The sequence below is a fragment of the Callospermophilus lateralis genome, chromosome 5, assembly GCF_048772815.1.
Source record: "Callospermophilus lateralis isolate mCalLat2 chromosome 5, mCalLat2.hap1, whole genome shotgun sequence".
NCBI lineage: Eukaryota > Metazoa > Chordata > Mammalia > Rodentia > Sciuridae > Callospermophilus > Callospermophilus lateralis.
In genome coordinates, this window is record NC_135309.1 from 71,939,589 (window position 1) to 72,083,767 (window position 144,179).

General features: G+C 37.3%; 13 protein-coding genes across 14 annotated transcripts; all 13 read right to left on the bottom strand.

The window, feature by feature from the left end:
* Positions 1–5,475: 5,475 nt before the first annotated feature.
* On the bottom strand, positions 5,476–7,953 carry LOC143399239 (protocadherin beta-15-like). Its single transcript, XM_076855955.2, has one exon. The coding sequence runs from the start codon at positions 7,855–7,857 to the stop codon at positions 5,476–5,478; it is 2,382 nt and encodes a 793-aa protein (XP_076712070.2). The 5' UTR covers positions 7,858–7,953.
* Positions 7,954–10,562: 2,609 nt separating this feature from the next.
* Positions 10,563–12,941, bottom strand: LOC143399240 (protocadherin beta-18-like). Its single transcript, XM_076855956.2, has one exon. The coding sequence runs from the start codon at positions 12,939–12,941 to the stop codon at positions 10,590–10,592; it is 2,352 nt and encodes a 783-aa protein (XP_076712071.2). The 3' UTR covers positions 10,563–10,589.
* Positions 12,942–22,149: 9,208 nt separating this feature from the next.
* LOC143399809 (protocadherin beta-14-like) lies at positions 22,150–25,147 on the bottom strand. Of its 2 annotated transcripts, XM_076856834.2 has the most exons (2): positions 25,123–25,147; positions 22,150–24,604 (listed from the first exon to the last, which is right to left on the bottom strand). In XM_076856834.2, exons 1-2 carry the CDS (start codon positions 25,145–25,147, stop codon positions 22,236–22,238), a joined length of 2,394 nt encoding a protein of 797 aa, XP_076712949.2. In that variant the 3' UTR covers positions 22,150–22,235. The 2 variants fall into 2 exon arrangements, with proteins under 2 accessions (XP_076712949.2, XP_076712948.2); XM_076856833.2 differs by lacking the exon at positions 25,123–25,147 and having other exon boundaries at positions 22,150–24,782.
* A 3,293-nt stretch (positions 25,148–28,440) lies between these two features.
* On the bottom strand, positions 28,441–31,930 carry LOC143399811 (protocadherin beta-12-like). The gene has a single exon (XM_076856835.2). The coding sequence runs from the start codon at positions 31,776–31,778 to the stop codon at positions 29,382–29,384; it is 2,397 nt and encodes a 798-aa protein (XP_076712950.2). The 5' UTR covers positions 31,779–31,930; the 3' UTR covers positions 28,441–29,381.
* Positions 31,931–37,311: 5,381 nt separating this feature from the next.
* On the bottom strand, positions 37,312–39,736 carry LOC143399815 (protocadherin beta-10-like). The gene has a single exon (XM_076856840.2). The coding sequence runs from the start codon at positions 39,726–39,728 to the stop codon at positions 37,356–37,358; it is 2,373 nt and encodes a 790-aa protein (XP_076712955.2). The 5' UTR covers positions 39,729–39,736; the 3' UTR covers positions 37,312–37,355.
* Positions 39,737–41,736: 2,000 nt separating this feature from the next.
* LOC143399812 (protocadherin beta-13-like) lies at positions 41,737–53,298 on the bottom strand. Its single transcript, XM_076856836.2, has 2 exons — positions 52,429–53,298; positions 41,737–43,604 (listed from the first exon to the last, which is right to left on the bottom strand). Exons 1-2 carry the CDS (start codon positions 53,170–53,172, stop codon positions 41,955–41,957), a joined length of 2,394 nt encoding a protein of 797 aa, XP_076712951.1. The 5' UTR covers positions 53,173–53,298; the 3' UTR covers positions 41,737–41,954.
* Positions 53,299–53,754: 456 nt separating this feature from the next.
* Pcdhb7 (protocadherin beta 7) lies at positions 53,755–58,368 on the bottom strand. Its single transcript, XM_076856837.2, has one exon. The coding sequence runs from the start codon at positions 58,238–58,240 to the stop codon at positions 55,847–55,849; it is 2,394 nt and encodes a 797-aa protein (XP_076712952.2). The 5' UTR covers positions 58,241–58,368; the 3' UTR covers positions 53,755–55,846.
* A 14,338-nt stretch (positions 58,369–72,706) lies between these two features.
* On the bottom strand, positions 72,707–75,097 carry LOC143399814 (protocadherin beta-17-like). Its single transcript, XM_076856839.1, has one exon. It carries the CDS (start codon positions 75,095–75,097, stop codon positions 72,707–72,709), a length of 2,391 nt encoding a protein of 796 aa, XP_076712954.1.
* Positions 75,098–77,794: 2,697 nt separating this feature from the next.
* On the bottom strand, positions 77,795–80,325 carry LOC143399243 (protocadherin beta-6). The gene has a single exon (XM_076855957.1). The coding sequence runs from the start codon at positions 80,123–80,125 to the stop codon at positions 77,795–77,797; it is 2,331 nt and encodes a 776-aa protein (XP_076712072.1). The 5' UTR covers positions 80,126–80,325.
* A 16,911-nt stretch (positions 80,326–97,236) lies between these two features.
* Positions 97,237–99,751, bottom strand: LOC143400427 (protocadherin beta-5-like). The gene has a single exon (XM_076857658.2). It carries the CDS (start codon positions 99,622–99,624, stop codon positions 97,237–97,239), a length of 2,388 nt encoding a protein of 795 aa, XP_076713773.2. The 5' UTR covers positions 99,625–99,751.
* An 8,693-nt stretch (positions 99,752–108,444) lies between these two features.
* On the bottom strand, positions 108,445–110,839 carry LOC143399244 (protocadherin beta-5-like). Its single transcript, XM_076855958.1, has one exon. It carries the CDS (start codon positions 110,837–110,839, stop codon positions 108,452–108,454), a length of 2,388 nt encoding a protein of 795 aa, XP_076712073.1. The 3' UTR covers positions 108,445–108,451.
* An 11,070-nt stretch (positions 110,840–121,909) lies between these two features.
* LOC143399245 (protocadherin beta-4-like) lies at positions 121,910–124,597 on the bottom strand. Its single transcript, XM_077109388.1, is given in 2 exon segments — positions 121,910–122,169; positions 122,172–124,597. Coding segments are annotated over 2 exon segments (2,382 nt in total). The 5' UTR covers positions 124,507–124,597; the 3' UTR covers positions 121,910–122,122.
* Positions 124,598–135,383: 10,786 nt separating this feature from the next.
* Positions 135,384–137,910, bottom strand: LOC143399246 (protocadherin beta-5-like). Its single transcript, XM_076855960.2, has one exon. It carries the CDS (start codon positions 137,786–137,788, stop codon positions 135,437–135,439), a length of 2,352 nt encoding a protein of 783 aa, XP_076712075.2. The 5' UTR covers positions 137,789–137,910; the 3' UTR covers positions 135,384–135,436.
* Between the last annotated feature and the right edge of the window lie 6,269 nt (positions 137,911–144,179).

Sequence of the window (144,179 nt, forward strand, 5' to 3'; positions counted from 1 at the left end):
CTTTTAACTACTGTCAGATAAAAAACTTTATAATCAGAAAGAGACAGAACTTGGCCCAAGGATTTCATGTTTTTTTTTAATATTTATTTTTTAGTTGTAGTTGGACACAATATCTTTGTTTTTATTTATGTGGTGCTGAGGATTGAGCCCAGGGCCTCACCCATGCAAGATGAGTACTCTACCACTGAGCTACAGCCCCAGACCCATGCTTTTTTATTTCATGTCAAAACTTTTTTTTTACTGGGAGTTTAATCTAAAGGTGCTCTACCACTGAGCTGCAACCCCAGCCCTTTTTTCATTTATTGAAAGTTTGAGATGGAGTTTCACTAAATTGCCCAGGCTGACCTTGAATTTCCAATTCTCTGTCTCAGTTTTCTGAGTATCTGGGATTTGCTTCATGTCAAATTGCTGCAGCCCAGCTGGCTGGGCAAAATAACCGGGGGGTGATGAACAACTTGTGTAGATTGATACAGCAGGAGTGGGAGCCATTTATTGTAGGACAACAGAGGTATTTATACATTCCACACAGCTTATCTTAATTAGCATAAACTAGTCAACCAATAAGGAATCTCCACACTTAATGACCCGCTTTTGTTACTTCACAAACCACTCCCTCTGGCATTTTGCCAGGCGCCATCCAGACTTGTTTACAGTCTCTAACATTTCTCTGGCAAAATGCCAGGCGCCATCCTGACTTGTTTACAGACTCTAACATTTCCCCCCCTTTTGTTTAATTTAAATAATGACCATAGTGGTTTTTACACAAACACCACAAACAATCTGCTACAAGCAGAAGGGGAGGATACAAAATGCCACAATACCAAGCCAATTGATGGCTCCATGCAAGAAGCCTTTGGAAAAATTATACCAGCAATGACACCTGCCGCAGCCCAGCTGCAGCAAAATAACCGGAGGGTGACGAACAACTTCTGTAGTTGATACAGCAGGAGTGAGAGCCATTTATTGTAGAATAAGAGCAGTATTTATACATTTTACACAGCTTATCTAATTAGCATTAAATAGATACAGCAGTCAACCAATAAGGAATCTCCACACTTAATGGCTCGCTTTTGTTACTTCACAAACCACTCCCTCTGGCATTTTGCCAGGCGCCATCCAGACTTGTTTACAGACTCTTAACATTTCTCTGGCAAAATAACAGGTGCCAATCTGACTTGTTTACAGACCTTAACAGACACCATTGGCAAAGATACCAAGTTACAATTTGTTGTAAATTATAGTTTGTTGTCTCAGTCCAGATAAAGCAGTGTCTCAATAGATTAACTCACAGTCCAGGTAAATCATAGTCTAGGTAAGTTCTGCAGGCAGCTAGCTTGATCCAAAGTCTTGTCCGGTTCTCAGCAACACTGGAAATTCTTTCACCTTTGTTTTCACTGGCACTGGGATGAAGGCAGGAACTCGGATGGCTAAAGAAAATCCTGTAGCATTTCACTAAGAAAACAACCTTCTGAATAATTTAGTACATTATCTCAAGGTTTTTTTACATTTAAAATAAGCCTTAATAATGCTCATTACTCATTAGCTTCCAGGTGTGGGAGAACCATTGTAGTTACTGGCCTTGGAAATTATCAAACTTCAGGGATGCCAGTAGCTTCTTCTGCCAGCTGTAGCATCCCGGGCAGCTCCAGATGGCACTGGGGAGAGTCCCAGACTCAAACTGCTTCCGGGCACAGGGAGCAAGGGCCTGTGAGACTGTGCCTCCAGGTCAGGTCTAGATTTGGGCTCTCGCAGTGGCATCCTGCTCCCCTGGGCAGGGGGGTGGGAAGAGCCGGTTGCTGCCGCTTGGAAAGCCCTGTTGCTCCATGACAGGCTCGCGCACGTGGCAGCCGTTGCACTGATTCACGCACCCTCCAGTAACGAAAAGTATTCAGTAATAGCCTTTTGCTGCAACTTTTTTCCTGATAATTCTTCTTCTTCTGAACTTTCTTTTTCTTTCTGACTAAAGTTCCTGGGCTTCCATCAACACATGCCCTAACTATTCTTGGTTCCACTGGAGTGCCTCTTTCCCTTAGTAATTTACTTCTCACCCCTTCCATATTTTCATCATAGAGACAATACAACATTTCAAGACAAAACAAGACACAAACATACTGTATCAATCTTCTCCATTTTCTCGAAATGGCCATTTTTCCTCTCGCACTATCTAGGGACGAGCAGATTTGCTCCCGTCCTATCTATGGACGGGCAGCTTTTTTTCATCACTTACCCCCGAGTGTCCTGGGGCTCCCCACAACGGGCCACCATCTGCCGCAGTCCAGCTGCAGCAAAATAACCCGGGGGGGGGGGGTGATGAGGAACTTGCATAGATTGATACAGCAGGAGTGGGAGCCATTTATTGTAGGACAACAGAGGTATTTATACATTCCACACAGCTTATCTTAATTAGCATAAACTAGATACAGCAGTCAACCAATAAGGAATCTCCACACTTAATGACTCTCTTTTGTTACTTCACAAACCACTCCCTCTGGCATTTTGCCAGGTGCCATCCAGACTTGTTTACAGACTCAAACGTCAAATATAATGTCCAAACAATGTTGAAGTATTTCCTGAGCTATCTATTTGAGCATTTACAATCATTTAAATAACAATAGTTTGGGGGTTGGGAAAATAGAGCAGAAAGTAGAGCAATTGCCTGCAATGTTTGAGGTCCTGGATTCAATATCCCAGCACCACTATCAATCAATAAATCAATTAACCAACCAACCCATCAATAGCCCTAGTTCTTGAACTGCTCATTTATGTTTGAGAGCACATTACACAGAGGGTGGTAAAACTTCTCCAGTAAATTCCAGGCTGCTGATACAGAAATGAAAATAGTCTAATTATTTTTTGTTATGTTTCCAAGTGCAAAAAGGCTGTAGAGTTTTCCCCAGATTTGATTTATGAATGTGAATTATTTTAACTATGACTTTACAACAGTAAAATGAGCTCTCCTCAATGTTATTTTGCTGTGTTTGGGGAAAAACATACAAGTCTCTCTCAAAATAGATAGAGAATACTAATCCCTGTCAATCAAAGCTGGCAAGGTCTCTGCTGGTATAACATTCACAAAAGCCTTGTGTATCTCCTGTTATGTAACAGGGATTGACTTTATTAGGTAAAAGACCCTTTCCATAGTTCTTTCCTAAATAGTTCCATCTATATTCCTGACTATCTTAATTCGTCTCATAACTTTTCTTATATTTTACTATAAGCAGCAAAAAGAAATCAGGCTGCACTGTCAATATTTTGTCTGGAAATCTCAGCTAACTGTCCAAGTTCATTGTTTATGAGTTCTTCTTTCCATGTAACTGCAGGTCACAAGTCAGTTAAGTTTCCTGCCAGGATATTCACTTTCCTCTAGTCTACAGTAAAATTTTCCTGAGCTCTTACTAACAGTAGTTTTAACATCCATACATATTCCTGAAACCTGCTTAAAATGAATTGTATATTATATGAGGCAATATGTGTTTCCCACCATATTCTCAATTCCATCTAAATCCTCATTATTAGAGTTATTACCACAACATTTCTACTAATAGTCCACTCAAAGCAATCTAGGCTTTTTCTATCATTGCCCAATTCAAAAGTCATTTTCATATTTTTAGTTATTTATTATAGCAACACCCCATTCCAAGTTCTAAAGTCTGTACCAATCAAGATTTGACCAGAGAAACAATTTGAGCAAACTATGTGTTTGGCTAAACAAGTCTAAAGTCTGTATGGCAGTTAGTTAGCAATTATAGGTTGGAACACTGAGGCAGAAGATGAATCTCTTTGCTTAGGTGGAATTTCTTTATCTCATAGACGATTCAACTCTGTTTTTCATGCCTAACAATTGGTTGAATCAGATAAACCTAGATTATTTATGGTATTCTTTCTATTTTAAGTTTAGTTGATCATCTACTTTAATACTGTCTGCACATTAATTCTACTTGACAATGTAACACAAAATATTCACAGGTAGCAGGAATTAGAAATATTCATAGGAAAAAGGAATTAGGATGTAGACAAGTTTGGGGGATACCATCATTTCTCCAAATGTTTTCTTGAAGTAATTCAACTGCTTCATCAACATATCCTTTATTAAATTTTGTTTGGTTAACCCATTTTCATTATACAATGTATTTTTTTTCGGAATTCCTCATCAACCAGAAAAATATAATCATCCAAAGGCAAGTAGAAACTGAAATGTTGTACCATTAGAAAATCCTCAGTGCCCAGAATCTGAACTCTTTGGGAATTTTCTTGCCTGTTCTAGTAAAAAAAAATTTATCATAGTAACCAAAAAACCTGACAAGAACAACTTAGAGAAGTTAATATGGGGCTCATGGATTTAGAGATTTCAGTCTATAACTGGCCATCTTCATAATTCTGGGTCAAAGGTGAGTTAGAACATCATGGCATGCTCATGGTGGAGGAAAGCAGATCAGGACATGACAATAAGAAAGCTGAGAAAGCTCTGCTCACCAGGGACAAAATATAAACTCCAAAGGCATGCCCCCAGTGACCTGTCTCCTCCAGTCCCAAACTACCTGCCTATAGCTATCACCCAATCAATCCACATTAGTGGATTAATTGACTGATTAGGTTATAACTCTCATAACCTAACCATTTCACCTCTGAACCTTCTTGCTTTGTCTCACATGTGAGATTTTGGGGGACACACCAAATCTAAGTCATTACATTTCATCCCTAATCCTTAAAAGCTCATGCCCATCTCACAATGAAAAATATATTTAGAACACCTTAAATATAGCCAATCTATATATAAATACACCTGTTAAGTAATTTTATCAGGATCATAACTCCAGTTAGAGTTGAGCCTATAAGTCTTTTCTGCATTAATCTATATGAGAAAGAATGGGTGATACAGCTGTGTTTTATGAACTGACATGTATTTTACAGTGAAAGTCTAATGATTGCAAACGTAAAATTGAAATAAGTAATTTGAAATTACCCATATGGCTGCCTATTTGACAATAAAAATAAAAACAGGAAGCTTGGGAAGAAAATGGATATTAATGAACATAAACCAATTACATTCCAAATAGAAATAGGGTAATTGAAAAGTTATAGCTGTGTAAATAATAAAAATCAAAAGACTTCCAGATTTTAAAATAAAGTATGATAAAAGGAATTATTCATTTTCATGTAGTATCATATAGTGGGAAACGTATCTTTAAATTTTGAGTTAGAATTATTAGAACTGGTTCACATTCATATATGATCCTTTGGGAATAAGTAATAAAAATTTAATCAGAAATAGAAAGTTTCCTGATATAAACTATTTACTCAAAATAGAAAAATTCGAAAATAATTATACAGCAAACAGGACAACAAAATTAAAAATAGCAATTCTAAAGACTACTAGAAAAAAAAAGAAAAATAGTAGAATTAAACATCACTATGAAGTTAAAAAGGAAAATGAAAAGTAAAAGAGGCAAAATTAATGTAACCAGCAGATAAATTTCAAATACCTAAATTATTCTGGAGGGTTGGAATATCCTCTAATTTTCTTCCAGAGTCCTGTGTCATAATATTAGGGAATATAGGCTTCAAGAATCTGAACTCCTTACTCTCAGTGTCTCCTTTCAGGCACACCTCATACTGGTAGCTCTGAGACAGGGTCCCTGTGCCGCTGACATCCACCAGGTGGCCAGGAAAGTGGCCCTCAGGCACCGAATATACACCCAGCGGCGCCGCCCTGCGCCTCCTGCACAGCCTCACCGCCACGAACACCAGCACAGAGAAGAGGAAGAGAGACGACACCGACGCCAAGGCGATGACCAAGTAGACAGTGAGCGAGTCCCCCTGCGCGCGCTCGGGCGCCACTTCCGGTAGCGGCAGGTAGGGCTGGGAGAAGCCATCCACCAGCAGCACGTGCAGCGTGACGCTGGCAGACAGCGGAGGCTCGCCATTGTCCTTGACCAGCACCACCAGCCTGTGCCTGGCCGCGTCGCGCTCGCTCAGCAGCCTGGTGGTGCGCACCTCGCCATTGTGCGCCCACACGCCAAACAGCCCTGGCTCCGTGGCCTTGAGCAGCTGGTATGACAGCCAGGCGTTCTGGCCTGAGTCTCCATCCACCGCCACCACCTTGGTGACCAGATAGCCCTGCTCTGCCGCCCTGGGCACCAGCTCCGTGCAGGGTGCAGAGGCGTTCTGCATTGGGTACAGCACGAAGGGCGAGTTGTCATTGTCGTCCAGCACCACCACGCGCACCAGCGCCTGGCTGCTGAGCGCGGGCGAACCTTGGTCTGTGGCGCCTACTCGGAACTCGAATGACTGCAGGGCCTCGAAGTCCAACGCCCTCAATGCGAACAGCTGCCCATTGTCCGCGTTGATGGAGACCAGCGAGGCGAGGGGCAGGTGCGGGTCCTGGTTTGGCAGCAGTGAGTAGGTGATCTGGGCATTGGTGCCTGAGTCTCTGTCTGTGGCGCTGACACTGCCTATGTGCAGGGCTGGCTGGTTGTTCTCACGCACCAACAGCGTGTATGACGTTTGCGTGAAAGCAGGGGTATTGTCGTTAACGTCGGAGACGAGGATTATTACGCTGTGCTCGGTTTTCAGCCTTGGTGTCCCCAAGTCAGTGACAGTAATAGTGACATTATACTGGGCTCTTGTCTCTCTATCCAGAGCTCCTTCTGTTACCAGCCTGTAGAAGTTCTCAACTGAAGGTTTCAGCGTGAATGGAACATCATCTTGGATGGAGCAAACCGTCCTTCCATTTTCCCCAGAGTCTCGGTCCCGAGTCCTAAACAGACCCACTTCTGTCTCAGGGGAATTTTCAGGAATAGGGCTGGTAAATGATGAGATAGATAGTTCTGGGGAGTTGTCATTAACATCCAACACTTTGATAGAAACAGAGCATTTCCCAGAAAGTCCTCCCCCATCAGATGCCTCTATATCTAGTTCGTATGAAGATATGGTTTCAAAATCTAGCATTTTAATTAGTCGAATTTCTCCTGAAAGGCTATTTAGCTCAAAAGTTTTTCCTATCTCTTGGGAACTATAAAAAAGCGAGTATGTTATCTGTCCATTTGCTCCAGCATCTAAATCCCTAGCAGAGACCTTGACAACTAGGGAACCTATAGGGCTGTTCTCTGGGACCTGCACCTCATAGAGTATCTGCTCAAACTGAGGGGCATTGTCATTGACATCCAAGACCAGGACACGAATCTGAGTGGTGCCAGATCGTGGTGGAGAGCCGCCATCCAGCGCTGTCAGGGTTAATCTGAACTCAGACTGCTCCTCGTGATCTAGCTCTTTGTCCAGCACCAACTCCGGGTATTTCCGACCATCTCCCCGTTTGATTGTGGAAATATGGAAATGAGAGTTGGAACCAATATTGTAGTTTTGAACGTTGTTGTTGCCCACGTCCAAGTCCTGAGCTTTCTTCAGAGGAAAAACAGTACCAGGAGGGCTATTCTCTAGGATTCTTAGGATCATTTCTCTTTCAGAAAACTCAGGAGAATGATCATTTATGTCTCCCACCAGGAGCTCAGCTCGAAATACCTCCAGAGGTTTATTCAGTAACACTTGGAAATGCATTACACAGGGCTCGGTGGGGCCGCAAAGCTGCTCCCGGTCTAATTTTTCATTTAATATCAACTTCCCGGTCTGCAGATCCAGCTGCAAACGTGGTTCTTTATCCTCAGAGGCCACCCGGGCTCCCCGCGCAGCTAGCTCCCCCATTCCTAGTTCTAGATCCTTGGCCAGGTCAGCCACAAAAGAGCCGCTCTCAGTTTCCTCCATCACAAAATAGCGTCGGAGTCCCCAGCCTGCCTGAGCCACTCCGGATAAGAGAAAGAGAATCAGAACTTGCCTTTGTTTGCGCACCCTTCCGGACTCCATCTTTACTTCTGCACACACCTTTACAAGAACCTTATGGAGCAATGGAACTGAGACACTGGTCGATCTTTTAGTTGATAACCTGTCTGGAAAGGTAGGTAAGCAGCATTCTCGGGAGACTTACTGGTCCGGCTCTGCTTACCGGCTTTTCTTTTTTAACTGGGGATCTGAAGTAGAGTTCCTAGCATTTATTGGCGTTTCTTTCTTTTAAAGCATTAGCCTGCAGCGCCACCATGCGTTATTTTTGCTTGGAAATGAATTGCTACAATGTCTTTATCTAACTTTTAGAAGTTTGGAAATTGGGGAGAATATGTAATAACTAAATCATGCAATTATAATTTTTTATTTCTTCAAAGAAGTATTATTGATATCTGTGTCCCTGATTCTGAAAATACATCAGTAAACAATCCAGACATGCCCCTGCCCTTCTAAACCAATATTCTGGATAGGAGTGCTCTGAGGAAAACTGAGAAGTGAAAGAAGGCATAATGATCATTCATCTTGTAAAATTAAGGACACATAGCCATGTGATTTTTAAAAAAGTATCAGCAACATGCTTTGCCCTCGATTTACTTTCAAATGCTTGATGTAGCTCAGCCAGTAAGAACCATAATACTGGCCAGTAAATTTTTCAGTCATAGGAAAATGCATATGAAGGTATTTTTACATCTCTTGCCCTGTTTTTTCTTACTAACATTTATCATTTGTCATAGCACGGATGTACATATTTATTTCTTTCCTATGTCATCCATGAATACTAGAACTTTGTTTTGTTCATTCTGCACCCCCCAAATAATCCCTGGCTCATAGTAGATGCTCCATAAATATTTGTCAAATGGACCAGTGGATAAATCACACTTATTTTAAAATTCTGATAGATGGATTCTTCCCCTACTAAAGACATCTCTTCTTTTTCTGGGATCCCAGTTGTTAGATAAGCTCTATTAAATAAGACAGAGTATTCCCAAGTATCTATTTTTGATACATCAAGCATTTAAAATAACTTGAAATAATTCACAGTGATATGAAATGTCTTTCCATTGAATGATAAAATACTTTGGCTCTTTCTAACCCAAGAGATACACTGCAAAAAGAAATATATTATTTATTTTTAACAATAAGGTTATGAATATCTTAACAATAAGGTTATGAATATCTTACAAATAAGGTATACACCTCTTTTAGATACACATTTTACATTGTCAACAGCATTTCACACAAACACTATTATGATACTAATGATATTCAAAAGCTCTATCTTATATATCAGAATTTTCTAAGAATTTCTATTAAACAATTGGGAAATACATTGGAAATATCCTTCAATTCTTCTCAAATTATATATTTTAGCAAAACTTGTACATGACTCTTCCACACTATTAATAGTGTACAACCCTTTTGATGGCAAATGATATTGTTAATAGAAAAAGCCATAATAAAGGGCTGGGGCTGTGGCTCAGAGGTAGAGCACTTGCCTACAATACGTGAGGCACTGGGCTAGATCCTCAGCACCACATAAAACTAAAATAAAGATATTGTGTCCATCTATAACTAAAAGATAAATACTTTTTAAAAGTCATAATAAAATCTCAAATTAATAGTAAGCTCTAATTCACCAGTATATGCAAGAATATCTAAACATGCTTTTAAACAAGAAAAAAGCCTCACTTAGCTATCTTAAAAGAAAGTTATTTTATTTTATTTTGTGATACAGGGGATTGAACCCAGGACCTCATACATGCAAGGCAAACACTCTACCAACTGAGCTATATTCCCAGCCCAGAAAATTTATTTTTAATAATCCCAGGAGACAAAACTTATTGGAAGGAAATGAAACATCTACAACAGGAAAATCTACACCAAAGTTATTTTTTGGATATCTCCTTCCTTCTTGTCTCTCAGAGGATTGACTTTCTGTATTTCTTTCACATATTTAGCCAAACATAATATCACTTGCAATGCTTGAGAAAATCTGATAATTATATTCTGAAAGTTGATATAAAGAGTAGGAAAGACTTTAAGTTGATGTAATCCTACTATAAAATAAAACCATGCATTTTTACAGATATTTCTCCATTTAAATATGCTACACAGGAAAGCATATTATCAGATAAACAGGAAATACTAACCATTCATTATATTATGCTTGTCTTCAAATCATCAAATTTAGAAAAAATTACTAGACAACAATGAAATATAATGGGGCTGGCATCATATTCAAATCAGTACTATTTGATGTTGAAATGCTGATAAATAAGCTGAGCACAGTGGCTCATGCCCAGCAGCTCCAGAGGCTGAGGCAGAAAGATCACATGTTCCAGGCCAGCTTCAGCAATTTAGCAAGGCCATAAGCAAATTAGAAAAATCTGGTCACAAAATAAAAAATAAAAAGGCGCTGGGGATGTCCCTCAATGTTAAAGCACCCATGGGTTCCATAACTAATACTTTAAAAAAAAGTTGATAGAAGAGATATCTGCAACTTTTCAGTAATGAGTAAAGTTGAAATTTTATTGTCACCATCAAGTAAAAATGATAAAAGAGAAGGAAATAATGAGACTACATTAGAGAAAAATTTCTTATTAACTAGAAAAACCAATGAAAAACATTAGAAAATATTATATGAACCCAAAATATAATGGAGATCTATTATACTTAGAAAGAAATTAACCTGTATCCCGAATGATCTGAAAACCAACAGTCACTAATTATCCAAAACAATTTGCAAAGCTAGAATTTTACTCCGTGTCATTCACAGTTCCTTGATGATTGCGATTAATAGACTGCAGAAACTTGAAGTCGCTAGTCCCTGAGCCTTCCTTTAGACAAACCTCATACTGGTAGCTCTGAGACAGGGTCCCAGTGCTGCTGACATCCATCAAGTGTCCGGGAAAGTGGCCCTCAGTCACCGAATACACACCCAGAGGCGCCGCCTTGCTCCTCCTGCACAGCCTCACGGCCACGAACACCAGCACAGAGAAGAGGAAGAGAGACGACACCGACGCCAAGGCGATGACCAAGTAGACAGTGAGCGAGTCCCCCTGCGCGCGCTCGGGCGCCACTTCCGGTAGCGGCAGGTAGGGCTGGGAGAAGCCATCCACCAACAGCACGTGCAGCGTGACGCTGGCAGACAGCGGAGGCTCGCCATTGTCCTTGACCAGCACCACCAGCCTGTGCCTGGCCGCGTCGCGCTCGCTCAGCAGCCTGGTGGTGCGCACCTCGCCATTGTGCGCCCACACTCCAAACAGCCCGGGCTCCGTGGCCTTGAGCAGCTGGTATGACAGCCAGGCGTTCTGGCCCGAGTCTTTGTCCACCGCCACCACCTTGGTGACCAGGTAGCCCTGTTCTGCCGCCCTGGGCACCAGCTCCGTGCAGGGCGCAGAGGCGTTCTGCATTGGGTACAGCACAAAGGGCGAGTTGTCATTGTCGTCCAGCACCACCACGCGCACCAGCGCCTGACTGCTGAGCGCAGGCGAGCCTTGGTCTGTGGCGCCCACGCGGAACTCGAACGCCTGCAGGGCCTCGAAGTCCAGCGCCCTCAGCGCGAACAGCTGCCCATTGTCTGCGTTGATGGAGACCAGCGAGGCGAGGGGCAGGTGCGAGTCCTGGGTTGGCAGAAGCGAGTAGGTGATCTGGGCGTTGGTGCCTGAGTCTCTGTCTGTGGCGCTGACACTGCCTATTTGCAGGGCAGGGCTGTTGTTTTCTCTCACCAGCAGAGTATAGGACGTTTGGGAGAAGGTAGGGGCGTTGTCGTTGACGTCGGAGACCACTACTGTTATGTTGTGTGTGGTTTTCAATCTGGGTGTTCCTAAATCCGTGATCGTGATGGTGAGATTATATTCCATTCTTATCTCTCTGTCCAGGGGGTGCTCTGTTACCAGAGTGTAGAAATTCTTGAAAGTAGGCTTCAAGAGAAAGGGGAGGTTGTCTTGAATTGAGCAAATCATCCTCCCATTGTCCCCAGAGTCTTTGTCCCGGATACTGAAAACAGCGACCACCATCTCTGGTGAAGAGTTTTCTGGTATGAGGCTAGTAAGAGATGTCATGGCTATTTCTGGTGGGTTGTCATTCACGTCTACAACCTGAACTATAATGACTGATTTTCCAGAAAGACCCCCACCATCAATGGCCTGAATATTTATTGTATAAGACTGAATAATCTCAAAATCAAGAATTGTTTTCAAATGGATGTTACCAGAAATCGGGTGGATTTCAAATGTTTTCCGCACATCTCTAGCAATATGAGAAAATGAATAAGATAGTTCTCCATTTATTCCTGCATCTAAATCTGTAGCAGACACTGTGATTATCAAGGAGCCCACAGGGCTGTTCTCTGGGACCTGCACCTCATAGACTGGTCTCTCAAACTCTGGAGCATTATCATTGATATCAAGGACAGCAACTTGAATCAGTGACGTCCCAGACCTTGGTGGGGATCCTCCATCTAAGGCTGTTAAAGTTAAAATAATTTCAGGCTCCTTTTCCCGATCCAGAGATTGGTCAATTACCAGCTCTGGGTATTTTCTGCCCTCAACACTCTCTTGTATGTTAAGGTGGAAGTAAGGATTGGGGCTTACTGTATAGGTTTGAACACCATTCCTTCCTACATCTAAGTCCTGAGCACTATCCATTTGAAATGAAGTTCCTGGTGTAGTACCTTCAGATATTTTTAGAAGTATGTGTTCATCTAGGAACATGGGAGTGTGATCATTTATGTCTTTGATCAAAAGCTCAGCCCGAAAAAATTGCAAAGGATTTTCAAATAACACCTGGAAATGCAATATACAGGGCTCAGTGATATCACAAAGTGCCTCCCGGTCCAGTTGCTCATTTAAGACCAAGTTTCCAGTCTGCTGTTCCAACCTCAAGTAAGGTTTATAGTCATCAAAGATGACTCTGGCCCTCCGTGCAGCCAGATCTTCCACACTGGAATCCATATCTTTTATTACATTGGCTACGAAGGAGCCAATCTCCATTTCCTCTGCCACAGAATATCTCCAGGTCTCAGAACACACCAAAGACCCTCCCAGCAAAACAAAGGAAAGCAGCACTTGCCTTATCTGCTGAGCAATTCTCTCTTGCAGATCCATGGCTTCTTAGTTGAACTCCTTTCTGTGGAAACGTTTCAACTCAATCTCTAGCAGCTCTGGGAGTTGCTCCTATATCCTGGACTTTAGACAATCTATATTTTGCAATCCTGTCTAGAGGATGTTGTTGCCCTGTCTTACTTTGAAAAGCCGCCTTTCTCCTGTTTTCTCCAGCACTCTCAGTTTCACTAGTTAAGGGAAACCAGAGCATCTGCTCCTATGAAAATTTCTGCATCTTATCCTGCAGCGCCACCATGTAACTCTGCAGATTTTCAGGTTTTAGACAAAGTCAAATAAGTTCTAGATGAAATATTAACTATGTGTTTCTTAATTTAAATTATATTTTCCTATCAGAGTTGTGTTCTTTATGACATATGATCCTGTTATCATTGAGTCATTTACACAATAAAACCATAATTTGCTGGAACAGTGGTAGATATAAAATCATATTTAAGATGTAGTCCCTTCGTCAACTTTAAGTTATGATCTCTTTGTGAAGACAATAAAGATAGTAAAGAGGACCCTTGCATGCAATTGACTTAGCAAGTAAGAGGTTCTCAGGAAAACTGGAAATAGGAATTTAGAGGTTTTCTCTAGTTATTAGCAAATACTCCAGAAAGACAGCAAGAAAGATGCTATGCACTTGAAAGTGAACCTAGCATATGTGAGTAGTTGTTTGGGGGTAGGGTGGGAATTTTAGACCAGGTAAATGGTACCATTTACTTGGGGATACACCATTGAAGACTTAACCTGGCAAGGTAGAAAATCAAATGCTCAACAGTAAATAAAGTAAGATAATCTACATCCACATCACGGCAACATTAAAATTTGAAAAAAAAAAACAAGACCCCAGTTTAGTTGTAAAACATCATTTTGTAGACCCAGCATTTCCAGAGAAACAATTCTAAATATTTTATTTATCTATTCATAATTTATTCAGTAGATAATTATTGAGCATATACTTTGTGCTAGGCATAACTATAAGTGTTAGGAATAGAATGGTAACCAGACACAGTTTCTGCTATGAAAGAGACAGAAAAATTATCATATATTTAAAATAGAGCACAATGCCTGCCAGATAAGGAAAGTTCATGCTACTCTAAGAGGATAGATCAGGATGCCCTAACCAAAATTTAGAAGTACTGAAAAGATTTTTTTCTGGAGAAGTATATTCTAAATTGATACATAAAAACTGAGTAGTAGTAATACAAACAAAAATTTGGTTTGGGATAAAAATTTCCAGTCAAACTAAAAACATGAGTATGCAAATCCAAAATGAGAAAGGTGTTTTGGAAGAAGAGAGATAAGATCAATATGACTGAGGCATAGAGCAAGATGAAAAAATGGCAAGAATTGAAATTAGAAAGATAAGAGTCTGTAAAGCATGTTAAAGCATTTGGAGATAACACTAAGTGCAAATGCAAGATTTTTAAAGGGTTCCAAACAGAAAAGTGACATAAGCATAGGTTAATTTTTTTAAAAAGTTCATCTTGTTTCGGAGTTGACAGAAAATTAGAAAGAGATTGAGGCTGATCAAAAGAATAAAGACTGATTAGAATTGGTTGCAATAATATAGGTAAGAGGTGACTTTGGTCTCAACCAGAAATGTAACACTGCAATTGTATTAGAATGATGAAATAATGGGAGATGTGGTGTTAGATTACATGTACAAAAAGTGAGATCGGAAGGAGTAAAATAAATATACTTTGTTTTCAAGCTTAGAGAACTGAGTGGTTTTTAGTGTTATTTATCTGAAATAGTAAACACAGAAAGAGGAGAAGGGGAATAGGCATATTGAGGTGGACAAGATAATTTTAGTTTGAAGAAAAGAAAATTTTAATTTGAAATCTGTTGACTTTGAGGTGTCCATAGAGAATCAATAGTTATTTAAGTGATTTTCCATCATATAAACGAAGTTAAGGAAAGAGGTTGGAGGTTCAGAGACAAATTTGGGACTTATTGGTATAAATGGTGACTGAGGAGGTCCTTCAAGAAGGGCAATAAATTACAAATTTTGGTTTCATAAATTATGCAGCTCAGACTGAGCATAGCTCAGTGGTAGAACACTTGCCTAGCATGCTTGAGAAGTGCTAAGTTCAATCCCCAGTACTGAAAAAAAAAAGGCAGCTCTTCAATTCAGAATTGTGGCAAGGGATGGGCAAAGAGGAAAATTGTAAGACGTTATATTTGAGAGATAAAATGTCTTTATAATGCTTCTTTCCTATGGTCTTTTAAAAAATAATCTTTTTAGATATACAAGACAGTAGAGTATATTTTGACATATCATACATACATGGAGTATAACTTATTTTAAATAGGATTCCAGTCTTATAGTTGTACATGATATGGAGTTTCACTGGTCATGTATTCATATATCATCACAGGAAACTTATGTCCATTCTACTGTCTTTCCTATTCCCATCCCCCATCCTTTACCTTCATTCCCCTTTGTCTAATCCAATGAACTTCTATTCTTCCTTCCCTGCTTATTGTGTGTTAGTATCTACCTATCAGAGAGAACATTTGGCCTTTGGTTTTCTGGGGGATTGGCTTATTTCACTTAGTGTGATAAGTGAAATAAGTTCCATCCATTTGCCAGCAAATGCCATAATTTCATTCTTCTTTGTGGCTGAGTAATATTCCATTGTGTTTGTATAAATTTATTTATTTATTCTTCTGTTGAAGGGTACCTAGGTTGTTTGCATAGCTTAGCTATTATGAATTGAGCTGCTATACACATTGATGTGGCTGTGTCACTATAGTATGCTGATTTAAAGTCCTCTGGGTATATACCAAGGAGTGAGGTAACTGGGTCAATGGTGCTTTCATTCCATGTTTTCTGAGGAATCTCCATACTGCTTTCCATAGTGGTTGCAGCAATTTGCCTTCCCTCCAGCAATGTATCAGCAGAACTTTTTCCTCACATCCTCCCCAACATGTATTGTTGCTTGTATTCTTGATAACTTCTGACTGGAGTGGGACGGAATCTCAGTGTAGTTCTAATTTTCATTTGTCTAATTTCTATGGTCTTGACGAATTTAAAACTCAACTGTGTCAAGTTGATTTGATTTCATTATTGATGTCTTACACACAAAGTCAGTTTAGGTAGTATAGTTTACTAATTTCAGCACATTTTAATTTCCATTGCTACTGTTAGAGCATAGAGATCAGTCTGTCATTGGTTTGAATGATAAATGTCCTTTTTTATGGCTCTTTAAAGAAAGATTTCTGAAATTTTACTATAATATTTCTAGGCATGGATAGCTTTTTAATTTATCCTGTTAGGTTTATTTAAGTGTCTTGGTTTGTTTATTGATGTATTCATCAATTCTGGAAATTTCCCAGTCATTATTTCTTCAAATATTGGTTCTGATACAATCTTTCTCATCGCTAACTCTGGGGTCTGGTTAAATATATGTTAAACCTTTTTGTTCTGTCCTACATTTCTAGTCTCTTTTCATTTTATTTACTTTCTAAGATGCTTGTTGGATGGATTATAGTGTCACCTATCTTTCACATCACTAATTATTTTGTTATATCTAACTTTTAAATATTTTATTCCATTTTAAATTTTGATTGGTATTTTTCAGTTCTATTTGATTCTGTTCAAATCTGTCATGTTTTAGAACTACTTGATCTCTGCACATCTTCAAATTTAACTTTCATTTCAATCAAAATGGCCAAGTATTATAGACTATTTGATAATTATAACATTTAAAGTGCTTATAAGTTTTTGTCTGTGTTCTTTTTTTACCTGATGGCTCTCACTCATGGTGTCTTGTTTCTTGTTTTTTAGTTGTCTTTAACTATGTTCAAGTTAAGAAGATTAGAAACTTGAAGCTTAAGATGAATAAATCTTCTTTCACAGAAGATCTGTATTTGAGTCTATCAAGACCTTAGAGCACTACTTGTTGATGGTCTCAAATCGAGTTTAAGGCTCAAAACAAAGTTCAAGGCAAAATTTCACACAAAGGCTCACCCACTTCCAGCTTACTCTGACCTTCTAGGTATAGCTATTAGGGATCCATGCTTATTAATGGGAGTGTCTTTTATAAACTTCTCACTTTGTTAGGCTTTGATTTTTCTTCTCATATAAACCATGGGAATGGGGTTTTAAATTTTCCAGGATTCCAAACTTTCCCAGGGAAAAAGTAATTTTTGTGCTCTTTTGTCTCTCTGGGGGTTTAACATTAACATTCATTTGATAATATATTAGTGTCTTAATAGCTAATTGTTTTCAGTGAAAACATTGACCTACATAAATTATTCCATCCTTATATCAAAAAGGTAAAGTCTCAGGGATATTACTACATTTCAAAATTACAAGTAAACTTTTAGCTTTATGAGCAATTGTTTTTTTTTGAAGGCCTAGAGAAATAATACATGTTTTTAATCAACCTCAACTGATCAATACAAAATCCACTGTATAAGGATGCAATCCAGTTAAACTATCTCTTGGGAGAAACAAATTCTATTATTTACATTGTTATTAGTTTCCATTTCTCTCTGTAAGCCTGCTTCCCTCAAATACATGTATCTTATCCCCACGTGATTCATTCATATATATATATATATATATATATATATATATATATATATATATATATATATATATCCTTATTATCCCTTATATATTCTTTCCTATATCCATTTTCTTCTCTTCTTCCAATATGCGCTTCTCTATACTTGTAAATGTCTATCAGTATAAGATATTGAATACAATATGGATATATTTGTATCATTGTACTATTCCCAGTCCTTTTCTATATTTTAACTGGTGTATTATAGTTACACATAAAAGTGTAATTCATTGTGATATATTCATACATGCACATGACATACTTCGGTTAATTTCATTCTGCTATTCCTCCCCTTTCCCATTCCTCCTTCTTCCTCATTGTTATCCTTCCTCTACTTCACTGTTCTCTGTTCTATTTTTCATAAGAACCCCCCACTTTTAATTCCTATTTTTTCCTAGATTCCACATATAAAAGAAAGCATTTGACCTTTGACCTTTTGTTAAGGTCTGTAAACAAGTCAGGATGGCACCTGGTATTTTGCCAAGAAATGTTAGAGTCTGTAAACAAGTCTGCATGGTGCCTGGCAAAATGCCCGAGGGAGTGGTTTGTGAAGTAACAAAAGCGAGCCATTAAGTGTGGAAATTCCTTATTGGTTGACTGCTGTATCTATTTTATGCTAATTAGATAGGCTGTGTAAAATGTATAAATACCACTCCTGTCCTACAATTAACGGCTCCCATTCCTGCTGTATCAAGGTACACAAGTCATTCGTCACCCCCCAGATATTTTGCTGCAGCCGGACTGTGGCAACCTTTTGAGTCTGGCTTATTTCTATTATCTTGATGTAATAGAGTTCTATCCATTTGCCAACAAATGACATACTTGTATTCTTCTTTATGGCTGATTAAAATGCAGCCATTGTGTACATACACACATATTCTTTATTCAATCATCTATTAAGGGACACCTAGGATTGGCTATTGTGAACTGTGCTGCTATAAACATCAATATGTACATATTACTTTCCAAAATAGTAGTATTAACCTGCAGTTTCACCAACAATGTATATTCCCCCACCATTCTTTTTTTTTCTTTAAAAACATCTGGGATTTGTCTATATACTTCTATGTACATTTAACTCACTGTTTTTGATTACTGCATAATGATCCTTCAGAATCATGTTCCACATTTTATTTATGGATTGCTTTTCTGATGGATACATATATGGATGGATTCCTATTCTTTGCTTCTAAAAGATGAGCGCACACACACACACACACACACACACACACACACACACACACACATATATATATATATATATATATATATATATATATATATATATATATCATATTGTAAAGCTGAAAAATAGTTTCTGGCTTATATTTCCCAAAGTAGAATTGTAGAATCAGGGAATGAACATGCTAAATTTCACTAAATGTAATAGGAAGTTCTATAAGTAGTCTTTACCTGTAATTTCTGATTAATACACACTATATCATTAAATTTTCATCTTGACAATAGATTTAAATCCATGTCTTACATTAATGCATGTTTCAAGAATTAACAAGGTTAAGCATTATTTCAAGTACTTTCTGATTTTATTTTCCTCCTTTTCAAATTTCCTCTCCCACTTGTCCTCTTTAAAACATCCTATTGGCTCTTCTGAGTTTTGGCACTTTGCTGATTTTCAAACATCCTATTGGCTCTTCTGAGTTTTGGCACTTTGCTGATTTATTTGAATAACCTAAGTATTAATCCTTCTCAATTGTGCTATCCTTTAGTTTTGAGATGGTAATATTAATTAATTTGCATTTTTATTGTTTTTACTTTAAAGCTTTGTAAAAAATCTAAACCAATTATAAGGTTATGAAGATATTTTACTTCTATTTATTTCAGTTTTCCTATTAAAATATTTCAAATTCACTTCTTGGATATATATGGAGTTTATTTACATATGACAAGAGATAGGAATTTTGTTTCTTTATATAATGATCCAGTTTTCCCAAGAACATTTGCTAAGTAATAACTATTTTCTCACCCCTCCTTTGTGATTTTGACACCTCACCTAGTATGACCAAGGTTTTTTTATATAGAAGGATCTTATTCTATCTAGTAATCTCTGAGTCTGTTCCTGAATCATTCAAATGTATTTATTTATTTTATATTTTTCACATATCCTAATAGCTACAAAATAAGGCATTCTCCTATTTTCTTTTTAAACATTCTTTGTTCTTAATGCAAGAAGAATGCACTTTTTCCACATCAATATTAGGAACAATTTATCCTTACTTATTTTTCATGGATTTTTTAAAAAATTTCATTGAATTTATAAACATTTTGTGGAGAACAGATATCCTTATCAGGTTGTTGTCATTTCAAATATTCAGATAATTATTTCATTTACTATTTTATTTAAACCATTCATTTTTAAATTAAAGTCTATTTTTCTTCTTTGTTAGACTAATACCTGGGTTTTAAAATTCATTTTTAATTGGATATTGGTGGGGGGTAAAGATACACTACTCTTACTTCTCTTTCCATTTCACTTTTTTCTAACTTCTTATTCTCTTCCTTATATTCTCCTTCTTTCCCCAACCATTTTTACTTTTTATTTTGAGACAGGATCTTGCTAAGTTGCTTAGGACTTCTCTAAATTGCTAAGACAGGTCTCTAAATTTAGGTTCTCCTGCCTCTGACTTCTGAGTCACTGGGATAACACGCCAGTGACACCACACTGGGCTTCTTCCATTCTTTTAGTGCTAAGCAAGCACTTTACCCCTGAGCCATATCTCCAACCCCTCAATGCTTCTTCCTTTCATCAGCGTTTATTATTGGACTTACTAGGTGGCTTTCATAAGCATAGTTTTAATTCTTATGACTCTGAGGGATTAGGAGGGCCCAATAATTTTCAGAATTTTATTGTTTAAATACCAAGTTAAATGAAATTCATACAACTTTCATACATCTATACAACTAATATATATTCCTGTAAAAACACTAAAAATCAATTGAAATTTCATGAAGCAGAGGGAGAATGAGATTCTTAAGGAAATCATAGCTTTCACCTATTTCACAATGGCAAGTGAAATTCCATTTTACTACATCATTTAATTCATGATACTTCATTTTATGAACACAGTTACAGAAATGTATATGCACACTAGCACTATATGTATGCTATTTTCTAGTTATCAACATTTCTACCTATAATCCTTTATTGAGCTTCCCTCTTACAGGTTTGAGTCATTATAATTTTTAAAAACAATGAGGCATCTATAAATCATAAATACAGATTTATTGCTTCTTGTGGATACTTGAAAAGGCCACACAGCATTAGTGATATTTACTTTTTTATTGTTTTTCATGCTGGGAATTGAACCCAGGGCCTCTCACCTGCTATGCAAACACTCTACCACTAAGATATGTGCCCAACCTCTATATTTACTCTTAATAATGATTAGGAAAGAAAACCCAGGTAATCTTTAACAGTTTAAATCTTCATTCTGATTTCTTCAGAAGTTTCGTCTTGTATTATTCTGATTAAGATTATTTTATTCAGGGTGAGACTTCAAACTATTTTATGTTTTAGTAATGACAAAATAAAACAATATTAAGCTAGTAAACTTGGTGCATTTAAACAAGATAGCAATATGAAAGTTCAGAATATTTTAAGATACTCTTCCACAAAAGCATCATCAACAACAAAAAGGAAAAATTACTTAAAACATCATTAATATTTAATGTGATCACTTCACCTAAAATTAATCTCCCATGGTACTGGGAGTTGAACCTGGGGCACTATACCATTGACCTATACCCCCAATTCTTATGAGATAGGGTTTCCCTAAATTGTAGAAGCTGCCCTTGAAATTGTGATCTTCCTGCCTCAGCCTCTATAGTCGCTGAGATTACAATTGTACAACATGAAGCCAAGCTTAAAATGGGTTCTTGACAAACAATATATCTTTTAAAAGTTCTCTAGTACTGAATTTGGAGAGAGAGACATCTTTTTACCATTTATGATGAAAATTTTAGAGACCAGTAATTCAATATACCTTCAACTCATATTCAACATTTTTTAGTTTTTTGCTTTATTGGTATCTTGAAGGTGTACAGAAACAATTTACACATATTGTGACATTTACCCTTTTGTCAGGGGGTGGGAGCTGGGAATCAAGCTCCAGGCCTCAGGAACATATGCACTATACCACTTAGGTACATTCCCAGTCCCATGACATTTGCTATCAATATTTTAGTTTACATCTCCAAATGATTAAGAGTGTTTTATTGCTTAGTATACACCATGACAACAAATTAAAAATAACTTCATTAAAACGCATTGTGGCATGTGCTTGTAATCCCAGTGGCTTGAGAGACTGAGGCAGGAGGATCACAAGTTCAAAGCCAGCCTTAGCAAAAACAAGGCACTAAGCAACTCAATGAGATTGTGTTTCTAAATAAAATACAAAATAGGGCTGGGGATGTTGCTCAGTGGTTGAGTGACCCTGAGATCAATTCCCAGTATCAAGATTGAAATCACATATTTTTTACAAAGAGCAGACTATATTCTAATATCATTATAGAGACTAAAAAGTTTTTTAAAGTAACCTTCAGAAGAGCATGATAAATAATAATGCATGCAAATAGAGTGCAACCTAAAATCTATTACAAATTGGGAATTAAAATATTTGCAGAAATAAAAGTATCTAAATTTTGCTTACTACAACAAAAGATTAAAATTTCTAAATAATCTTTTTTTTTTTAAATTTTTTTATTGACCATTGAATCCAAAGCTATTCGCAAAGTTCTCTTTTTCTCCTACATTCCTGCCAATATCATGTACTTCAGGATTGGGGATATTTGGCTTCAGGAAACTGAACTCACTTATCCCATTACCTCTCATCAGACACACTTCATACTGGTAGCTTTGAGACAGTGTCCCGGTGCCACTGACATCCACCAGGTGGCCAGGAAAATGGCCTTCAGGCACCGAATACACACCCAGTGGCGCCGCCCTGTGCCTCCTGCACAGCCTCACCGCCACGAACACCAGCACAGAGAAGAGGAAGAGCGATGACACAGAGGCCAAGGCGATGACCAAGTAGACTGTGAGCGAGTCCCCCTGCGCGCGCTCGGGCGCCACTTCCGGGAGCGACAGGTAGGGCTGGGAGAAGCCATCCACCAGCAGCACGTGCAGCGTGACGCTGGCAGACAGCGGAGGCTCGCCATTGTCCTTGACCAGCACCACCAGCCTGTGCCTGGCCGCGTCGCGCTCGCTCAGCAGCCTGGCAGTGCGCACCTCGCCATTGTGCGCCCACACGCCAAACAGCCCTGGCTCGGTGGCCTTGAGCAGCTGGTATGACAGCCAGGCGTTCTGGCCCGAGTCTCCGTCCACTGCCACCACCTTGGTGACCAGGTAGCCCTGCTCTGCCGCCCTGGGTACCAGCTCGGTGCAGGGCGCAGAGGCGTTCTGCATTGGGTACAACACAAAGGGCGAGTTGTCATTGTCGTCCAGCACCACCACGCGCACCAGCGCCTGGCTGCTGAGCGCAGGCGAGCCTTGGTCTGTGGCACCCACGTGGAACTGGAACGCCTGCAGGGCCTCGAAGTCCAGCGCCCTCAGCGCGAACAGCTGCCCATTGTCCGCGTTGATGGAGATCAGCGAGGCGAGGGGCAGGTGCGTGTCCTGGTTTGGCAGCAGCGAGTAGGTGATCTGGGCATTGGTGCCTGAGTCTCTGTCTGTGGCGCTGACACTGCCTATTTGCAGGGCGGGTTGGTTGTTCTCGCGGACCATCAGGGTGTAGGACACTTGTGTGAAGGCAGGAGCGTTGTCATTGACGTCGGAGATGAGGATGGTTATGCTGTACTCAGTTTTCAGCCTTGGTGTCCCCAAGTCTGTGACCGTGATGGTGATGTTGTACTTGGCTCTGCTCTCTCTGTCCAGTGCTTTTTCAGAAACTAGAGTGAAAAAGTTTTTGAAGGTGGGTTTCAAGATAAAAGGGAGGTCATCTTGAATAGAGCAAAGGATCCTTCCATTTTCCCCAGAGTCTTGATCTCGGACACTAAAAAGAGCCACGAGGGTCTCTGATGCATTCTCTGGTATTGTGTTTGTAATTGATGAAATGGTTATTTCTGGTGGGTTGTCATTTATATCTAATACTTTAACTAGAAGCGTGCATTTTTCAGAGAGACCTCCACCATCTGTTGCCTGAATATTTATAGAATAGGACTGTATTATTTCAAAATCCAGATGTGATCTCAAATTAACTTCCCCAGATATTGAGTTGATTTCAAAGGTTTTACGAATATCTTCTGAAGCGTGGAAAAATGTGTACCATATTTTCCCATAATTTCCTGTATCTAAATCCTTAGCAGAGATGGTGATAATCCAGGAGCCAATGGGTGTATCCTCCTGGACCTGCACTTCATAGAGACTTTGGACAAACTCAGGGGCATTATCATTGATGTCCAAAACTTTGATGAGAACCAAAGTTGTCCCAGACCTGGGTGGAGATCCACCATCCAGTGCTGTGAGTGTCAATGTAAGCTCAGGTGCCTCCTCATGGTCTAATGCTCTATCTAGCACCAGTTCTGGATATATCTTTCCATCTTCATTGTCTTGAATTTTAATGTAGAAATGAGAATTTGGGCTAATTGTGTAGTTTTGGAGACTGTTGCTTCCTACATCCAAATCCTGAGCACTTTCTATTAAGAATGTGGATCCAATAGTAGCACTTTCTGATATTTTAATCAGTATTTCCTTGTCCAGAAATGTAGGGGAGTGATCATTTATATCTCTGACATGCAGTTCAGCCCGAAAAAACTGTAAGGGGTTTTCTAATACCACTTGAAAATGCAGCACACAGGGCTCAGTAGAGCCACACAGCTCTTCTCTATCCAGTTTCTTATTTAAGAGTAAATCTCCCGTCCTCAAATCAAGGTACAAATGCTTTTCGTTATCATCAGACACTACCCGAGCCTCCCGTGAGGACATCTCCTCTACCTCTAACCCTAGGTCTCTTGCCAAATTAGTCACAAAAGAGCCAATTTCTGTTTCCTCTGCCACAAAATAGCGTGTGGATTCAGTATCTGCCCATGACAATCCCAGCAAAACAAAGAAAACCAGGACTTGCCTTTTCCGTAGAGTGCATGCCCCTCTGATCCCCATGATTCCTTCAGGCAATCTTTTTTTGTGTGGAATAATATTAAGTTCAGTCCTAATTTTGGAAGCCAAAGCACTGATATTTCAATAGGAATACCCCTGGAAAATATATAGCCTTCCAGCAGTTCTGTAAGTGAAGCTGCTTCAATACCTCTGAGTGGGTTCGATGGTCTCTGTCTCCTAAATAATGGAGCCCACAGTGCTAGCTGTGTATTGTTTTCATCTTATCCTGTAGCGCCACCATGTGTCTCTAGAATTTTTTTCCATTGAGAAAATTTCCTCTTTGAAAAAGAAATTTGTGAATACATCTGGAGTATTCAAAAACCAATCCCATATATCACATATTTTTCCTTTCAAATACTTCATTAAGTATCTATAACAGAAAAGGCCTTTTAAAATATTATTATAACATCCCTATCACAATAAAAATATTTAGCAGTAATTCTTTGATATAATTTATACTTGGACTCTGATTTCCCCCAGTTCTCACCAAAATGTCTTTTGTTTTTGGTTTGAATCATAATCCAAACAAGATTCATATTCTGCATTAAATTATCACTGCTTTGAATGCTTGATACATGAATCTCTTAAAATGTCCTGAACTGAAGAAATAATATTTTTATTCAGGTAACATCTTAAATAGTTACAAATATACACTGTGTGCAATTCTTGTCACTATTTGCTAAGTTCAGTCAATTATAGTTAGTAGCATATTAGTTTTTTTCATATATATCAGGAAAAAGATCACACAAAATTTATTACATGCCCAAGGCATGGAAGTATAAGATTCTGAACTTTTACATTTAACATGTAAGATCATGTACAAATAAGATAACTTTTGTTTCTATGGAGCTCAAAGGCTAAAAACTGGCAGTAATTAAAATGTGTTACAATGATGCAGGTTAATTATAATATAGAAATATATAGAAGGGATATGTATTTATGTACCATGGGAACTGCATAGGACCATAGTGTCAGCATTAGAATTCTGCTTGTGCCACTCACTCTATGCAAACATGGGCCAACTTTCTGTTTTCTTATGTATAAAACAGGTCACTAATAGTATTTATTAGTGCCCTAGGATTATCATAGGGATATAAAGAGTTAACATTTACACATTAATCATATGTGCTGGTTAAGTGTTAAATTAATTAAAATATTGGATTGGGGTTCAACTCAGTGGAAAGACATGTGCTTTAAATGCACAGTGCAATCCAGGGTTGAATTTCAGCACCCCAAAATAAAATAAGACAAAATAATTAAAATCTAAACCAAATATTTCATTTGTGTACAGATTTCTACCCCAGAATTATTCCCTAAACAATATAGTATAATAACTATTTTTACAGCATTTATATTGTATTATAATCTAACAATGATTTAAAGTATACAAAGGGATGTGAATAGGTTATATGCAAATACTGCTCTATTTTATAAAAACTTTAGTATTTGTTGATTTTGATGTCCATAGAATTAAAAAACCTTTCTCTCACAGTTACCCGGATGACTGTATATGGAGAGTTCTAGGATAACCAAGCAAAGTGTCAAGTGTTAAAATTGTCAAGTAAGAAAAAAAGAGCTTCACTCAGCACTCTGAGAAATCCCTTAATTTAGAGGAGAGAAGAAAAGAAGTATCTTTTTTTTTAAAGAGAGAGGGAGAGAGAGAGAGAGAATTTTAATATTTATCTTTTAGTTATCGGCATACACAACATCTTTGTTTGTATGTGGTGCTGAGAATTGAACCCGGGCCGCATGCATGCCAGGCGAGCACGCTACCGCTTGAGCCACATCCCCAGCCCCGAAAAGAAGTATCTTAATTGACAGGGAGGGCCCAGAGTTCCATCGTGAAAATAAAAGCAAGAAAATGAGGAAGAGTAAGCAGTAGCAAATGCTTTGGAAAAATCAAGAGAAAGGCAAGTATTAAAACTGCCTATTGGATTTAAGACGGTGATCACTGTGGATTTCTGCTAAAATTTGTACTTCTTTTCTTCTGTAGTAATAGAAATGTACACATGACCACTAGATACCTGTCCCAGCATCTCTTGTATTTGGTATGGCCGAGTGAACTCTCTCACATATGGATTGTGAGCATAATTTCTTTTCACTTCCAGATCTGGATGTGCCTCTTCCCTCCAAGCTAGCTATAGAACACATATATGGTAGTGACAGTCATGCAGGTTATGACATTCCCAAAGGGAATGTTGGAACAGTTACTTAGAAATAAACTTGATTCCAGAAGGACTGTTAGGAGCAAAGTTGCCATATATATTTCTAATCATGTACATTGGAAATGTCACACGAAAGAGACATATAAATTTTATAAGCTATTGCATAATCACATCTCTTAAAATAAATCTGTGGTAGCATTTACAATAGCATTTTCAGTAAAGTGGTTGCAGTGCAAGGTAAGATTGCCCTTGGTTGAAAAGTATGAGAAATGAGGAATCAAAAATGAGGGTAGATAAAACTTTAAGGAAATAAAAGGCTGTGGGTGGAAGAAAAAGCTTGGTAAACTAGAAAATTTAACTTAATAGTTTAAGACCAGAAAATGAACAAATTTAAAATGATGATGTGTAACATTCAGTAGAGATTGAGAAAATTAAGATACAGAAGATCAAGTCCATATGAGGCCCCTAGAAGGTGAATATAGGAAGAGATTGTATTTAGGTGGGAGGGAACTCAGTAGGACAATGGTGTTGGTACAGATGTTGTCAAAGGTGTAGACTTGGGGACAGGAAATGATAATTTCCATCTGATGGAGTTTATTTTTCTTTAAGGTATTAGGCAAAGTCTAAAGTAAGTAGATTTTAAGAGAAAGTTGATTAGCAAAATTGTAAAAGGATTTACTGGTCTCAAAAGCCCAATTAGACTTGGATATGATATATTTATAGTGGCAATGGTATGACAATTTTTATCTTATAGAGTGCAGCAGCCCAGGTGTAAGAGAGGGGAAAGGAGACAATTATATTCATCTAGTGTGAAGTTTCATCAAGTGATTTTTGTGAGGGGAAATTTAATAACAGAATGAAGGATATAGGCATGAGAGTAAAAAGAAATGGTAAACATGGGGATTGGCTGTATAGAAAAGGAATTTAAAACCAGAGGAGGGTGATTGCTTGCTCTCTCACACACAAACACATCTTCACAGACTCTTTTTATTCTCTTTGATCACACATTTTGCTAATCTATGTTTTCATTCCTCCACAGTCTTTGGAATTCTTGGGAAACTCAAACATAGGGGCTTTCCCCCCTTTACTGTTTTTTAGTCAGATCATTAAAGGCAAGAATGGTTAGTTGGTCCCTAAATAAACATAAGACAAAACTTCCTCTTACAATGCTTTGAATTTCTAATTTAAAATTAAAACCCAACCAGCAGTTTGGGAGGCTGAGGTAGAAGGATCACTAGTTTAAGTCTAGCCTCAGCAATTTGTTGAGGCCCTAAACAATTTGGTGAGACCCTATCTAAAAATTAAAAAAATAAAATAAAAAAGAGCTGGGGGTGTGGTTCAGTGGTTAAGTATCCCTGGGTTCAATCCCTTGTACCAAAAATAAATAAATAAAATAAATTTAAACCCAAAGGGTTATCTTTCAATAATTCTCAATGCTCCATATGTATCATACTTTTTTTTAGTGCTGGGAATGGAATTCAGGGCCCCATACATCCTAGCCAAGCTCTGAGCTACGTCCCTAGCCCTATATCACACTTTTATATCTCTAAGAAAAGTGCTTATCAAACTCTGGATTGCTACCCCTTAGTAAGCCAATTTCATGACCACACTGAAAGCTTAAAACAATGGAACAGAAAGACTAAGAATTGTTTATAAAACATTTATTTGTAATATATCAATGTTGATGACACATGCAACCTAATTTTACTATTGCTGGGGAAGAAATTGAAAATAAGTACTCAGTATATGTACATTAAACTTAAGGAGAACACAGGGGAAAAATACACATTAGCACAGAAACCCACTTTATACTCTTGCAAATTCTCAGGTTCCTGAATTCAACTGGGTTGAATCCTGGCTTTGTAACATTAATGAGACATCTGGAAAATTATAGCTTCATATTTGAAGATTATATGAGTGGCCACAATATCAGTGTACCTTCACAATCCTTTTCCAGGATGAATAAGCCTTCTTCCTTCTTTTCCTCTTCCTCCTACTTATTTGATTTTGTTTCTCTTTAAAAAATTTGGGGAATCAAACCCAGGGCTTTACCACTGAGCTAGCTATACCCCTATCTCCATCTCTTCTGGCCTCTTATAACTAGATTTTTAGATTAAAATTTTCTATCATACTACATGATTTTTCAAAGTGTTTTTAATAGTAATAAAGATTTTAAAATGTTAACTAAAATGTTTTAATTTAAGAAACATGATATTTGTGACTAGTAACCATTATTAAACCACAAGAAAACTACAAAAAGAAGAGTCTAATGAAGAAATTTTTTAACTACTTCCAAAGTGACCTGATTCATTTTACCATAAACATAAGTGTGTGAGAAACTTTAACTGGAGAGAGGGATATGGGCAAAAAGTGACTTTTTTTTTAATGTAAAGAGATTTAAAAATTAAGACCTCCTGGGTTAGAGAATAAATCCAATTATGACTACATAAACATTTTCATAAAAGCAAGGATGAAAAACACAATAAAAAGAACATTACTACAATTTAAAGTGCATGCAAATTGAGGGAAATAAACATTCGCATGTGCCACAAAGTAAAATGCATATGAAATATCAAATCAATTATGATCACTGAATATTGAACCCAAAGCTACTGTTAAAAGGAGGAGTTTCCTCTGTTTCTTTCCCAGAACACTGGGGTGAAAGGTTGGGGATAATTGGCTTTAGAAATTTGAACTCATTTGTTCCAGTACTTCCCCTAAGACACACCTCATACTGGTAACTCTGGGACAGAGTGCCAGTGCCGCTGACATCCACCAGGTGGCCAGGAAAGTGGCCCTCAGGCACCGAATACACACCCAGCGGCGCCGCCCTGCGCCTCCTGCACAGCCTCACCGCCACGAACACCAGCACAGAGAAGAGGAAGAGAGACGACACCGACGCCAAGGCGATGACCAAGTAGACAGTGAGCGAGTCCCCCTGCGCGCGCTCGGTCGCCACTTCCGGGAGCGGCAGGTAGGGCTGGGAGAAGCCATCCACCAGCAGCACGTGCAGCGTGACGCTGGCAGACAGCGGAGGCTCGCCATTGTCCTTGACCAGCACCACCAGCCTGTGCCTGGCCGCGTCGCGCTCGCTCAGCAGCCTGGCGGTGCGCACCTCGCCATTGTGCGCCCACACGCCAAACAGCCCTGGCTCCGTGGCCTTGAGCAGCTGGTATGACAGCCAGGCGTTCTGGCCTGAGTCTCCATCCACCGCCACCACCTTGGTGACCAGGTAGCCCTGCTCTGCCGCCCTGGGTACCAGCTCTGTGCAGGGCGCAGAGGCGTTCTGCATTGGGTACAGCACGAAGGGCGAGTTGTCATTGTCGTCCAGCACCACCACGCGCACCAGCGCCTGGCTGCTGAGCGCGGGCGAGCCTTGGTCTGTGGCGCCCACGTGGAACTCGAAGGCCTGCACGGTCTCGAAGTCCAGCGCCCTCAGCGCGAACAGCTGCCCATTGTCTGCGTTGATGGAGACTAGAGAGGTGAGGGGCAGGTGCGGGTCCTGGTTTGGCAGCAGCGAGTAGGTGATCTGGGCGTTGGTGCCTGAGTCTCTGTCTGTGGCGCTGACACTGCCTATGTGCATGGCTGGCTGGTTGTTCTCACGGACCAACAGGGTGTAGGACACTTGTGTGAAGGCAGGGGCGTTGTCATTGACGTCGGAGACGAGGATTATTATGCTGTGCTCGGTTTTCAGCCTGGGTGTCCCAAAATCAGTGACCGTGATGGTGATATTATACTGGGCTCTGCTTTCCCTGTCTAGAGTTTTCTCGGTTTCTAGGGTGTAGTAATTCTCAAATGAAGATTTCAGTAGGAATGGGAGGTCTTCTGGAATAGAACAAATCGTTCTTCCATTTTCTCCAGAGTCTCTATCTCGGATACTGAAAACCATGACTGCAGTCTCAGGGGAATTTTCTGGGATTGGACTGGTAATTGATGACACAGCAATTTCAGGAACATTGTCATTCACATCCATTACTTGTATTCTGACTGTAGACTTTCCAAAAAGTCCTCCCCCATCTGTGGCTTGAATGATTACTGAGTATGATTCAATTGTTTCAAAATCCAAAGATGCTGTTAAACTAATTTCTCCAGACTTTCGGTTAATTTTAAATGTCTTTTGAATATCTTCTGAGGCATGAGAAAAGGTATATGATATTTCCCCATTTATTCCGGAATCTAAATCCCAAGCCGTGACAGTGATAACCAGTGAACCAAGGATGCTATTCTCTGGAATCTTCACCTCATAAAATGGTTGCTGAAACTCAGGGCAGTTGTCATTAATGTCTACAACCACCACCCGAACTAAGGCAGTCCCAGACCTGGGTGGGGACCCACCATCCAGAGCAGTGAGAATCAAACTGAGTTCCTGCTGCTCTTCATAATCCAGCGCCTTGTCCAGAACCAACTCTGGGTACTTCCTGTTGTCTGGATTAACTCTCATTTTAATGTGGAAATGAGAGTTGGGGCTTATTGTGTAGCTTTGTACAGTATTCATTCCTACATCTAAATCATTTGCACTTTCTAGTAAGAACACAGCACCAACAGGACTATTCTCTGGGATTTCTAGGAGCATTTCTTTTTCCAAGAAGATTGGAGAGTGGTCATTTACATCTCTTACTTGAAGCTCAATCCGTAAAAACTGCAAAGGGTTTTTCATTAATACCTGAAAATGCAGCACGCAGGGCTCAGTGGAGCTGCAGAGCTCCTCCCGGTCTAACATTTGGCTTAAAAGCAAATCCCCGGTATTTATGTCCAGTTGCAAAGACTGTTTGTTATCATTAGAGACAACCTGAGCTCCCCGGGAGGACAGCTCACCCACCTCTAGTCCTAGGTCTTTTGCCAAATTGCCTACAAAGCTTCCACTTTGCATTTCCTCTGCCACGGAAAAGCTCCCAGGCTCAGAGTGCGCCTCAGATATTCCCAACAAAACAAAGAGAAGTAGGACTTGCCTTGTCTGCAAAGTATCTTCTCCTCTATTCTCCATAGCTCTTTGCCAGAAGGCTTCCTGCAGAATTGATTCAGCTCCACTTTGCCGTTCTGGGAAACGTGTTTCTGGATTTGTCCACTTTGGAAGAATATTGTAATCCGGTTGAATGGCTTCTAGGTTGCCCCTTCTTGGCTTGTTCTGTCTTCCCTGTTCTCCCTGTGCACTGATTAAGCGTCCACAATGTCATCCAGTGGAATATATATTTTTTTCCCCTGTGCGGATATTATCCTGCAGCGCCACCATGCGTCTCCACAGATTTTCACAGTTTGAAAGCTACCTAAATTAAATTCGCATGAATGTCCCATGGAAAGAAATGTCTATTCGTTGTTTGATTACAAATATATTCTTTCACAATTGTTTTACATAATTTATAATTTCTGATTATGTTATCATTTGTTTTAAAATATTTACTAGGTATACCACTCTTCACACAACCTAATGTGCTCAGTGTTTGGGAAAACAGAAATAGAAGATGTGATTCCTGATCCCCAAGAGTTTGTAATCTTTCTGGGAAGATTGTGAACCTGAAACAAGGAGGGTAATATAACTCACTGTCAAGCTGAACAAAATTCCATCACTATTTGGTCTGCCTAAGGTACTAAAGGAAAGAGACAGTATCCAATGGTAATTTGTCTTCTCAGGGAGTATGAAATTGGATTAACAATGAAATGGCATATATTTATATAGTTGCTATAGAACAAGAGAATATTTCTGTAGATTTCTTTAATAGAATGAATTGTGAACTGGTAGAAAATTAAATAAGATGTTGGGATAGGACATATAATAAAACCCACAATTTAGTTATACTTTCTCATATCTTACAAAAAATTAATAGCTACACAAATGCAAACATGTTAGTTTCATTTAAAGCAGTCTTCTAAAACTGACTTCCTTTAGGTTCCCAAGATTTATTTCCACAACAACTATGGCTAACTACTTTCTTTTTCATCCCAGGCAGAGAAAGTGAGAGAGAGTCTCTTTTCCAAATAAAACAAAAACTTAACCTTTATTCTGATGATCAAGTACGTGTTTCTGCTACCGAAGAAGAAGTCATTGTTTCAAGAGGTATTGACAACATTACAGATAGAGCTTTTAGTTCTGGAATTTGAAGACCTATGCTTGTACTTACTTTGTTTAACTCTGTTGGGAATCACCTCTAAACTTGAGGTAGTTTTAGTCCTAGCCAAAGTGCATGGTTGTACATAATGAAGGTGATAGTTTGGAATAGATGCTAGAAGTTTATTAATGGTATCAACTATAGGAAATCTCAAAATTATACTAAGAATGGATAAATAAAAGCCCTAAACACAATATAATTTTAAAAAATTAAATTCAAATTATGTTCTATAATATGTAAGCTTTATGCATAGTTGGAAAAATAGACCAATTTTTAGTAATAAAAAAGTTTACAAGTTAAAAAGTAGGTAGATTGATTATGCAGCTATCCTCCTTCCTTTAAAAATATCTACTGGGCTGGTATTGTGGTTCAGAGGTAGAGCGCTTGCCTCCCATGTGCAAGGTCCAGCGTTCGATCCTCGCTCCACATACAAAAATGAACAACTGAAATAAAGGTATTGTGTCCAACTAAAACTAAATATTTTTTAAAAATCTACTAAGATGACAAAAACTTAAAAATCAACTTTAAAAGGCTAAAATACACAAGTGAACATACATTTTTTAGGACAGAAATCAGAAGAGCAGAGTAACTCACAAGTTCCAAGAAATGGCTAATTTTCCTGCATTGAAAAGACAAAAATAGTGAGATTGTCCCACACAATCCCATGTAAAGATTTAGAGGAATCAGGTGCATAAGAAGACTGAAATTACTTAGCAGCTATAAAAGTTATTAAAGTACATATATAGGAATGTTGAATTCTCTGTTCCTCTCACCATCCTACAGAGACAGGAAAGTATCTCAGGGCTAGTTTATTCTATGGAGAAATTAAATGAGACTTTTTCTAGTCTTGGAGATATAGGCAGGATTAAAAGCAAGTGTAAGGAAAAATTAAGAAAACTTTTCATTTTAAATGGTGATACTTATATTACCTTCCCAGGCAATGCTCTGAGGTTGTAGGACATAAGGTATATAACTAACTCCCACTCCCACACAGTGGATATTCTAGAATTCTAACTCAAGAATATGAAAAGCCAAAATACTTAAACATACTGATATTTATGGTCTTCTAGGGTAACAGCCCTGTCCTTGTATGGTTATATTAGATTGATGCTCTGCCATCAACAGGATTTATTCACTCACAAAGTGTTGATTGCTGGCATTTTAAAATAGCATCCTTCTTAAATATAAGAGGATAGCTAAGTAACACAAGACATTTGAGGAGAAGCCTATATAGCATGAAATAGAAAGGCCCAAACCACTACCACCTCTACAAAAAAGGGAATGAGAAAACCCATGTAATAGAACATAAGAAAGTGGGTGTGATGGTGCACACCTGTAATCCCAGTGACTCTGAAGGCTGAGACAGGAGGATCACAGGTCAAGGCCAGCCTTAGTAAGTTAAGGAACCCCTTAGCAATTTAGTGAGATCCTGCCACAAATTTTTAAAAAAGAGCTAAGGATATACTCAGTGGTAAAGCACTCTGGCTTAAACTCTTCCTCCAAAAAAAGTTAAAGAGAGAGAGAGATGATAATGCCTTTGAAAATGTCCAATTAGTTGGGCTGGGTCGTAGCTAAGTGCTAGCATGCACAAAACCCTGGGTTCCATCCCCAGAACCTAATGAAAAAATAATAAAAAGAGATTGTCTGACCAATATCCACAAAGAATTAAAATCTAATAAAACTAATATTTTTTTAGAATTTAGAACTTACTTCATGCTACCCATTGGTCTAAGTGCTTCATACATTTCCCCATTTAATCTTTGTACTGTTTTTCAAGTTTTTTTGTACATTTTTTGTTTTTGCAACACTGGGGATTGAACCCAGAATTTCCAGCATTTCCAGCATGATTGGCAAGTGCTCTATCAGAAAGCTCTATCCCCAGTCCTACACATTTAAACTTAATAGCAATGGTATGAAGTATACATTCTTATTGTAAGATAAACAATAGATTCAGACTTAAGTGTCCTTACCAGCTCAAGTTCTTGTGTTGCCTGATACATTCTCATTATTAAATGGACACATAATAACAATACTGCATAATGTATGTTTTGAATAATACATCTTAGGGATTAAATTAATTATAGAAGGGAGAAGAAATTACATTTATAAAAAAAATGCAATCCAGGTGCAGTGGTGCACACCTGTAATCCCAGTGGCTCTGAAGGCTGAGGCAGGAGGATCACGAGTTCAAAGCCAGCTTCAACAAAAGTGAGGCACTAAGCAACTCAGTGAGACCCTGTCTCTAAATAAAATACAAAGTAGGGCTAGGAATGTGGCTCAGGGGTCAAGTGCACCTGAGTTCAATCCCTGATACAAAACAAACAAACAACAACAACAAAACTATGAAAAACTCTCAGAGAACCAGAAAGAACTCTTAAAAATATTTGTCAGATGAAAAGAAAAACTTACAAAGATTAAATCATTCAATTAAAATGTAGAACCAGAGACAATAAGAGAGAAAATATGAAAGGACCTTATAGGGCCTTATTGAATCAACAAGGAAGTCTGATAATTCAATGACATTCAGTGAGAATGTAGATAACTCAGGGGAGAAATTGTATTTAAACTTAAAAAGAAAATTTCTCAGAACTGAAACCAAATGTCTAAATGTTAACAGAGTACACCCATGTGACCATATTAATAAATACAGCCTGTACTAAGTTATTTTCAGAATATAAGGATAAAGTTTTCCTCATACTATCAGAAAGAAGAAAGAAAAAAGAAAGAGGGAGGGGGAGGGAGGGAGGGAGGGAGGGGTCACATAAAAAGAGAAATCAGAATGGAATCAGTCTTTGGAACAATTCTATGCAATCAATAGAAGGAACACTTTTGAAATCTGAGGGGAAATTATTTTCAGTCTAGAATTTTATACCCAGTGAAACTATCAATCAACTGGAAAAAAGATGACTTCACAATGCAAGGTCTTAAATAATTATTTAAACTCTTCTGCATCTGTTTTGATGAAGGTATTGAGAGATATATGTTAGCCAAAAGAGAATAAACTAAGAAAGAAAAATATACCTGATTTTATAACAAGGGACCAAAAACACAGGAAAACATTAAAGGGGAAAAATACCTAGGGTGATAGCTTATATAGCAAATAATGTAAAGGAAGCAGAAATATAGATAAAATACCTCCAGGAAATGAACATAATTGGTAGGTATGTAATATATTTGAATACTTTAAGGAGAAAAATAGCTTTTCAAGTAAAGAATAGTGTAAAATATTCATTGCAGTTAATAGAAAATGATGCAAGTGCAAGTGCTCTAGGAAGAATATTTTTCAAGAAATGAAATACAATCATACAACACTAACAATATGGACTTTAACTGATAGTTTAGCCTTTAAAAATATGTGAAAATTCTATTATGAGAATAGGGGAAAGGGAATGTGCAGTGTTTGTCTATATTGTTGGGAAGTAAAAAAGTTAAATCCTTTATTTATTCTAGTAAGAAATAATTAAAATTTAAACAATATTAAGACAGCCTAAACCTACTATTTATAACATTGAAATCAATTTTAGAAGAAGCCACTGTGTAAAAGGTGTCTGGAGATATAAGAAATTACTTTTTGTTGTAACTTTTCATTCATCTTGATTTTAAACCTGAAAATAATATGAACTTACAAAATAAACTGAAAAGTTAATATCTTTCTGACATTCTACCAAATACACACAAGTTTTCAAAATGTTTTAAAAATTGTATTCATTTTCATTCAGGTTATTACATTTTATTTGAATTATAACACATGATGTTCTAAATATCAGCAAAAGTGAACATAAGAAAATATTGGCTAAGTTAGAACAGTAAATGTAAAGGAAATAAAATAATAAACAATTATGGGAGTCCCATATCAATCTCAAAAAGATGTTTAATTTTGCAATGAACACAGAAAAAGTAATTTTTTCCCACATGCTGTGATTTAGAAGTTGGTATGATTTTTAAGATGAATAAATAGAACATTAGAATAAGATTGGAAGTGCAGATATGACTTCTTACATGAAGGAAATACAACAGAAGGGTAGTTTAATATTATGAGGCATGCAGGCTCTAAAATATACCAGGTGAGGGAATTGGGTGTAGCTCAGAAATACAGTGCTTAGCATTCTGAAGTGCTAAGTTCAATCACCAACATTAAACAATAAACAAAGAGGAGAAAACCCCAAACCTCAGTTTTATAGAAAGAAAAATGACAATATAAATATGTGTGCAATTGTAAAGGATTAAAACTTTAAAGGTATTATTCACAGATGGGTATGAATTAAAATTAAACTGTTAATGCAAAAGAGATTAAACAACATTGTAAAATGGTAGATGTACAGTACTTGATAGTTGAAAATCAATTGTTATATTGCATTATAACTGATAGAAAACTAAACTTATTAGGGCTTATAATATTTCAAAAGTACATCACAATATAAACAAAAGTGTTGCTGAAAACTAAATTTACAGCTGTTTCAAAAGATAGGATTTTCTACACTATTCCGCTCAGGACCATTGGTGTAAATGTTAGGGTAAATTGGTTTCAAAAACTTGAATTCGCTTGTTCCAGAAGAACCTCCAGTCAGACACACCTTATACTGGTAACTCTGGGACAGAGAGCCAGTGCCGCTGACGTCCACCAGGTGGCCAGGAAAGTGGCCCTCAGGCACTGAGCAGACCCCTAGCGATGCCGCCCTGCGCCTCCTGCACAGCCTCACCACCACGAACACCAGCACAGAGAAGAGGAAGAGCGATGACACAGAGGCCAAGGCGATGACCAAGTAGACAGTGAGCAAGTCCCCCTGCGCGCGCTCGGGCGCTACTTCCGGGAGCGGCAGGTAGGGCTGGGAGAAGCCATCCACCAGCAGCACGTGCAGCATGACACTGGCAGACAGCGGAGGCTCGCCATTGTCCTTGACCAGCACCACCAGCCTGTGCCTGGCCGCGTCGCGCTCGCTCAGCAGCCTGGCGGTGCGCACCTCGCCATTGTGCGCCCACACGCCAAACAGCCCTGGCTCCGTGGCCTTGAGCAGCTGGTATGACAGCCAGGCGTTCTGGCCCGAGTCTCCATCCACTGCCACCACCTTGGTGACCAGGTAGCCCTGCTCTGCCGCCCTGGGCACCAGCTCTGTGCAGGGTGTAGAGGCGTTCTGCATTGGGTACAGCACAAAGGGCGGGTTGTCATTGTCATCCAGCACCACCACGCGCACCAGCGCCTGGCTGCTGAGCGCGGGCGAGCCTTGGTCTGTGGCGCCCACGTGGAACTCGAACGCCTGCAGGGCCTCGAAGTCCAGCGCCCTCAGCGCGAACAGCTGCCCATTGTCTGCGTTGATCGAAACCAGCGAGGCGAGGGGCAGGTGCGGGTCCTGGGTTGGCAGAAGCGAGTAGGTGATCTGGGCGTTGATGCCTGAGTCTCTGTCTGTGGCGCTGATGCTGCCTATGTGCAGGGCGGGTTGGTTATTCTCGCGGACCAACAGCGTGTATGACGTTTGTGTGAAGGCAGGGGCGTTGTCGTTGACGTCGGAGACGAGGACAGTTATGTTGTGCTCGGTTTTCAGCCTGGGTGTCCCCAAGTCTGTGACCGTGATGGTGATGTTGTACTCGGCTCTGCTCTCTCTGTCTAGTGCTTCTTCTGTCATTAGGATGTAAAAATTTTCCACAGAGGGTTTCAGACGGAAAGGCAAATTATCCTGTATGTAGCAAATGGTCTTTCCATTTTCTCCAGAATCTCTGTCTTTAGCCCTAAAAACTGCCAGTACTGTTTCAGGAGAGTTCTCATCGATGTAGTTGGAAAGTGATGATATGATCAATTCAGGAGGATTGTCATTGGTGTCTAATACCTGGACCAAAACCATACATCTTGCAGAAAGGCCCCCACCATCAATTGCCTGTATGTTTATTTTGTGAGACTTTACTAGTTCATAGTCAAGCAATGCTTTGAGGATGATTTCCCCAGAAAAAGGATTGATTTGAAAGATTGTTTGAATATCTTCATCAGCATCAAAAAATGAATAGGTTACTTCTGCATTGACTCCTGAATCTGCATCTTCTGCAGAGACTTTAACCACAAGAGACCCTAAGGGGCTATTTTCTGGAGCCTGGGTCTCATAAATCAGCTGAGAAAATTTGGGAGCATTGTCATTGACATCCAGGACAAGGATGCGTATAGTGGTGGTTCCTGACCTGGGTGGAGATCCACCATCCAGTGCTGTGAGTGTTAAATTGAGCTCTGGCTGCTTTTCCCAGTCAAGAGCTTTGTCTAGCACTAGCTCTGGATATATTGTTCCCTCATCACTGTCATTAATTGTAATATGAAAAAAAGAATTGGGTTCAATTGTATAGTTTTGGATACCATTAAGTCCTCTATCTGAATCTTGTGCTCTTTCTAAACGAAATGTTGCCCCTTCTGCTGTATTTTCTAGTATTTTTAAGACCATCTCTTTCTCCCGAAATACTGGTGAGTGATCATTTATATCTCTGATTTTCAACTCAGCCCGGTAAATCTGAAAGGGGTTATCCATTAAAATTTGGAAATACAGCATACAGGGCTCTATGGAGCCACACAGTTTCTCCCTGTCCAGTTTTTCATTTGTGAGCACATTTCCAGTATGAGAATCCAGAAGCAAGTGTTGTTTATTATCATCAGAAACCACCCTCGTTCTCCGTGTAGCCAGCTCCTCCACCCCTATTCCCAGCTCCTTTGCCAGATTGACGACAAAGGATCCTCTTTCAGTTTCCTCTGTCACAGAATAATGTCGAAACCCATTAGCTGCCAAGGATACTCCCCCAAACAGAAAGAGAAATAAGACTTGCCTTTGTCTTGGGAAGCACAACCTTCTAGTCTCCATAGCTTCTCCTTTCATCAATTCCAGTAATAAGCAGAACTCCCAGCCTAAACAGCAGTTGGAAGCCTCAGACTTACACTTTGTACTAACAGGGAGCTAAGATTTCTTTTGTCTTTTTCTTCCCAGACCATCTGCCTGGATCCTCCTTTTTTGTTAGTGACCTCAGTAGCAACCTCAGTTCAAAATTTCTGTCTCTTTAGCCTGCAGCGCCACCGCGTGGCTTCCAAAACACTCAAAATTTAAACATTTTTCCTGTGTATTATTTATAAATTATTTCATTTAGTGGTTTTTTTTTCAAATTTTCAATTTTTATTTTCTATTTTTTAAAAATAATATTTGTATAGAGATGCATTCACATTGTTTATTCATTGTTCCATGGGAAAGTTAAAAAAATTGGGAAACAAAAAGTTCCTGCTGTAGCAGTAATTTTGTTCACTTCCCTGATAGGTTTTGCTCCTGTACTAGGTCTTTCAATTGTGATACAACACTTATGCAACCAAATAGAATATTTTGGGTTCCTCATGGAACCACCAAAATAGTAATTTTATTTTTCCAGTGACATTGGGCACAGGAACACCCATACTGGCAAAGAAGCCCATTTCATATGTTTTTCAAAAAACTCCTTCAAAAATCTCATTACAATGCCTAAACAGAATCACCACTCTGTAATCAGAACCAAGCATTTAGGCTGTTCCTTTTCCGTGTTCCCATAAAGACTTATGCATATAACTATGATGACTCTGTAAATAGTATTGCTTCTCATTTTAGGCCACTCTGTCCTTTCTTCAATATGTGAGCTACTTGAGGACAGAAACAACATCTTAGTAATCTTTGGTTGGCAAATAAGCCACTCACTAATTCTGGTAATAAAGCATGCATATAGATAAACTGTAGTGAATAGGACCTGAAACAATATTCAGTACCTTTCAAAACCTAACCCCTACAATTTGAAAATTGTCTTCTTTCATTCACTTACACATGCTTTTCAATTTCTAATACCTTTTTTGTCTTTGTTTTTCTTATATAAAATTTAAAATACCTTGCAGAATTAAAGAATGGCCTAACCTTTATTTTAAGGTTCCTCTTAATTGAAATCCAGTAAGACTTTATGTGCATTAAATAAAGGGAGGTAAAGATCACAACTAACACATCATAACATTATGGAAAGTAAAAATAACATTATACCATTTGCTTCACAGTAATTTTATTCAAAGGCTCAATATCTAGAAAGATAGTCTTCTACATATTATGATTTTCCTACAAAAAGCAAGTGATATAAATTAAGTCTAGTAAGTCTAGGGAGATATATAAGGAAAAGGCTAGATATCACCAAGAAACAAAAGCAAACAACAAAAACCACTACTCTGCTGAATATAAAAGACACGTTATGAGAACCTCTAATTGATAGTTTCTATTGTTTTTTCAACTGAGTGGAAATGGATTGCTAGCCAATAAAACTTAACAGGGATCTCTGATTTTTTTTCACACACAATTAAAAGCAACAAATTATGAAATATTTCTATATGATGCTGTAGAATGCCCAAAGTTTGTCTTTATGGCTTCAAACATAAGAGCATTTACACACTCAATATTTTACAATGACGTTTCTTTTTATGTTCAGGTTAGGCTGATTAGATATTTATCATACCACTTATAACAGAAATATTATTATTAAATACAGAAACATCAACAGGGAAAACAGAACTTTAAAAAGTAACATAGTTTAAGAAAGATGTAATAATTAAAATCAAGGATTACAAATCAACAAGAAGACCAATTTAGAAAGGAAAATAGAAATATCAAATAGTATATATGATATCCCATGCAGCAGAAGTCTAGAAAAGGGAGAACCAACATGAAATATATGTTGATAATAAAATCAATAAAACACATTGGGTGAAAGAAAATTTTAAAATGCTGTCAGCTTTGAAGATAAAGCCAACTCATTAATAGTCTATGAGGAAAAAAGTCTATGAGAAACAATTGAGTAAACATAAAGAAAAAACTGTAGTAAACTGATAATGAATTAAAATGAAAAATAAATAGTACTGAAAAAATTGATGATAATGAACATAAACAATTTAACCAACAAGACAATATTAAACAGTTTATGACAAGACATGTTGGCATATGCTTGTAATCTCAGCTACTTTAGAGGCTTAAGCAGGGTGATACACCAGCACTGGGAGTGGGTGAGTAAGTGTCTTTCCCTTATTGAATGGATTTCTATCAATAATTAAATCCAAAAGTAGTGTGGAAGAAAGAATTTTCCTCTATTTCTTTCTCAGGGCACTGGGGCGGGAGGATGGGGATAATTGGCTTCAAGAACTTAAATTCGCTGGTCGCAGAACCTCCCTTCAGACACACCTCTTGTTGGTAACTCTGGGACAGAGTGCCAGTGCTGGCGACATCCACCAGGTGGCCAGGAAAGTGGCCCTCAGGCACAGAACACACCCCTAGCGATGCCGCCCTGCTCCTCCTGCACAGCCTCACCGCCACGAACACTAGCACAGAGAAGAGGAAGAGCGATGACACAGAGGCCAAAGCAATGACCAAATAGACAGTGAGCGAGTCCCCCTGGGCGCGCTCAGGCGCCACTTCCGGGAGCGGTAGGTAGGGCTGGGAGAAGCCATCCACCAGCAGCACGTGCAGCGTGACGCTGGCAGACAGCGGAGGCTCGCCATTGTCCTTGACCAGCACCACCAGCCTGTGCCTGGCCGCATCACGCTCGCTCAGCAGCCTGGCGGTGCGCACCTCGCCATTGTGCGCCCACACGCCAAACAGCCCTGGCTCCGTGGCCTTGAGCAGCTGGTATGACAGCCAGGCGTTCTGACCCGAGTCTCCATCCACTGCCACCACCTTGGTGACCAGGTAGCCCTGCTCTGCCGCCCTGGGCACCAGCTCGGTGCAGGGCGCAGAGGCGTTCTGCAGCGGGTACAGCACGAAGGGCGGGTTGTCATTTTCGTCCAGCACCACCACGCGCACCAGCGCCTGACTGCTGAGCGCAGGCGAGCCTTGGTCGGTGGCGCCCACGTGGAACTCGAACGCCTGCAGGGCCTCGAAGTCCAGCGCCCTCAGCGCGAACAGCTGCCCATTGTCTGCGTTGATGGAGACCAGCGAGGTGAGGGGCAGGTTTGGGTCCTGGTTTGGCAGCAGTGAGTAAGTGATCTGGGCGTTGGTGCCCGAGTCTTTGTCTGTAGCGCTGACACTGCCTATGTGCAGGGCGGGCTGGTTGTTCTCGCGCACTAACAGCGTGTAGGAGGTTTCTCTGAAGGCAGGGGCGTTGTCGTTGATGTCTGATACCTGCACTGTTATGTTAAGCTGTGTTTTCAATCTGGGTGTCCCCATATCTGTAACCGTGATGGTCACGTTGTATTCCTCTCTTTCTTCTCTGTCTAGTGCTCTCTTTGTTTTCAAGGTGTAAAAGTTTTTGCCTGAAGGTTTTAGAAGAAAGGGCATGTCTTCCTGAATGGAGGAAATCGTCTTTCCGTTGTTCCCAGAGTCAGGATCTGAAACTCTGAAAACAGCAACCACCATCTCCGGGGAGTTCTCCGGAATGGGACTGGTGAGTGCAGACATGGTCACTGCGGGGTGGTTATCATTTACATCCACCACCTGCAGGAGAAGAGTGCATTTCCCCCAAAGACCTCCTCCGTCTGTAGCCTTGATGTCCACTTCATAAAACGGGACTGTTTCAAAATCTACTTGTTTTCTAAGTCGAATTTCTCCTGTGATAGGATTTAGCTCCAAAGTTTTGCTAACATCTTCTGAAGCCTGAAAGAGCATATATATTATTTCCCCATAGACGCCATCGTCTAAATCAGTGGCGGAGACAGTGACTACCAGAGAACCTACCGGGCTGTTCTCAGGAATTTGCACCTTGTAGATTGGCTGCTGAAACTCAGGGGCATTATCGTTGATGTCCACCACTTCAATGAGGACCTGTGTGGTTCCAGACAGCGGAGGAGAGCCGCCATCCAGAGCTGTCAGGGTTAATCTTAGTTCAGGCTCTTCCTCTCGATCCAGCTCTTTTTCCAAAACCAGTTGAGGATATTTCTTGCCGTTGCTGCGTTCATAGGTAAGAATGCGGAAATGGGAGTTGGGGCTGATTTGATAGTTCTGAACATTATTGCTTCCAACGTCCAAGTCCAGAGCATTATTCAGAGGGAATACATTTCCTAGGGGGCTGTTTTCCAGTATTTTAAGAAGTATTTCTCTTTCTGGGAACACAGGAGAATGATCATTTATGTCTTTCACCTTCAGTTCAGCCTGAAATATCTCTAAGGGTTTTTCCATTAACACTTGGAAATTTAGTATACAAGGCTCAGTGGGCCCACATAGCTCCTCTCTATCTAATTTCTCATTTATGAGCAAATCCCCAGTTTGAACCTTGAGCTGCAAATACTCTTTGTTTCCTTGGGAAATGATCCGGGCCCCGCGGGTGGACATCTCTGCCAACTCCAGCCCTATGTCTTTCACTAGATTTGCCACTAAGGAACCTTTCTCCATTTCTTCCACTACCACATATGGTCCCAACTCAGCGCCTGCCCCAGACAAGCTCAGCAAAACAAAGAAAATTAAGACTTGCCTTTGTCTCTGATTTGGCAGCCATTCAATCTCCATTGCTATTTCCTGGAAATTCTTGTTCACAGGAGATTCACGTGTACCCAGGGTCTTGTTAGCGCTGTCCAGCAGTCCAGAATGCCAGAATTAAGCGGTAAACAGAATTTTTAAAGATATCGCACTCGCTTTTGCTCTGGCGGAGAAAGCTTTTCTTTTGCTTCTAGGCGGCAAGAAACTGGCTGGCAAACTGGAATTGCGGAAGCCAGTGTTCACGTTTTCCATTTTCTTGACCTGTAGCGCCACCATGCGTTCACTTAGTCTTACTTTTTTTTTTTCTGATGGAACTGGAGACCAAATTTTCCAAAATGAAGGAATAGGCTATGTGATATTAAACACTTGAGTTTTATTTTCAAGAGGCTTTTGTATGTACAGAGAGAACACTGGTGTTTCATGGAAAGGAGTACAAATGGCACACTATCACTGATATTATTGACTATGCTGTTGTTAATGATTAAATGTTGCTATTTACATCTAAACTAAGAAGAACATACATGTAGGAGCAAAATGTTTCCAAAGTAACACACATATTTTTCAGGGTACTTATTATAGTATTACAAATGAATGGACAATGCAAAAATTACAATCAGTGGGGTTCTAAAGAATGTAGTTAACCTTTTTTGATGTGGTGCAATCCCCAGGGCTTCTTGCATGGGAGGCAAGACCTTTACCACAAAGACACATCCAAGCCCCTAACCAATGCTTTATTAAAGAATAAGTAACTTCTTTCCAACACCTAACCTCAAAACTGAATTTTTACAATTTTCAAATTAATGGAAAATTATTTTCTAAATAGGCAAATCTCAAGGTTGGCCCTGCCACACTTTGGAATTCTGTTTTTTTAAATTTTAACAAGAACAATTTCTATCTTATTCTTTTAAAAACATCTTTGAGATGTAACTCAAATGCCCAAAATTCACCAACTTGAAGCATATGATTCAGTGGCTCTTAATGTATTCACATTGTTGTACTTCCATAATCACTCAATTTTAGAATATTCCTATCACTTTAAGAAGAAACATTATCCTTTATCTATAATCCCACTATTGTCCCATTTCTCCTAGCTTCAACCCCAAGCATTTATTAATCTACTTTTTTTATAGAGTTCCCTATTTTAAACTTTTAAATGAAGGAAATGATATAATATGCAGACTTTTATGACTGGTTTCTTTCACACAGAATAATGCTTTCAAGGTTTCATTCAAGTTTTAGCATGTAGCAACACTTCTTTTATAACTGAATAATATTGTGTTGTTCAGATAGATCAGATTTTGATGATCTATTCATCCACTGAGGGACATTTGAGTTGTCCCCTTTGGGCTATGTTGACAAAGCTGTTGTGAACATTCTTATACCAGTTTTTGGGTGGACCTCTAATTTTATTTTGCTAATAGTGAAATTGCTGGATCATATGCTATTTATATATTTAATTGTTTCAGGACCTACCACACTTTTCCCCTAAATGGCTGAATCATTCTACATCCTCAGCAGTGTATCAGGATACCAATATTCCCACATCCTCCCAATGCTTGTTATTATCTGAGTTTTCGTATGTAGCTACCTCAGTGAAATGGTGTCTCACTGTAATTTTGATTTATATGTCCCTAATTACTAATGATATTGAACATCTTTTCATTTATTGGCCATTGGTTATCTTCCTTAGAAAAAATGTCTATTCAGATTTTTGCCTGTTTTGTGAATTCAGCTATTTGTTTTATAATTGAATTACAAGTGCCCTTTATAATTCTAGGTATAAGACCCTTATCAAATTTGGATTCTTTTGTTTGTGTTTCCCATTTCTGTAATTTGAATTGAATTGCAATTCATGGTGGGATAGAGGTATAACCAGTGGCAGAGTTGGCTAGCATGCATGAGACCTGGATTTGAGCCCCACAACTATAAAAACAGTTTATGATCTTTATCAATTTAGTGCTCTTGTGCATGAATTTAAGAACCTTGTTTTGAGTTCAAGCATCAAATCAGTGAGGCCTAACTTTCTGCTATAAAGACTTTCATGTGTCCTCCTTTGACCACAGGTGGGTGGTACTGTTAAAATGGAGAATTTTCTTCCAAGTGAACAACCTGTGGTAGACAGAATAATAGCTACTCAAAGATGTCTTCAAATATGTAAATATGTTACCTTACATGGCAGAAAAATTATTTGCAAATCTGTTTAAATTCAAGATCTTGTGAAGAGAAGATCATCCTGTATTAGGACACTCGGGGGTAAGTGACGAAAAAAAGCTGCCCGTCCATAGATAGGATGGGAGCAATCTGCTCATCCCTAGGCAGATAGGGTGAGAGGAAAAATGGCCATTTCGAGAAAATGGAGAAGATTGATGCAGTATGTTTGTGTCTTGTTTTGTCTTGAAATGTTGTATTGTCTTTGTGTTGAAAATATGGAAGGGGTGAGAAGTAAATTGATAAGGGAAAAAGGCACCCCAGTGGAACCAAGAATAGTTAGGGCATGTGTTGATAAAAGCCCAGAAACTCTAGTCAGAAAGAAAAAGAAAGATCAGAAGAAGAAGGATTATCAGGAAAAAAGTTGCAGCAACAGGCTATTACTGAATACTTTTTGATACCGGAGGGTGTGTGAAACGACAAGGCGGCTGCCACCTGCCCAAGCCGATCATGGCGCAGCAAGAATTTTCCAAGGGGAAGTTGCCGGCTCTTCCCCGCCCCCCTGCCCGGGGGAGCGGAACGCCACTGTGAGCCCAAATCTAGACCTGACCTGGAGGCACAGTCTTGCAGACTTTTGCTCCCTGTGCCCGGAAGCAGTTTGAGTCTGGGACTCTCCCCAGGGCCATCTGGGGCTGCCCCGGATGCTACAGCTGGCAGAAGATGCTACTGGCTTCCCTGAAGTTTGATGATTTCCAAGGCCAGTAACTACAATGGGTCTCCCACACCTGGAGGCTAATGAGTAATGAGTACTATTAAGGCTTATTTCAAATGTAAAAAACCTTGAGATAATGTACTAAATTGTTCATTAGTAGAATGCTACAGATTTTCTTTAGCCATCCAGAATTCCTGCCTGCCTCCCAATGCCAGTAAAGACCAAGGTGAAAGAATTTACAGTGTTGCTGAGAACCGGAGGAAACTTCGCCTGAGAACCCCAGGAGACTTCGGAGCTGTTGCTGTTTCTGCTGCTACAACTTAAGCTAGCTGCCTGCAGAACTTACCTGGACTGTGATTTACCTGGACTGTGAGTTAATCTATTGAGACACTGTTTTACCTGGACTGAGACAACAAACTGTAATCTACAACAAATTGTAACTCGATATCTTTACAAATGGTGTCATTGCTGGTATAATTTTTCCAAAGGCTTCTTGCATGGAGCCATCAATTAGCTTGGAATTTTAACATTTTGTATCCTCCCTTTCTGTTTCTAGCAGGTTATTTATGGTGTTTCTGTAAAAAACACTATGGTCGTTATTTAAATTAAACAAAAGGGGGATATGAGTCTGTAAACAAGTCTGGATGGCGCTGGCAAAATGCCAGAGGGAGTGGTTTGTAAAGTAACAAAAGCAAGCCATTAAGTGTGGAGATTCCTGATTGGTTGACTGCTGTATCTAGTTTATGCTAATTAAGATAAGCTGTGCAAAATGTATAAATACCTCTGTTATCCTACAATAAACGGCTTCCATTCCTGCTGCATCAACGTACACAAGTCATTCGTCACCCCCCGATTATTCTGCTGCAGCCGGACTGCGGCATATAGATAAGAAGGATCTTCCCTGGCTACAGTCAGAGGGAGATGTAACCAGTAAAGAATGGATAGAGTAGCAATGTTGCTGGCTTTGAAGATGGATGAAGGGGTCATGAGACAAGTAATAAAGGTAGTATCTAGAATATGGAAAATACAAAAGAAATGGGTTCTCTCTGCCACTGGCATGCAATGCATCCCTATTGATTCAGTATTTTAGTTCAGTAAGATCCAGATCAGACTTCTTGTCTACAAACTGTAAGATTATACAATTTAATTGTTTTAAGTAACTAACTTTGTGATTTTTCCCAGCAACAATAGAAAACTAATGTATTAACACAAATATGGATTTACATGCATCCAGCGGTTGAATCAACAAAAGTTATCATTTCTATAAGAATAATATTATCATAACAAATGCTGAAGAGTGATTCTTTCATCACTGGTGGATCATTCTTTCTGAACAGTCATTTATGACCCATATATAGTTTTTTCCCCCAGCATAATTTAAAGAGGAATTCCCAAACACATTGGTAATCTTAACAGAAAATAACTGGAGCTCATCATATTTTTCCTACTGAATTTCCAGATCTCTAAGTTATTTAGTGATGAAAACACCTCCATAATATTGTAATTTTCTAAAATTAGGTTTTGATTACAATTAGTACTGTAATAGCAACTGCTTTCAAACATATTTCAAACATTTGCCAAAATGAATATGGTATATTTAATTTTAATAAGGGACTTATGAAAATATAATGAAGAAAGTTTCCACTTCCAAAACAAAATAAAAATAAATATATTACATCTGATAAAAGAACACTGAAGAAAAAGCATAAGAAATTCAAGAAATGCAACCAGAGGGTAACTACTCTTTTTCAATGCACTCATTTCTACAATAATGAATGTGACATTCTAAGGACACCACTGATACAATTAGACTGATTCAGATCAATTGTGGTAGATGACCCAGCATATTTAAAACAGAACTTCTCCAACAACTTTGATTTTTTTGATCTACAGCAGTGTGGTCATTGGTATAGAAATATATACAAACTATAGTGTGAAAGTTTTATTTTCACATGGGAATTTAATTCATGGAATAAAATTAAGACTAATAGTGGAATTTACTTCTTTGGAAAACAATGATCCCAGGTAAGGCTTGCCAATATAGCATACTGGTTAAGAACTGAGGCATTAAATTCAGGTAGACTTAAATTTATATTTCAAATTTTTCCCTTTATTACTCAGAATCATAAATCCCCAATTTCCTCATATGTAAAAAGGGGATAATATGCTGGCTCCCTCAGGGTTTGGGAAAAGATTAAAAAGATAATGAATATAGAGCACGATACACTACTTTTAGTGAAATTAGAAATCAAGAAACACACAAGTGTCAAAAGATCAATTACATCAAACTGCATAGCTAAGATTTGTGCATTTTATGTATGTATTACTGTTAATTAGATTCTACTGGAGGCAGCATAAAAACTGAAATAGTGGTGGGCTAATAAGATAAATGTTCCCTTATTGCTTAAGTAAAAAAAAAAATCAGAAGTAGGATGGCATGATGACTAAATAGTCACTACACTATCTCAGTCCATTGTTTCTAAGATCCAACATGGCTGTTTGTGTATAACCCATTCCATACATATTTCAAGCACCACAAAGCTGTTGGAGAAGGAAAAATTGAGACTCCTTCCTGATGATTTATTTCCTTCTAAAAGGTCTTCTTGGGTTTAGGGGATGGAACTCAGTGGTAGAGTCTTTGCCTAGCAAGTGCAAGGCCCTGGGTTCAATTCCCAGAACCAAAAATGTCTTGGGAGTTTCCCAGAATTATTGTACATGCATCTAAACTATAACATAGTCACATGTCCAATTCTAACCACCAAGAAGTCTTTGAAGATATATTCTTTTGACCAAGTACACTAATGCCCTAAACTTGGGGTCTAATACTAAAATTTAAAAGATGAATGAACATTGGCCTATGTATTTTCTGTCACAGATGATGAAGAAAAGCCAATTTCACTATTTTGCTACTTCATCTCACAAGATAGTTACGGTGCAATATTTATTTCCCTTCCTTTAACACCAATGAAACTAAGTGAAAATCAGTTTAAAATAATTAATTAAAAACTTGGAGTTGGGGATATGGCTCAGTTGGTAGAGTGCTTGCCTTGAATGCACAAGTTCAATCCCCAGCATCACACACACACACACACACACACAACCCCCCCAAACCTCATATGGTGATAAAAGAAGCACAATTATATAATGCTTTAAGGAAAAAACAGTACCAAAGAAGATTATTACTATGTGGAGAAAATAAAGCATGACCTAGATATCCTCACTGTACAGTTATCTTCCTTCCTGATTGGACATTAGAGTGTTAGTTTGTATTAGTGCTCTGTAGATATTTAATGGTTTAACAACTAACAAAATATTCGAGGAATTGCAATTGACTATGTAGAATTAATTTTCCAGACTTCCTCCCTATTCCTAAACTTTTTCACAACAAAGATTTGTATGACCATTGACATCAGCAGTGTCAATTTTGAAAGGCAAAATTTAGGATCACTCATTTTACACACATGGAGAAAAGATAAGAAATCAATATTTTAATCCAGTGAAAACCTAACTACTGCAGGCAAGTTAATATTCTGACAGAAAAACCATCTCTTTGAATTTGTCACAAAATTAAATATCATATATTTTAAAAGATTATTTTAACTGAATATTGAAACCTAAGTTATTTCTATAGTTGGGGTTTTGTTACATTTCTGACCCAAGGGAATGGTCTTGGAAAGTAGGTAAAATAGGTTTCAGAAACTTGAATTCACTGGTCCCTGAGCCTCCTGTCAAGAACACCTCATACTGGTAGCTCTGGGACAGAGTCCGGGTGCCAGGGACGTCCACCAGGTGGCCAGAAAAATGACCCTCAGGCACAGAACAGACACCCAGCGGCACCGCCCTGCGCCTCCTGCACAGCCTCACCACAACGAACAACAGCACAGAGAAGAGGAAGAGCGACGACACCGACGCCAAGGCGATGACCAAGTAGACAGTGAGCAAGTCCTCCTGCGCGCGCTCGGGCACCACTTCCGGGAGTGGCAGGTAGGGCTGGGAGAAGCCATCCACCAGCAGCACGTGCAGCGTGACGCTGGCAGACAGCGGAGGCTCGCCATTGTCCTTGACCAGCACCACCAGCCTGTGCCTGGCCGCATCGCGCTCGCTCAGCAGCCTGGCGGTGCGCACCTCGCCATTGTGCGCCCACACGCCAAACAGCCCTGGCTCCGTGGCCTTGAGCAGCTGGTATGACAGCCAAGCGTTCTGGCCCGAGTCTCCATCCACCGCCACCACCTTGGTGACCAGGTAGCCCTGCTCTGCCGCCCTGGGCACCAGCTCCGTGCAGGGTGCAGAGGCATTCTGCATTGGGTACAGCACGAAGGGCGGGTTGTCATTGTCGTCCAGCACCACGACGCGCACCAGTACCTGGCTGCTGAGCGCGGGCGACCCTTGGTCTGTGGCGCCCACGCAGAACTCGAATGCCTGCAGGGCCTCGAAGTCCAGCGCCCTCAGCGCGAACAGCTGCCCATTGTCTGCGTTGATGGAGACCAGCGAGGCGAGGTGCAGTTGCGAGTCCTGGGTTGGCAGCAGCGAGTAGGTGATCTGGGCGTTGGTGCCTGAGTCTCTGTCTGTGGCACTGATACTGCCTATGTGCAGGGCGGGGCTGTTGTTCTCTTGCACCAATAGGATGTAGGAGGCTTGCGTGAAGATTGGCGAGTTATCATTGACGTCTGATACCTGCACTGTTATGTTAAGGTGTGTTTTCAATATTGGTGTCCCCAAATCCGTGACAGTGATGGTGATGTTGTACTCAGCTGTGTTCTCTCTGTCCAGTGGTCTCTCTGTTAATAGGGTGTAAAAGTTTTCCACTGAAGATTTCAGGAAAAAGGGTAGATCCTCCTGAATGGAACAACTTATTTTCCCATTTTCTCCTGAATCAAGATCTAACACACTGAAAACTGCAACCACCGTCTCAGGAGAGTTCTCAGATATGGGACTAGTAAATGCAGACATGGTAACTTCTGGGGCATGGTCATTCACATCCGTGACTTGGATCAGAACCGCGCATTTTCCAGTAAAGCTTCCAGCATCTCTCGCTTCTATATTGACTTCATAGGACTGAACTCTTTCAAAATCAAGTTGTTCTTTCAGTCGAATTTCTCCTGTCAAGGGATTGATTGCAAATGTTTTGCTAATCTCATCTGAAGCCTGGAACAGTGAATAAGAGACCTCTCCATTGACTCCAAGGTCTACATCCGTTGCAGAGACCGTGACAATCAGGAAACCTATCGGACTGTCTTCAGGAATCTGCACCCTATAGATGAGCTGCTGGAATTCCGGGGCATTATCATTGACGTCCACGACTTCAACGTGGATCTGAGCTGTGCCAGACCGTGGCGGAGAGCCGCCATCCTGTGCTGTGAGGGTTAACTTGAGCTCAGGTTCCTCCTCTCGATCCAGCGCTTTCTCCAGCACCAGCTCGGGATATTTCCTGCCATCGCTGCGTTTTCGGGTAAGGACCCGAAAATAGGGATTGGGACTGATCACATAGTTCTCAATATTATTTTGGCCTATATCCATGTCCTGAGCATTCTTCAGAGGAAATGTAGTTCCAGAAGGACTGCTCTCTGATACTTTCAGCAACATTTCTTTGTCCAGGAACTCCGGAGAGTGGTCATTTATGTCTATTATTTGTAGCTCAGCTTGAAAAAATTCTAAAGGACTCTCTAGTATCACCTGGAAACGAAGCACACAGGGCTCTGTGTGCCCACACAATTCCTCCCTGTCCAGTTTTTCATTTAGTAACAATTCCCCCGTGTCCTGATTGAGCTGCAAATGTAGCTTATTCCCTTTGGAGAGGATTCTAACCCCCCTCCTGGAGAATTCCCTTTGTCCCAGACTCAAATCCTTTGCTAGATTGGTTACAAAGGAGTTGCCTTCAGTTTCCTCCACTACAGAATAGCGCCTAGGCTCTCCCGCTCCCTCCTGAAATAAGCCCAATAGGAAAAAGAAAATGACTTGCTTTTGTCTGCAGATGCGTTTCCCGCTGGCCTCCATTGTGTTTGGTACAGCCCACCGCAAGATTGTTCTGCTGAACTGTAAAGTCCCGAGTATCTGATGCTGTGGTATGCCGCAAGATATCTGAGAAATATTCCAGTTCTTTTTAGAGTCCTTTTCAGAGGATCCAGTCCTCCTTTCTGTGGCATTCAAGCTTGGGTTGGGTTTCTAGCCTCTGCTGGTAAATTTTCCCGTATTGGAGTCGCAGCTATGGTTCCGGTTTGTACCTTCTTATCCTGCAGCGCCACCAAGCGTCCTTATAGGTTCTTACAATTTGTGGAATGAAAATGGATGCAATATTCCTAACATTGCCTCTCTGTACCAGTGGGCTATATAAAGTTACAACACCACATCAACTATCACTGTACCATTTGGGGTGGACAATTACCTGAAGCACACAGGAAATGACATTAGCAGAGATTTTCAGTAATTCTAATTGAGTTTGGGGCAAAAGGTACATATTATTGTAATAATCTAATCAGAAAAAACATACATTGGAATAACATAGAAAACTTTCATAATTAAACACTTTTAATTGCTATGAATTATGGCAACAATTATTACATATGAAACTTCCTTAGGCAAATTATTTAATCTTTCTTTGCCTCAGTTTACACACATGTAAAGTGAAATAGTAATAACAACTATCACATAGGGCTATTATGAATTTCCCACCTTACAGATGAGTAAACTAATGTAGAGAAAAGTTAACTTTATAAATAAACAACGTATAGTGATTTGATGCCACTAGCTAGCTGAATCTGCATGAATCCATTGTTGTGACTAGAAAACACCTAAAAATTCACATGGTAGATGAATGCATAAACAGGACTATCTCAGAAAGAAGTTATGTCAAATATGAAACAAGGAAACACTGAAAAGCTTGTCTAAATAGAGTCATAAATTCAGTACAATCTGTGACAGCAGTAGTAAATATATATCTTGGAAGAATGTCTTTTTTGATTACCTCTATTTCTTTTCTCACAGAATCAACTTCTAATAACCTTGTCATTTTAAAAAATCTCAAACCCCATAAAAGAATAATATTATAACCCTCCATGTACTGATCACTAGTTTCAACAGTTATCAATATGTTTCCATAATATTTTATCCCATCAATCCAACATTTTCACATTCTAGAAAAAGTGAATTTTCATCCACAAATACTTTGTTATGCATTTCTCACTGTAAAAACTTAAACCTAAACTACAATGTCATTATCATACCTAAGAAATTGTTAATATTAAAATTCATATATATTCAAATTTCTCTAGTGTATTCAAAATCATTCAGTCAATATCAAGCAAGATACACACATTGTATTTGGCTGTAAAGTCTCTCAAGTTCTTTTACTGTGTAAACTTCCCGTTTTCAATTTCCATGCTATTTGTTTGTTGAGAAGTTACTGAAAACAATTTAAGATTTTATTACTGTATTTTATCTGTACACTATATCCCACTTATACTGTATGTTGATATTAATACTATTTTTGGCAATAATATATACTATTTTGAGAGCACTCAAGCATGCTAATTGCTGTATCCAGGATCTACACCTCCAGCTCTGGATAATTTTTAAATACAAAGCTTCTCCTTAATGCACCATAATTTCTAAAATTTATTAACAGTTTATGTTTCTCTTTGATGCTATTTGATACTACACTATTCATTTTATTATTTTTTTTCTGACTAAGCACTGCATTAAATTGAGTAGGAAATTCTTAAAAATAAATTTTTAAATTAAATTGGGAAAAAGTATTATGAATGTAGCTATGAAATACTGCTGAAGAAACACTGTAATGTGAGGAAAATAATAAGCTAATGAAGCAACAAAATTATGTAATATCCCTACTCAGGACCATTAATCTTTTCTGTTAAATGAAAAACATATGTTCAGGAAAAAGCACTAGTTGATCAATTTCAATTTGTTTTACTTGATATTTGGTTAGATCAGATCTTTAATAGTAATAGTTGAATAACTGTTTCATAAAAGATGGCTTGTTGGTTTATTAAAAAATAAAACTACAGACCTGTAGTAATATCATTACACCCAGCAGTGTGATAAAAAAACTCTTTTATTGTTTAGAAACATGCCAAGTGCTATCTAGTGACAGAAAACAGTATAGCATTGGTGCCATCATACCAACAAAAATAACTAGGAGATTCTTAGTTCTGTTATTTACTAGTTGGTGACCTTACTGAGTCACTATGACCATATATTTGCTCACTTCTGAAATACCTCCCCTCAAAGGTTTCATTGGCAATTAATTGTGTTAAGATAGTGTATGCTAGACCATACGTGCTTTGAAAAAAATCTTTAAAAAATACTCTACAATCTCTGCTCCCCAAACTTATAGTAGGTACACTTGTACAGAATCCCAGTCAACTACAAAAACTAGCAATAAAGAATGAAGACAATGGAGAGCAATTTAAAATAACTCTAAATAAATTTAACTGCGCTTAAACTTCTCCAACTGCACATTAAGCATAATTGTTTGGAATAAAACATGACACACATATACTTCATGCTTGTGGATGGTTCTTGGGAATTAAGCTGGATCCTTCTTTGACTTAAAGAGTTCTTGAAATACTGCAAAGTCACTTCTTTTCAGGTATCCAGGGTAAGTTTCCAACTAGGAATATATCCTCAGAGAGAAGGGCTTATTTATCATTCTTTATGAGAAACCCAAATTATTCTGAAATGAGGGATTTTCCTCCACTTCCCTCCCTATGCTCTGGGATAGTATATTGGGGAAAATTGGTTTTAGGAATTTGAACTCACTGTTGGTCCCTGAACCTCCTTTCAGACACACCTCATACTGGTAGCTCTGAGACAGTGTCCCGGAGCCACTGACATCCACCAAGTGGCCAGGAAAATGGCCCTCAGGCACAGAACAGACACCCAGCGGCGCCGCCCTGCGCCTCCTGCACAGCTTCACCACCACGAACACCAGCACAGAGAAGAGAAAGAGAGACGACACGGACGCCAAGGCGATGACCAAGTAGACAGTGAGCGAGTCCCCCTGCGCGCCCTTGGGCGCCACTTCCGGGAGTGGCAGGTAGGGCTGGGAGAAGCCATCCACCAGCAGCACGTGCAGCGTGACGCTGGCAGACAGCGGAGGCTCGCCATTGTCCTTGACCAGCACCACCAGCCTGTGCCTGGCCGCGTCGCGCTCGCTCAGCAGCCTGGCGGTGCGCACCTCACCATTGTGCGCCCACACGCCAAACAGCCCTGGCTCCGTGGCCTTGAGCAGCTGGTATGACAGCCAGGCGTTCTGGCCTGAGTCTCCATCCACCGCCACCACCTTGGTGACCAGGTAGCCCTGCTCTGCCGCCCTGGGCACCAGCTCAGTGCAGGGCGCAGAGGCGTTCTGCATTGGGTACAGCACAAAGGGCGAGTTGTCATTTTCGTCCAGCATCACCACTCGCACCAGCGCCTGGCTGCTGAGTGCAGGCGAGCCATGGTCTGTGGCGCCCACATGGAACTCAAATGCCTGCAGGGCCTCGAAGTCCAGTGCTCTCAGCGCGAACAGCTGCCCATTATCTGCGTTGATGGAGACCAGCGAGGTGAGGGGCAGGTGTGGGTCCTGGGTTGGCAGCAGCGAGTAGGTGATCTGGGCGTTGGTGCCTGAGTCTCTGTCTGTGGCGCTGATGCTTCCGATGTGCAGGGCGGGCTGGTTGTTCTCATGCACTAGCAGCACGTAGGATGTTTGTGTGAAGGCGGGGGAATTGTCGTTGACGTCAGAGACAAGGACAGTAATGTTGTGTTCAGTTTTCAGCCTTGGTGTCCCCAAGTCAGTGACAGTGATTGTGATGCTGTATTCAGTGTTCTGCTCTCGATCCAAAGATCTCTCTGTTACCAATGTATAGAAATTTTCTACAGATGGCTTCAGGACAAAGGGGAGATCATCCTGGATGGAACACACCATTTTCCCATTGTTCCCTGAATCTCTGTCTCTAATCCTAAAAACAGCAACCACAGTCTCTGGTGAGTTTTCTGCAATTGGACTAGTAAATGATGATATGAGAATTTCTGGTGGATTATCATTTATATCTGTTACCTCAACAATCACTGTGCAATTTCCAGAAAGTCCTCCACCATCTTTGGCCTGAATAGTTAATGTATAAGTTTGAATTGCTTCATAGTTCAATCTGGCTTTAAGATAAAGATACCCAGATGTTGAATTGATTTGAAATGTTTTGAGAATTCTTTCAGTGGCATAAAAAAATGCATAGACTATTTCCCCGTTACTTCCTGTATCTAAATCTCTAGCTGAGACAGTGACGACCAGGGAGCCAACCGGGCTGTTCTCAGGTACCTGCACTTTGTAGAGCGACTGCACAAATTCAGGGGCATTGTCGTTGACATCTACCACCAGGATGCGTAATAGCGTGGTTCCGGATCTGCCCGGAGAGCCGCCATCCAAAGCCGTGAGGGTTAAACTGAGCTCAGGTATCTCCTCTCGATCCAGCGCTTGATCCAGTATCAATTTAGGAAGAAGATTCCCCTCCCCACCAACATGGACATTAACGTGGAAATAGGCATTAGGGCTGATGGTGTAATTACTCAGGCTGTTGGTTCCAACATCTGAATCCTGTGCACTTTCTAAAGGAAATGCTGCACCTGGATTTGTACTTTCTGATATTTTCAAGAGAATCTCTTTGTCTAGAAAGACTGGAGAATGATCATTGATGTCTCTGACTTGTAGTTCAGCACGGAAAATCTGAAAAGGCTTTTCCAATAACAACTGGAAAGGAAGCACACAGGGCTCTGTGGGGCCGCATAGTTCTTCCCGGTCCAATTTCTCATTTAGAAGTAAATCACCAGTAAGCGAATTGAGCAGCAAAAATCGCATATTCTGGTCTGAAACAATTCTAGACCGTCGGTCTGAGAGTTCTCCCACCCTCAACCCCAAGTCATTGGCCAAATTGGCCAGAAAAGTTCCTCTCTCAGTTTCCTCCGCCACAAAATACCGAAGCGGTTCCGCGCCAGCCCCAAACACTCCCAGAAATAAACAGAAAAACAGGACTTGCCTTTTCTGTACAGCGTGCTCCCCACTGGTCTCCATTATTTGTCAGTCTTTCAAAAACAGAACCTCTGGGCCTCAAGCAGCTCTCAGAAAGGGCAGGAACTAAATCCTTAGAGATGGTGGGGTAAGGGCATTTCTCGTGGGGAGAGATCCCCACTTTCCCCTAACGCTTATCTACGCGATTTCCTTTCCTCTTCCCTTCTGGCCAGACTTCCCTTTACGCTGGAATCTGTAACACTCTTTGTGAGGATATTTCCCCCTCTTCTCTTTTTAGCCAGCAGCGCCACCTTGCGTTTTGTGCTTGTTATTTCTATTTTTAAGAATAGGGGAAGAAAAAAAAAAAAAAGATGGCGGATTGAAGGCATTCTGCAACAGGACTGAGTTTTTCCTTGTCCTTGGTTTCATGTCACCTCTTTTCTTCAACTGATTGCAGTAATGCTAGTAAGTAATAGCTTGTTCTCATTTCCCCCTGTGATAATCTGAATTCGTAGAAAAAAATGAATCTCTTGTTTTCTTAAATCTAGGGACAATAAATTTGGTAGCTCCCTACCAAAATCTTTTAAAAATCTGAAGAAAACCTTCTCCTATCCCAAAAATTGATAGTAAGGAATATGAAAGAAAATGAAGCCTTAATCAAGAAGCCAAGAAATATTGGTTCAGGATGTTTATTTGTAAGTCACTTAGCAATGAGGAAGTCTACACAAGCAGAATAACAGATCTTTATCAGTTTCTTGTGCATTATATAATACTTACATTTTCAAGGTCTTCACTCTTCACCCATGGTATTTTCTGGAACACTTTATGCTGCACAGCCTTCAACCTTCACTTACCTTAAGTATTATTTATAATTTATTATTCATAAACAATTTCAATGGCCAGGATCTCCAACATCCAGTGAATACTCTAAAATTGTAGTAGCAAGTTAAGTCAATCTTGCAGTTTATATTTCTAGTATTGCATCTTTAACTACTGGTGGTTGATCTCAATTTGAGAAAAATACTTTTAAAAAACATCAATCTTCTTTTCTTTATTCTTTCACAATTAAGGTAATTTTTATGTTTGTTTAAATTTTCTCTTTATACTTAAGCTTTTTTATTCTTGAGTCATTGATATGAATGAAATTTAATCATGATGTTTTATAGTTTTGGTGCACAGATAGATTTGATGTGTCAACATGATTTTAGGATTTTTTGGCCCCACATGGTTGTGTGTATGTTTAACTTCTATGGTTTTTGGTATTAAACTATCATTCTGGCCTCGTGGAATGGGTTAGGAAGCCTTACATCTACTTTTGTATGGCAGACTAGTTTTTTATAAGCATATTATTATTATTTGTTTCTACAAGCTTAATTACAGCTTGCCTTGTAAACTGATTGGAATGGTGACTTTGATGATGGTAGATCCATGACTATTTTTTCCATTTCACCTTTGGTTATAAATCTGTTCCTGTTTTGATTGCTTTTTAAGTAACTTGTATTTTATTTAAAAAACTTTTTTTTCTAGTTTTCAAATTTTATTGTATTACTTACCTTTAGTTGTATCTCTATTATTATTACAATATTTAGTATTTTATCTCCTATTTTTGAGGCTTAAAAAAGCTTTATTTTACTGATATTTTAAAATGTATTTTATTTCAAAATAACATATGACTTTTGTTCAAAACCAAATAGTGCTGAGAGGCTTATAATAAAATACAGTGGTTCTCTGCCATTTCCCTTCTCATTTTTCCTGATTCCCACCCCAAATAAAGAGGCAGCCATTTAAAATTCCTTAGCTATTTTTTTCCCTTACTCTCTATTCTGATGTATCTTGATTGATTTTACAGATTACCAATTGATTCCCTAATACACCAGATTACATTTTAACCCTTTCATACTTTTTTTCACTCGTAACATTGGGAACTTTGTTATGTACTAATTATATTTTCTTTATTTATTCTTGAAGTTAATAATTGCCTTGTTTTTTAATTTCTTGTTATGCTTTCAATAATTTTAGTTGCCTTTCAAAATGGTGATTACCATCTTTCCTGAGACATCAATTTTTCTTTAAATTGAGAGGCTGCTTACTACAACCACAGCAGAGCTATTTATTTTCAGGTTCAATCTTGGAACTTCCCTTTGCTGTCATTCTTGGAATACTCTTTGCCTTTTATTCTGGTTTATATTTTCATCTTTTCCCATTTTATCTATGGTGTTAATAGATCACATTTTCCAATAGGGTCATCTGATGGAAATGATGATACAATATCAAGGGGCTCACTGATAATATCTTCAAAATGGCTATCTCTTGAATTACACAACTCCAGACTGGACTACTGTTATGTTCATTATGCTTGAGACACAGTTGTCATCCTGGGATCATCCTTCAATACCATCTGGAGATTGATTTCACTTGTCTTATTTTGCATCTTTTATTTTTTGTTTTTCTTCCTCTTTACTTTCTCATTTTGATACACATCTTCCTGTAATTTCCAGAGAAGGATATATAATAATGAGATTTTGTTGTGATCATAAATGTAACAAGATATTTTTATAATTTCCTCCATCTGTTAAAAATATTCTTAAATTACTTCATTGATAATTTCTTTCTCTTCCTCTCTCCTTTTGGAATTCTTGTGATTCAAATGTTGGACCTCTGATATGGTTCTAATTTCCTTCTTTTTTTCTTTTCTGTTTGTCAATTTTGAAGTATTTCCTAGGATATTTTCTAAACTTTATTTTTCAAGCTCTTCTACTGATATTTTAATTTCTTCACTATATTCACGTTTTCCAAGAGCTCTCCGTGTACTTATTTCTTAAATGCAATAATGTCTTCTTTTATCTGATGATATTAATAATAATTTTCCCTCTGTTGTTTTTTTGCAAACTTCTATTTTCCCCCAGTTACTTTTTTTCCTTTGCTTTGTTTTGATTATTATATTTATTTCTGGAACCCTTAAGTGATTGTTCTTTTTTGTTTCTTTCTTTTTTTTTTTTTTTGGTTTGGGTCTTTTTTGTTTTCCTTTCTTTTTTGGAACAGGGGATCAAACCCCCCTATACAAGGCAAGTGCTTTGCCACTGAGCTAAATCCCAATCCCAAGTAATTGTTCTTAATTCATTTCAGGAGATTAAGAGGTATAACAGCTCTGAACAAGTTGTTAGTGCTGGTCCATTTTGATCTTCATTCCAAGGCCAACTGGGAGCACTGATGACTGAGGAAACCCTGATAATATGATTAGCTCTTTCCCCATAGTTTACCTAAAAGGAAAAAGTAAGGATTGAAAAAGGTAAAGGATTGAGTGGGGAAAGGGGATTGGAAGTTGACATCAGGATAAGCTGGGTTCATTACCAAATGACTCCACTAATCTGAATGGGCCAATACATAGAATGTTGATTTCTTTCTCATGCTATATATCCTGTACATTTCATCATGGGTCCTTCCTTATAGCAGTCAGTTAGGAATCCAGGCTTTGCTCATCATCACCGTGATGGGAAAAAAATGTGTTGAGCTAGTCACTATATCTGAAAATTTCAACTCAGTAAGGAAATTACATGGCCATACATAACTTTAAAAAAATAGAATTGAAATTCTATTGTGTCTGAAAAGGGAACTTAAGTATTTGTAATTGGTTCTAATGACTGTCATATCTTTTTAACAATCAACATTCAAAATTATAATTAATGGTTACTTACTTTTCACTACCACTGTCCTCAATTTTGCCAGTAGAACCTTTTTTTATAATGGACCTTGCCTTTTGACATTCATCACAGTTTAAACTCTAGACTTGTTAGGGCCAGGGAGATAGGCTACTCAGTGACTGAAGTGGAGAAATGTGATCCAACTGCTAGAGGTTTAACTGCTTCTTAGGCAGCTTTACACAGTTCTCCTTACATAGCACCCTATCATTATTTCCAGAGTATCTAGTGATACCTCTAAACTGTCTGCAGTCTAAACAGGATTGGTTCTCACCTTACCCCATTGCAGGGTTGGTGTTGGGTTGTCAGGTCTACTAAGGTATCCACCTGCTTTCCTGCTTCTAAGATTTTCCCATGTTGTCTCATACACTATTCTACCCATTTTTTTGTTTTTCTTTTTAGTTATACATGACAGTAGAATCCATTTTTATATAATTATAAAGGCATGGAATGTATCTTGTTCTAATTCAGTCCCTAGTACTTCTCCTTACACTTCCTTCCCCCACCCCCTACTCTCTTCCCTCCATTGATCTTTCTGCCATAACAATGGATTTTTAAAATGAAGTTTTATTAATCTCTCATATAAAAGGAAGCTGGTAGCTGAAATAAACTCCAGGATACCTGGGATCCAGTCTTATTTTATCATTGACTTGATGTATTCAGAACATGGCTTTTATTTCTTAGTCCATGGATTTTATTTCTTAGCTATTATATCTCTAGTCATACCAACAAATAAAAGGAAGAGAGATGTTCCTTCATTTAGAAAATACTTCCATGAAGTACTCCATTGATATAACTTAGTTGCAAGATCACATTTGGCTGTCAGAGAAGTTGGAAAATGCAATCTATAATTCACATATCTACTTGGGAAGCTAAAATGTGGGAGGTCTCATTTTAACATAATAAAGGAATAATGTATATTTGGGTAAAGTTAGAGTGTATATCATACTAACTCAGACCTGACCTATATCCTCAACTACTCACTAGGACCAAGGGTTAGGCAAGTGCTCTACCACTGAGCCACAACCCTGGCCCAAGAGCTTTTTATTTCTGAAAATTATGGTGTAGACAATTCAGATGACCCTCCTGTGGAAAAAAAGTGGTGGACTGTTAAGGTCTGTAAACAAGTCAGGATGGCACCTGTTATTTTGCCAGAGAAATGTTAGAGTCTGTAAACAAGTCTGCATGGTGCCTGGCAAAATGCCAGAGGGAGTGGTTTGTGAAGTAACAAAAGCAAGCCATTAAGTGTGGAGATTCCTTATTGGTTGACTGCTGTATCTATTTTATGCTAATTAGATAGGCTGTGTAAAATGTATAAATACCGCTCCTGTCCTACAATAAACGGCTCCCATTCCTGCTGTATCAACGTACACAAGTCATTCGTCACCCCCTGGTTATTTTGCTGCAGCCAGCCGGCCTGTGGCAGTGGACATAACTTTCTAAAGAAGGCTAAAAACCTAGTAGAATAATATACTAAAAACAGTAGAAAGCACAGTTAAACCTACAACAGAGGGGTAAGTAATATGTAAGAACAACTAACTTTCCTTGGGAAATTTTAAAACATTCATAATTGGCTTGGATCTGAAGTTATGTGCGATTGAAGAAATATAAACCAAGGCTTTGGTTCATATTTGCAAACATATTATAGGAAAGTATTACCCATATAAAGGGATTCTACAAGGTTATATTATAATGTATATACAATCTAAACATCAACAGATCAAAATTTGCCCTCCCTCTAGTTCCAAGGAATTTAGAATGGGAAATAAAATATGCCTCAGAAGTTGTAGGTATTGATTGATTCTTTTGTATATTGTTTTTTGAACATGCATAGGTCAAATTGCAAGAAAATTCAAGTTATAAGCTTAGTTTCTGATGAATCTTGATTTGTGGTGGTCCCCTATACATGTTTCCAATATCCCAACTGAAGCAAATGAAAACCCATTTTTGAGATAGACAAGCTTTGTGGACACCCCACAAATCCATTTTAAGGGCAATCAATCATGTGAGTTAATCATGCTAAGTGAAATAAGCCCATCCCCTAAAACCAAAAGCCAAATGTTCTTTCTGATATGTGGATGCTAACACACAATTAAGAGTGAGAAACAAAGAATAGAAGTTCATTGGATTAGACAAAGGGAAATGAAGGGAAGGGGGGAGAGGGGAATGAAGGGAAGGGGAGATTGGAATAGAAAAGATAGTAGAATGAATCAGACATAACTTTACTATATTCATATATGAATACATGACCAGTGAAACTCCACATTATGTACAACCACAAGAGTGGTATCCTAATTAGAATAAATTATACTCCATGTATGTATAATGTGCCAAAATGTACTCTACTGTCATGTCTAAAAAGAAAAAAATTAAATAAAAAGAGAAAAAAATCATGAGTCATACAAAGAAACAAAGACAACATGAAAGAGAAGCTGCAGAAACAAATACAGAAGAAATAGGCCCACATAAACTTCAGATATTGGAAGTATCTGACAGAATTTTAAATCAATTAAATTTATCATAAATAAATACATAAATGAAATGCCTGAAAATATCTGCATGGACCAGATTGAAAGGGCACATTCAATTCCAGGGGAAAAATATATAAAATAATCAAGATGTAACCTAATAATGATAATGATCAAGAATAGAAGACAAACTACCCAAAAGGGAAGAAAACAGACTTCAAATTTCCTCTGAGAAACATTTAATATACAATATGTCTGTAAAGTTTTGAGGGAGAGCTGGGGTTGTGGCTTCAGTGGTAGAGCGCTTGCCTAGCATATGTGAGGCCCTGGGTTCAATCCTCAGCACCACATAAAAATAAATAAATATATTGTGCCCAACTAAAATAAATAAATAAATAAAAAGTTTTGAGGGAAAGAAATTTTTGGCTTTGTAATTTCACACCAGTCAATATGTTGCTCAAGTACAAAGATAACAATGCAGCAAACAGGAAAGAATTAAGAAAACATTACATTAGTACTCATGAGTACCTTTTGGAAAAACTAAGGATGAAATTCAGCCAACTTACAAATGAATGGAGAAACTGACAGAAGGACTAATATAATACTTGATGTCAATGAATTTTTGAGGAAAAGAAAGTCAACTGAAATATTTTATACCTAGCTAAATTGTACTTTTTAGGAATCTTAGAATTCAAAAAGTGCAGCAACTATAAATTCCTTGGAGGGCAGGTACTGGGGATTGAACTCAGGGGTTTTCTACCACTGAACTACTCCAGCCCTTTGTATATAATTTATTTTTTTAATTTACTTGTTTCACTAAGTTGCCCAACCTGGTCTGGAACTTGTGATCTTCCTGCATTAGCCCCCCAAGTCACTGAAATTACAGGTGTGCACCTCTGTGCTAGTCTAAACTCTTATTTAAAGGACTACATCTGATGAAATAAAGCAAATAAATAGGTTAAAAACCATAAATGAATCAGGTAAGGAGAAGCTGGGATAATATGACTAAAGATTGCATTTCATTCCAGTTTGAGCATACCAGTTTCCCTTACAATTCCCTCCTTAAGCCTCGTTAAGGTGATAGAAAGCAAAGGCTTTTAAATAAATGAACTTTTTATTTTGTTTGTGGTTCTGAGGATTGAACCCAGGGCTTTTCGCATGTGAGACAAGCACTCTACCAACTGAGCTATATTCCCAGCCCCAAATGAACTTTTAAAGACAAGAATTGGAGACCACCAAAATTATGGAAAATGAAAAAATATAAATAATTGGTAACTGACACATTTTATTATTTATGCTTTCAAAAGAGAAGGGGAAAAATTTAAGAAGAAAAATTCAGCCAAAGTAATGATTCAAGTTGAGAGTCCAGGAAGAGGTTAAAAGACTACATTGACTGAAAAATCTGTATAAGGGGTACTTAAATCTGAGAATTCCTTTACTAGTCAGTGAAGCAAGGTACATTCCCTTTTCTCATAGTGTCAGAGAATGAGATAAGTATCTCTAAAGGTTAAATAGAAAAGTCTGTGAATAAACGGACACAGAATCAGCTGAGGACGAGGCTGAGATCTTCATGAGAAGAAGGTTAAACGTTTTCTACACACTGATTAGTACTACATCCCCTAAACCAAGAAACTCTCAAAGTGCTTGGTATCAACTTTTTAATACCTTTCATCCCACCCATGCCCGCCCTTATTAAACATGTCTCTGGAGAATAACCTGGATCCAAGATAAAAGACTTAAAATATTGACTTTTAGTCCCCAAACAATATATTCCATTTCAATACCTTAAGGTGAGGACCACCACTCCACTTGTCCCATGTAAACATTTAATGTCTAATCCACTTTTCACTGCCCCATTAAAACAATAAAAACACAATCAAGCAGTGAAATAAAGTCTCTATCATGAAGGTCGAGACCAAAAAAACAGAATGAAAAATAACTTAGAAGAAAAATAAAGTGCTGGTATTAGAATAAATATTTTAAAAACTTATCTTCAGAGAGAACAAAGAATGTCCACTTCCTGTAATAAAATAAAAGACCACAGATGGATTAAAGACCTAAAGGTGAAGGCTAAAACCATAAAACCCTTAGAAGAAAAAGGGTAAACCTTCATGATCTTGCATAAGGCAACGATTTCTTAGATAATAACAACTGAAGTACAAGCAACAATTGAAATGAAATAGAACAAAAGTAACACCACTTTGTTCTGAACTGACTTCACTGTATGCTTGCTTAAAATGTTTTCTTTTCAGCCTCCTGACAACTGCCTATGTTGACACTTCAGTAGGACCTTCCCATGTTCTTGACTATAGCCCTGATATATAACAAAAATGACTAATCAAAACAATTCTCATATAATCAAAATATGTCTCAACAAGTTCTTTTCTGGGCATATGTACATCAATTATCTTTGTGGGTTTTGGTTTTTGCCTTCATAAATTCTGTACTTCCAAAATTCGGCGCTGGGAGTTCTTTGAAACATTAGCCTGCTCCCAACCACTTGCCTGGCATGCTCATTAAAAGGCTTTTTTCCCTTCCAATTTGGCCTAATAAGTGTGGTAGTCTGTAATTCTCATGCATTCTGTAACAGCAATAACAACAAAAAGATAACATGAGCTACATAAGTTTTTTAAAAAAGCTTTTGTGCCTCAAAGGAAAATAGTTAAAGTAAAATAATAGAGAATGGAGAAATATCTAAAAATAATATATCTGATAAGAGTCTAGTCCATAATATTTAAAGAATTATTACAATTTAACAGTAAAAAATAAAAATTTGGGCTGGCCTGTAGCTTAATGGTAGAGCGCTTGCCTAGCATGCGTGAGGCACTGGGTTCAATCCTCAGGACCACATAAAAATAAACAAATAAAATAAAGGCATTAAAACTAATTAAAAGGGCTGGGGATGTGGCTCAAGCAGTAGTGCGCTCGCCTGGCATGCGTGTGGCCCGGGTTCGATCCTTAGCACCACATACAAACAAAGATGTTGTATCCGCCGATAACTAAAAAATAAATATTAAAAAAATTCTCTTTCTCCTCTCTCACTCTCTCTTTAAAAAAAACTAATTAAAAAATAAAAATTCAATGATAAAATCCAGCAAAGGATCTGAGTTGACATTTTTCCAAATAAGATACTTAAATGGCCAATTAGTATATGAAAAAATGCACAACATCATTATTTATAAAATCAAACCACAATGATGCTATTTCCTACTTTTTAGGATAGCAAGAGTTAGAAAGAAAAATAACAAGAGGATGTATAGAAATTGGATTCCTCATATACTGTGGATTGAAATATAAAATGCTTCAGTCAATTTGGAAAACAATTTTGATGATAACTCAAAAGTTATGCATAGCCACTATATGACCTAGCAATTCTAATCTTCAGTATATTTTAATCTTCAATTTCAAGAGAATTGAAAACATATGTCCACACAAAAACTTACACATGAATTTACATAGCAGTATTATTAATAATAACCAAGAATATACATAAACCCAAATAAATGTCTATCACTGAAGAATAGACAAAATGTAGCACAATCATACAATGAAATATTATTCAGCCACAAAAAGGAAAGAAGTACTGATACATACTATTACATAGATGAACCTTGAAAACATTATGCTAAGCAAAGGAATCTAGACACAAATAGTTACATATTGTGTGATTCCATTTATATGAAATGTCCAGAACACCAAAGAGATAGAAAATTGATTAATAGTTCCTAGAGGTTAGAGGAAGGAGGTTATGAAAGCGGTTGCTAATGGGTACTGGATTTTGGGGGTAACAAGTGAAAATGTTCTGGAATTAGTGGTAATAACTGTACAACATTTTGCATATACTAAAAATCCAATAGATTCGATTTTTAAGGGTTATTGTTATGGTATATGAATTATAGCTCACCAAAGAATTTAAAACCAGAGGCTTCTGTCAAAATAAAAGTTCATTGAACAAAAAAATAGCTTTTGAAAGTAAAACTGATATCAAAAGTTTAAAATTCAGTCAGAAGCATGCAAAAATAAGCGAGAATATTTGCTAGAATCCAGGAGAATAAGTACAAAGGATAATAACAACTATAAGAAAAAGTGAATATTAAACAACTTACTGTTAAATCAACAGATCAAGGATGAAATCAAGAAGGAAATTTTAAAAATATTTCAAACCAATGAAAATAAAGACACAACATACCAAAGCCTATGGGGTACTGCAATAGCCATACTTAGAGGGAAGTTCATAGCAATAGTGCCTATGTGAAAAAAGCAGAACAATCTTATATAAACAACCTGTTGCTGCCTTTTAAGGAATTACAAAAACACAAACCCAACCCAATATTAGTATAAGCAAAGATATATTAAAGATCAAAGGGTAATTCAGCTGAGTGGAGTGATGCACACCTGTAATCCCAGCTACTTGGGAGGCTGAGGCAGGAGGATGTAAGTTTGAGGCCAGGCTGAAAACAATCCCTGTCTCAAAATGTTAAAAAAGGACTGGATTTGCTCTACAGCAGTAGAGCAAACATGGGTTTTATCCCTAGTATCACAAAAAATAATAAAATAAAATAAATAAAAGATCCAAGGAGAAATAGAGACTAAAAAAACCAATGCCAAATATCAATGAAATAAAAAGCTGGTTCTTCAAAAATATAAATAAAACTGACAAACCTTACCTAGATTAAGAAAAATAGATAACTCAAGTAAAATCAGAGATTAAAAAGGAAACATTACAACTGATGCCATGGAAATAAATACAAAGGTTCATCAGAGAGTATTATGATCAGTTATAGGCTAATAAATTTGATCATCTAGAAGAAATGCAAAAATTCCTGGACATAAAAACTTTACCCAGATTGAATCATGAAAAAATAGTGAAAATCCAAAGAGTCTCATAACAACTAATAACATTGAATCGGTAATAAAAAGTCTCCCATCAAAGAAAAGCCCGAAACTAGACATCTTCACTACTGAATTCCACCAAACATTAAAAGAATACATAACACCAAATTTCTTAAATTATCACAAAAAAATGGAAGAGAAAGGAATTCTTCCCAACATATACTCTGATATCAAAACTGGACAAGGACACAGCAAAAATAAGAAACTAGGGCTGGAGATATAGTTCAGTTGGTAGAATGCTTGCCTCGCATGCACAAGGTCTTGGGTTAGATCCCTAGCACCATATACACACAAAAAGTAGGAAACTGCAAGGCAATATCCTTAATGAACAAAATACTGGCAGACTGGATCTAGCAAAATACTGGCAAACTGGATCTAATAGCACATTTAAAAGATTATTCACGGACTGGGGGTGTGGCTTAGTGAGAGAGCACTTGTATAGCATGCATTTGGCCCTGGGTTCATCCCTACCATCACCCCTCCACACATCCACACACATACACACAAAGATTATTCACCATGATCAAATGAAGCAAGGATGGTTCAACATAAATTGTTATTTTTTTAAAACAAAGGGGAAAAGAAAGAAGAAATGTTAAATATCAACCCAGGAGCTCACTATAAATTAAAAGGAGTTATAGAAAACAAAGAACATTGAGTGGAGGAAATAATTTTTTAAATGACAAAACAAACCCACAAAATTCTTAAACATGTCCTAGTTTGAAGAGTACAACTCAAGATTGACAGGTCTCACTGAGTACCTAGCACAATGAGTGACAAAAATTTTTTCCACTATAACACAATAGTGAAATTCTAGAATGCTGGTGCTATATATAAGAAGGTAAATTCATATAAAGTTTCTCAGCCTCAACACTACTGGCATTTGAGGTCAGTTAATTCTTTGTGGGAAGCTGACCCATGGATTGTGGAATATTTAACAGCATATCTACCAAGGAGAAGAATGTCCTACAGTTGTGAATATCAAAATGTTTCCAGACATTGCCAAATGTCTCTGGGTGGTAAAATTGCTCTGGTGGAGATCCAGAGACCCAGAGGGAAAACAGTGGTTCTCAGAAAAACATGGATGGTCAGAATGTTAATGCATATTTGACACTGGAGATTAAAAGACAGAGGAGGAATGCCTTCAAAGTACTAGTAGCAAATAATTCCACCTATAACTTTGCACACAATAAAATCTTCACACTGAATCTTTTGACATCTAGAATTTTAAGATATTCAATCTCTCAATACATTAATAGCAAATATTCTTTAGGAACTCCAAAGGAAATAATAAGAGAGAAGTAGAAAATCCAGAAAATGAAATCAAATGCAAAAGGAAGATAAGATTCCCATTATGAGGGTAATGCAAACTACTAGCTATGCTATAGGTCTAGAGAGCAAATAGTATACTGTTGAACAGGAGTTTGTTTTGCTCTAGAGTGGCTTGAAGAGAAAAGAATGAAACTAATAGATATCTTTTTGAGTCCAAATATCAAATTGTGAGCCTTAGATTTTAGAAAGCATGGGAATACCTTAAAACTATGTAGATAGAAAAGTAAATAAGATGAAAAAGGAGGCAACTATTAATTTAAGGCTAAACAAAGTGGCTTTTCTTTTTTCCTCTTGAGGCTCAGATGTAATCAATATTTGCATAGTATTAATTATTTATACACAATATAAACAATTATGATATTTCTAATTTGGAGGATGGAGTAGAGAAAATGTAAAAGTATATGTGTATGTGTGAATGTTTGTGTGTGCTGTTTAAGAAAGGAAGTAAAGGATATCTAAAACTGAAAATAGAAAAAAGCAGTTTATAGACATATTATTTAGAAATACAGAAGTAGTGGCTGGAGAGGTAGTTCAGTTGTAGAGCACTCATCCAGAATATGTGAGCCCTGGTTTCTATCCCCAGCATTGCAAAAATTTAAAGCCAACAACAAAACAAACCATGTCTTATTAAAAAAAGTAAATAGGGAAGAACAGATACAAATATCAAAAGTGATTACCTCTGGGCAGTCAAATGAAATTTAAAAATGTAGCATTATATGAATTTCAATTAAAAATATAAAGTGGCTGATTATAGAAGTTATCTTTTCAAATATATTGTAAATGTTACAAATATTGATAAGGTAATATATAGGTATATATCACACAAAATATAAGCCTGATGAGGAGAGAGGAGATTTAAAAGTGTTTATTTGCTCATTTTACTTTATTATTATGTACTTGTTTTTGCAGTGCTGGAGATCAAACCCAAGGTCTCACATATGCTAAGTAAGCACTACTAAGCTACATTCCCAGCACTATTTTCTCATTTTTAAACAAAACAGTTAAATGATGCTAATTTCTTAGTATGCACCACAGCAGCAACTTTTGGGCAGAGCTGGGGATTGAATAACCACTAAATAACCACTGAGATACATTTGCTGTTCTTCATATGCATCATAATCTTGTTTTCAAATCTCATAGATATTATTTGTCTAAGCCTAAGAAAATTTTATAATTTCTCATTTTATTACATTTTATCTAATAATTTTAATTAGAAACTATCAGTTTATTATCAGTTTTATAAATTATCTCCACCCAACAATTCATTCTTATATATATTTAGAGGTATATTTATTTATACTCTTTTTATGTGGTCTTGGGTATGGAACTCAGCTTCTTGACTGCTCATTATGTGAGCTACCACTGAGCTACACCCTCAGTCCAAATAGAATATTTTAGAATGATGTTACTTAAATTATTTCTGGATAGCAGAATTATTATGTTAATCTTATTTTTGTACTTATTATATATGTTTGAATGATGTGAGTAAATATAATTTGAAAAATAAGAATCATTCAGTACCAAACCCATTTATAATGAAAAAGTAGTCACAAGTCTACCACTGTTTTAAAATTTTTCACGTAATAGATATTAAATCCCATAAAATAATAGATCACCTAACTGAATGATAAGAAACTACTCAACTTAAGTAAACACCATCCAGATAAAATAGTGGTTTCTTTGAGAAAGACAATTATGTTTTTGAAACAAAACAACAGAAACACAATTTATAAAGTCACTTAAATTTATTGCATAAATGAAAACTATTTTTTAAAAAACTAAGAGACATTAATTACAAATAATTCCTGTGGGTAATCAGTAAGTTTGGAGAATGATTATCTTAATCATAAAAAGGTACCAACTAATAAGTTGAAAAAGAAACCTGAAAATATCTGTGACTTGCAAAAACAGGACCAAATGAAAAAACACCACTTGATTTCTCTGCTATGGTGTCCACGTGCATTATGTGAGATACCTAAGAAATGGAAACAATGAAAAAATAGTACTACAGGTTGAAATTCTTATATATACAATAATTACTACCACACGTTAGTACTTTCTTTACGTGAATGAAAGGGTAAAGAATTTACAAGACTAGTGAATATAATAATTTATCTCATATTGTCAAAATCACATTACTAATCGAACCCAAAATGATTCCTCAAGTTACGGTTTTCTTCGGTATTCTTACCAGCACCTTCACCCAGTAAGTTGGGGAGCATTGGTTTAAGAACTTGGAACTCACTAGTCTCAGAGCTTCCCGCCAGGTAAACTTCATATCGATAATTCTGAGACAGGGTCCCGGTGCCACTGACATCCACCAGGTGGCCAGGAAAGTGGCCCTCAGGCACAGAGCAGACACCCAAGGGTGCCGCCCTGCTCCTCCTGCACAGCCTCACCACCACGAACACCAGCACAGAGAAGAGGAAGAGCGACGACACGGACGCCAAGGCGATGACCAAGTAGACAGTGAGCGAGTCCCCCTGGGCGCGCTCGGGCGCCACTTCCGGGAGCGGCAGGTAGGGCTGGGAGAAGCCATCCACCAGCAGCACGTGCAGCGTGACGCTGGCAGACAGCGGAGGCTCGCCATTGTCCTTGACCAGCACCACCAGCCTGTGCCTGGCCGCGTCGCGCTCGCTCAGCAGCCTGGTGGTGCGCACCTCGCCATTGTGCGCCCACACGCCAAACAGCCCTGGCTCCGTGGCCTTGAGCAGCTGGTATGACAGCCAGGCGTTCTGGCCCGAGTCTTTGTCCACTGCCACCACCTTGGTGACCAGGTAGCCCTGCTCTGCCGCCCTGGGCACCAGCTCTGTGCAGGGCGCAGAGGCGTTCTGCATTGGGTACAGCACGAAGGGTGGGTTGTCATTGTCGTCCAGCACCACCACGCGCACCAGCGCCTGGCTGCTGAGCGCGGGCGAGCCTTGGTCTGTGGCGCCCACGTGAAACTCGAACGCCTGCAGGGCCTCGAAGTCCAGTGTCCTCAATGCGAACAGCTGCCCATTGTCTACATTGATGGAGACCAGCGAGGCGAGGGGCAGGTGCGGGTCTTGGGTTGGCAGCAGCGAGTAGGTGATCTGGGCATTGGTGCCTGAATCTCTGTCTGTGGCGCTGATGCTGCCTATGTGCAGAGCGGGCTGGTTGTTCTCGCGCACCAACAGTGTGTAGGATGTTTGCGTGAAGGTAGGGGCGTTGTCGTTGACATCAGAAACGTGGATGGTTATGCTGTGCTCGGTTTTCAACCTGGGTGTCCCCAAGTCGGTGACCGTGATGGTAATGTTGTACTCGGCTCTGGTTTCTCTGTCCAGTGCTCCTTCTGTGACCAAAGTGTAGAAGTTTTCTACCGTAGGTTTCAGAATAAAGGGTAGATGGTCTTGAATGGAACACATCATTTTTCCGTTGTCTTTAGAGTCTGGATCTGAAATTCTGAAAATAGCGACTACAGTTTCTGGGGAATTTTCTGGGATATCATTGATGAGCAATGACATAGTCAGTTCAGGGGCGTTGTCATTTACATCCATCACTTCTATGGCGACAGTGCATTTTCCTGAAAGACCTCCACCATCTGAGGCCTCAATTTCTATGTGGTAAGAGTCAATTTCTTCAAAATCCAACAATTTTTTTAATCTAATTTCTCCTGAGGCTTTATTTATTTCAAAGGCCTGAATGACTTGATTTGGGGATTGGAAAAATGAGTAGGTGAGCTCCCCATAGATCCCAGCATCTAAATCTCTAGCGGTGACGATTATGACAAGGGAACCTACAGGGCTGTTCTCTGGGATCTGCACCTGGTAGAGTCCTTGAGCAAATTCAGGGGCATTGTCATTGATGTCCAGAACCAGGATGAGAACCTGGCAAGTTCCAGTTCTGGGCGGAGACCCACCATCCAGAGCTGTGAGGGTTAACCTGAACTCGGGTTGCTCCTCTCGGTCCAGGGCTCTTTCCAGCACCAGCTCGGGATATTTCCTGCCATCGCTGTGATTGCGAGTGAGAAGGTGAAAATGGGAGTTGCTGCTAATTATGTAGTTCTGTACTGTGTTGCTACCAACGTCCAAATCTTGAGCTATTTCCAAAGGAAACAGAGTCCCTGGTTGGCTGCTTTCCGCGATTTTAAGGAGGATTTCCTTTCCCAAGAATTCTGGGGCATGGTCATTTACATCTTGGAGGTGTAGTTCACCTTGAATAAACTGCACCGGGTTTTTCACTAACACCTGGAAATGCAGTATACATGGCTCCGTGTCCCCGCACAACTCCTCTCGATCCAATTTTTCTTTTAGGAGCAAATTCCCACTCTTTTGTTCAAGCTCTAAGTGCTGTTTGTTCCCTTGGGAAAGAATCTGGGCGCCCCTCTTGGCCAGCTCCCCTATGCCCAGCCCTAGATCGTTTTCTAGGTTGGACACAAAAGAACCACTGTCTCTTTCTTCTAGAATGGAATACTTAACGGTTACACTGCCCACCTCCCACAGTAGAAACAATAAAATAATGATGGTCACTTGCCTTTTCTGAGGCGCTTTGGGGAGCGGAGACTCCATTGTTCCTTCAGGTCCAAAAGATGCAGTATTTTAATACACAATAATTGATTTGTATCCAACTCCACTATCTAGACTTAATAATGTTAAGTTAATCTTTTTTTTTTTTAAAAAAAAAATACGATTGACATAGGGGCAGCTGCTTCTTTGAAATATTCTACCCCTAGAAATGTAACACGGTTCCTTTTTAAACTGCCGGAAACTGTTCAGTTTTCAAGGAGTCACTGACTGCAGTTTTTCACTCTCTTAGCCTGCAGCGCCACCAAGCGTTCTGCTTTACAAATTCAGATAATTTTTTATACATAGCAAGAGCTACCATAAATTGTAGGTCATAGTGTTTATACAATCCCCTTTCCTGAACCCATTTTGCAGTATTATTCAGGTAGCTAACAATAGTTATAAAAAAAGTAATATATTAGTCCTAAATAATAGAAAATCCAGTAAACAAACTCTGCTGAGGCAAATTCATTTAACAAATATTTACCTGTGCAGGCAATCTTTTAGCTTCTAAGGATCAACAGTAAATGAAACAATTTTTTTTTGTCTTGTGGAGTTTATTTCTATTACAGATATTAATTTGTATATTTAATTAGGCAAAATTATGATTTTTAAAATCTGATTTCTGTTCCTAAATTGCAAAGTAACTATAACTCATGAAAAAAATTAAAATGTGTTTTCTTCTCAGTCCTAGGCTTAAATAGGTTCTGGGGTTTTTTTCCCTTCATAAACCCACTGGATGTAATGCCCAGTGAACTAAAGAGAAAATACTCACTCGTTTTACTTGAAACAGTGTAAGCTCAGACTTCAGGCAATGTCTTTTCTACAAACAAACTTGAAAAAGACAATAAAGACAAAAAAGTAAAAAATATACTTTCTGGGGGAAGTGTTTTGACCTTTTGCACTAGACAGTAGTCTATTCTGGTGTACATTTTCTGGCCTATGGAGTCCTGGGAATTGAAAAACTACAAAATACACTCTACTATCATGTATATCTAAGAAGAACAAATAAAAAATTACAAAACGCAATAAAACAAGAAAAAATTTAAAATAAAATTTAAAAAGAAAGAAAAACAACAAAGTTCCAACTAATGCCATGTGGTTGGAGTATGAATAGTGAAAGAGGAAAATCTTCTCAACAAAAAAATAATTCTATTTGACAGAGGAAAGGATAAGTATCTGAAAATTTCAAATAGTAAATGTTATCAACACTCTTCAAGCCAATTGGAAATCATCCGTAAAAATTGGACTTATTTGGTTACAAAATACAGTGAGACCTACTTTTGTTTTAATTAAGTATAAAAATAAAAGTTCACTTGTAATTTAATGTGAATTGTCTGCCTTTTGTAGCAAGTTGAAATGAGAATTTTCATTAAAAAAATCACAAACATAACTGATACAAAAAAGAGAAAATGTTAGGTTAACCTGTGAATGTAAATGGTTTTGTGGCTAATAGAGATAAAAGATGCTTGCACAGCAGTAGAAAGGAAAGTCTGATATTCCTTAATAATCAGTCTAATACAGTACATAGTCTTGGCTAGTATCATATATAAAAGCTTGAAAACCAGAGAAATTTGAAAATATAATTTGGATTTTACAAAACAGTACCTTTGAACTTTGAAAGTGTTAAACAAAAATAAGAACATAAGAAATATTTAATAACTTCACTCATTGGCAAGCGTAGTTTATTGTAAAGAAGATATTAACATTAATCAATTTTAAACCATCATTACTGAAATTTTAATAACATTAAGCAAATATTTATTAATCATTTATAATTAGCTTAGTGTTAAGAAAAAAGACCATGATATTCTTATATGAGGTTTACAAATTGCAATTTTTTGTGTTGACAGTTCAGCAAAGTCTATATCCAAAGAAAGTATTAATTATTATGGTGTAGTGATATGCATATAAGTATGAATGGCTGTTTTTACATTTATCTGTCTTAGCATTTAGAGTTACATACACACTGGTGGAGTTATCTCAAAATGAGACTTCCTTTGGGAGATTAAATACTTTCAAATACAATTTAAAAATAGTTCTCCAAAGTAGTAGAGAAATGACTGTAACCAATTCTTAGAAATAGGATTGTAAGGATTTTGGAATATAGGTTTTTGAAAGGATAGTTAATTTTCAATGTCTTAATTACTAAAAAATTACTTTTTATTTCAGTTGTCAAAAGTAGGTGAGAGTTGCTACATCATGTACAACCAGATAAATGAAAAGTTGTGTTGCAATTGTGTACAATCAAAATGCATTCTGATGTCATATATACCCAATTAAAATTAATTAATCAAAAAGTAGGTGAGAGTAATAAAAAAGATGAAGCACATGGATAATGGATAAAATATGGTACATCTCTGGTATCTGACTTTTCTTCTAAAATTTCAGCATAATGAATAGTAATAAAAGAATGGGAAAATCAAAACAGAATCAATAACATGAATTTAAGTTAAAGAACATTTCCAGGAGCTGCTGCTGTAGCCCACTGGCAGAGCACTTGCCTAGCATTGGTGAGGCACTGGGTTCCATCCTCAGCACCACATAAAAATAAACAAATAATAAAATAAAAGCATTCTGTCTATCTACAACTACAAAAAAAGAATACTTCTATTTAGTATAGTTTAGTATAGTAATACAATATTTCACAGAATAGGAGGCTATTCTGAAGGATGGGACTTTCCTCAATTTCCCTCCAGTTCCCTAAGGAGGTAAGTTGGGGATAATAGGCTTCAAAAATTTGAACTCACCAGACCCAGAGTCTCCAGCCAGACACACCTCATACTGGTAGCTCTGGGACAGGGTCCCAGTGCCACTAAAGTCCACCAGGTGGCCAGGAAAGTGGCCCTCAGGCACAGAACAGACACCCAGCGGCGCCGCCCTGCGCCTCCTGCACAGCCTCACCGCCACGAACACCAGCACAGAGAAGAGGAAGAGAGATGACACAGAGGCCAAGGCGATGACCAAGTAGACAGTGAGCGAGTCCCCCTGCGCGCGCTCGGGCGCCACTTCCGGGAGCGGCAGGTAGGGCTGGGAGAAGCCATCCACCAGCAGCACGTGCAGCGTGACGCTGGCAGACAGCGGAGGCTCGCCATTGTCCTTGACCAGCACCACCAGCTTGTGCCTGGCCGCGTCGCGCTCGCTCAGCAGCCTGGCGGTGCGCACCTCGCCATTGTGCGCCCACACGCCAAACAGCCCGGGCTCCGTGGCCTTGAGCAGCTGGTATGACAGCCAGGCGTTCTGGCCCGAGTCTTTGTCCACTGCCACCACCTTGGTGACCAGGTAGCCCTGCTCTGCCGCCCTGGGCACCAGCTCTGTGCAGGGCGCAGAGGCGTTCTGCATTGGGTACAGCACAAAGGGCGAGTTGTCATTGTCGTCCAGCACCACCAGGCGCACCAGTGCCTGGCTGCTGAGCGCGGGAGACCCTTGGTCTGTGGCGCCCACGTGGAACTCGAAGGCCTGTAGGGTCTCGAAGTCCAGCGCCCTCAGCGCGAACAGCTGACCATTGTTTGCGTTGATGGAGACCAGCGAGGCGAGGGGCAGGTGCGAGTCCTGGGTTGGCAGCAGCGAGTAGGTGATCTGGGCATTGGTGCCTGAGTCTCTGTCTGTGGCGCTGATGCTGCCTATGTGCAGGGCGGGTTGGTTGTTCTCACGCACCAACAGGGTGTAGGATGTTTGCGTGAAGGCAGGGGCGTTGTCGTTGACGTCAGAGACGTGGATGGTTATGTTGTGCTCGGTTTTCAACCTGGGTGTCCCCAAGTCGGTGACCGTGATGGTGATGTTGTACTCAGCTCTGGTCTCTCTGTCCAGAGCTCCATCTGTTACCAGAGCATAGAAATTTTCCACTGAAGGTCTTAGAAGAAAGGGGAGATTGTCGTCTATGGAACAAATAACTTCTTGGTTAGGTCCAGAATCTGCATCAGAAACACTGAAAACTGCCACTATTATTCCTGGCAAGTTTTCAGCTATAGGGCTGTTAAGTGAGGACACAGTCAATTCAGGAGCATTGTCATTCACGTCCAGGACCTGTACGATTAAAGAGCATTTTCCAGTTAGGCCCCCACCATCTGTGGCCTCAATATCCACATGATAAGACTGAAATTCTTCAAAATCCAAAGTTTTTCTCAGTCGAATCTCTCCATTTATTGCATTTATTTCAAAGGGTTGGTTAATATCATCGTCTTGAAATAAGGTGTAAGATACCTCCCCAAATGATCCCGCATCTAAATCTCTGGCTGAGACGGTAATTACCAGGGAGCCAGGGTGTTTGTTCTCAGAGATGTGCGCCTCATAGAGCTCCTGAGCAAACTCAGGGACATTGTCATTGATGTCCAAAACCAAGATTTGAATCTCTGAAGTTCCCGATAGGGGCGGAGACCCACCATCTAGGGCGGTCAGGGTTAGTCTAAATTGGGACTGCTCCTCGCGATCCAATGCTTTGTCAAGCACTAGCTCTGGGAATTTCCTGCCGTCGCTGCGATTGCTGGTAAGAACGTGGAAGTGAGGGTTGGAGCTGATGGTGTAGCTTTGAAGGCTGTTGCTGCCAACGTCTAAATCCTGCGCCATTTTCAAAGGAAATATCTTTCCTGGCATAGTAATTTCTGATATTTTCAGGAGCATTTTTCTGGCTGGAAACTCTGGAGCATGGTCATTTATATCTCTGACTCGCAAGGTAGCCTGAAAAAACTGCAAGGGGTTTTCCAGTAACACCTGAAAAGGTAGCACACAGGGCTCAGTGGAGCCACAGAGTTCCTCCCGGTCCAGTTTTTCATTTAGCAGCAAATCATGAGTCTGTGGGTCAAGCTGCAAATGTTGCCTGCTTCCTTTGAAAACAACACGGGCGCTCCGATCTGCCAGCTCTCCCACCTTAAGTCCCAGGTCCTTTGTCAAGTTAGCCACAAACGTGCCACTTTCTGTCTCCTCCATTACGGAATACTGAACTGATTCTGAACCCACCTCCCACAAAAGCATCAGTATAATAAAGGTAGCTACTTGCCTTTTCTTGTGCTGTATTTTTGTTTTCACCATCTCCATTGTTATGTCTGGTTCCAATTCCGGAGGGGGAAATCCTTTTCAGCTCCCAATTCCAGATCGACCATAGACCCTTTGAAACGTCTTTGTTGAATATAGATTTTTAATTCCTCCTTATAGCTTATCCAGCTACGACTCCCTTACCGATTACATCTATCTTAGCTCTAGCTGTAAATGTGTTCTGTATTTTCTCGTTCTTTGGTTTCTGGGTGAAGTGGGAGTCCACCAAATCTTCAGAGCTTTTATTCATTCTCTTAGCCTGCACCGCCACCACGCGGTCATGTTATTAACTTCATGAAGTATTTTCAAGTTAACAATGCTTCTGAAATCTAAGCTTAGTTTGAATCAGTGTTACTCAAATGGAGTGTGCGAAGCACAGGCATAAGGAGTTGTTTGGAAGGCTTGTTTGTGTGCGTGTTTTAAAATTTTTGTTTTTAAAGTCAATTCCTTGGCTCCCTCCAGATATTTCAATCAAACTGTCTGGTGCTAAGGGCAATCTACACCTCAATCTTTTTCCCTATGTGATTCTCATTAAGTGATTCTTATGCATATTAACGTTTAAAAATCACTCTCTTAGGTAACAAACTCCTATAATCAACTTTGATTCTTTAGAAGTACAATTTATCTTTGATAAGCAGTGTAAAAAAAATTTTTTTTTTTTTGGCATTGTTGAGGATTGAGCCTAGGGCTTTGTGCATGCTGGACAAGGGCTATACCACTGAACCACATGCAGTCCATAAAGTATATTATTTACCTGTCCCAACAAACTCATCAACAAACTATCCAAATTGTAAAAGATGTTTAACACACTAATCGTAAAACAGACAATGAATTTTCTAAATTATATGACTCAAATGGCATGAACAACAGACTTACTTTGAAATGTGGTGATGTGTGCACAGTAAAGAAAACAATTAGGCTGTTAGAAGAAAAGTTGAAACCAAGAGTTACTTATGACAGAAGCATCAAAGTAAGTTAAATGTTTCAGAAAAGGAATTAGGAACAATCAATTATATTTGTCAGAAGCTTCTTAGTGTTAATCTTCATTTTGTATTAATAGAATTGGTCATAGTTTGAAGAGTCTTGTGTATTTTGATCTAACATTTTCTCAAATTCTCCTCATATTGGTTACAATGATAAAAAAATGTCCTTTTCCTAAGAATATATCACAATGCAAAAGAAGATATTCAAGAACTACCTTTGTCATATTTTCTTATCCAGGTCCTATAAATATAGGTTAAATAAGTTGATGTGAAAAGGTGTCTTAACATTTGAGTGAAAACCATGGAATTCAATGACAGAACATTGTGACTATGCTCACTTTATCCCACCAGTTTCTGCTCAGATAAATTGAAAAATTATTCCATTTCCTCTCTTCTCTCCTCATTACTCTCTCCCCTCCTCTTTCCTTTCCTTTCTTCTCTCTTCTGTCCTCTCTCTGGTACTGGGGATTGAACCCAGGAGTTAACCTCTGAGCCACATCCCCAGACAGGGTTGCTTAGGATTTCACTAAATGGTTGGGACTGGCCTTGAACTTGTGATCCTCTTGCCTCAGTCACCCTAGCTGCTGGGAGTGTAGGCATGCACCACCACAACTGGCAACATTTTTCTAAATATCCTGAAAGCATGGAAAAAGTGAAAATATAAGAATATGAAATATGCCAAGCATAATTTTTATTTGTGGTGGATTTCATATTTATTTAGAGGTGAAATCCACTGAGGTCAAGAAAAATTTACTTCACAGAAGAGCCAAGATGATGCAAAACTAAAAATGAAGATATTTTCCAAATACTTCAATGCCAGGTAAAACAAATAAAACTAAATAAAATAGTCTGAAAAGCTAAGGTCATTTTATGGGTAAATCAGATATGTAAAGCCATAAGGATATAGAATATCAATGTGACTCGCCTCCAGGACTCACTCACTAAATATTACTGAGAATGGACTATCTCTTGAGGATATGAACAAGAAAAAGGAATTGATGAGACAAAACCAACAATCATGACAATATCAGATGGATTTAGTTTATTTTCTGAAATAAGGCAATTTATGGCTCACTTCTAAATGCATCCTTCTGAGTGGGGACTGAAGTTCTGATTCCAGCAATCTTGTCTTCCAAAGTCCTGTACTCACTCTGTATGATTGCAGCACATCAGGTATCCTCAATACTGCTTGTTGAATTATTTCTCATTTAAAAGCAATCTTCATCAGCAGTACAGTATGTGTTCAATTTATATCAGCGAAATATTTTTTGAGGACAATGATAATCATGGCAAAGAGAAAGTATCTGAACATCCTCCCAAAAGATATCAGTTGGGTATTCAAGAAGTTGCCTTTTTACAGAAAGTGGATTGATTACATTAGATATCTGCAGGAGAATACGTCTCTGATTTTATCCTTTTTGCTTTAATTTGATTTGCGTGAGTGACTTTGAATTGACTTGGCTTTCATAAACATGTTCTCACAAGGAATTATTTAAAATATTTTTATTATGGAAATTTCCAACATACACAAAGCAAACACATCATTCAGTTTCACAACATTGTCTTGTTTTATCTGTAACTTTCTCTTCAGTTTCTACCTCCACTACACATTTACTTTTTGTATTGTCCTTTTCTGGAGGTAATGTTTACATAAATTGAAAGGTACCAAACTTAATGGTACCATTGTAACAAATGAATTGATCCATGTAATACACACCTTTTTCAAGATATGGAACATAAATGCTTTCATTGTGAATAATTTTAATCATATTCTCCAACGTCTTTTAATATCTGAATAGCAAGATCTCAATCTTTGCTTTCAATGACATGGAATGGTAGACAATGTAAAAAAAATCACAATGCCCTATGCTCTTTATGCTCATGTATGTGGAACTGAAACTAAAGATGTTATAAAGGTTAATTTAGCTCGATTATTACCAATGTCCTGAAAAAGTTCTTTTATGAAAACTTGCAAAGTACACTATATTTATTTTCATTTAGTTAACTTATATCATTGCATACCTTATCAAGTTGATTTCCCTTTTGTGTTTCAAATACTTGTTTTCCTATAATTCCATTGTATATTTCAGAAATTCTTCAAGTTTGCCAAATTGAAAGGTAAAGACTACCCTTCAAGGATGAAATGGACTTCTCACAATTCTCTGTAATTTCATTATATGAAAAGAAAAGCACAATGCCGCAGCCGGCTGGCTGGGCAAAATAACGGGGGTGGGGTGTGAGGAGCAACTTGTGTACCTTGATACAGCAGGAGTAGGAGCCATTTATTGTACAACCGTAGGGATATTTATACATTCCACACAGCTTATCTTAATTAGCATAAACTAAATACAGCAGTCAACCAATAAGGAATCTCCACACTTAATGGCTCACTTTTGTTACTTCACAAACCACTCCCTCTGGCATTTTGCCAGGCGCCATCCAGACTTGTTTACAGACCTTAACAACACAATAATTCAGGAATAGGAAAAAGATGATATGTAAACAATCATGTAAGAAATATCCCAAATAATAGGAGGTACACTGAAGGAAAATTAGAAAACATAAAAAAATTTGATGCTAAATTATATTTTAAATCTGATGTGGTGGAGTAAGAAGATTTTTGATCATTGTTGCTAGAGGTTTGTCAGTTTTATTGAATTTTTAAAGAACTAGTTCTTATATTTTCTCTATTATTTTTGCTTTTAATTTCCTTGGCTTCTATCATCATCATAATTTTCTTCCTTTGGCATGCCTCCTTTTTATTTTTCTCATCTTCTTTCTAGAGTCTTAAGATGGAAGTTGTAACTACCAAAGTGTTGAGTAATTGATTTAGACTTTCTATCTTTTTTAACATATTTACTTAGTGTGCTTAAAATTATCCTATCCCAAATACTGATATGTTGATACTGTACTATATGTATCAGTATTCCATTCAACATTTGTTGTTATTGTACTGGAAATTAAACCCAGGGGCACTCTACTATTGAGCCATATCTCCAGCCCTTTTATTTGGAGATGGGTCTCACTAAATTGCTGAGACTGGCCTCAAACTTGCAATCCTCCTGCCTCAGACCCCTGAGTTGCTGGGATTATAGGCATGTATCACTTTGCTTGGCTAACAAAATGTATTTTTATTTATTTAAAAAATTACTACAGGTATTTTATTTTGTTGTTCATTGGTTCTTTTAGTTATACAATAGAATTCATTTGATGTAATTATACAATCATGGAATATATCTTTTTCTAATTAGGACTCCATTCTTTAAATTTCACTTGAGACATCATCCTCTTTGATTCTTAGATTATTTACAAGTGCCTTGTTAAGTTTCCAAGTGTTTGAAGATTTTCCTTTTATTTTATTTTTAATTGGATTCCATTATGGTTAGAGAACCCACTCTGTCTAATTTCATTTTTAAAGTGGTTGAGGTTTGTTTGCCATGGGCCAGGATGTGGTCTACATTGTGTATGTTCTGTGAGTGTTTGACAACAATGTGTATTGAGTTGTTAGGTGAGTTGTTCTGTACATACAGCTGAGATGCCAATAGTTCATGATACTGTTGAATTCTTCTGTTAACTCTGCTGATTTTTCTCTTTAGTTCTTCTATCAATTGTTGAGAGGATCCTTGAAGCCTCCACCTTGAAAATTCATCTATTTCTCTTTCAGTCTATCAGTCTTTTTGCATGTTTTGCAGCTCTGTTGTTTGGTATGTACACATTTAGGATTACTATGTTTCTTCTTTCTCCTATAATATTCCACTGGTCTCTAATGTTACTTTATCTGACTTAATATAGCCACTCCTGCTTTACTTTTATTAATGTTAACATAATATTTTTTCATTTAAATTTTCAATCTGCATAGAATTTTTTGTAGACAATATATAATTGAGTTGTGATTTCTTAAACCCACTCTCCCCAAATCTTTGTTATAATTGATGTATTTAAGCCATTTACATTTAATGTACTTGTTGATATGTTAGAGCCTTAATGTGTTTTTTGTTGTTGTTTTCTGTTGTTCTTTCTCATTTTCCTTTTGTTTCTTTTTGTTTGTTTGTTTATTTGCTTGTTGTTGTGGTGGTGCTGGATATTGAAACCAGGAACTTATACATGACAAGTGAAAGCTCTGCCACAGAACTACTGTTCTTTTCCCTAACTTCCTGTAAATTACTGGGACATTTCTTCACAATTCCATCTTGATGCATCTACTTTGTTTATTAGTGTATCACTCTATAGCTTTTTTGGTGGTTGCTCAAGATATTATTTATAAATAACTTGGAATATGCTAGTGTCATCATTTTACCAGCTCAAGTAAAGTGTAAAGAACTTACCTACCTTTACCTTCTTCCCTTTATAACATAATTGTCTTATATATTTTCTGTACATACACTCATAACCACATCAAAGAGTGTTATAATTTTGGACTTGACCATCAAAGGTATTTTAGAAAACTCAAGAGTTGAAGGAAAATCTCTATTATTTACACATGTATTTATTTCCTGTGTTGTTAAGGTCTGTAAACAAGTCTGGATAGTACCTGGCAAAATGCCAGGGGGAGTGGTTTGTGAAGTAACAAAAGGGAGCCATTAAGTGTGGAGATTCCTTATTGGTTGACTGCTGTATCTAGCTTATGCTAATTAAGTTAAGCTGGAATGTATAAATACCACTCCTGTCCTACAATAAAGGGCTCCTACTCCTGCTGTATCAAGGTACACAAGTTGCTCGTCAACCCCCCCCCCCCCCCCCCCCCGTTATTTTGCTGCAGCCAGCCGGATTGCGGCACTGTGTTCTTAATTCTTTCCCAACATTCTTAAGAATCCTTTAAAAAAATTGTTTCCTTTGTGTTTAAAGAATTATTTTAGCCATGTTTTTGGCAACAGATTCTTTTCCTGAAGGTCATTTTCAATGGATATGGGATCCTGTCTTGACAGTTCATTTCTTCTATCACCTGAGAAACATTGTGTGGCTTTCTGTGCTTCATGGTTTCCAATGAGAAATATCTAAATTGTTATTGTTCCTATTGGTAAGGTGTCATTTCTCTTTTTAAGATATTTCCCTGTGTTTATTTTTCAATACTTGACTGTAATATTTTTTTTTGTATAGTTTCTCTAGGTTTATCCTGTTTGGGATTTGTTTGGCTTTTATATTATCTGAGTTTATGTCATTTTGCCAAATAAGGGAACATTTCAGCCATGTGTCTTTCCTTTTATTGTCTTTCTTTTCCTCCCTCCTCCTCCTCCTCCTCCTCCTCCTTCTCCTCCTCCTCTTCCTCCTCCTCCTCCTCTTCCTCCTCCTCCTCCTTTTAATGGCAGGTTTCAAACTCAGGGTCTTCCACATGCCAGGTAACTGTTCTAATACTGAACTACAACCCCAGCCCCTGTTATTTCATTTCAACTTCATCCTCTTACTCCTTTCCTCTTGAAAATCCAATGACACAAATGGTAGATCTTTTGTTACTGTTCCACAAGATCCTGGGGCTCTGTTCATTTTTAAACAGTCTACTTTCTCTCTGTTGTTCAGATTAGACCATTTCTATTGTCCCATATTCTAGTTAACTGATTGATTACTTGTCTCCTCCATTCTGCTCTTGAGCTTCTCCATTGATTTTTTTGTATCAATTATTGCCCAAATTTTCATTGGCATTTCTGTGTATTTTATATTTATTTTTAAAATTAATTAATTTATTTGTTCTAATTTGTTATACATGACAGCAGAATGCATTTCAGTTCATAGTGCACAAATGGATCACAATTTTTCATTTCTCTGGTTGTACACAAATTAGAGTCACACCATTCATGTCTTCATATATGTACCTAGTGTAATGATGTCCATCTAATTCCACCATCTTTCCTACCCCCATGTCCCCCTTCCTTCCCCTCCCTCCTCCTTGCCCTATCCAAAGTCCCTCCATTCCTCCTATGTTCCCCCCAAACCCCATTCTGGATCAGCATCCATTTATCAGAGAAAACATTCAGACTTTGTTTTTCTTGGAGGGGGGGGGGTTGGCTTACTTCACTTAGCATGATATTCTCCAGCTCCATCCATTTACCCCCAAATGCCATGATTTTGTTCTTTTTTAATGCTGGGTAATATTCCACTTCATATATATACCACAGTTTCTTTATCCATTAATTTATTGAAGGACATCTAGTTTTGTTCCACAATTTAGCTATTGTGATTTATACTCTATCAACATTGTTGTGGTTGTGTCACTTTCGAATGCTGTTTTGAAATCCTTTGGGTATAGATCAAGGAGTGGGATAGCTGGGTCAAATGATGGTTCCATTTCAAGTTTTCTAAGGAATCTCCATACTGCTTTCCAGATTGGTTGCACCAATTTTCAGTCCCACCAGCATTGTAAGAGTGTGCCTTTTCCCCCACATCCTCATCAACAGTTGTTGTTGCTTGTATTTTTAATAACTGCCATTTTGACCAGAGTGAGATGAAATCTTAGAGTACTTTTGATTTGTATTTCTCTAATTGCTAAAGATGTTGAACATTTTTTCACATATTTGTTGATTGATCATATATTTTCTTCTGAGAAGTGTCTGTTCTGTTCCTTGGCCCATTTATTGATGGGTTATTTGTTTTTTTAGCATTAAGTTTTTTGAGTTCTTTATATATCCTGGAGATTAGTGCTCTGATGTACATGTGGTAAAAAATTGCTCCAGTTCACCTTACTGATTGTTTCTTTTGCTAAGAAGAATCTTTCAGTTTGAAAGTATTCCATTTATTGATTCTTGATTTTATTTCTTGCACTTTGGGGGTCTTGTTAAGGAAGTTGGGGCCTAATCCAAACGATTAAGATTTGGGTCTACTTTTTCTTCTATTAGATGCAGGGCCTCTGATCTAATTCCTAGGTTCTTGATCCACTTTCAGTTGAGTTTTGTTTTGTGAGTGGTGAGATATAGAGGTTAATTTCATTTTGCTACATGTGGATTTCCAGTTTTCCCAGCACCATTTATTGAGGAGGCTATCTTTTCTCCAATATATTTTTTGGCATCTTTGCCTAGTATAACTGCATTTTTGTGGGTTTGTCTCTGTGTCCTCTATTCTGTACCATTGGCCTACAAGTCTATTTTGGTGCCAATATCATGTCACTTTTGTTACTATTGCTCTGTCATATAGTTTAACATCTTATATTGTGTTGTCTCCTGCTTCACTCTTCTTGCTAAGGATTGCTTTGATTATTCTGGTCTCTGATTTTTACAGATGAATTCCATGATTTCTTTTTCTATTTCTATGAGGAATGTCATTGGGATCTTGATTGGAATTGCATTAAATCTGTGTAGTGCTTTTGGTGGTATGGTCATTTTGACAGTATTAATTCTGCCTATCCAAGAACAAGAGAGACCTTTCCATCTTCTAAGGTCTTCTTTAATTTATTTCTTTAGTTTTCTGTAGTTTTCATTGTAGAGGTCTTTCACCTCTTTGGTTGATTCCCAAGGTTTTTTTTTTTTTTTTTTTGAGGCTATTGTAAATGAGGCAGTGGTCCTAGTTTCTCTTTCAGAGGATTTGTTACTGATGTACAGAAATGCATTTGATTTATGGGTATTGATATTCTATCCTGACACTTTGCTGAATTCATTTATTAGTTCTAGAAGTTTTCTAGTGGAAATTTTCAGATCCTCTAAGTATAGTATCATAATTGTCGGCAAATAGTGATAGTTTGAGTTCTTCTTTTCCTATCTATATCCTATAATCTCTTTCATCTGTCTAATTGCTCTGCTGGAGTTTCAATGACTATGTTAAATGTAAGTAGTGACAGAGGGCATCCCTGTCTTGTTCCAGTTTTTAGAGGGAATGCTTTCAATTTTTCTCCATTAAGAATGATGTTGGCCCTGGGCTTAGCTAGATAGCTTTTACAATGTTGAGATATGTTCCTGTCATTCCTAGTATTTCTAGTGTTTTGAGCATGAAGGGGTGCTGTATTTTGTCAAATGCTTTTTCTGCATCTATTGAGATAATATGGTTCTTAAATTGATGTGATGAATTACATTTTTTGATTTCTATATGTTGAACCAACTTGGCATCCCTGGGATGAACCCTACTTGATTGTGATTGTATTTTCTATTTTTTTTTTTGCAGAGACTTAATATTTCTTTGCTTAAACCCTATTTTCATTTATTTCATAATTGCTCATTGAATTATGTTCAAAAATTGCTTGTTGAAGCACTTTATGATGTCTACTTTAAAATCTTCTCCAGATAATTCTAACATCTCTGTCTTCTTGGTGTTGGGGTATCTATTAATTGTCTGTTACACTCACTTTGATATCTTCCTGGTTCTTGGCATGACCCAGATAGTTCCTTCCTTAATGTGGATATGCTGAAAAAGAACTGTTGTTCAAGTGCATGAGAGGATATGTCCAGTAATGCTTATATCATTATTGTTCATGGTAACAAAATTCAGAGCACCAGAGAGTCAATCAACAGTTTAATGAATTAAAAGGCAAACATGTATTTATACAGTGGGATACTACAGAGCAGTATAAGTGAATAAAAAGCATGACACATGAATGAATTCAATACCAAAATGATTGAAGTTCAATACCACAATGATTGAAGCAAGCCCACAGATGATCCAATTTATATGAACATACTTATATAAATTGCATAGACAACTCAACAGTTTATTATTTAAGAATTTATGGATATCTGTTAAAACTGTGTAGAATAAATAATTTAAAAATTTAGCATATGAGATGTTTTTCATAGGGATGAAAGACGTTATGAGGGAAGCAAACAGGGACTTCTAGGGTCTTCATTAGAATCTGATAACCAGACACATGGGTGATCATTTTTCTATTATTTATTTTCAATTGTGTATATACATCTTTATAGACTTTTAAAAAATTTAAACAGATTTCAAAGTAGAACAAAAGGCAAAAAAACAAGAAAGCAATTTCTCTGGAGTTTGTATGCCTAGATTTGAATTCTCATTGTACTATTTACTGGCTAGACAGCTGTTGAAATCCTAACTCTACATGTTATAGTATTAGGAGGGAAGGTAACTTTGAGAAAAAGTTATGAGTATAGAATATGTAGGAATGGAATTAGTACCCTTATAAAAGGGACCTTAGAGGATGCTTTCACACCTGTTTTGGCATGAAAGGATACAATGTAAAGACAACAGTTAATAACCTGCAAGAGAGCCCTTACCAGAACATGACCATGCTGGCACTCTAGCTCAGACTTCCAAATTTCAGAACTGTGAGGAATAACTTATGGTTATTTATAATCTACTCAGTCTATTGTACTTTGTTATAGCAACCCAAATTGATGAAGACAAGGGCCTTGGCATAATTGTTATATCTCTGTGTGTCCCAGTTTGTTCTCTTTAAAATGGGAATAGCAATTGTAGAATTATTTTAAGGATTTAGTAAATGTTTGAATAATTAATAAATAACAAAATACATAGTAATTATATAATGATTCATTGTATATAATACATAATATTGTTTAATAATTATCATATCCTCTCAAGACCTTCCCTCAAAAATCTGAAGTTTCATTTATTTCTAAAGGAATATTCTGGAAAACACTAAAATATTTAGTGGAGATTTTAGGATTCCAGATTAGAGCCTTATACATTTGGGCATTTCAAGGGTCACTTAATTGAAAATAGCTCCCTGCCCATTAATTACAGCTCACCCATAAAGTCTCATCTGACACTATAAACCTGGCCCTGTACTGCCTCTCACAGAGCACCCTGTCAGAATTTCTACTCAGGACAGAGGTCTGGGTAGAGATCACCCTGTAACAGGAAGGCAGAAAATGTATTAAAAAAACAGCAACTGCTTCAAATAATCTCTTATGTGTTTACATGTAAAAAAGAACTGAGAGATTATTTCAGCAGATGCTGTCCTTTATACAGATGACCAAGACTCACCAGACATATGAAAATCAGAAATATTTAATGAGCGAGAAAGAAAGAAGAGACAGAAGAAAAGGAGATGCAGTAGGGAACATAATTTCCAAAATAAAGTGAATCTTGAAAACTCCCAAGTGATACTATGGAAAGAGCACTATCAAACAACAAGGTAAAATTCTTGGGAATTTACATATTCCACTAAAATTAAAAGTTCATTGAAAATTATCCAAAATAAAGTGAGAGATGTTAGAATGAAGAGTAAAAGACAAAGATGTAAATGAAACAGAAATATATGACACATAAAGAAACAGAATTGAGAATGTTCAATATCTGATAAGCTAAATTTTCAGAAAATAATAACAGAATAAAGTTAGGGATACAATTAATAAGGGAATAATGGCAGAAGTAAATAATCCCAGAGATGAAAATATATGAATTGTTAGAATATATAAGTACAATAAATGTCCAGAAAAATTAATGAAGAATATCATAACATTATGAAATTTAAATCATCTAAGAGAGAAATTCTAAAATCTGAGAGGGAAGGAAAAAAACATATGTAGATCCATAAATAGATGGTATACACACACACACACACACACACACACACACACACATATATATATATATATATATATGTAATTTACATATTACATGTATTATGTATGTGAGAAGAGAGGGTAAGAAGTATTAAGAATGAGATTTGGTAACATTTAAAAATATGGATTAATAATCAATAGATAAGAGTGTACCTTTTTCCTCACATCTTTGCCAACATTTACTGTTGCTTGTACTCTTGATAAGTGACATTCTTACTGGAGTGAGATGAAATCTTAGAGTCTTTTTGATTTTCATTTCTCTAATTGCTAAAGATGTTGAACATTTTTACTTATATTTGTGGATCAACTGTATTTTTTCTTCTGTGAAGTGTCTGTTCAGTTTCTTAGCCCATTTATTGATTTTTTTTTGGTGTTAAGTTTTTTTGAGTTCTTTATATAACCTAGAGATCAATTGTTAAGGTCTATAAACAAGTCAGATTGGCACCTGTTATTTTGCCAGAGAAATGTTAGAGTCTGTAAACAAGTCTGCATGGTGCCTGGCAAAATGCCAGAGGGAGTGGTTTGTGAAGTAACAAAAGTGAGCCATTAAGTGTGGAGATTCCTTATTGGTTGACTGCTGTATCCATTTTATGCTAATTAGATAAGCTGTGTAAAATGTATAAATACCACTCCTGTCCTACAATAAATGGCTCCCACTCCTGCTGTATCAACGTACACAAGTCATTCGTCACCCCCCCCCCCCCCCCGGTTATTTTGCTGCAGCTGGACTGTGACAATCAATGCTTTATCTAAGGTGAATGTGGTAAAAGATTTTATCCCAATCTGTAGGGTCTCTCTTCACAATATTGATTGTTTCTTTTGCTGATAAGAAGCTTTTTAGTTTGAATCTATCCCACTTATTGATTCTTGATTTTACTTCTTGTACTTTTGAGTTTTTTTTAAGGAAGTCATATCCTAGAATGACATGGTAAAGATTTTGGCCTACTTTTTCTTCTATTTGGCACAGGGTCTCTGTTCTATTACCTTGCTGGTTGGAATGCAAATTGGTGCAATCATCATGTAAAGTGATATGAGAGGCCTCAAAAAACTTGGAATGGAACCACTATTTGACCCAGCTATTCCACTCCTTGGTTTATACCCAAAGGACTTAAAATGAGCATATTTCAGTGCTGCAACCACATCAATGTCTAGCTCAACTCACAATAGCTAAACCATGGAACCAATCTAGGTGTCCTTCAACAGACAAATGGATAAAAAAAGTGATATATATATATATATATATATATATATATATATATATATATATATAAACACACACACACAGACATACACAAATTGTGTATAATATTCATCTTTAAAGAAGAAAGAAAGTATGGAATTTGTCAGTAAATAGATGGAGTTGAAGAATATCATGCTAAGCAAAATAAGTGAATCCCCAAAAGCCAAAGACTAACTGGGGCTAGGGAAGAATAGAGTTACTTTAGGTAGAGGAGAATAAAGGGAGGGGAGGTGGTTTGGGGGTAGGAAGGAGAGTAGAATGAAACAGACATTATTACCTTATGTACATATATGACTGAATAACCATGTGATTCTACAACATGTAAAATAAGAAAAATGAAAATTATACTCTATTTATGTACAATATATCAAAGTGCATAAATGCATTCTGTCATGTGTAACTAATTAGAACAAAAAAATTTAAAAAATTTTAATTGTAGGTGGACATAATAACCTTTATTTTATTTGTTTTTATTTTTATTGGTAGGGTCTGTAAACAAGTCAAGATGGCGCCTGGCATTTTGCCAGAGGGAGTGGTTTGTGAAGTAATGCCAGCAAGCCATTAAGTGTGGAGATTCCTTATTGGTTGACTGCTGTATCTAGTTTATGTTAATTAAGATAAGCTGTGTGGAAGTATTTATACCCCTCCTGTCCTACAATAAAGGGCTCCCACTCCTCCTGTATCAATGTACACAAGTTGCTCGTCACCCCCCCACCCCCCACTCCCCCACCCCCGCTATTTTGCTGCAGCCGGGCTGCAGCATTTTATGTGGTGCCTGTGATGGAACCCAGGGCCTCACACATACTGAGCCACAAATCTGGCCCTAGAACAAATTTTAAAAATTAATAAAAAAGTAAAATCAGAAAACCCAAAAGAAAAAATAATCAATAGATAAATGATTTTAAATTTCAGAGCAAGAATTCCTTATCTTGTGGAGTCATCAATCAAGCATGAGGAAAAACTAAATATATTTTCAGGCACATAAAGACACAGATTTTTCTGTACATACTCTTTTAGGATGACATTTGAGGTTGTACTGTAGCAAAGGGAGAGAATGAAAAAGGAAAAAAGGAATAAGGATCCTATCACACAATGAAATCAACTAGGAGAGAATGAAGACAAGGTGGCAGTTCCATACCGACTAAGAAACCTTTTAATTCTAATGGAAGCAAAAAGATAGTGGGCTCCATGGGGTGGGGGGGGGTGGGCAGAGCAGACGCCGGAAGTAACAGTGGTACTGTCCGACTGAGGGGTGCCCACTCACCACCTGAGGGGGACTCACGGCCCATAGCATCCACAAGCAGTGGCTGGAGCCAAGGCTCCAGGGGGCCATGGTGACTGATGCAGCACGATCTCCTCTGTGGGATCTTCCTGTCAATCCCCTTCACCAGCTACCATGAGCCAGCACCTCTGCCCCAGGAAAAGGAGAAGGAATGACAGTGAAGAAGGTAACTATCTTCCCCACTACCACCAAAAGGAGTAGCTGAAACCTTGTCTTTCAGGATTCCTGGGACACAGAGTCCTGGAGCAGCAGCATCAACAGCCCAGACAGGGCAGCTGGCCAGAGAGTGGCTTAAGCCAGATCATCTCCAAATGTAGCCCCAACACCCCTCAGCCCTTCCAGAGCAGTCTGCACTGTATCAAAGCCCTTGCTTCCACATCAGCCACACGTCGAAGGAGGCCCACTTTCACGGTCTCTGACATGATGCATGGGCAGTTTCTTGCCTTCTGAGAGGGAACAGTGCTGTGTAGATTTGATATTTCAACTTATGGTTTGTTTTTTTTTTTTTTAAAAAAAATGCACACAAAAATGCCTGTTGGCTTTTCAGTCTATATTTAAAATAATAGCTCAACAGGCAATTTTTTATTTGTGGTTTAGCTGAACTATTGCAATTTCAAAGGGGCTTGAAAGCAATTTTTTACAAGATTATTTTGAGGGAGGGTATCAAATCCATGTCAAGGCAGTGGTATGAAATGGGTTGCATCAATAGTATGTCGGATTCAGACTGATCTCCAAATCTATCAATTAGAAGTTTGCTTTATGTAAAAGGGCCTTTATAATGTGTGAGATTCAATTTTTTTTAATTCAATAAATTAGTAGAGTATTAGTAGTTTCCATGAAAACAAAAAGAGGAAATATAGGAAGTTGAATTCATGATTGATATTTTGATAAACTGCAAAGATGGGGTAATGTCAACTCATGGAGTTTAAATGGTGAATTGATCTTGATTTTAGGAACACACTGTTTTCAATGGCATAGAAAGCACAACTGTAGATCCAAGGAGAAGGAATGAGAGTTCTTACACCAAGTACTATGGATGTATAATGAACAATATTTTAAGACAGAATCATCAACTAATAACCAGGAACTTTCCTGATCCTCTAAGGTAGGTCAAGATCCCTTATTGAACATGAACAATCTTACCCAACACCAGCATCAGAAAAGACCTTGGTGATTCTGATTGAGCGAGATCAAAATAAAATTACTTCATGGTTGAGCAGAGACCAAAATAAGAATATTATTCAAACCAAAACAATGACCAAAGACCCCCACCTTCCTTGCAAATGTGAGTGAATGCTGCTTCTTCACCAATTATACTTTCATTTCACTTTGTTCTCCTCACTTCCTTAATAAAATTCACTACATAATTGTAGAATCATTCCATTTTCTTAAAGCATCCAATCCAGATCTAACCCATACTTAAACCCTCTCCCAAATTTCCTATCACAAACCCAAATTCTAAAACTCCTTTGTAAGGAGTAAGAAAGTATCCCCTTTACTACGGTGACTCAGGGCTTCTTATTGTGTGCAGTCTCCCTCAATGTAAATAATCAGTAAATCCAACTTTGCTTTTATAGTGTTATCAGTAATCTTTGATTGCAGGGCATTTATAATCTATATTGTCTTTACAGGTATATTTTAACATATTTTCAGGCTCTAAAACCTATCTATAGCTACGACAAGGAATTCTTAGATATGGTTGTAATGACAATGTAAAGAAATATAAATGAATGTAAAAATATCATATTTGATTATTGTAAAGAGAGGTCCAACTGAGGAAAGTTGAAAACTGCCAGAAGAAACAGATACAAAAGGAAGAATAAGAATAGTGTACATTTCATTCATAAAGAAAAACAAACTTAATGGCCATTAATGGAAAAGTAGATAAAAGTTTCTGTTGGACCAGAGGAGTACTCAAAAATAGTAACATAGTTATATGTGAAGAATGGACAGTTTTTCCACTGATATGTTTTCTTTTGTTGTTTTGTAGTTCTGGGGATGCAAGAGGTGCTCTACCACTGACCTATATCCCCAAGCCTTTTTAAATTTTACTTTGAGGCAGGATATCACTAAGTTGCTTTGTGTGGCCTCAAATAGGCAATCCTCCTCCTTCAGCCTCTCTTCCTACCCCAGCCTCCCAAATACCTTGGATTATACACTTGAACCATTGTGCCTGGCTCCACTGATGTAAGTGTACTAGCTACTCAGCAATAATTTAAGAAGATTGTCTAAAAGTGTATGAGTTTACTAGAGCTGCAAATACCACAAAATGGGAGGATAAACAAAATTCTGGAGGCTAGAGGTCTAAGGAGTTGACATTCTGATTCCCTTCTCTCCTTGCCTAGTAGATGACTGTGCATCTTCAGGAATCTTCACAGGAACATCTCTGTGTGCCTGTGTATGATCCCCACCCCACTCCCTTATGGGCTAATCTTATGAAACACATCAATGATATTGACTTGGAGCAGATACAAACCACTTCCTTTTACAGTAATAACAACTTCAAATGCTCCATCTTTAAATTCAGTCCAGTTCTAAGGTAGTGGGGGTTAGGGCTTCAATATTTGAATCTGGGGGAGCACTATTCAACCCCTAACAGTTACAAATGTACTCCTTAGTGATACATAAATATGAAAAATCTTTTAAAAAGGTTTTAAAGTGCTTACCAAAAGAGGCAAAACTTAAAAAGAAACAGGCAATATCAGGTTTGGGCAAGAATGTGAAGGAATCTGTATATCCAGACACTGCTAACAGTACTATAAACTGATACAACTACTTTGGGAAATCATTTTGAAATTTCTACTAAAAAGTGTATGACTACTTACTAAATGAGCAGCAATTCTAACCAGGTATATAGATGTAACAAAAATGCATATACACATCACAACAAAAGTAAAAAAGAGGAACAAACCTCAGGAAAAGCAATATACATAGGTTTGGAATGACAATATGTAAATGAGTGCAGTAAAACAAATGAGTTCAATAAAGTAATTCTCCAAATTAAGATAAAGTTAAATGGGCAAATTCATTACAACAGGAAAATGAAAAATATCTCCAAAAGTAAGTTATTCTCCATATAAACTCAATTTCTGTATCTAGATGAGTTAGAATAAAATGACAAAAACTGTCCCATAATTAAATCTCTATGGGAATCGAAGGATATTCCCTAAAGTAGCATTTTCTACTGTATCTTCATTAGGCCCCTGAGGCGGCAATTTGGGGAATATCGGTTTAAGGAATTTGAACTCATTTGTTCCTGAGCCACCTGAGAGACATACTTCATACTGGTAGCTCTGAGACAGTGTCCCAGTACCATGGACATCCACCAGGTGGCCAGGAAAGTGGCCCTCAGGACCAGAGCAGACACTCAGCGGCGCCTCCCTGCGCCTCCTGCACAGCCTCACTGCCACGAACACCAGCACAGAAAAGAGAAAGAGAGATGACACCGACGCCAAAGCGATGACCAAGTAGACAGTGAGCGAGTTCCCCTGCGCGCGCTCAGGCGCCACTTCCGGGAGCGGTAGGTAGGGCTGGGAGAAGCCATCCACCAGCAGCACGTGCAGCGTGACGCTGGCAGACAGCGGAGGCTCGCCATTGTCCTTGACCAGCACCACCAGCCTGTGCCTGGCCGCGTCGCGCTCGCTCAGCAGCCTGGTGGTGCGCACCTCGCCATTGTGCGCCCACACGCCAAACAGCCCTGGCTCCGTGGCCTTGAGCAGCTGGTATGACAGCCAGGCGTTCTGGCCCGAGTCTCCATCCACCGCCACCACCTTGGTGACCAGGTAGCCCTGCTCTGCCGCCCTGGGCACCAGCTCGGTGCAGGACGCAGAGGCGTTCTGCATTGGGTACAGCACGAAGGGCGAGTTGTCATTGTCATCCAGCACCACCACGCGCACCAGCGCCTGGCTGCTGAGCTCGGGCGACCCTTGGTCTGTGGCCCCCACCCGGAACTCAAATGCCTGCAGGGCCTCGAAGTCCAGCGCCCTCAGCGCGAACAGCTGCCCATTGTCTGCGTTGATGGAGACCAGCGAGGCGAGGGGCAGGTGTGGGTCCTGGGTTGGCAGCAGCGAGTAGGTGATCTGAGCATTGGTGCCTGAGTCTCTGTCTGTGGCGCTGACACTGCCTATGTGCAGGGCGGGTTGATTGTTCTCGTGCACCAACAGTGTGTATGACATTTGGGAGAAGGCAGGGGCGTTGTCATTGACATCAGAGACGAGGATGGTTATACTGTGTTCAGTTTTCAACCTGGGTGTCCCCAAGTCAGTGATGGTGATGGTGATGTTGTACTCTGCTCTGCTCTCTCTGTCCAGCGGCCTCTCTGTCACCAAGGTGTAAAAGTTCTTAAATGTGGGCTTCAAGAGGAAGGGGAGATCTTTTTCTATGGAGCAAACCATCCTACCATTGTCCCCAGAGTCTGAATCAGAAACGCTGAAAATAGCAACTATACTCTCCAGGGAGTTTTCTGGGATAGAGCTGCTGAGTGTTGACATTGTTAGTTCAGGAGCATTGTCATTCACATCCACCACTTCTATGGCCACAGTGCATTCTCCTGAAAGGCCTCCTCCATCTGTGGCTGCAATTTCTATGATATAATGTTGGGTTGCCTCAAAATCCACTGCCCTTTGCAAACGAATTTCTCCTGATATTTTGTCTATAACAAATGGTTGCGAAACTTCATCACCTTCAAATAAGGAGTAGGCAACACTACCATAATTTCCTGAATCTAAATCTTGAGCAGAGACAACAAGAACTAATGAGTTTATGGGACTGTTCTCAGGAACCTGTACCTCATACCGGGATTGTAAAAATTCAGGGGCATTATCATTGATGTCTACCACCTCAATGTGAACTGTGACAGTCCCAGACCTGGGTGGCACCCCACCATCCAGTGCTGTGAGGGTTAAACTGAGCTCAGACTCTTCTTCCCGGTCCAGAGCTTTCTCCAACACCAGCTCTGGGTATTTTCTGCCATCTTCCCGATTGTGAGTGGCAACACAAAAATTGGAGTTGGGGCTGATTGTGTAGTTCTGAACACTGTTGCTACCCATGTCCAAGTCCTGAGCTGATTTCAAAGCGAACACAGTCCCTGGCTGGGCGCTCTCTGGGATTCTAAGGAACATTTCCCTGTCTAGGAACTCTGGAGAATGGTCATTTACATCTGTGAGTTGCACATCAATTTGAAACAACTGCACTGGGTTTTTGAGTAACAGCTGGAAATGCAAAATGCAGGGTTCTATAGCCCCACACAGCACCTCCCGGTCTAGTTTTTCCTGTAGAAGCAAATTGCCGGTTTTTACATTGAGCTGCAAGAGCTGTTTGCTGCCTTTGTGATGGATTCGTGCACCCCGAGTGGCCAGTTCCTCCACCCTGAGCCCCAGATCTTTTGCCAGGTTGGCCACAGAGTAGCCACTTTCTGTTTCTTCTGGCATGGAATATCTAATTGCCTCAGAATCAACCTCCCACAAAAACAACAGCATAGCAAGAAAAATGACTTGCCTTTTCTGCGGGGATTTTGCTAGAGCAGTCTGCATTGTTCAAATCTGTCCAGAAGGTGCAGTTCCTTCAACTCGGTATACAGTCCACTCAGACGATTTGGTTAAATAATCTTGAGTTAAATATTTCTGTCTGACATGCACTTAGAACAATGCCTTGTCTGAAGATCTGTCTTCCGGAGCTCGCTTAAAATGCCTTCTTCTTTGGGGGAGCTCTCGGAGTTCTGATTCCCAGCTCAATGGCGTCCCTGGCATCCAGAGCCCATCATTCACTTGCTTATCCTGCAGCGCCACCAGGCGTCCTTACTTACTATTGCATATAATATTTGCCATTTCATTCCAAATTCTAAACCTGCTGTGTATCAATACCTTTTTTAATCACAAAAGCACCCTTAATTGTATCTCCAAGTTATTAGAAGTTGTAAATAAACCTTTGCTGAGTGAATTTTCAGTGGAAAAATACTTGTTTAACTAATGCATGCCTCCAGTTCTTGGGACTTGGGTGCCTGAAGCGGGATCATTGCATAATCAAAGCTAGGCCAGGCAAGGTAGGGAGACCATGTCTCAAAATAAAAAATAAAATGGGCTGGGAATCTCGCTCAGTGGTTAAGTGCCCCTGTGGTCAATCTCTTGTACCATAAATAAATAAATAAACAAAGAAAATGACATTAATCTTCTCCATAAAAGTACCTTTTGCATACAAAAAGGAACTCTCTTTGGTGGTTCATAATTTGATTACATCAAAAATTGGAGGTAGATCCACTCATATAAATAGAATGTAGATTAAAAATAGATTGCTGCCCAAACTCAGGAAGTCTGAGTCTCCTTCCATTGTCTGAATACTAAATTTTCCCCCAAACATAAGCTCTTTCCTGAATTATACTGTCATCGTTTTTGTTGTTGTTGTTTTTGCTTTTTGTACTTTGACACATATGGAGTTATAGAGCACTACTTTCTTATTTCTGTCTTCTTTCCTTCAACATTATATTCATAAAAATTAAAGCTGGCATGTCATTCTGATGTGTTTTATTCTCATTGCTTTCTAATAGTTTTATGTATGAACATATCATGATTTGTTTATGCATTCTCCAGTTCACGATAATTAGTGTTTTTCCAGTTGAGCATCCCCTTTTTTAAAGTAGTATTGTTACAAACCTTCCTGAACTTACCTTTTGGTGACCATGTCTGTTTTTATACTGAATATATTTAGACTAATCATTTTGCTATGCATATGTATACACACACACACACACACACACACAGACACATATATATATATATATATATATATATATATATATATACACACACATATATATGTATTTAGTTTTAGCAAATATATATATATATTTAGTTATCTATATATTTAGTTATCTATATATTTAGTAATATATATATTTAATAATATATATATTTCGTTATATATATATTTTGTAATATATATATATATATATTTAGTAATATATATATATATATATATAGAGAGAGAGAGAGAGAGAGAGAGAGAGAATGTGTTCTGGTAATCATAACTCTGAGAGCTCCCCCAAGGAAGGAGGAATTTTAAGCAAGCTCCAGTAGACAGATCTTCAGAGAAGGGATCATTCTAAGTGCATGTAAGACAGAAATATTTAACTTATGATTATTTAACCAAATCGTCTGAGTGGATTGTATACCAAGTTGAAGGAACTGCACCTTCTGGACAGATTTGAATAAGGCAGACTGCTCTAGCAAAACTCTCACAGTTTTATCAAATACTGCAATGTATTTAGTATATATATGTACATATATATTTAATTTTAGCAAATACTGTAAAACATTTTTCAAAAGTAATGTTTTCAGTACCAATAAAGTATGAGAGTTCCAGTTGCTCCATATCCTTGTCAACATTTGATGTTGTCATTTCAGTTCTAACCACTTTATTGAGTGTATGGTGATATCATTTTGCAATTCTGATTTTTATTTTTATGGTGATTAACAAAATTATTTACATTTTCACATGTTTATTCACCATTTGGACACATTCTTGTGGAGTACTTGTTCAAGTCTTATGTCATTTTTGTTATTGGGGCATTAATATGTTTGCTTTTTTGGTTTGTAGAAGTGTTTTTTATATTCTGGGTATAGGTCCTTTTAATATAAAATATTACAAATATTTCCTCTTGATCTGTCTTTTGTATTTTAATTTCTATTATGGTATCTTTGATCAAAAACTTCTTTAATTTAGTTTGATTTGTACATAGTTATCACTTTTGGCTTGCATTTTTCTGTTCTGTTTAAATCTTCATATACACAAAGATATATTTTGAAATATTAATTACTATACTTTTCCCATCTAAAGCTGTAATCAAACTAAGTTTTTCAAATGAATCTGGTTAATCTCAAAAGTTTTACATATGCCTTTATACCATCTATTGAAAAGATAATCCATTCCCCATGGTTTCAGAAGCCTCATTACTGTCATAAGTCAGGTGATTTTAGGTCTTCTCAAGTATTTAATTTTTCTGTTTATCCTACAATACCATACTGCCGTAGTTAATATACCTCTGTCATGAGTTTTGTTATTAAAAATTAAGGCTTCCACCTTAAAAGAGCGTACTACAGCGATAGTGCCACATCGATGTTCATAGCAGCACAATTCACAATAGCTAGACTGTGGAACCAACCCAGATGCCCTTCAATGGATGAATGGATTAAAAAAAATGTGGCATCTATACACCATGGAGTATTACGCAGCACCAAAAAATGACAAAATCATGGAATTTGCAGGGAAATGGATGGCACTAGAGCAGATTATGCTTAGTGAAGCTAGCCAATCCCTAAAAAACAAATACCAAATGTCTTCTTTGATATAATGAGAGCAACTAAGAATAGAGCAGGGAGGAAGAGCAGGAAGAAAAGATTAACATTAAACAGAGACATGAGGTGGGAGGGAAAGGGAGAGAAAAGGGGAATTGCATGGAAATGGAGGGAGACCCTCATTGTTATACTAAATTACATATAAGAGGTTGTGAGTGGAATGGGAAAATAAACAAGGTGAGAAATGAATTACAGTAGATGGGGTAGAGAGAGAAGATGGGAGGGGAGGGGAGGGGGGATAGTAGAGGATAGGAAAGGTAGCAAAATACAACAGTTACTAGTATGGCATTATGTAAAAATGTGGATGTGTAACCGATGTGATTCTGCAATTTGTATTTGGGGTAAAAATGGGAGTTCATAACTCACTTGAAGCTAATATATGCTAATGTATGAAATATGATATGTCAAGAGCTTTGTAAGGTTTTGAACAACCAATAAAAAAATTAAGTCTTCCACTTTGAAAACAATAGCCTATTTTTTAAAAAAATTAGAGTCACATAAAAATGATCATAGAGTACAGAAATATACCACGTTGGCAGAAAATTGTTCACAAGATCTATTTTTTATTTTTAAAATGCCTGTAGGGTTGATAGTGATGTTTCTTTTTTTTACTCCTAACAATGGTAATTGGTATTTTTGTTGGTTTACTTGATTAATCTAAAGAGTTTTAATTTTGCTAATAATTATGAAGGACATACTTTCAGGTTTACCAATTTGCTCTGTTTAATCTTTGTCATCTATTTTATTCATTTCTGGTTGTGTATTTTGTATGTGTAATTACCTGCATTATTCATTTATGAGTTGCTTTTCTTTTTCTAGCTTCTTGAGATCAAATATTCCATTATTGATTTTTAATCTTTCTTTTCTAATATGTGTATTTAAGGCTTTACATTTCCAAGTTGTGTTTTGATATGTCAGTTCTTGATATTTTCAAACTATTTGGAAATTTCTGTTGTGATTTATTCTTTGACTCATGGGTTTTGTCATTTAATTTTGAAACATTTGGGGATGTCCTGACATATTTTAATCTCTGCATCATTCTGCTGCAGTCAAAATGCATGCTGAATCATTTTAATTCCTTTTATTAAAAATGAGGCTTGTTTTATGATCTGGAATACTGACAGTTTTATAATTATATTAAAGAAAAAAGGGTGTTTTAGTGTGTTATATATGTCAGTGTATTTGAATATGATGTATGTGTTGTTCAGCACTTCCACGTTCATGTTTGTGTGTGTTTGGTCTCTTTATTCTGTTAGGAATGGACAGGGTTATGTGAAGTCTCCCAGTATGATTGTGGTTTGTCTATTCTGTATTTGTATTCTGCCATCTTCACTTTTTATATTTTAGTAGTTAGCCTATAGAGAAATATTCAGTCTTGAACTCCACATATTTCTAGTATTTTTTGTCTTTTTATTATTATAAAACAGCTGTCTTTATCAATAACAATGAATCTATCCTTAAAAATCTCCTTTATTTTATGTGAATATAGTACATTAAATTTATTTTGGCTATTGTACTAAACACATCATCCCAGTTTTTATTTCAATCTTTGATTTCTCTCTTTGTCTCTCACATACATATATTTGACAGCATATATTTTAGTTTTTCTTAAATGTAGTAAGAATATTTTTATTGTTAAGTTGAATTACTTAATACAATTATGATTAATGTATTATCTAATATTCCAATCCACACTTAAATCTAATTATTTTTCCATTTGCGTCTAAGATTTTGTTCTTCTTTTATTTATTTTTTAAAAATATTTATTTTTTTAGATGTAGATGGACACAATACAATGCCTTTATTTTTATGTGGTGCTGAGGATGGAACCCTAAGTCCCACTGGTACTAGGCAAGCGCTCTACCGCTGAGTCACAATCCCAGCACCCTTCTTTTAGATTATTGAAATACTTGTTATTTTTTATTTACTTTCAGTTACTTTTTGGTTGTTCTTTATTATAGGATACAACTGTTATCTACAAGAATCTACCACAAATTATTTCTACTTTCATGAAATAATGCTTGGAACCTTAGAAGTCTCTAACTCTATACATGTACCTTGATATTTTTGCTTTTATGAATTTAAATGTGATATGTATTTTAAATCCTTAAGAAACTATTATAATTGCCTAGTATATTCAACATTAGATCAATGGTCATTTATATTTACCCTTCCTGTCTCTTTTTATTTCTTCCTGCAATTCTGTGATCCCTTTAGGACTCTTTCCCCTTTGCCTAATGATTTCCACTAAAAGTATTTCTTTTAGTGCAGATGTGACTGATTAATTCCCTTCAGTCTTTGTTTGAAAAAAAAAGCATTAGGGGCTGGGGATGTAGCTCAAGCAGTAGCGTGCTCGCCTGGCATGCGCGGGGCGCTGGGTTAGATCCTCAGCACCACATACAAATAAAATAAAGATGTTGTGTCCACTGAAAATTACAAACTAAAAAATTCTCTCTTTCTCTCTCTAAAAAAATCATTAGAATATCCCTTCTGATGGTTATGTTTATGGTAATAAAGTTCTAGTTTGATAATAATTTTCTTCAAGGTCCTTAAAAATTTTTTAGTTGCCTGTTAGTTTCATTGATTTATGTTAAAATGCTTTCCATTTAATTATGATTCTTTAAAAGTAATAGATCCCTTTTATGTGATTGCTTTATTTTTTTACTTTGTCTTGAGTAACTTTTCTACAATATGCTTAGTTGTGGTTGGTTTTTTTATTTATCCTAATTAGATTTTACTAAGTAACTTGAAGGGGAAATATTTTTATCAATCTTGTCATTATCTGTTTAAATATTGCTTATTACCCACACTTACTCTTTCTTATCCTAGGATTACAAAATTAATGTTTGAGTTTTTCATTATATCCCACATTATATCCCACTAACTTTCTTTTCTATATTTTCAATTTTTATTTCTATATTTTATATTGGCCTAACTGCATGCATGATACTGTACTCCTTAATGTCAATGACATTAAACCATTTAGTTTTAAATCAGGCGTTATATTTTTATTTACAGATTTAATGTCCATTTTTAAATTTCAATAGTTGGGTGAAATTTTCTTTGTATCTATTTTCATTAGCCATACTTATTTTAGTGTGTTTATCAATTAATTATAATATCTGGACCATCCCTGCATTTTTGGAGGGTTATGTTTTTATTTTATTTTATCTGTACCACCTGGTTGTGTGTTTGTGAATCTCAATGGGTACATAAACATGCATATGTTCCTACTAATTTTTTTTGCTGAACTTTGAATATTTATGTAAAATATTGTTCAGAATCAAAATTATATTTATTTCCTTCAGAAGAGCTCACTTTTTCTTCTGGTAGCTTGACAGAGCCCTATCTAAACAAACTATCTTAATCAAAACAGGCACTGGACTCAATCAAGATTCTTTGAAGTCTTGATAAACATCTAGCCCTACAGAACTTTCAGTTGAGAATTTAGTATATCCTCTATGGTCCCTTCTTATGGAAATCTCAAACTCTAATCTTTGTATTTCAAGAAAAAAAACTTACTCTGCTTTTCAAGAAATTTCCACTTAAGTTTTTAATATTCTCTGAGATGCTCTGAGTTTGACCAGTGCCCTGAGGGGGGAACTGGTCCTGAGCTTGAATCCTATAGTCTTGCAAAGGCCACTGAAGTTATTCTGTTCCTAACAAAAGGCTGTGGTTTGTTTTCATATTTACCCAATTTCTTTGGGAAAAAAATGACTGCAGGATTTAGTCCTCCTCCACAGGGATGTTCCTTCTCAAAAATCTTAGTCCATTCAGGTCTTATTAAATCACCTGTTTTCTATTGCTATTTTACTTATAACCAGTTTAAATGGATGTTTTATGCTTCCTGATAATACATCTAACTTGGAAACAGAATCCCAGTAAATGCATGCATGATTTAACCTCATACTTTAAAAGTTTTGTTTTTTTGTTTTTTTTTCACTTTTTATCATAAGAGGGAATCTTAAAATGATACGGGTAACATTGACTTCAGTAGAATTTCTTACCTCATAATAACCCTTGTCAAACTCACTAAAGACAAAAGCCTAACAAGTACAGCAAAGGAATTATAAAATATGCTTTTGTAGTAGAAGCATTTGAAAAAAAACCCATATTGAAATGGGTGTAATTATCAAGATATTCACCTCCATTCTCTATCTTGGTTCAATAACAGTGAAATTGATATATTTTCATATGGTACATGTTGTGATTATGATTTGGATCATGTTCACTACTAAATCCTAGCGACTGAATTTCAAAATGTTGATCTTTTCTACATTCTGGTGGTATCCTGAATGATCCAAAGTTTGTGAATATAGGCAGGAACGAAGTGAATTCTGGATGATCATTTGTCCAGTCTCCTTGGTGGGATTATACAAATTAGACTTCTGAAAAGTGAACTGGAATTTTTTGTGAACTTGAAACTCCAACCAGACTTATTTTTTTTGTCACACATAAAAGGTATTCTTTTAAATAGATGATAATAAATAAAGGAGAAATCATTAAATTTAAACACCATATTTATGTCTTGTATTAAAGTTCATGTTTAATTCTGTTCTCATTTTATCTCTGCCTCACTTCAATTTTTCAATTGAATGATGGCTAAAAACTTTGTTTCAAAAAAGACTTAAATGTCAATAATTTCTCTTTTTATTATATCATCAGAAAAAAATAGTAATTCAGAAAAAGCACAGGTACTAATCTCCACTAAAATAATACTTGAGACTTAAAAATCTCAGATTATAAAATAAGCCTTTAAACTTCTTGTATTATGCCAGAAGTTCAAGGAAGTTGTCTTCTATTAATATAAATTTAACTAGTTAGGAATCACACAATCAACTCACTAGGGTTATTGAACACAATTGAGAACTATTATAATTCAAACGAAGTCATTACTATTAAAGCTACTCAGGACAAAATACTTCATACAAATGCAACTTTGATGTCATTGAAAAATTTAAATAACATTAAAGAACAAAACATAATGACTTCAAAAGAAGTCATTATGATGTTGGTAAAAACTGTTCACATCTACAAAGTGCAAAATCTTTGATCAGCCAGTAAGGACTAAACAGAATTGCCAAAATGCAGAAGATGTTTCTGTATTATTGAAAAGGGGGCAGAAGCTGCAGATAGACCAAAGGATATATACAAAGTAAATTACACTTGATCATCTACTGTAGAGCAAAAGGACAAGGAGATATATGAGGACCTCAAGAGTTCTGAATTTATTGGAGGTATTTAGGATATAATTCAGGCTCTGAGATTATTCTTTGAATATGATTATGTGAAGCAGTGATTTAACAGTTTTACTTAGTAAAGTAGGATGACAAATTATATGATAGTCTCCCTTTAGTTTATCTTAAATGAGATTTTTTTAAAAAAATTAAATCTTCGTATTTATGGAACACTTAAACAATATTTTAGGTAAGTCCTAACCAAGTAAAATATCATTGTCTTGCATATGAGATGTTCACAACAAGAAAAAGGCCACACTTTGTATATGAATACATTCATTAAGTGAAAAGTTAACATACAACTTGAGAAAAACAAGTAGACTAGATTTTATGCTCTTGGCTGATCAGTGGACTTAACCTAGTAGTACATATAGCCAATCATAAATTTAGTTCAAGGCCAACACTCTGGTATTGGAAGATAAACTTATATGTTAACAATGTGTGCCACAAATACATGAAAATTCAAGATTTCATACAAACCTTTAAATGGGTCATGAAATTCATTAAGTTCACTAAAATAAGAAGTTTTTACTTGCTTAATTTACATTTATTAAAAGCTGAACATCAAGAGAGGATTGAAAATGGATAAAATACATATTTGATATGATTATAAATGCTATGAGTAATGCCATTAAAGGAAGAAACTTAGAGCTATCAGGAATGTGCATAGGAATGGAACAGTGGTTACAAGTGCTTTAAAATCAATAGAATTATTTAAGAGAAAGAAGTTGCAATAGCAAGTTCGCCAAAATTAGTGAAAAGAATTACAACAATTAGCTGAATACAAAGCTATTTCTGCAGTTGGAATTCTCCTTAACTTCTCTCTCAGCGTCCTGTACTAAAAGGTTGGGGAATATGGGCTTCAGGAACTTGAACTCGCCAGTTCCAGAGTCTCCAGCCAGACATACCTCATACTGGTAGCTCTGGGACAGTGTCCCAGTGCCGCTGACATCCACCAGGTGTCCAGGAAAGTGGCCCTCAGGCACAGAGCAGACACCCAGCGGCCCAGCCTTGCGCCTCCTGCACAGCCTCACCGCCACGAACACCAGCGCAGAGAAGAGGAAGAGAGATGACACAGAGGCCAAGGCGATGACCAAGTAGACAGTAAGCGAGTCCCCCTGCGCGCGCTCAGGCGCCACTTCCGGGAGCAGCAGGTAGGGCTGGGAGAAGCCATCCACCAGCAGCACGTGCAGCGTGACGCTGGCAGACAGCGGAGGCTCGCCATTGTCCTTGACCAGCACCACCAGCCTGTGCCTGGCCGCGTCGCGCTCGCTCAGCAGCCTGGTGGTGCGCACCTCGCCATTGTGCGCCCACACGCCAAACAGCCCTGGCTCCGTGGCCTTGAGCAGCTGGTATGACAGCCAGGCGTTTTGGCCCGAGTCTCTATCCACCGCCACCACCTTGGTGACCAGGTAGCCCTGCTCTGCCGCCCTGGGCACCAGCTCTGTGCAGGGCGCAGAGGCGTTCTGCATTGGGTACAGCACGAAGGGCGAGTTGTCATTGTCGTCCAGCACCACCACTCGCACCAGCGCCTGGCTGCTGAGCGCGGGCGAGCCTTGGTCTGTGGCACCCACGTGGAACTCGAAGGCCTGCAGGGCCTCGAAGTCCAGCGCCCTCAGCGCGAACAGCTGCCCATTGTCTGCGTTGATGGAGACGAGCGAGGCGAGGTGCAGTTGCGAGTCCTGGGTTGGCAGCAGCGAGTAGGTGATCTGGGCATTGGTGCCTGAGTCTCTGTCTGTGGCACTGACACTGCCTATTTGCAGGGCGGGGCTATTGTTCTCGTGCACCAACATCCTGTAGGTGGTTTGTGTGAAAGCAGGTGCATTGTCGTTGATGTCAGAGACAAGGATAGTTATGTTGTGTTCAGTTTTCAACCTAGGTGACCCCAAGTCAGTGACTGTGATGGTGATGTTGTACTGGGCTCTGCTCTCTCTGTCCAATGGCCTCTCTGTCATCAAGGAGTAAAAGTTCTTAAATGTGGGCTTCAAGAGGAAGGGGAGATCGTTTTGTATGGAGCAAACCATCCTACCATTGTCCCCAGAGTCTGGATCAGAAACGCTGAAAATAGCAATTACAATCTCTGGGGAGTTTTCTGGGATAGAGCTGCTGAGTGTCGACATGGTTAGTTCAGGAGCATTGTCATTCACATCCACCACTTCTATGGCCACTGTGCATTTCCCTACAAGGCCTCCACCATCTGTGGCTGCAATTTCTATGATATAATGTTGGGTTGCCTCATAATCCAATGCCCTTTGCAGACGAATTTCTCCTGTTAGTTTGTGTATTACAAATGGTTGAGAAACTTCATCACCTTCGAGTAGAGAGTAGATTACATGCCCAGATGTTCCTACATCTAAATCTCGAGCAGATACAATGAGAACTAACGAGTTTATGGGACTGTTCTCAGGAACCTGTACTTCATACCGGGATTGTAAAAATTCAGGGGCATTATCATTCATATCTACTACTTCAATGTGTACTGTGACAGTCCCAGACCTGGGTGGCATCCCACCATCCAGTGCTGTGAGGGTTAAACTGAGCACAGACTCTTCCTCCCGGTCAAGAGCTTTGTCCAACACCAGCTCTGGGTATTTTCTGCCATCTCCGCGATTGTGAGTAGCAATATGAAAATTGGAATTGGGGCTGATTGTGTAGTTCTGAACACTATTGATACCCATGTCCAAGTCCTGAGCTGATTTCAAAGGAAACACAGTCCCTGGCTGGGCGCTCTCTGGGATTCTAAGGAACATTTCCCTGTCTAGGAACTCTGGAGAATGGTCATTTACATCTGTGAGTTGCACATCAATTTGAAACAACTGCACCGGGTTTTTGAGTAACAGCTGGAAATGCAAAATGCAGGGTTCTGTAGCCCCACACAGCACCTCCCGGTCTAGTTTTTCCTGTAGAAGCAAATTGCCGGTTTTTACATTGAGCTGCAAGAGCTGTTTGCTGCCTTTGTGATGGATTCGTGCACCCCGAGTGGCCAGTTCCCCTACCCTGAGCCCCAGATCTTTTGCCAGGTTGGCTACAGAGTAGCCACTTTCTGTTTCTTCTGGCATGGAATACCTAATTGCCTCAGAATCAACCTCCCACAAAAACAACAGCATAGCAAGAAAAATGACTTGCCTTTTCTGCGGGGATTTTGCTAGAGCAGTCTTCATTGTTCAAATCTGTCCAGAAGGTGCAGTTCCTTCAACTCGGTATACTCAGACGATTTGGTTAAATAATCTTGAGTTAAATATTTCTTAGTTAAATATGCACTTAGAACGGTGCCTTGTCTGAAGATCTGTCTTCCAGAGCTCGTTTAAAATGCCTCCTTCTTTGGGGGAGCTCTCCGAGTTCTGATTCCCAGCTCAATGGCGTCCCTGGCATCCAGAGCCCATCATTCACTTGCTTATCCTGCAGCGCCACCAGGTGTCTTTACTTACTATTGCGTATAATATTTGCCATTTAAACCTGCTGTGTATCAATACACTTTTGATCGCAAAAGCACTATCTTCAAGTTATTAGAATTTCTAAATAAACGTTTTCTAATTTAATTTTCAGTAAAAAAAACCTGTACGAATCAAATAAATTGATATATTAGACTTCATGTTCTTCTGAATTTATGATGAAACCTTTATTGTGGGTTTACGTTTTATTGTATTTATAAAATTAATGATAATGTATAATTACAAAATTTCAATTTTACAAAAATTACTTTGATTTCTAAGTGTAACATTCCATCATAAAAAGTAAAAAAAAATCACAAATCATATGTGTACAACTCAGTGTATACTCATTTTTTATTAAAGGTAGAGATTTTTGCTAAATGTCATCTTTCTTCATATGTGTGTATTTTATGCTCATTTTAAAGTTATATACAACATTAGAATATACTTTTATATAATCAAATGCATGGAAAATATTTTTGTATAATTCACTTCTGAGCTGTCCCAGAAAGTCAAAGTTTGAATATTTTCTCTGATATATGGAAACTAATGGCAAGATGGCTGGGGTATTGGGAGAATTCCATCAAAATATAGGAAAGATTAATAGAGTAGTCCAAGGGAAAGATGGAGGGACCAAATAGGGGAAATAATAGTAGAATGAATCTAAGCACGCTTTCATATGTACATACATGAATATATCACAGTGAATCTTAAGTCAATTAATTTTAAAGTGCATACACTAATATAAAAGGATTCTAGATTAAAAATTAAAGCAATACCAAAATGCAAGAATTCTTCTTTCATTGTTTGTTTTTACTTGCCCCCAAAAGGCAAGCACCATCCTGACTTCTATTATCATAGCTATCTCTGCCTTTTTTGAACTTTTAAACAAATGAAGATAGAGTATTACTATTATGTCAACCTTGTTTCAGTTAATAGTCTATTAAGTAAAACTGATCTGTGTCATGTTATTCTAATGTTTTTTGTATGCATTGGTTTTGTATGTGTATACCATGGTATTTTATACATTGTGAAGTGGCTGGAAATTGGGGCTTTTCCAGCTTTAAGAATTTTTTTTTGGTTCTACTACAATACATGTTGAATATGCTCATAAGATTTGGATTTTTGTGCATTAATGCATGCATATATATTTAGATTTTTAAATATTGTAAAATATTTTTCAAAAGTAGTAATAATGCCAGCAAAGTTTGGGAGTTCCAGTTTCTTCATATCCTTGTCAACATTTGATGTTGTCTTTTCAGTTTTCACCATTCTACTGAGTGTGTGATAATATCATATTGTGAATTTAATTAGCATTTCCCTGGTGCTTTATGAAACATGCACATTTTCACAAATTTGTTGGCTATTAATTTACGTTTTTATGAAGTGCTTGTTGAAGTCTTTTGTATATTTTTCTATTTGGGACATTTGCCTGTTTCCTTATTAGACTGGAAAAGTGTCTTCTATATTGTTGAAATATCTTTTTCAGATACATTAATTGCAAATATGTATTCCCACTATATGCTTGTTTTTTATAATTTTTGAGATCTTAATGGTTACACATAGAAGTTGAGTTCTATGCTTTTATTCAAAATTTATTATGGTGACATTGATCAAGCAGTCTTTAATTTGGTCTGATTTATCAATACATTTCATTATAGTTGGCAGTTTGTGTGTACTAGTTAAATCTTTTGCATACTCCAAAGCATATTATATTCTTATATGTTTTGAAAAACTAATAACTATATTTTACCAGTTGAAAACTATAATCAGCTTTAAATTTCTTTAAATGAGTAATGTTAGGATCATTTTTCATGGAAATATCCAAATGACTTTGAACCATGGGGAAGATGATTCCCATTATTTCTGAAATGACATTATTGTCTTAAATAAGGTGACCACACGTTGGCTTAAGTATTTTATTTTTCTCTGTTTATCCTACAGTACCACATTCTATTGATTACCATAGCCTTATCATTGAATTTTGTACATAAGAGGTAAATCCTCCATTTAAAAATCAATGGACTGTTTTAAAGAGAAGTTTTAGACTCACAGAAAATAAATCAGAAGGCAAAGAGATTTTCCATATATCCCTGTCCCCACACATCCACAACCTTTCCTATTATTAACATCCCCTATTAGAGTTGTACATGTCTTACAATTGCTGTCCCTACATTAACACATCATCATCACTAAGTCTAATGTTTAAATTAAGGTTAATTACTTGTAATGTACATTGTATGAGTTTTGACAAGTGTGTAATGACATGTATTCACCTTCAGAGTATCATACAAGGTAAATTCACTGCCCTAAAAATCACCTAGTCTCCCTCACCTGAACTCACTGTAAACCACAGATATTTTTACTGTCTCCACAGTTTTGCCTTTTCCAAAATGTCATGTAGTCAGAGTAGTACATTATAGAGTCATTTGAGATTGACTATTTCATTTAGCAATATGTATTGAGATTTTTCTCCATGACTTTTAATGGTTTGATGGATATTTACTTATTTCTTTTGGTGTTGAATGATAATATTCAATGTCTGGCTGTACTACAGTTCACTTATCCATTTGATTATTGTTGGACATCTTGATTTTGACAGCTATGAATATAGCTACTATAAACATCACCTTGCAAGTTTTTGTGTGGTTCTAAATTTTCACCTCTTTTGAATATATACTAAGGAGCAAGACTGCTGCATCAAATAGTAAGAGTATATTGAGCTTTGTAAAATGATGCCAAACTGTCTTCCAAAGCCAGTTGTGCCATTTCTCATTCCCATCTGCAGTGAATGATAATTCTTTTTGCTCCAATCTTTCTCAGCTTTTGGTTTTGTCAGTGAGCTAGAGTTTGTACATTCTAATGGTTTCGCAGTGGTATCCCAATGTTATTTTAATTTGCATTTCCCTGATGACATGATATACAGCATGTTTTCACATGCTTATTTGTCATCTATCTATTTCCTTTGGTAAATTTGTTTGTTATTTTGTCCAGTTTTAAATGAGAATGTTGGCTTTCTTATGTTGAGTTTTAACAGTCTATATATTTTGGATAATAGTCCTTAGTAATATGCCTTTTTAAAAATATTTTTCTAATATGTGACCTGTCTTTTCATTTCATTTGTAGACTCTTTGGCAGAGCAGAAAATTTTAATTTTACTAAAGTCCAACTTATCAATTATTTCTTCTATGGACCATGCCTTTGGTGTGATATCTCTAGTTTTATTCTTTTTCTTCTAGATCGCTTTAATTTTAATGGACTGTTGTATTTCTACACAAACTTTATATTCAGTGTGTTACTTTTCAAAAAGAAATTAAGTAAAATTTTGTTTAGGATTTTATTATATCTATAGATTGACTGGAGAAGAACTAACATTCTCATCATTCCCATTATTGAGGCTTTCAATTAGTGAACATTGTATATTCCTCATTTTAGTTGTATTATCTCATAATGTTTTGTGGTTTTCAGTGTAAGATTATTATGAATATTCTATTAGATTTCTTTCCAGGTATTTGATATTTTAACTATTGTAATGTGTATTTCAACTTTTAGTTTTTGTTATTGTTGGTGTATATAAAGGCAATTCAGATTTGTATATTGATCTTGTATCCTGTGACATTGATAACTTTATTTAATAATTGCTAATAAATTGTAGATTCTTCAAGCATTTTATGAAATAATTATCTTTTTTAAAAGAGGATTTCTTCCCTTCCAATTGTTGTGCCTTTTGTTCCTTCTTTGTCTTATTCCACTGATTAGGGCCAATAGTAAATTACTGAATTGAAGTAGTAAGGTTGGGAATCCTATTTTCATTCTTGATCTCCAGAGGAAAGTTTCCATTAATTTATCACTAATAATGTGCACTATAGGTTTTAAAAGAAACTTTGATAGTTCCCTTCCATTTTCATTTGCTAACAATTTTACCATTAATCTGTTCTGAATTATATCAAATGACATTTGATTTACCCACTGAGATGATCATTTTATTTTCTTTTATCTGTAAATAACAGATCAAATTTCAAATATTAAGCTGCATTGCAATCCTGAAATAGTCACCATTTTCTCTTAATTTATTGTTTTCCTCTTATATATCTCTGAAGTTTATTTGCTTAATATTTAAAATAAAATTCTATATACATTTATAAAAGAAATTGGTTTGTTATTTTTCTTTCTTATCTGTCAAATTCAGGTTTGGGTGTCATAACTACTCAAGTTTTGCTGGAGCTTAAATGATTTCAGAAATGTCTTTTGTTGAGAGCCACAGCTGAAGGGGCCCCAGCAAACTTTCAGACTGCCAGCTGATGATTGGCTCACAGCGGCCCCAGCAACATCTAGCTGATTGGCTCCTCTGTGGTGATGCTCATTGGGCTGTTTCCCTGCCCTTTCAGGCCACGGAGCTGCTCATTGGGGGACTTTTTTGGCTCCGCCCATGAGACCCAGCCAATTGGCCTCAAGAGCAGGAGGATTGTAGGAGGTGGAAAGGCTGATGGTTGGGAGAGTGGCTTGTGGGAAGCCGGTGGTGGCAGTTGGGCTCTGAGGGTTTTTCCTGAGGAGCTGTTTTGTTTTGTGTGTGGCTGTAAAAATAAAATTAGTTTCTTTTGACAAGTGGCTCCTGAATTGTGCCCAGCCAGACTGCGGCAGTCTTTAATTTCTCTTTTCTAAATTTTTATAAATTGGTATTAATTTTTACATAATTATTTGAAAGAACCTATCACTCTGAGGTGAAAAGTTTTAATACAATATTTATCTGACTAATCAGATTTTCTATTTCTTCTTGCTTCATTTATGGAAAACTGGGTTTTTAAAGGATATTTTATATGAGTTGTCAAATTTATTGGCATGAAGTTATTCATAATAGAATCTTTCAATTTTTTAAAAAGATATCTGTAGGATTGGTAATTATTGTTCTTTTTCATTTCTAATATTGTCAGTTGGTGTTTTCTCTTTTATTTTTCTTCATCTAAAAGTTTTTAATTTTATTAAAAATTACAAAGAAGCCCACTTACAGGTTTGCAGATTTTCACTGTTGAATATTTGCCATTTTCTTTTATATATGTTTGCTTGGGTGTGTTCTATGTATATCTCCATTCTCTGTTCACATTTGATTTGCTGTTGTTTTTCTAGCTTCTTCATATGAAAGCTTGTATTGATTTTTTTGGTCTTGCTTCTCTAATGTGTGCATTTAAGGTTTTAAATTCCCAAGTTCTGTTGTGATATGTCAGTTCATTTTTTAAAATTTCACATATCACTTCTCCATTGCAAAATTATTTTTTATTGGTTCCTTTGAGACATACATAACAGTACAATCCATTTTGACATTATTATACGTATGGAATATATCTTGTTCTAATTCAGACCCCAGTACCTCTCCTTCCCATTTCCTCTCCCCACCCCTGCTGCCTACCCTATAATGATCTTTCTGCCATTTACCCATAGTTTTTTTTTAAATTAATTATTGTGGATGTACCCAATGGTGAGATTCATTGTGGTATATTCATATATGTACATAGGAGTGTTACATCAGATTCAAAATCAGCTTACTCCAGTGGTGCAGCCACATCAATGTTTATAGCAGGATTTTCAACAGATGAATGAATAAAGAAATGATGGCATATATATATGCATCTCAATATATCAGAGTATTACACAGAAAAAAAGAATGACTTTATGACATTGGCCAGTAACTGGGTGAATCTGGAGACTTTCATGCTAAGTGAAATAAACCAATCCCCCGCCCCTTCAAACCAAAGGTCAAATGTTTTCTCTGAAATGGAAGCTAACACACAATAAGATGGGTGGGGAGAATAGAAGTTCAATGGAATAGATATGTCAGTTCTTACATTTCACATAGTTGAAATTACTTGAAATTTTCTGTTCTGATTTCTTCTTGACTCATGGGTTTTATTATTAATTTTGAAGTACTTGGGGATTGCTTGTCATATTTTAATTTCTGCATTATTCTGCTGCAGTCAAAAAGTATACTGAGTCATCTCAATATCTTTTATTTAAATATGAGGCTTGTTTTACAACCCAAAATATGGGCCATTTTCACATTTTATATACAAGTAATAGTAATATGTATGCATGAGTGTGCTATGGATGTTGATGTTTTTGAATATGATGTTTGTGTTGTTTAGATCTTCAGTATTCTTGTATGTGTGTATGTGTGCACATACATGGATGCATGCATATGTGCTTTGTCTTCTTATTCTATCAGAAATTGAGAGGATTGTGGTTTATCTACTTTTAATTTATATTTCATCAATTTGCTATTTTTTTTTATTCTGTAGTTATCTTAGAGGGAAATATTCAGTCTTAAAACTCACATATTTCTGGTGTGAAAGATGGTAAAACATCTCTCTTTATTGCTAGCAATGTATCTTTCCTAAAAGTCTCCTTTGTCTTTTGTGAATATAGCTACACTAAAATGCTATCATTTGTATTATAATCTTATTCCAATTTTAAACTTTCAAATTTCTGTATTCTTTCTCTCACAAGCCCATATATTTTTTATAGCAACAGTTGAGTTTTCTTTAAGTTAGTGTACAATATTGTTGGCTCAATTGCATTATTAATGTAATATCTGATATCTGCCCATCTATAATTAACATCCAATTATTTTTTACATACTCCTGAAATTTTGTTCTTCTTTTGGCATTCAAATCATTGTTATATGAAATTTCCCTTAAAATAATTTTATTTTGGTTATCCTTTAAGTGGTTATTCAAGAAATCTCAGCATGCATCTTTGATCTATAAGAATCTAATAAAAATATTGATCTTAGTAACTCCATAATTTTAATTAAAACATTAGAACTCTCCAAATCTATGCCTCTACCTCTCACATTGTTGTTGTTGTTATGAACTTAAATTTAATGCATATTTTAAATCCTTCAAGAAACTACTAACACTGCCCATTATAATCAACATTAAATCAATACTCATTTATATTTACCCTTCCTATCTTTTTTGTTTCTTCCTGCAATTCTGTGATCCCTTTAGGACTGTTTTCCTTCTGCCTAATGAATTCCACTAGAAGTATTTCCATTAGTGCAGGTGTGACTGTGATTAATTCTCTCAGTTTTTGTTTGTCTGACAACTTCACTGCTGAAAGAAATGTTTGCTGGATAGAATTCTAGTCTGCTAATAATTTTCTTATCTTTAAAGGGCATTCTTTTTTCTTTTGGTTTTGGGATTTATGTTTAACATTAACGTTACTAATGCTTCTTAAAAATAATATGTGATGTTTTATGTGATTGATTTTGAGATTTTTTTCTCTTTAATTTGATCTTGATTTTTTATTTTGAATTTTGGACTTTTTAAAAATTTACATCCTGATTGGGTTGCTGTGAATATCTTGAACAGTTAAAGTCAGTTTTGGAAAATTCTTGGTCATTAACTGTTCAAATGTTGCTTATTACCACTCAATTATCTCTTATCCTTCTAGAATTATAATCATATGTATGTTAGAGTTTTTCATTATGTTTCACATGTCATTAATGTTATTTTTCATTATTTTTTGTGCTCCTATTTGGATATTTTATATTAACCTATCTTGCAATCCACTATTCCTGTAGTCTTCTATATCTATGGCATTAATAGTTTTATGTCAGATACTATAATTTTGCCATTATAGAATGTTCATTTTAAGATTTCAGTTGTCAGGTCAAAATCTCTTTATGTCTGTTTTCTCTATTGTTCCTTATTTTTGACATATTATCCATGCTTATTTTAACATTAATTATACTATCTGGATTATCTGGAGGTCATTTGTATTATGTTTTTTCTCTTGGTTTTACTCAGACATCCAGTTTTGTGCATAGGTGGTCTATTACTTTTCACTCAATTCTGGATATTTATGTCCAGGATGAAAGTGATATTGTATTTCCCTAAGATGAGTTTACCTTTTCCTCTGCAGTCTGATAGAACCCTCACTAGTCAAATTGTGTTTACTGAAACAGTCAAAGTTCCTTGACATCCTGATAGGCACCTTGCTTACAGAATTTTCAGTTGAAAAATTGATATATTTTCTATGCCCCTTCCTATGCCAGATCCCAAATTCTAATATTTGAATAGTAAAGAAAACTTCATTCTGCTTTCTAAGATTTTTCTACTTGGGTTTTCAGACTTCTGCCCTGGGCTATCCTGAGTTTGACAAGTGAACTGAGCTGGGAAACTGATCCTGAGCTTGAATTTTCCAGTCTACTAAAGGTTATAGAAGTTAGTCTGTCCCTGTTTAAGAGTCTGTTGTTAGTTTTCTGACTTAGCAAATTTCCTTAGGGGAAAACTGACTGTAGGACTCAGTTCTCATGCCTAAGTATTCTCAGAAATCTTAAACCATTTATTTCTTATCATATAATCTGCCCTCTGTTCCTGTAGAGAAATAATTTCTGATATTTAGCCAATTTTCATGGTTGCTTTCTGCTGCCAGACAATCCATCTAACCTGGAAGCAGAATTCCACCAAAAATATGAATGAGATTTAACTTCACACTTTAAAAAAATTCCTTTTTTGCAACTTTTGATTAAAAAGAAAGAAGGAATCTGAGTGATATGTGCTATATTACCTTCAATAGAATTTTGCCCCCAGAAAAAATGCATTGAACTCACTACATGCTGTGCCTATAAACAACAAAGTAATTACAAAAGTTGTATATATTTGAGTGAGGAAAAAAATGTTTAAATGGGTGTTATTATCAAGATATTTTGCCTCCGTTTCCTATTTTTTTCCTATGACAATCAAATGACACATTTTTATAAGGTATGCATATTGTGAAATTTTACAATGTTTATTGCTAAATTCCAATAATTGAATTTCAAAAGTTGATCTGTTCTATAGTCTTGTAGTGGCTCCTGGATGGTAAGGAATAATTCATGCTTTTTCCAGGGATAAAGTGGGTTCTAGGTGTTTATTTGTTCAGTCTATTTAGGTGATTATACAATTTAGACTAGCCTAGGATAAACAAAAAAAAAAGTGAACTTGGATATTTGTGTATTGAAATATATTGGTAAAGCCTTCAATTTGATTTTTTTATTGTCATATATAAAACTATTTCATTTAAATAGCTAATAAATTGAAAAATCATTACTTCTATATTTGTGTCTTACATATTTGTGTTTTCTTATTTTTGTCTCTGCCTCACTTAAATTTTTAAAAGGAAGGAAAGCAAAAAATTATATTTGAAGAATAACAAATAGCAATTTACCTTTGTTTATTTCAATATATACTTAGGAAAAAAGAATAACTCAGTGAAAAAATGTGTATACTTTAAACTTCAATAGAATTATACTTGAGATTTAAAAATAAATGTGTTACATTATAAAGTAACCTTTTCAATTGTTCATGTTCTGCTAAAAGTTCAATGATGTCTTCATAGAGTTTTTTTCATATGAATTTACTAGTTAGAAATCATATCATCCACCTATTGGCTTACTGAACACAATATAAAGCAATTATAATTCAGGTAAATTAATTACTGTTCCAGTGTGTTCAGAGACAAAATATTATTTATTTTGATATGTGATATGTTAGAGATTATATTAATTTTTGGTTACTGCATACCTAGTGCATGAGTAGTGTTCCATAAATATTAATATTAAATTGTAAATAATTTAATAATTTGTAATAATATTTATACATAATGAATGTGTAACTTTAAATGATATACATATTATCATGCAACTTCAGTAGGATTGAAAGTTAAACTAAATCAAAATAACTAAAGGTTACATTAACAAACAAACAGAAGATAATCAAACACAGAAAAGAATGCATTATTTTGTTGATAAATACCTTCCATATCCACAAAGTAATGTAAAGTGAAAAATCTGAGATCAACTGATAATCAGAATTCAATAGAATTCCTGAAATTCAGGAGAAATTTCCTAACACTTTTGAAAGAGTGGGGAGAAGCTGCAGAAAAACACATGATACTACAATTAGGGCTGGGAATGTAGCACAGTGGTCACAATGAAAAACAAAAGGATCCTGTACTTACACTTGTATTTGTAGGCCAAAAGGAAGGGCAAAATCAGATGTCCCAAATTCATTGGAGAAGTTTAGGGTTTATTTCAGATTCTAAGATTATTTTTAAAGCTTGTTAGCAAGATGTTATTTAACAGAATTTCTACAAAATTTTTGGTTTTGCTTTGGTGCTAGGAATTGAAACCAGGCCTTGCATGTATGCATGCATGCTCTACCACAGAGTCACACCATCTGCCACTTAACAGTTTTATTTATTGAAACAAATAAGAAATTATATAAGATTTTCTCTTTATTATTTGTGGATTAGAATTATTTTAAATTTAATGTTCATATTTATAAACCCATATAATATACTAAGTATACAGTAACCAAATATTTAAGATAATCTATCAGGCAGTGTCACAAATGGGTCACAATTTTAAGGTACTGATATTTTAACAAAGTTCAAGTTTATATACAATTTGGGAGAAAAAGTATGCTAAATATTAAGCTTACATGTATTCAGAAAGCTAACATCAGTGGTATACTCAACCAGAAAAGCCAACAAAGAAATTTATGCGGATTTGAAGTTCAGTGGAATGCATACTTGCTTAGCATGCAAGAAATTCTGGGATCCATCCCCAACACCAATGAAATAAAATAGAATTTCAAACACTCTGGAGTTGAAAAGATGAACTTATATGGTAAAGACAGGCACCACAAGTAATAGCAATTCAAGACTTCATAAAAGCTTTAATATTAACTAATTTTAAATGTTGCTAAATTTGAGTACTATTGAGTAATTTCTACTTAGAGAAATATTATTCACCAAGATAAAGTCAAATGCGGGAGAAAACACATTCAATACATACTGTAATTTAAATGCTAATTACATTAACTACCAATAACAAAGAACAAATTAAGCACTATCAGGGGGATATGGTTGGGATAGTGCTATCAATGTTCAAGAAACACAATTTCTTAATAAAAAGACCTTGCAATCGGTTGTTTGCTCAAATTAATGGGAGATTAACTGAACAAAATAAAACAATTAAGTGAATACAAAGCTATAAGTGCAGGTGCGGGCTTTCTTTAATTTCCACTGTCCTGAAGCAAGAGATTGGGGAATATTGGTTTCAGGAAATTGAACTCACCAGACCCAGAGTCTCCAGCCAGACACCCCTCATACTGGTAGCTCTGAGACATTGTTCCAGTTCCACTGACATCCACCAAGTGGCCAGGAAAGTAGCCCTCAGGTACCGAACAAACACCAGGCGCCCCCGCCCTGCGCCTCCTGCACAGCCTCACTGTCACGAACACCAGCACAGAGAAGAGGAAGAGAGATGACACCGACGCCAAGGCGATGACCAAGTAGACAGTGAGCGAGTTCCCCTGCGTGCGCTCAGGCGCCACTTCCTGGAGCGGCAGGTAGGGCTGGGAGAAGCCATCCACCAGCAGCACGTGCAGCGTGACGCTGGCAGACAGCGGAGGCTCGCCATTGTCCTTGACCAGCACCACCAGCCTGTGCCTGGCCGCGTCGCGCTCGCTCAGCAGCCTGGCGGTGCGCACCTCGCCATTGTGCGCCCACACGCCAAACAGCCCTGGCTCCGTGGCCTTGAGCAGCTGATATGACAGCCAGGCGTTCTGGCCCGAGTCTCCGTCCACCGCCACCACCTTGGTGACCAGGTAGCCCTGTTCTGCCGCCCTGGGCACCAGCTCTGTGCAGGGCGCAGAGGCGTTCTGCATTGGGTACAGCACGAAGGGCGAGTTGTCATTGTCGTCCAGCACCACCACGCGCACCAGCGCCTGACTGCTGAGCGCAGGCGAGCCTTGGTCTGTGGCACCCACGTGGAACTCGAATGATTGCAGGGCCTCGAAGTCCAGCGCCCTCAGCGCGAACAGCTGCCCATTGTCTGCGTTGATGGAGACCAGCGAGGCGAGGGGCAGGTGTAGGTCCTGGGTTGGCAGCAGCGAGTAGGTGATCTGGGCATTGGTGCCTGAGTCTCTGTCTGTGGCGCTGACACTGCCTATGTGCAGGGCGGGGCTGTTGTTCTCGCGCACCAACAGCGTGTATGACATTTGGGAGAAGGCAGGGGCGTTGTCGTTGACGTCAGAGACGAGGATGGTTATGCTGTGCTCGGTTTTTAGCCTGGGTGTCCCCATGTCCGTGACTGTGATGGTGATGTTGTATTCAGCTCTGCTCTCTCTGTCCAGCGGGCTCTCTGTCACCAGGGTGTAAAAGTTCTTGAAAGTTGGTTTTAGAATGAAGGGCACATTATCTGGAATAGAGCAAGTCATCTTTCCATTGTTTCCAGAATCTCTATCTCCAACACGGAATATAGAGACTATAGTCTCAGGAGCATTTTCTGGGATGGAGCTGGTGAGTGACGATATGGTAAGTTCTGGGGCATTGTCATTCACGTCCACCACCTCTATGAACACAGTGCCTTTTCCAGAAAGGCCTCCTCCATCTATAGCTTCAATTTCCACATGATAAGATTTAGTTTTTTCAAAATCCAATTTCTTCCTCAGTCGGATTTCCCCTGTGACTTCGTTTATTGAGAAAGTTTGTTTAATCTCATCAGATGGTTGGAACAAGCCATAGGAGACACTCCCAAAGTTTCCAGCATCTGCATCCCTAGCTAAGACGCTGAGGATTGGGGAATCTAAGGGGCTGTTCTCCAGGACCTGCACCTCATATGGGGTATGCACAAACTCGGGAGCATTGTCATTGACGTCCATGATCAGGATTCGAACTGTGACTGTGCCAGACCTAGGTGGAGAGCCACCGTCCAAAGCCATGAGGGTTAAGCTGAATTCAGGCTGCTCCTCTCTATCCAGGGCTTTGTCTTGTACCAGGTCTGGGTATTTCTTGCCCTCACTGTGATTTCGTGTAAAGATGTGAAAATGAGAATTGGGACTGATGGTGTATTTTTGAAGCCCATTGCTACCCACATCCAAATCCTGGGCTACTTTCAATGGAAATAGAGTCCCTGGCTGGCTGTTTTCTGGTATTTTCAAGAGCATTTCCCTATCAGTGAATACTGGAGAGTGGTCATTTATGTCCTGGATCCATAATTCTCCCTGAAAAAATTGCACTGGCATTTCAAGAAACACCTGGAAATGCAGTACACACCGTTCAATAGGGCCACACAGTTCCTCCCGGTCTATTTTCTCCTTCAGAAGCAAATCGCCAGTCTGAGGATCCAACAGCAAACGCTGCTTATAATCATCAGACATAACCCGAACAGACCTGGCTGCCAGTTCCCTAGTTCCCAGGCCCAGGTCCTTTGTCAAATGGGCTACAAAGGAGCCACTCTCTGTTTCCTCCTCTACAGAATAACGAAGAGACTCTGGGCGAATCTGAGAGAAAAACATCATAAAAATAAAGGCTATCACTTGCCTGCTCGGTTGAACTCTCTGTAGTTTCCCCATGTTGTAGTCAGGTTGCTTATATCCAAGTACTTCAGGAAACCCCAAAGAAGACTGGAGATGTGGAACACTTGTTTTCCGGTTTGGAGGAACCCTCACAAAGTTGATTTTGAGCTTAAATTGTATATTGCTGCCCCAATCCGTTGGCAACTCCGTATTATTTGCACAGCTTCTCGCATGTCTTTTATAAGGTCTTGAAACAAAAGTGTATGGGAGGTTTTAAGGGACCTACATTCACAATCTTAGCCTGCAGCGCCACCCTGCGTCTTAAGTTATGAATTAACACAATATTTTGAAACCAAAGCTCATCTGGGATATTTCCAAATGAAAATCATTTTAAAAGTCTATAGATTTTAAAATAAACGTTGTTATTGCTTAAATTTTGCTATTTATTATTCTAGTGCATGAACTAGAATAATGGTGTAAGCAAGAAGATATCTCAATCTCCTCATGCACCCTCATCAGTGGAACTTCATTTCTCTTCTGCATAATTTAACCAAGGGAGATAAGATCTTATAAAACTCACCTGAAATTAAATTTAAAACTTATTTCAATTTAGTTCATTGTAGTTATATATGTTTATTTTTAGGAATTACAGATTTTATGGTAATGCAAAAGTTTAGAATCCTGTGTATCACGTGGTCTAAAATGGAACTATTTTACAAAGAATAGGTTCTATTTTCCCACACTGATATGCAAATAATTACAATACAGTTAAATAATGAGTAATCTCATTTTGTTTTATTAATGCATTTACAGTGTAAAACTACAGTCAATCTAGAAGTAAGGCAATGAGTATCAGAGCCACAGACTTTAAACTAAAGAGATATTGAAAGCAGTTTTATAGATATGGAAATTGAAACCCAAGGGATACAGGACCTGTTTCTTCTGGGATTTTTATCAGTAACACCATATAGATAAAGAAATTAAGAGTTTAAAGAATCTGTCCAAATAGCAGAACCAAAGTTTGAAGCCAGAGTTATGGTTTCAGGATCCATTCTCTTACATGTCTGAGTCAGATTTTGTTCTAACATTTTGATCAGAATCCCCTCTTGCATTATTCCTTTTTAAAAATATTTTATTAATTGTTGATGGACCTTTATTTATTTATGTGTGGTGCTGAGAATCAAACCCAGTGCCTCACACATCCTAGACAAGCACTCTACCACTTAGCAACAAAAGCACTACTACCACTTAACAACAACCCCAGCCCCTGTATTATTCCTTTTTCAGGTGAACAATGAACTTTCAGATAATTTACTGTAGATCCAAACTTTAACCTTGCCTTAGACACATAAATATGATAGGTGAAATATATCCAAGTTTTCAACATTTGAAATGTTTTCTTTCCCTTCAGAGGCAGTTATCAGCAAAGAGAGATGCTTATCCACCTTAGAATTTAGAAGGCAAATGGATACTCAGTGTTCACACTGAGATTATTAATGAGGTAAGAAAAATAACAATGGCATATCTAATGAATTACCTGTAGTCTTAAATATTGGATAAAATACGTATCAACAATTTTTTAAAAATATTATCCATTCCTATAAAGGCTTTAAAGCTACAATGAAGAATGGAGGCCAGAAGTATGGCCCAGCATATTTTGTCATGGATAATTCCCGGCAGACTGTGAAACTTATCAGGAAAAAAAATCTATAATTTTTTTTATCTTCATGAGAGAAAAGTTGATGATATAAAGAATGATCATCCCAGTCAGGCAAGGTGAATTATCCATTCTGGAAGATTCTTGTGACTACATAATTGATTGCCATAACTAAAGCATGATATTTAGTGTTTTTCTTCTGCATTTTAAATACACAAAGAGAAATGAAATAGTACTCAGAAACTTAAGTAGTATCTTTTAATACTTTTCTGGTAACATATTGCAAGAACTTTAAACACCATTAAAGAAAAGATAAGATCTATTAAAAGAAATTTAAATACAAGTAGTCCTAAAGTTCAAATACTAAATCCATAATTGTGAGTTTTGAATAGTCTATTTTTGAAAAATGAGAGTGTTTTAAAATTTCATGATGACTTATGGGTTGTTTTGTTCTTTTGGTGGGGTGAGGGTACAGGAGGGATTGAATTCAGGGGCACTTGACCACTGAGCCACATCCCCAAGCCTATTTTGTATTTTATTTTGAAACAGAATCTCACTGAGTTGCTTGGCAATTCACCAATGTTGAGGCTGGCTTTGAATTTCAGATCTTCCTGCCTCAGCCTCCAGAGCCTGCTGGGATTACAGATGTGTGCCACCTTGCCTGGTAGGCTGTTGTTTGTTACTCAAGAGAAGTAAGATTGAACTAAGCATTGAGGGCTGGGGATGTGGCTCAAGAGGTAGCGTGCTCCCCTGGCATGTGTGTGGCCTGGGTTCGATCCTCAGCACCACATACAAACAAAGATGTTGTGTATGCCAAAAACTAAAAAATAAATATTAAAAAATTTTTAAAAAATAAACTAAACATTGAAAGGAAGAGAAATAAATTGGTGAAATAGATATTATATTTGTGTGTGTGTGTGTGTTTCTTAAGGAGTCCAACTTATCTCTGATGAGCAGTGTGACTCCAAAAAATTCGTGAAACACCAACAAACTATATGAAACATAAAAGATGGTTAGTAACACTAATGGTAAAATAAATAAATACTTTAAATCTCATGACTCATAAATGGCCTCACCAAAAGTCTTACTTCATTATGAAGTTAGGCCTACACATTAAAGAGAAAAATAAGGCAAATGGGGAATTAAAAAAATTTCAACTCTAGGAACAATAAATAAAGCTAAATAAAATGTAAACTCAGAACAGCTGATTTCATTTTTATAATTAAACATAATATCTATGCAACCAGAAGGTAGAACATCAATGTGACTAGCCTCCAGTATTCACCTCATAAATGTTACTAGAATGGAGGATATAAACAGCAAAGAGTAGAGATGAACTAAAAACCAACAGTCATGAAGATCTTGGATGAATTTGGCTTATCATCTGAAACAGAGCTATTTATAAATGTATCTTTCTTTCTGGATGGCATTTCTGAGTTCTGATTGCAGCTTTTGTAATGGTATCTTTGTCCTCCAGAGCTCTTCATTCATTCTGACTGCAGCACCAACAGGCATCCTCAAATATAACTTGTTGATTCTATTTCTCATTTTAAAGCAAATGTAATCAACAGTACAGCATGTATCAAATTCAATATAGATTGCTGAAATATCTTTGAGAACAACTATAGTTATTGTAAAAAGAAGACAGTATCTCAATGTTCTCCCAAAGATATCAGTTGGATATGTCAAGAAACTTTCTTGTAATAGAAAGTGAATTATATTAGATTCCTAAAAGACTTCTTTGCTTTTTCTCTATTTTGCTTTTATTTGATTTACTTGTATAGAATTGAATCGATTCTGCTTCCATATACATGTTCTCACAGTGAATAAAATAATTTTTGATTATGGAAAATGCCCAACACATACAAAGTAAACAGAATACATGCATACAGCATCAACTTTCACATCATTGTTTCATCTATAACTTTCCCTCCACCCTGCCTACTCCAAATATTTTTTGTATAGTTCTTTCCTTGAGATAATGTTTACATAATTAAAATACACTATTTATTTATTTGGCAGTACAGAGGATAAAACCCAAGGCCTTGAGCAAACTAGCCAAGCACTCTGACTCTAAACTACATTCCTACCCCTTAACTACCATTTTACTATGAATCCATCTGTGTAACTCACACTTCTTCCAAGATGTAGAACATTTTCTTCTTTCAGTGGGAATAATCTTAAATCATATTTACATTTATTTTTAATAATTGTGTGGCAAAACTTTGGTCTTCTCTTTATACAAAATGGAAAGGAAGACAACATTTAGAAAAAATCACCATGCCCCATGCTCTTTATTCTTATATATAGCAAACTGAAATGATAGATATTTTAAAGAATAATTTAACTGGATAGTTACCAATGTCCAGCAATAGTGCTTTAACTGATGAGACATTGTGAAGTATGTTAAATTAAATTTCACTTAGTTAACTTAAAATTATTGCACAGTTTATCAAATTGATTTCCATTGTTTACTTCAAATACTTGTCTTCCTTTAATTGTATTATAACTTTAAAATATTCTTCAGGTTTATCAAAAGTGAAAAACTAAACTTTAGGGATGAACCAAAACTCTAACAACTTTAATTGAGTTACATACAAAGAAAAACACATCAATTCAGGAAAAACATAACATGTAAGCAATTGCATAAATAAACTTCTCAATTGATATAACATATTGTAGAAAAGTTTGAAGATATAAAAATTTTGATGCAAAATCACACCTAAAAACTCAAATGGTTGGGTAAGACTTTTCAATCAGTGTTGCTAGAGTGTTATCAATTTTATTGATATTTTTCAAAGATCCAGTACTTGGTTTCATTACTCTCTATTATTTTTGCATTGAATTTCCTTGATTTCTATTACCTTCATTATTTTCTTCCTTTTGCATGCTTTGGCTTTATTATTTTTTTTCTTCTTTTACTGAATTCTGTGATAGAAGCTGGAACTGGCAAAATTCTGGGAAATTAATTTGAGACTTCTCTCTTTTCTATTTATTGAAAAATAATTTCAGCTATTTATAAACCACTTAGTCTATGGTACATCATTATAGAAGCCTGAATTTATGAAGACAATTTTCTCTCACTGTTTTCAAGGTATTTCCTTTGCTTTTTTTTTTTTTTTTTTTTTGGTTTTCAGATATTTGAAGTATCTTGGTGTGGATTTCTTTGGGATTTTCCTGTGTATGATTCATTTGAAGTTTTGATTCTCTTGAGTTTGTCTTTTGCAAATTTGGAAAGTTTTCAGTCATTATTTCTTTTCAATTTCACTTTCTCAGAATTTCAATGACACAAATGTTGCCTCTTTTGTTATTGTCCCAAAGGTTGCTTAGACTGTTCCTTGTTTTACAGTCTCTTTTCTCTTTGTTATTCAGATTAGATAAATTCCATGGGCTGGGGTTGTGGCTCCTGGTAAAGCACTCGCCTAGCACGTGTGAAGCACTGGGTTTGAATCTCAGTACCATATATAAATAAATGAATAAAATAAAGTTTATTTTAGTAAAAGAACTAAAAATACATATTAAAAACTTTTTTTAAAATTCCATTGTTCTTTTAGTTCACTGATTCATTCTTTGTCCTATCCATTTCTCTCTTGAGCCTATCCATTGAGGTTTCTTGTTTTAATTATTGTATATTTAATTTCTAAAATTTCCACTGGTATTCCTTTCCATCTTCCATTTTTTGTAAGACCATACATTTCTTTGCTAAAACTCTATTTTTCATTTATTTCAACCATGTTCATAATTGGTTGTTGAAGTACTTCCTGAACTCTGTTCTGAAAACTTTTTTTCAGATAATTCTAACATCTCTATCATCTTGGCATTAGGATATCTATTAATTGTCTATTATATTCACTTTGATATCTTACTGATTCTTGACATGACCCAAATAGTACTTTCCTTGATGTACTTGTATCACCATTGTTCACAGTGACAAAATTCAGAGCAACTAAAAAGTCAATCAAGAGTAAAATGAATTTAAAAGTAAAAATGTACTCACAAAATGGAATACAACAAAACAACATCATCAACATGGATTTTGGTTTAATACTATGATTTTAAAAAAGCAAACCCACACATGATCCAGACTATGTGAATCCCATTCATATAAATTACAAACACAGGCAAAACTAACTAGCATATTACTGAAGAACTTATGTATATATATTGCAGCTCTGTAGAAGAACAAATAATTGATTTAATAATACAAGACATGAGTTTTTTCCCCACAGGGATGAAAGATGTTAAGATGGAGGCCAAGAGGTACTTTCAGTAGCATTGTTCTAATTGTTAAACAGATGTATGGGTGATCATTTTAATATTATTTATTTTAAAATGAATATATACAATTATATACACTTTTGTGAAATTTTAACAGATTTCAAAATAGGAAAAGTTCTAAATAACAAAGAATAAAACAATTTCTCTGCAGTCAGTCTTCTTGGATTTGAATTATTCTTCTACTTCTTACCATCTGGGTGGCTGATGAAATCCTGACTCCCAATGTGATAGTATTAGGAAAGAGAGCCTTTGGAAGTAATTGGGAGTTGAGAATAGATCTCTTAGGAATGGTATTATTGCCCTTATAAAAGGGATCCTGGAAAGCACTCTCACTTATTCTGGCATTGTATAATCTGGAAGAGGGCCCTCAACAGAATACAACCATGCTGGCACCCTATGCTCAGACTTTGCTGAAACTCTATTTTTCATTTATTTCAACTATGTTCATAATTGCTTGTTAAAGCACTTTATTAAATCTGTTTTGAAAACTTTCTTCAGATAATTCTAACATCTATATCATCTTAGTATTAGGGAATCTATTAATTGTCTATTATATATGATATCTTACTGATTCTTGATATGACCCAAGTAGTACCTAACTAGATGTACTTGTATCACCATTGTTCATAGTGAAAAATTCAGAACTGTGAAAAATAAATTTCAGCTATTTATGAACCACTCAGCCTATGGCACTTCATTATAGAAGCCTGAATTGTGAAGACAATGATGTTTGTCAAATTGGTTTACTTCTGTATAGTCCAGTTTGTTCAGCTCTTAAAAAATTATACCAATAAAAATTATACCATTATTTGAAGGATTAAATGAGATATGTATAATGAATTTGTAAATAAATACAAAGAAAGTATATAGTATACATTATATATAATAGGTTATAAAGTTTAATAATTATTTCTCCTCAAGACCTTTCCTCAAAAATCTTAAGGCTCATTTATTTCTAAAGAAATCAAAGGAATCTTCTAGAGAACACTAAGACATTTAGTGGAGGTTTTGGAATCTCAGAGTAGAGTCTTTTGCATTTGGGCAGATCAAGGATCACTTCCTAAAAAGAGCTCCCTGCCCAGTCATCTCAGCCCACTATAAAGTCACATCTGACATTATAAACCTGGCCCTGCACTGCCTCTCACAGAGCACCTTGTCAGAATTTCTATTCAGGATAGAGGTCTTAGTGGAAACCACCCTGTAATATAAAGACAGAGAATATATAAAAAGCAGCAGCTGCTTCAAATATTCTATCTAGTCCTTTTTTACATATAAACAGACAACCAGGGTGCACAAGACATAAGGAAAAAGAGAAATATTTAACAAAAAAGAGCAAGAAATAAATGAAAGAAAAAGGAAAAGTAGAAAGAAAAATGGACTCTGTAGCAAACAGATAATTCAGGATATGAAGTGAGTTGTGGAAAATGTGAAATGATACTTTGGAAAAGTCTCAATAACAAAGTTCTTAAGGATTTAAATATGACACCAAAATTAATAATACACTAGAAGGAACTCAAATTAAGAGATGTCAGAATATAAAATAAAAAACACAACAAAATGAAACTAATATAATAGAGAATTAATTATAAATGTTCCATAACTGATAAGCTCAAATCTCAGAAATAACAAGATAAAGTTAGGGATACAATTGGTAAGGGAATAGTAGTAGAGAGAAATATCTCAAAAATGAAAATATGTGAATTGTTGGAATGTATAAATACATCAAGGATCCAGAAAAATAAATGAAAAAGAACATAATATTATTGTGAAACTCAAATCTCCTAATAGAGAAAATTCTAAAATTTGAGAGGGAAGGAAGGAGACAGAAATTACACATATTATATTGCATATACATATAATTTATATATTTTATATATGATATGTGTGTAAGAGAAGAGAGAACAAAAAGGATCAACAATCAGAAAGATTTATTAAAAATTTTAGATTAATAATCAATTCATAAACTATTTTAAATTGCAGAGCAAGAATTCTTTATCTCACTGAATCATCAGTAGAGTATTAGGGAAAACTAAATACATTTTCAGGCATGTAAGATATTAAGTTTTTTCTATACATACTCTTTGGGGATGTCATTTGAGGATGTACTATATTTGAGGATGTACTATAGCAAAGGGAGGGAATGAAAAAGGAAAGAAGGGGATGAGGGTCCCATCACACAATGAAATCAAGTAGGAGAGAATGAAGACCAGAGAGCAGTTTGGTACAGATGCAGAGACCATTTAATTATTGTAGAAGCAAAAAGATAGAAGGCTCCAGGTAGAAAATATGGGAAGCTGAATTCATGATTGGGATTTTGAAAAAATGTGAAGATGAGGTAGGGTAAACTCATGAAGTTTAAAAGGTGAATCTATTTGATCTTGATTTTAGGGACATTCTGTTTTCAATGGCATAGGAAGCACAATGGTAGATCCAAGGAGCAGGTATGATATTACTTATCCCAAGTACTATGGCTGCATAAGGGACAATATTTTGAGAGAGAATCAGCCACCAATAACCAGGGACTGTCCTGACATTCTCAGGTAGGTCAAGATCTCCTACAAAACATGAACCATCTCACCCAACACCAATATCAAAAAAGACCTTGGTGATTCTAATTAAGCAAGATGAAAATAAAATTACTTCATGGTTGAACACAAGCCAAAATAAGAATATTGTTCAAACCAGAACAATGACCAAAGATCTCCACTTCCTTGTAAATATGAGTGAATGTTGCTTCTTCACCAATTATACTTTCATTTCACCTTGTTCTCCTCAATTCCTTAATGAAATTCAGTGAAATAGCTAATCATACATTTCTTTCCCATTTTCTTAAAGCGTCTAATCCAGAGCTAACCCATACTTCCTTAAACCCTCTCCAAAATTTCCTATCACAAACTCAAATCCTAGAACTCCTTTATAAGTAGTACAAAAGTAACCCTGTTACTAAGGTGATCCACAATTTCTTATTTTCTACAGTTTCCATTATTACAATGAGTCAATAACCCCAACTTTGTTTTGATAAAGTGTGTTCCTGGTGATTTTTGGTTGTAGGGAATTATAATTTATATTGTCACAAAAAGTAAAATTCAAATTCATATTTTCAGTTTCTAAAACATATCTATAGACAAGATGTGGTTAAAGGCAGAGGTTCACTGAAGGAGGTTAGAAAATGTAAGGGAAAACAGGAAAGAAAGAATAAGAATGTCTGCATTTTATCCATACAAAAATCAATGAAACGATTGTTAATGGATAATAAATGAACTTTTCAATTTGACAAGAGAAGTACCTGAAATAGTAGTATATTCTATGTGAAGATCAAATAATCGAAGTTGTTTTGAATGCAGTACCCAGCAATCATAACAGTAAATTGTCAAAGAAAAAAATGTCTGATAAATTACTAATGTTTTTTGTAGGATTGCCATAACCACATACCATAGATGGGTGGCTTAAATCAAAGGTATATATTTTCTCATAGTTGTGGAGAATATAAGTCTCAGGTCAAGGTGTTGTCAGGATTTTTAAATTCTGAAGCCTCTCTCATAGATGATGATCTTATTCTGGTGACTTGACACGATCACCTCTGTGTATATATGTATCTGGTATGTCTTTTCTCCATGTCCTAATTTCCTTTTATAATGACACCGGTTTTATTGGTTTAGGGCCTACACAAACCACCTAATAGTAATGTAATTCCCTCTTCATAGGCCCTATCTCTAAGCATGGTCATATTCTGAGGTAGTGGGATTTCTGATGTCATATGAAACTGGCAGGGATGGCAGTTCAATTCAACCCAAAACAATTATAAAAATATTAACTAATATTAAGGTTAAATGTTGTAAGAGTCTTTTTGGAAAAGTTTTTAAAATGCTTTCTACTGGGATAAAATTTAAAAAACAGACAATAGCATGTGAATGACTGGGTACATCTAAATGTTGTGGATAGTGTAAATGCAAAATCACTTTGGAAAACTATTTAGAAATGTCTACTAAGAGTAAATATGTACCTACAAAATAAGCAGTAATTCCATCCCTTAGTGTCCAACAAAACTGTAAAGTCCAAAGACATTGTAAGAATGTTCAGAGTAGTGTGATTCATAACAGTCAATCCATGCAACAACATATATATGTGTCTAGATGATATTCAATGAATTTTAATAAACTTTGATAGACTAATACAGTGAAGTAATGAGTAATACAGCAATGAGAATGAAAAAGTTACGCAGAAGTATGAATAAATTTCATAAAATATTGAGCAAAAGCAACTATACACAAGGCAGTTCATAGTCTATTACATTTATATAAATTCAAAAGGGGCAAAAATAAACCATACTACGGTGGGTGAAGACATATGTCACTTATACTTGGGTTAGCAGTGATTTTAAGGAGAAATTTGTGTTGAGTGCAATACAAATGTTTCATTTTCTCAAGTTGCTTGTGCCAATTACATTTGCTATGTGAAAATACATCCAGCTGAATATTACATTCACTTTGCTTTCTGTATACTATATATCAATTTAAAAAGTTTTTCCAAAAAAATGTTTGCCAAGGAGGCTTAAGGTTGCAAAATAAGAGTAGATATTGTTGCATTTTATTATAGTTTCTCACATACTGTACTTGTAATCGTATGCATTCATTTGGAAACAAAAAGAATAAAATGAAGTGATTTTTTTTCAATTTAACACCTAAAACCCTTGAGTGGGATGAAACAGAATGAGTACCACATAAGGAAAAGCTGAAGTTGAACTTATTAAGCCAGTTATTATGACAAATATACAAAAAGACTAAAAATTTAAGAAAAAACAACTCTTAGCATGAATTTGTAATAACAGTGCATGAATGCAATAAAGTAAAATTGAGTTTTCCAAAGTTGGACAACACCAATTTTAGCGAACAACTCCACTACAGAAGGAAAATCAAAGCTATACTTCAAGGGGGACTTTTCCTCCATGACACACTGTAACTCTTTTAATCCAGGAAATTATAGATAAGTGGTAGAAAACACTGCAAAATAATCAGATGAATGGAATTCAAAACTATTCCTGAAGGTGGCATTTTAATGGGTTGCTTCTCTAGCACTCTTGGGAGATACATTGTGGAATATGGGCTTCAGGAACTTGAAGTCCTTAGTCCCAGAGTCGCTGGTCAAACAAACCTCATATTGGTAGCTCTGAGACAGTGTCCCGGTGCCACTGACATCCACCAGGTGGCCAGGAAAGTAGCCCTCAGGCACAGAGCAGACACCCAGCGGCGCCGCTCTGCGCCTCCTGCACAGCCTCACTGCCACGAACACCAGCACAGAGAAGAGGAAGAGAGATGACACCGACGCCAAGGCGATGACCAAGTAGACAGTGAGCGAGTCCCCCTGCGCGCGCTCGGGCGCCTCTTCCGGGAGCGGCAGGTAGGGCTGGGAGAAGCCATCCACCAGCAGCACGTGCAGCGTGACGCTGGCAGACAGCGGTGGCTCGCCATTGTCCTTGACCAGCACCACCAGCCTGTCCCTGGCCGCGTCGCGCTCGCTCAGCAGCCTGGCGGTGCACACCTCGCCATTGTGCGCCCACACGCCAAACAGCCCCGGCTCCGTGGCCTTGAGCAGCTGGTATGACAGCCAGGCGTTCTGACCGGAGTCTCCATCCACCGCCACCACCTTGGTGACCAGGTAGCCCAGCTCTGCCGCCCTGGGCACCAGCTCGGTGCAGGGCGCAGAGGCGTTCTGCATTGGGTACAGCACGAAGGGCGAGTTGTCATTGTCGTCCAGCACCACCACGCGCACCAGCGCCTGGCTGCTGAGCGCGGGCGAGCCTTGGTCTGTGGCGCCCACGTGGAACTCGAAGGCCTGTAGGGCCTCGAAGTCCAGCGCCCTCAGCGCGAACAGCTGCCCATTGTCCGCGTTGATGGAGACCAGCGAGGCGAGGGGCAGGTGTGGGTCCTGGGTTGGCAGCAGCGAGTAGGTGATCTGGGCGTTGGTGCCTGAGTCTCTGTCTGTGGCGCTGACACTGCCTATGTGCAGGGCAGGGCTGTTGTTCTCGGGAACTAACAGCTTATAAGACGTTTGGGAGAAGGCAGGGGCGTTGTCATTGACGTCAGAGACGAAGACAGTTATGCTGTGCTCCGTTTCCAACCTGGGTGTCCCCATGTCAGTGACTGTGATGGTGATGTTGTACTGAGCTCTGCTCTCTCTGTCTAGTGGCCCCTCTGTCACCAAGGTATAAAAGTTCTTAAATGTGGGCTTCAAGAGGAAGGGGAGATCGTTTTCTATGGAGCAAACCATCCTACCATTGTCCCCAGAGTCTGGATCAGAAACGCTGAAAATGGCAACTACAGTCTCTGGGGAGTTTTCTGGGATAGAGCTGCTGAGTGTTGACATGGTTAGTTCAGGAGCATTGTCATTCACATCCACCACTTCTATGGCCACTGTGCATTTTCCTGAAAAGCCCCCACTGTCTGTAGCTACAATTTCCACGTTATAATGTTTAGTTGCCTCGAAATCCAATGCTATTTGCAGACGAATTTCTCCTGTTATTTGGTCTATTACAAAAGGTTGAGAAACTTCATTGCCTTGGAATAGTGTGTATGATACACTCCCATATGTTCCTGCATCTAAATCTTGAGCAGAAACAACAAGAACTAAGGAGTTTATGGGACTGTTCTCAGGAACCTGTACCTCATACAGGGACTGTAAAAATTTGGGAGCATTATCATTGATGTCTACTACTTCAATGTATACTGTCATGGCCCCAGATCTGGGTGGCAACCCACCATCCAGCGCTGTGAGGGTTAAACTGAGCTCAGACTCTTCCTCCCGGTCCAGGGCTTTGTCCAACACCAGCTCTGGGTATTTTCTGCCATCCCCATAACTATGAGTAACAACACGAAAATTGGAGTTGGGGCTGATTGTGTAGTTCTGAACACTATTGCTACCCATGTCCAAGTCCTGAGCTGATTTCAAGGGAAACACCGTTCCTGGCTGGGCGCTCTCTGGGATTCTAAGGATCATTTCCCTGTCTAGGAACTCTGGAGAATGGTCATTTACATCTGTGAGTTGCACATCAATTTGAAACAACTGCACCGGGTTTTTGAGTAACAGCTGGAAATGCAATATACAGGGTTCTGTAGCCCCACACAGCACCTCCCGGTCTAGTTTTTCCTGTAGAAGCAAATTGCCGGTTTTTACATCAAGCTGCAAGAGCTGTTTGCTGCCTTTGTGATGAATTCGCGCACCCCGAGTGGCCAGCTCCCCCACTCTGAGCCCCAGATCTTTTTCCAGGTTGGCCACAGAGTAGCCGCTTTCTGTTTCTTCTGGCATGGAATACCTAATTGCCTCAGAGTCAGCCTCCCACAAAAGCAACAGCATAGCAAGAAAAATGACTTGCCTTTTCTGCGGGGGTTTTGCTAGAGCAGTCTTCATTGCTCAAATCTGCCCAGAAGGTGCAGTTCCTTTAACTCGGTATACGGTCCACTCAGACGACTTTGTTAAATAATTTTGAGTTAAATGCTTCTGTCTGACATGCACTTAAAACGATCCCTTCTCTGAACATCTGTCCCTGGAGCTCACCTACAATGCCTCCTTATTTTAGGGAGCTTTCAGAGTTCTGATTCCTGGTTCAATGGCGTCCAAGGCATCCAAGCGCCAGATAATCTCATTCTTAGCCTGCAGCGCCACCAGGCGTCCTTATTTACTATTGCGTATGATATTTGCTATTTTATTCTAAATTCTAATACTGCCTTGTATCAATATCCTTTTAATCACAAATCTTCCTTTGTTGTATCTCCAAGTTATTAGAAGTTCTAAATAAACATTTTCTGAGTGAATGCTCAGTTCAAGAATACTTTTAAAACTAATACATGCCTCCAATCCCAGTGGCTAGGGTGGCTGAAGGAGAAACATTGTATATTTAAAGCCATCCTTGGGAACTTATGGAGACCCTGTCTCAAAATAAAAACTAAAACTAGGTATACCGCTCAGTGGTTATGTGCCCCTCTGGTCCATCTCTGGTACCAAAAATAAAAAAAACAAACAGATGGAATGATGTTAATATTCTCTATAACAGTACCTTCTGAGTAAAGAAGAAACTTTCTTGGTTCATAGATTATAGTAAAAAATAATTTGTAGTGGACACATAAAAATTCTAAAGTTTTACAAAATTACTTTAATTTTGAGACATAATATACTTGCAGAAAAGGCACAAATATAAGTGTACCACTCTGTGAATTTAAAGTTGGATCCATTCCTATAAATAGAATGTAGATTTAAAAATAGAGTGCTGCCCAAACTCAGCAAGTTCTCTCCTGCCGCTGTCTAATTAGTAAATTTCCCCAAATCATAAGCTCTATCCTGAATTCTCCTGTCAGTTTTTTTCCCTTTTGCCTTTTGTACTCATACATATGAAGTTATAGTGCATTACTCTCATGTCTGTCTTCTTTCATTCAACATTATGTTTATAAAATTAATAGGTGGCATATCATTCTGATTTGTTTCATTCTCATTACTTTACAATAGTTTTGTGTATAAATATAATCATGACTTTTATGCATTGTTCAGTTCATGAACATCCATCCAGTTTTGAGCCTTTTTTTCAGTAGTATTGTTATGAACATTCTTGTCTCATGATGATCATGTAAATGTAACTATTCTGAATATATTTATATTAGTTGTATTGCTGTGCATCATACCCACACATCTATTTAGTATTAGCAAATACTGTGTAACATTTTTCAAAGGTAGTTTTTCCAGTACCAATAAAGTATGAGAGTTCCAGTTGCTCCACATCCTTGTCAACATTCAATGTTGTCATTTCAGTTCTAACCACTCTATTGAGTGTGTGGTGATATCATTTTGTAATTCTGATTTGTATTTCTCTGGTGATTAACAAAATTATTTACATTCTCACATACTTATCTACTATTAGGATATATTCTTGTAAAGTACTTGTTCAAGACTTTGTCATTTTTCTTATTGGGTCTTAGCATCTTTCCTTTTTTGGTCTGTAGAAGTGTCTTTTATATTCTGGGTATAGGACCTTTTATATATTACAAATATATTATATATCTTCTCCCAATCTATGTTTTATATTTTAATTTCTATCATGGTGTCTTTGATCAAAAAAATAATTTAGTTTAATTTATAAATACTTTTCACTTTTGGTTAGCATTTTTGTGTTCTGTTTAAATCTTTGCATACACAAAGGTCTTATTCTTATATATTTTGAAATATTAATTACTGTTTTTCTTCTAAAGCCATAATCAACTGTTTTTCAAATGAATCTGGTTAGAGTCAAAAATTTTCTACATACCTTTATACCACCTATTGAAAAGATAATACATCCCAAATTATTTCAGAAGCCTCATTCCTCTTATAAATTAGGTGATTTCAGATCTGCTCAAGTATTCAATTTTTTCTGTTTATTTATCCTGCAGTACCACATTGCCTTAGTTAATATAGCTTTGTCATGGGTTTTATTATTTGAAAGTAAGGCTTCCTTTTTTTAAAAAAATAGACTATTTTAAAGAACAGATTTAGAGTCACCCAAAAAATGATCATAGTGTACAAAGATACACCATGTTGGCAAAAATTGTTCACAACATCTACTTTTTATTTACAAAATGTCTGTAGGATTTTTAGTGATGTTTCTTTTTTTACTCCTAATAACAATAATTTGTATTTTTATTGGTTTACTTGATTAATCTAAAGAGCTTTAATTTTACTAATAACTATGAAGAGCCCACTTTCGATTTCTCCAATTTTCTCATCTATTTTATTCATTTCCTTGTGTGTATTTTGTATGTATAACTACCTTCATTATTCACATTTGAATTTCTGTTTTTTTCTATCTTCTTGACATCAAATCTTTCATTATTGATTTTTAGTCTTTCTTTTCTAATATGTGTTTTTAAGGCTTTACATTTCCTAGTTGTGTTTTTATATGTCAGTTCTTGATATATTTTTACCCAGTTCAAACTATTTGGAAATATCTGTTGTGATTTCTTCTTTGACTCATGGATGTTATTATTTAATTTTGAAGCATTGGGGGTTTCTTGTCATATTTTAATTTCTGTGTTGTTCTGCTGCAGTCAGAAAGCATGCTGAGTTATTTCAATTCCTTTTGTTAAAAAGAGGCTTGTTTTGTGATCTAGAATATAGACAATTTTCATATTTTATATGCATGTAAGAAGAATGTGTGTTTTAGTGTGTTATGTATGTCAGTGTATTTGAATATGATGTTTGTGTTGTGCAGCACTTCAGTGTTCATGTGTGTGTGTTGTCTTCTTATTCTGTTAGGAATGGACAAAGGTATATGAACTCTCACAATGTGGTTGTGGTTTATATTTTATATTTTGTGTTTATATTTTAGTAGTTAGAGAAATATTCAGTCTTAGATTCTACTTATTTCTGGTATATTTCTTTGCCTTTTTATTATTATGAAACAGCTGTCTTCATCACTAGCGAAGAATCTTAAAGTCTCCTTTGTTTTATATGAATATAGGTATATTAAATATATTTTGGCTAGTGTACTAAACACACTATCCCATTCTTAACTTTCAATCTTTGTTTTCTCTCTTTCTCTCTCACACACATTTATTTGGCAGCATATGTTTGAGTTGTTCTTAAATGTAGTCTGAATATTTTGATTGTTTAATTGAATTACTTAAATCAATTATTATTATATCTTTCAATCCACACTTATCTAACTATGCTTCCATTTGCTTCTAAAGTTTTGTCCTTCTTTTAGATTATTGAAATACCTATTATCTTTTATGTATCTTCACCCAAAAAATGATCATAGTGTACAAAGATACACCATGTTGGCAAAAATTGTTCACAACATCTACTTTTTATTTACAAAATGTCATATTTTAATTTCTTTTGGTTTGTTTTTTTTTTGGTTGTTTTTTATTATAAGATATAACTGTTATCTACACTATTTCTACTTTCATGAGATAATCCTTGGAATCTTAGAAATCTCTAACTCTACACCTGTACCTTGATGTTCTTGCAATTATGAATTTAAATGTCATATATTTAAATGTTATATCCTTTAAGAAACTGCCACAATTTCCTAGAGTAACATTAGATCAATACTTATTTATATTTACTCTTCCTGTCTCTTTATATTTTTTCCTGTAATTCTGTGATCTGTTTAGGACTCTTTTCCTTTTGCCTAATGGTTTCTACTAAAAGTATTTCTTTTAGTGTAGATGTGACTGATTCAGTTTTTGTTTGTTTGTATAAAAACATGTTTGAATATCCTGTTTGATGGTTATATTTTCTGATAATAGAATTCTAATTTGGTAAAAATTTTCTTCAGGGTCCTTAAAACATTAATTTTTTGCTTGTTGGTTTCATTGATTTATGTTAAAAAGTTCTTCATTTTACTTATGCTTCTTTAAAAGTAATATGTCATTTTTGTATGGTTGCTTTAAAATCTTTTTCATTTTGTCATGAGCAACTTTCCTACAATATGCCTAGTGTACTTTGTTTTTTATTTATCCTAATTAGGTTTCTCTGAATATATTGAAGGGGAAACACTTTTATCAGTCTTCTCATTATCTGTTTAAATATTGCTTATTACCCACTCTAATTCTCTCTTATTCCAGGATTATGATATGTATGAGTTTTTCATTATATCCCACATGTTACTAACATGCTTTTCTCTATTTTTCATTATTTTTCTATTTGTATTTCTATTTTTTATATCAACCTAACTGCAAACACTGATACTGTATTCCCTTATGTCTATGATATTAAAGCATTTAGTTTTGTATCAGGTATGATATTTCTTAGTTATAGAACAAATTTCCATTTTTAAATTTCAATTCTATGGTGAAATTCTCTTTATACCTATTTTCTCTATTGTTCCTTATTTTCAGCACATTAGCCATACTTATTTTAACATCTTTGTCAATTAATTCTAATATCTGGATTATCTCAGCATTTGGGGGGTTTAGGTTTTTGCTCTGTTTATCTGTACCATCCAGTTGTGTGTTTATGTGTTGCCCTGTGCACATGTACATACTTACGCATATACTAATTTTTTTACTGAATATTTATGTAAAACATTGTTCAGGATCAAGATGACATTATCTTCCTACAGGAAAAGCTCACTCTTTCTTCTGGTACCTTGACAGAGCCCTATCTAAACAAACCATCTTAATCAAAACAGGCACTGGGCTCAATCAAGATTCTCTGAAGTCCTGATATCTAGCCCTACAGAGTTTTCAGTGGAGAATTTAGTATATCCTCTATGATTCCTTCCTATGAAATCCCAAACTCTAATATTTGTATAGAAAGAAAAACTTTACTCTGCTTTTCAAGAATTTTCCACTTAAGTTTTTAGTGTTCACTGAGCTGCTCTGAGTTTGACAAATGCTCTGAGGGGAAACTGGTTCTGAGCTTGAAACCTCCGGTCTTCCAAAGGCTACTGAAGTTACTCTGTTCCTAACAAAAAACTGTTGGTTGTTTTCAGATTTACTCAATTTCTTTTGGGGACAATTGACTGTAGGATTTAGTTCTCCTCCCCAGTGGTATTCCTTCTCAAAAATCTTAGCCCATTCAGCTATTATTATATCATATATTTTCTGCTGCTCCACAGAGATGATTTTTGTCTTATGGCCAGTTTTAAAGGTTGTTATGCTTCCAGATAATACATGAAACCTGAAAGTAGAACCCCAGTAAATACATGCATGTTTTAACTTCACACTTTTAAAATGTATTTTGTAACTTTTTGTCAAAAAAGGAGACTTTAATGTGGTATGGGCCATATTGACTTCAGTAGAATTTCTGCCCTTCAAATAGCACATGTTAGATGCATTACAGACAACAGCAAAAATAATTATAAAAGATGCATTTGTAATAGAGGCATTTGATAAAAAGCATATTGAAATGCATGTCATTATCAGAATATTAGCCTCCATTCTCTATCCTGGTTTGATAACAGTAAAATTGGTGTATTTTCATTTGGTATGCATGTTGTGAATATTATCTGGATCATTTTCACTACAAAATCCCAGGAACTAAATTTTAAAATGTTGATCTTTTCTACATTCTGGAGCTATCAACTAGCTAGTAAGGAATGATCCAAACTTTATGAATGCATACACAAATGAGATGGGTTCTGTATGATGATCATCTGTCCAGTCAAACTAGACTCTTGAAAAGTGAAAATAATTTTCATGATCTTGAGATAGACTGGTGAAAACTTAAACAAGACTTATTACTTTTCATAGAAAAATATTCATTTAAATAGGTGATAATAGATAAGGGAGAAATCATTAATGTTAATTACCATATTTATATCTTGTATATTTGTTTGTATTTAATTCTGGTCTCACATTTAACTCTTCCTCACTTCAACTTTTCAATTAAGTGATGGCTAAAAACTTTGTCTCAAGAATTATTTAAATGTCAGTAATTTTCTTTTTTATTATATCCTCAGAAAAATTATTAATTCAGGGAAAAGCACAAGATTTAATATCCAGTAAAATAATATTTGAGATTTATAAATAAATATTACATTATAAAATAAGTCCTATGAAATTGTCTTATATCCATATACATTTAACCCGTTTGGAATCACACAATCAATTAACTAGGCTTATTTAACAGCTTAGAACTATTATAATTCAGATAAATTCATTACAGTTCAAGCTACCTAAGAACAAAATAATACTTAGTTCATAAAAATGTAACTTTGATGTCATTGAAAAATTAAATTTAAATAATATTAAAGAATAAAACTGAAGATAATTAAACATCAAAAAGAAGTTATTATGTTGTTGATAAAGATTGTTCACATCAACAA

Bases quoted from the DNA above. Each gene is read 5' to 3' on its own strand.
- LOC143400427 (XM_076857658.2), bottom strand. From the start codon at position 99,624: ATGCAGACTGCTCTAGCAAAATCCCCGCAGAAAAGGCAAGTCATTTTT.
- Pcdhb7 (XM_076856837.2), bottom strand. From the start codon at position 58,240: ATGGAGACCAGTGGGGAGCACGCTGTACAGAAAAGGCAAGTCCTGTTT.
- LOC143399243 (XM_076855957.1), bottom strand. From the start codon at position 80,125: ATGGAGATGGTGAAAACAAAAATACAGCACAAGAAAAGGCAAGTAGCT.
- LOC143399244 (XM_076855958.1), bottom strand. From the start codon at position 110,839: ATGAAGACTGCTCTAGCAAAATCCCCGCAGAAAAGGCAAGTCATTTTT.
- LOC143399812 (XM_076856836.2), bottom strand. From the start codon at position 53,172: ATGGAGGCCAGCGGGAAACGCATCTGCAGACAAAAGCAAGTCATTTTC. The intron at 43,605-52,428 runs GTGCAGATTCCT...CCAATCTACAAG, and splicing joins TCCAGCAGCTCATCTATAGG to GTGCAAATTCCTGAGAACAG.
- LOC143399811 (XM_076856835.2), bottom strand. From the start codon at position 31,778: ATGGAGAATAGAGGAGAAGATACTTTGCAGACAAGGCAAGTCCTACTT.
- LOC143399240 (XM_076855956.2), bottom strand. From the start codon at position 12,941: ATGGATCTGCAAGAGAGAATTGCTCAGCAGATAAGGCAAGTGCTGCTT.
- LOC143399246 (XM_076855960.2), bottom strand. From the start codon at position 137,788: ATGAAGACTGCTCTAGCAAAACCCCCGCAGAAAAGGCAAGTCATTTTT.
- LOC143399815 (XM_076856840.2), bottom strand. From the start codon at position 39,728: ATGGAGACTAGAAGGTTGTGCTTCCCAAGACAAAGGCAAGTCTTATTT.
- LOC143399814 (XM_076856839.1), bottom strand. From the start codon at position 75,097: ATGGAGTCTCCGCTCCCCAAAGCGCCTCAGAAAAGGCAAGTGACCATC.
- LOC143399239 (XM_076855955.2), bottom strand. From the start codon at position 7,857: ATGGAGTCCGGAAGGGTGCGCAAACAAAGGCAAGTTCTGATTCTCTTT.
- LOC143399809 (XM_076856833.2), bottom strand. From the start codon at position 24,632: ATGGGGATCAGAGGGGCATGCACTCTACGGAAAAGGCAAGTCCTGGTT.